This window comes from Myotis nattereri, assembly GCF_964212035.1.
Source record: "Myotis nattereri genome assembly, chromosome: 13".
In the NCBI taxonomy this organism is placed as follows: domain Eukaryota; kingdom Metazoa; phylum Chordata; class Mammalia; order Chiroptera; family Vespertilionidae; genus Myotis; species Myotis nattereri.
In genome coordinates, this window is record NC_138088.1 from 56,361,672 (window position 1) to 56,463,478 (window position 101,807).

The 101,807-nt window shown below is 59.2% G+C and overlaps 1 protein-coding gene and 2 long non-coding RNA genes across 3 annotated transcripts in view; 2 read left to right on the forward strand and 1 right to left on the reverse strand.

The window, feature by feature from the left end:
- The window catches only part of LOC308528901, a 4,620-nt gene extending 707 nt beyond the window's left edge, over positions 1-3,913 (reverse strand). The window contains exons 1-2 of the long non-coding RNA XR_013996741.1: positions 3,783-3,913; positions 2,910-3,116 (exon numbers count right to left, since the gene is read on the reverse strand). This is a non-coding gene — a long non-coding RNA (uncharacterized lncRNA). The remainder of the gene's footprint in view (positions 1-2,909; positions 3,117-3,782) is intronic.
- A 5,254-nt stretch (positions 3,914-9,167) lies between these two features.
- CFAP46 (cilia and flagella associated protein 46) lies at positions 9,168-95,851 on the forward strand (the record flags this gene model as incomplete). The annotated part of the gene is made up of 64 exons (XM_081104539.1): positions 9,168-9,254; positions 10,013-10,112; positions 11,919-12,033; positions 13,157-13,275; positions 14,484-14,558; positions 40,531-40,728; positions 40,933-41,057; positions 41,222-41,353; positions 41,993-42,057; positions 43,593-43,757; positions 44,161-44,284; positions 44,726-44,820; positions 45,434-45,544; positions 47,450-47,549; positions 48,411-48,509; positions 48,729-48,919; positions 49,637-49,865; positions 49,946-50,066; positions 50,618-50,741; positions 51,220-51,350; positions 52,274-52,398; positions 52,717-52,850; positions 54,222-54,434; positions 55,323-55,488; positions 56,253-56,402; positions 57,183-57,290; positions 57,919-58,085; positions 60,708-60,839; positions 61,156-61,318; positions 63,561-63,645; positions 64,782-64,920; positions 65,287-65,470; positions 66,594-66,879; positions 68,541-68,746; positions 69,717-69,851; positions 70,517-70,666; positions 73,166-73,314; positions 74,150-74,248; positions 74,848-74,980; positions 75,744-75,890; positions 78,812-79,012; positions 79,109-79,215; positions 80,320-80,496; positions 81,536-81,671; positions 82,021-82,209; positions 82,968-83,156; positions 84,595-84,729; positions 84,823-85,002; positions 85,256-85,426; positions 86,028-86,125; positions 86,487-86,563; positions 87,141-87,271; positions 87,778-87,899; positions 88,395-88,474; positions 89,441-89,641; positions 91,373-91,443; positions 91,528-91,588; positions 91,656-91,691; positions 92,209-92,311; positions 92,958-93,070; positions 94,077-94,158; positions 94,621-94,757; positions 94,873-94,953; positions 95,259-95,851. 64 exons carry the CDS (start codon positions 9,168-9,170, stop codon positions 95,378-95,380), a joined length of 8,577 nt encoding a protein of 2,858 aa, XP_080960665.1. The 3' UTR covers positions 95,381-95,851.
- Positions 95,852-96,114: 263 nt separating this feature from the next.
- On the forward strand, positions 96,115-98,471 carry LOC308528720. The gene is made up of 3 exons (XR_013996729.1): positions 96,115-96,991; positions 97,670-97,823; positions 98,055-98,471. It is a non-coding gene; the product is annotated as an uncharacterized lncRNA (long non-coding RNA).
- Positions 98,472-101,807: the final 3,336 nt, after the last annotated feature.

The window sequence follows — 101,807 nt, forward strand, 5'->3', positions numbered from 1 at the left end:
ACTCCCGTTGCGGACTGGAGGCTGTGTCAGGAGCGTTTAGAAGTGTAAATAGCGGACAGAACTGAAAGCACAAATGGAGAGCACTCACTGAAGCCGAGTGTCTGCAGCATCCACGCTGCTCTTCTAGGCGAGGCTGGAGGTGCCGGCCTGTGGGCGGGGTGGGGGGGGGGAGGTTCCCGGCCTTGGCCTGGAGGACGCGTTTGGAGTGGGAGCGACCCCCTGCACCTGCTGACCGACTGGTGACTGGGCGGCTGAGCGCTGGGAGCGTCCTGAGCGGCCCTGGGCCCAGGTCCTCGGCTCAGGCAACCGGCGGTTCCCTCCCTGTTGGCCTCCCGAGCACCCTGCCTGGTGTCTACCCCGATCTCTTTGGGGGTTTTAATTCCCTTGTTTGAATGTGGGGTACAACTGTGGGGGGGAAAGGGCATTGTGAGCGTGCCGCGTGTCTCTACTCCAAGCACGGCCGGGGCGGGACTGGCCTCTCGCCCTGTCCTGGCTTCAGGGCTCTTCGGGACGTCCCCGAGCACGCTCCAAGGACTGATTCCAGCCCTGAATTCAGAGCATGTGGGGGGCTCCGCTGGGGTGTGCATGAGAGCCCCAGCCCTCCTGTTGTGGCGCCTCCTGGGCCAGGACCATCCCGAATGCCCGAGTGGCCTTTGTGCCATTGGAACCTGCAGGTCAGTGACGGGAGCTCACCCTCCGCACGACCTGATGCTACTGTGACTGGAGGCGCCAGCAGGCGGCTGGACCACCCATGCCAGGCCTCTCCCTGCAGCCGCTGCCGCCCAGAGCGCAGGGGCTGAGACCTCAGAGCCCTCCGCCGGGCCACCGACCCTGCTCCTCCTGTGGCTCCTCTGGAAGGAGACAGACAGTGCAAAGGTTTGGACAACCTTTTACTCTACTTCCAAAGCCGGCCACTCTGTTCCCTGAGGAGAGGCGGTCCCCTAGCTCAGGGTGAAGGTCACCGAAGATTATAGGACTCAAAGTAATGAGCACGTGGAACCTGCTTGCATTGGGATCCCAACTGCAGCAGCCAGGGACAGGCCAGCCCACGCCTGCTTCGTGGACTAGCAGTTGGGATGAAGATCTGGGGTGACGGCAGCCTGGGCTTCAGGTGCCAGACACAGGCCTCCCAGGGGCAGCACCTGGGTATTCAGACCCTGTCTGAGCGCTGGACAGACAGCAGCACCTCCTGGCACCATTCTGAAAGGAGGTGTGGGCCCAGGAAGCCTGCCCAGAGACGCCTGGAACTCAGTGCAATTGAACTTCAGTGTGTGGCCGAGGAAACATGGGATCCAGGAGGCAGCTTGATGACCCGCAGGTGTTAGGGAGGCCCGGGCCCCACAGGAGCTGCACTTGTGGCCAGAGGGCGGCAGCGTGGGGCAGACGGGGCAGGCCACCCTGTTGCTGGGCCTTCAGGCTTCCCTCCGATGCCCCGAGCCACAGGATGAGCCTGCCCAGCCGTCTGCACCACAGACTCAGACACACACAGAAAAGTGCTCTCACCTGAACTGTGCCCCTGCATGTGAGGCCGGGCATTCTCCTTTCAGAAACTCTCTCCAGTGTAAATGTTATTTATTAAGACAAAACCCCAACAAACTGCTGAAACATAATTGCTGTAGGCAAGGCTAACCGGGTGGTTTTCAGTGTTGGATGGGCCTGCGTTCTGGCTGAGACCAAGGCACCATGGGCAGACCCCGCCCCTGAAATGGAGAGCGAGTGTATGGAAGGGCCGAAGCATCAGAGAGGAGGCAAAGACAGGCAGCGGTCACCTGTGGCGGCCCTGAAGGGCAGTGCTGGGCACCTGCCAGCTCACCTGCCCTCCACCAGTGACAGGTTCCATTGGCACATGGGGATCTACATTTGAGGAAGGAAAGCTGGGGATGCTGCCACCCGGGAGGCCACAGCCATGTTGGGTGTGGCACCTTCGGGCAACAAGTGAGCTGGTGGGAAGCTGGGGGCCGGGCCAGGCAGCCCGCCTCTCTGAGGAGCAGCCTGTGCCCAAAACACGCAACCTCTCGGCTGTCTGAAAGGCGAGTGCCTGGCGTCCGTCCAGCTTCCGAGGCCCGTGGCAGCCTGGGAGGGAGGCTGAATTCCGGAGAAAAGCATCTCTCTCATTCGGACATTTCTAACGAAGAGAAAATGAACAGGCGACTCAGACTGACCACTCCTGAGGAAGCAGACCACCAGGTCTGCATTTGGGAGTCATTGTTGGGGTCAGTGCCACGGCCGCCGCTGGCTGCACTGTCCTCTGGCCATCAGCATTCCCTGCACGTGCTCTGCCGGCTGTCACACACACACACACACACACACACACACACACACTGCATTATTCACTCAGCATCAACCTTCCGGAGTCCGAACTGGCAGCCGCCACAGCGAGGCACACACGCGTCCGCAGGCTGAGCCCCCCACATCCCCGGGCTGCTTACAGCAGCCGCCCCCCTTTGCTGGCGAGAGAAACACCCCCGTGTTTGCTGTACGTGCCGCTGAAGCCCACCCACGTCCCCCTGTGGTCCTGCCAACTTTCTGCAGGCAAGAGGAGGGCAGAGCTGCAGTGGGAGGGGCCCGGGCTGGAGGCCAGGGAAGGTGCTCAGAGGCCCTGGAGCCGACCGGGGTGGGGGCGCGGGGCGGCCGTCTCCTCCACCGATGAAATGATTCAACATTGCGGCATGCCATCAACTAATTAGTATGATCCTCCCGAGCAGCCAGGCAGGCGGCCTGGAAACAAATGGCCACCCCCCGCCCCCAGCCCCCTCCCCCACCCCCAGGACTCTTGGGCACAGGCACAGCGTATGCCTGGCTGCGGGCTAGCTGACCACCTGACGACTCAGTTTCCTGGCTGGGGCCTCTGTGCGCAGGGTGGCCGCCCTCGACGTGGCCCCCCCTGGCCCCTGAGCATGTGGACTCACCATGAGCACGTGAAGTCACTGAAGGGTGGGCGCCCCGGATGCAGATGGTGTCCCCGTTAGCCAACTATGTCGCGCCTTTCTCCCCGCCAGCCTCCATGGCCGTCCAGAAGGTCAAGGTCCCAAACAGCCGCCACAGGGTCAAGCCCCAGGCTACGGGCCTCAGGGCGACTCTGGTGGGGCAGGTGAGGGTGGAGAGGCTGCACCCACCTGTGAAGACAGGGCCTGGTCAGGGCAGGGGAGGGTCCCCCTGCCGCCCTCTCCTCCCACAGCCCCAGCACCTCCCAGAGTTGCCCCATCTCGGCTGCTCTCAGCCCAGCCAGCCTGTGGACTCTGACTCCGGCCTCCATCTGCCAGGGGCATGCCGAGGGTCCGGGGACCACCTGGGCTTGGGAGCCTGAGGGGCCCTGCCAAAGGCACTGGCAGCAGACTGCCCTCCAGGGAGCACTTCCTTCTGCACATTTAAAAAGCAACCCATGCTCGCCACCCAGCACAGGAAACTAAACTCACCGAGCTGGATAACAAGTCTGTCAGCTCAAGTCAAGAGAATCCAGTAAACCTTGAATGCATCTCCTAAAGAACAGCCAGGCCCTGGCAGGTGGATGTAGCTGGACTCAGGGGCTGGCTGTTTGCCCCCCACACAGACACGGATTTTGGCTGTGGCTCGGTGCCCTCAGCTTAACCCAAAGTTATTGGGAATCTGCATTTCCAGGAGCAGGAATCGCCTCACCCGGTTGGCACTGACGCCCGAGAAACGGTGGAGAACGGGCTCTGTGGGCAGCGGGCTCCCACTTTGCCTCCCCCACCTCCTGCCGCTTCCCGGCCCCCAGGTCCACCCACTGCTCAGACCCTGAGACGCGGTACCCAACTTCTCACCTATTTTGGCAAAAACAGCTGGAGGGGCAACAGCACGGTGCCTGTTGCCGGGGAGCCACCGCGAGCTCGCCGTGCAGGGGAGCAGGTCTCCATTCCGGGGGCCCCTGCGCCCCGCTCCCGGCAGAGTTATCAACAGATAGCAGGGCTGCAGCCGGGGACGTGAGTCAGAGCCAGGACGGCAGACATGCAGCGCGATTCTCCGCACGCAGCTTCCAGAACTCGGGCGAGGAACGCCAGCCGCCTCTGCGCTTGCTTCCGCCGGCGACAGCCAGGGAAGAGGACCGGCGGGAAGCAGGAGCCGTAACCATGGGGATGGGGGAGGCGGATGGCGGCGCTGTGGCCGGCTCCCTGCCGCAGGCTGGGAATGGTTCTTCCCGTGCCCATCACACTGCAGAGCCGATTTAAAGAGACAACCGGCCAGGCTTTGCCTTCGCTCCCAGCAGCGGCGGACAACTCACCTGAAAACGTCTCCCTGAACCGAGGCAGGAGGACTGGCGATTTTATTTAAAGAAAAAAGCTCTGTTCGTGGAGGGCTCCACAAACAGAAATGTGACCAGGAAATCGATTTGGGAGGAATTTTCATAGTCCTTGTGTTAAAACATCACGAATCCCAACATGTGCAGACAGAGGTGTACCCACAATGAGTCCTCCCAGCGTGAGTCAGCGATCCTGCTGGTGTGCACAGCCCCACAGCCCCTGCCCCTTCCAGGCCCCAGGCCCCAGGCCCCAGCCCCCAGCCCCAGACAGAGTGGGGCCAGGGGAGGGAGGAGTTGGACCCGCCCGAGCTTCCGGGTCTGTACTCAGCTCCTGGAAACCTGGAGGGGACCCCATCACTCTTCTCTTCAATCTAGAAGGCTGTAACCCCGCTCAGGAGTCCAGGTCCCTGCTGTCCCCGAATTTTGAGGAGCCTGATTTTATTTTATTTTTTTAAATGCATTTTTATTTATTTCAGAGAGGAAGGGAGAGGGAGAGCGAGCTAGAAACATCAATGATGAGAGAGAATCATTGATCGGCTGCCTCCTGCAGGCCCCACATTGGGGATCGAGCCCACAACTCAGGCATGTGCCCTGACGGGGAATCAACCCGTGACCTCCTGGCTCATAGGGTGACATTCAACCACTGAGCCACCCTGGCCAGGCCGAGGGGCCTGATTTTCATGGTGTCATTAAGAATATAGGAATTAGAGGGGTTCTGTGCTCCGGCTCCTCGGCCTCATGGCACCCTGCCTCTGAGTGGGGTGCTGCCAACGCTTCTCTGTGGAACTCTGCGATAAGTCCTAAACCTCAGGCGAAGGCATGAACCCCAGGGGTGAAGGGCCTTTCCTGGTGCCCAGGGAGTGGGTGTCAGGGGGGAACCTCCTAGGCTGGTTCCCCAGGCCTGTGGGGCAGTTGGAGCTCCCTGGGGGCCCAGGCCTGGGGACAAGAGGGGCAGGGAGGGAGGTGGGGAACCCACTCTGAACTAGGGGATTTTGCCCAGACCCCCCCAGGCGGAGGTGGTCCCATGGTGCTTCTGCCCTCATGTCCTGTCCACTGCCGCCCCCTCCATCAAGACTGTCCAGGTACAGGGTGCAAGGTGAACGGGTCAACCCCTCACTGCCCTCAGGGGCTCCCCGCCCAGAGATGGCAGAAAGCCAGGAGTGAATAGCCCACCAGGGGCTCAGCTCCCCAGGACGGCTTGCGCAGCTTGGAGGAGGGGACAGGTGCTGAGGCAGCCACCTGGGACGCTGCTGTCACCAGCTGTTCCCTCTGCTCTGTGCACAGCTTTGTGTGCTGTCCCAGTGATGTGTCCTGGCCTCAGAGCAGGGGGCCAGGACCAGAACCAGGGCTCCCCAAATCCTGCAGAAGTGGCTCTGGGAACACACACAGAAGAGGCTGTTAGGAGGGTAAGGTGGGCAGCCTGCCTTGGCCTCCCTAATGCCCTGGGTCTCCACTTCCTCTTTGGAAAGGTCAGCTTTCTGGCACATTCTATCAATGCAGGACTCCCCACTGAAGTCTTTGCACTGCAGGTGTGGGTGTTCGTCAACAGGATAGGCACCTGCGACCTCTGGGACATCAGGGCCCTGACCTTGCTCAGTAGCCGATGTCATCTGTCCCTCCGAGGGAAGTCATTTGGACACAGGGCTGGGTGGCCGATGGCTTTCTGCCACGGGGTGCTGGGCCCCACTGAGGCTCAGCCCGGGGCTGGGTGCTGTGGGCCCCACCTGGTCAGGGGACAGAGTAGCCAGCTGCCCCTACAGGGCCGGAGGGCGGAGCCCTGGTCCCCACATCCAGGACATGTGCTTGGGAGCCAGGTTTCTCTCTGCCCCTCCTGGCTTCTGCAGGCTGTTGGTGGGAGAAGAGGAGATGTCTGGGGAGCACGCAGGCCTCTCGGTGGATGGAATCAAAGACCAGACCAAGGGTCCGGAGTGGTCAGCCCAGTGACTGAGCGTCACTGCATGGCTCGGGGAAGCTCAGGTGCCATCTCCCTGTCTCCCATCCCGTGCATGCAGGGAGTTCTCTAAAAACGCAACGTCTCTGGAACGAGAATAGCCTCTGCTTGGCCGCTGACATCTCAGGCCGGACTTGCGTCTTTTCTGAGCATTTTAGTCAGCTTTGGAGTTGCCTCATTTCTGGCCATTGTGTGAGATTCTGAGGCCTGAAATCAGGAGAAGCCCCCTGGTGCTGGAGGTGACCTTGCCGCGCGTGTGCAGCCTAGCCCCGGAGGGCACGGGACGCGAGGCTGGCTCCGTGTGCGCTCAGCATGCGTGGCTCACAGAGTGGAATTAAAGCCGGGTCTCCGGTTGCCATGGCAACTAGCTGTCTTTCTCCCCTCTCCGCGGTGTCAGTTTGAATTTGTGTAGACCATTTCTAACAAAGATTTATGCCAACAAATTCATTCAGCCCTGAGGTGAAGCCTAGTTTGAGAAGCAAATAATAAAATTAACAAAACTTAGAATGTTCCGACGAGGCCTTTCCGTTTGTCACGTGCTTGTCAGGGCCCCAGGAGACGCCAGGCCCCGGTCCAAGGCCACGGGGAGGTCAATGAGGTATTTTGTGCAGCTTCTCGTTGGCCATTTGCGGCAAATGGACAACTTTAGGTGTTTTGGGGGCCCCTTCAGAATGAGGGTCTCAGAGGGGTTTCACCTGAAAGGCTTTGCCTGGGGCCTGTGTGCGCATGTCCCCGCTGGCTCTCCAGGCACGTCAAGGCTCATGGGGTCTCGGGCACGGGCCCTCTTGGTCAGGGCTGAGTGGGCCCCCCATGGGCTCTGCAGGCCACAGGGTCAGGCTGGGCATGGGGCGGAGTGGTGACTGCATGGTGAGTGCCCAGTGTTCGTCCCGGGCACCTTGAGGCCTGGCCCACCTTCTGCGACCTTCAGGGCCCATCAGAAGGGCCACTCTGAGGAGACACTCGAAGGGAGAGGATGAGAGTGGGCCACACAAGAAGACACCCTGAAAGTTAAGAATGTCCCCATTTCTCCTTTCTTCTTTCTGGCCTTTCCCAAGTGGTTAGTCCATTTTTATTCCCTTCCTCCCACAAATCTCATTTTCTCTTCTCCTTCTTGGTCCTCAGACCCTCCTGGAGCCCAGATCCCCGGCTGTGTCCTTCAGGGGAGGCGTTAAATGAATATCGGGGGACGGTGAGGGGCCGCAGGTGTGTGAGCAGGGGAGGTGATGGGAGCGGGAGTGTAAGGGGCCCATCTTGTGGGGTGGGGGTAGGGATCTTGGACCACTTGCCTCCTCCTCGGGCCTCTTCTGAGCAGGATCCTGAGGGGTGCGGGGTGGGCTGGGGCCCCAGTGTCCACCACCCAAGGATGGGGCTGAAGGGGTGGCGTCCAGCCCTAACTAAGGAAGGATGGAGGGAGACCAGCTGCTCGGGAGCTGTCCACGGTGCTGCCCAGAACCCTGCTGCTCTCACCCACCTGCTGGACACGCCCTCCCTCCAGCTGGGGCCTCCCGGCTCCATCATCTCACCCTGTCTCACCCATGTGGCCCCGCCTGGGCTGGCCCATCAGACAGGGTCTGGCTCCGATGCTTCCGCTGCCCTTGCCGCTGCCAGTCGGTTGCCTCCTGCCTGGTTCCTGCCAAGGCTTCTGGCATTTGGGCCAAAGCAATTTTACCAAATTAGATGTGGTCCAACGCAAGTGGCTCCACCTGGCAGTTTTGTAAGAGAATGCTGTTTGGAATTTAGCATTCCCAGGTCACCGGGCTTCTGGCATCAGCACCTCCAGCACAGCACACTTCACATTGCACGACGCTTCTTCCCTCTTTGAAATATCCTTACGCCTAAAAAAAAAAAATCCATATTTTAAGTTTCTAATCATGTTTCTCCCTGTTATTCTGGCTTTGAGCTGTTGGAAGAACAGGGGTTTGCAACATGCTAACCTCTAACAGGGACGGTTGGAGAGGCTCCCACCATCACTTGGCGACTAGTCCACACTTCACAGCAAGTAGGCCAGCAGACGCTTGTGCAAGCCCTTTACACATGCATGTGAGTATGAGCGAGAGTGTGTGTGACAGTGGGCAATAGCGCGCATATACATGTGTGAGTGTGATCATGTGTGCACATGTATGTGCACACAGGTGTAATTATGTATGTGCATGCGTAGACATAAATGTATACACATACATGAATGTGCATGTGTGCATGTGACTATGCGTGTGCACATGTGCACTGAGACCACCTAGAGGAGGAGGGAGTTGGGTTGGTGCCCGACCGGGGCAGGATCATGGATTTTGGTCACCTTATTTTTCTGTCTCCATCTTTTCAGATCTCACTGCCTTGACTATGTATTGTTTCCTTGTAAAGAAAACCCCCAATAAAATCAGTTTAAAAAATAACAAACAATATGAAATGTTTATAGTTGTGACATTAGTTTTTTTTATTAGTAGTGGTTATTTGTTTGCTGCACTATTTGCCTACATTAAAAGGCAAGATAAGAAAAATCACTAAAATTAAATACAAACAAAAAAAAAATCAAGAAACAAAAAAAGCGAACTATTTTGAAAAACAGAAACAAAAGGAGAAAAAGCCTTGAATTCTGAAAAAGAATCACAACTTGTGAGCATTTTCTAAATCCCTCTTTACCCAAACTCACCCTAGAAAGAACAGTGAGTGGATGTTCCCCGATGGCCTGCACGTGTGGGGGGCGAACTGCGTTGTGAAGTTAACGAGGTCTGAGCTTTCAGACATTCTAAACTAGATAAACAGTGCGTGGATGTCCCGCCTGTCTGGGGGGCTGGGCCGTGCGAGGCACATGGCCCCGGTGGGGAGGTGGTGATGACAAGCCTGCCCCTCAGAGGCAGTCTGTGATGGGCACATGAACAGTGACATCTGTGGGGACGACAGTGCGTGAGGACGGTGGCAGGGCTGGGGCGCCATCCCAGAAGGACAGGGGCCCCACTACACATGCAGACCTTCTGGGGAAATGCTGTCACCGAGGCTGATGCAGAGAGTGACGGAGAGACTCGATGGATCAAGACACCTGAGAGCCAGGTGTCCCCAGGGCTGTGGCGACTCTGGGAGAAGAGCAGCTGGGTTCACAGGAAACTTCGAGTCCCCTTCTCCCCCGTCGGCGTGTTTACCTAGTTTAGAAGTGTCTGAAAGCTAAGATCCTCATTAATTTCACAGTGCGGTCCACAGACTCCAAATATTTGACCAGTACGTCCATATGGCCCACAGTTTTCTCCATGGAGCAGCAGGCGGAAGAGAAGTTTTGATGAAATGCAGACGGGGGGTGGGTGGGTGGGGGTCGGAGGTAGCTGAGAAGACGCAGCCCTCCCTGCACCTCTCAGGGAGTGTGTGGCTGGGGCAGGGAGCCGAGATCCCGGCCACATTGGTGGCTGGAGGACCCTGATCCACCCAGGGAGCCCTCAGCACCTCGGCCCACCCCCAGCACTGCCATCATCCCTGCCCCGCTTGTCCCCAGGTGGCCCTGACACACCCAACCGCTTTCCAGAGCTGCCTTGGATGCTGAGCTCACACTTCCCTGTTGGGGACACTGCGGTCTGACCCAGCCCCTAATATCCTCCCAGCTCTTTGACCCCCTCCCCCGTGGGCGGGGCCTACAGATCCCGTCTGTGCCTTCTCTCTCATCACCCCTTACCCCCTTCCTATGCTCACTGTGGCCTCCCTGTCCCTGACAATTGGCCCCAAACTGTTCCAGCCTCAGACCCACTACTCATCACCCATGGTCTCTGGACCCCTCCACCCCAGGGTGTCCAGAGGGGCTCACACCTTCTCCCCCAACCCAGCCTCTTCAGAACTTCCCTGGTGACCAGGCTGCCGTCAGCTCCGCTGGGCAGGTCGTGCCCCTGCAGGCCCAGCTGTACCGCACGCTTCATCTGCTCACAGGTTGGAGCCCCACTGCACACAGGGGTGTGGGGTAGGGGTGCGTGTGGTCCCTATGCAGCACAGCCCCCATTCAGCCTGGTCTGGAGCTGGGATACCCGGCTCTGGGGATGCGAGGGAGGAGTGCTTGGCTTGGGGACAGGTGGCAGCGATGGAACCTGGGACCCAGAGTCTCAGCAATGTGTCCCTGCCGCCTGACCACACCACACCCACCCTCCAGTGAGTGACATGAGGAGACAGAGGTCAAGTACAGCCTTGGACTGAGGGTGGAAAACATTACGTGGGTGCTGGGGCCACACTTGACCCAAGAGAACTCTTTGGCCCAGGGACCCCGAAACCTCAATGCCCGCAGGACGTGAAGGGCCAGCCTTGCAGAGAGTCCATTTCCTGCTTTGAACCCCTCCATTGAGCGGTTGAATCCTTAGTCATCTCTCACCCACTGATAAGACAAGCCTTCCTAATCCCGGCTTAATAAGAGATCCCCGATTAAGCTATTTTCTCCAAGGCAATTTGGACATAGCGGATCCATCCAGTTGGGCTTTCAAGTTGACTTTCAAATGTCCCTCAAATGTGCACTCGCCCTTCCCATTCCTGAGAGCCAGTGGGTCCTGGTGTCGATGTGAGCTCACAGGTGCTTCCCACGGCGGAGGGGACCCAGGAGCCAGTCTCAGGGTGTGTGGGACCGGCTGTCCTGCAGACAGAATCTGCTGGAGTTGCTGCTGCTGGACCGGACCCTGATAGCACCTCCCGGTCATCGCTCCAGGAGGGGCTTGGCACCTGGGGATGCTCAGCCCATGTTAGCTGGTTGTGTTTCCTGACCAAGGCCTCCCCAGGGATCTGATGGGACCGCGCCTTTCCCTGCAGGGCAGCTCCCAGCTTGGGTGGCTCCCTCTAGACTCCTCCATACTGCCCTGGAGCCTGTGGTCAGTCCTGTGACAGCCCTGGACATTCCTACTTGGACCGCAAGGTGTCCATTTGTGAAAGCATGCCAGTGCTCATGCCAATGGAGGGGCAGTCATGAGCTCGAGAAGTTGGGTCTTCCTGCCTGGCTGTCTTTGCTGTGCCCAGGATGCTAGGCCCTGGTCCTCAAAGGGGTTGGTTCAGTTTATGCCTGGAGTGGAGCACAGACAGTAAAAATCTGGCTGCAGCCTCATCCTGAAAAAATGACCCACCTCCCTTGGAAGTCCCCTGAGTCCTGACCCATCTCACCTGGGGGTCCCCTGAGTCCTGACCCATCTCACCTGGAGGCCCCCTGAGTCCTGACCCACCTCACCTGGAGGTCCCGTGAGTCCTGACCCACCTCACCTGGAGTTGCCCTGAGTCCCGACCCCCCTCACCTGGAGGTCCCCTGAGTCCTGACCCACCTCACCTGGAGTTGCCCTGAGTCCCGACCCCCCTCACCTGGAGGTCCCCTAAGTCCTGACCCACCTCACCTGGAGGCCCCTGAGTCCTGACCCACCTCACCTGGAGGTCCCCTGAGTCCTGACCCACCTCACCTGGAGGTCCCCTGAGTCCTGGCCCATCTCACCTCTAACTGGTGTTCTCTCAGGAGGAATCTGGCCCCAACATCTGTGAGGCAGGAATTCACCTGGGCTTGGACACTGGGAGGAAGCCTGCCTCTGGGAACATGGAACTTCTCTCAATGATGGCCTGGTGGGTTCTCTCCTGGGCCCGTTCCCACCCTCCTGACCAGCCCCTCTGGACGGGCCTCTTCTCGGCCTGGTCAGAGCCGCCGAGCTCCTGGTCACACCAGCAACACCTGGGCTGGGGCTGGCTTTGACCCTCACTGCTGACCCTGTCCTGCTCTAGATGCCGACCCCTCTACTCGGACCACTGAGTTCAGGGGCCTCTGCGTCAGGACGCAGGTCACCATTCTCTCCATTCGAGCTGAGGCTGAGACATCACTCCTGACCAGTGACTCCCAGTGTGACATCTGGGCGAGACCCAGTGGACACTCACAGGGAGCAGCTGAGAGAGAGGGAGGGAGGGAGAGAGAGAGAGAGAGAGAGAGAGAGAGAGGGAGAAACCCCTGGGCCGGGCTGAGGAGGTCTCCTGGGGATGAATCCTCTTGCCGGAAGCCGAGTCGTCTGGTCCCAGGGTTTCAGAAACATTTGCTCTGGGAGATCTAACCTCACAGCTCTCGGCCGAGTGGCCCTTGGGAGGGCCTATCCCTCTGTCCCATGGTCCTGGGGACTGTCAAGTCACATGTTCTTGGTGACAGGAAGTCGGTGTGAGTCATCTGCTTAGCGGTGATGGATGCCACCAAAACAAACATCTGGATTTCACTATAAGTGGTTTCCATGGCGATGCATTCATCCCAGCAGGCAGCCTCCCTTTGCTGAGAGGGCTGGGCCTCCTTGAGAGACGGGTGGTGGGGAGGGGTCTCTGCTTGGGTCTGAAGAGCAGAGCGAATGGAGGAACTGATGTTCTCCAAAATCCCTCTGAGGGCCAGCACTGTCCTCATGATGTGAGCCGAGCTCATCCCGCACCTTCTGGGACATGCAAAGTCCCGCTGGGGGTGAGGGCCAGGTGGGGAAGGCCCTGCTCATGGGGAGGGCACTGGCCCTGGGAAAAGAGACAGTAAGATGAGTGTGGTTAAGGCATGGTGGGACAGGAGCAAGACTGGGCAAAGGGCCATCCATTCTGAAGGGGAGGAGCAGGCAGGCAGGGCTCCCTGGAGGAGGCACCTTGAAGGGTAAGTAGGATCCACAGGGTAGGGAGAGTCTGTGCGGTGGCCGGACAGGGAGCAGATGGGGCTGGTGTTTGCAGAGGGACTCAGGTGTGAGCGACAACATGGCAGAGAGGCTCAGGCCAGCCCGCTGCATACCTCAAAGGCCAGTGGGAGGGAATTTCCTCAGGTGCAACAGGCAGCTGCCCATGGTCTCAGGCAGAGGAGCGGCTGGGAGGGAGCGAGGCCCCAGGGACACAGGACAAGCTGGGTGAGGGTGGTGCGGGGCTTGGCCTGAGCAGACCCAGCTTTGGCCACTGGGGTGTTGGGCCAACAGGGAGCCTCTGAGATTTCAGCAGTCCCTGCCCCTCCCCGGAAGGAACCAGACTCCAGGCCTCTGCAGCCAGACCACCACCAGCAGCTCTCCGGCCCCCGGGGTCCTGCCGTTGGCTGACCCAAGCCCAGTCACCCCCCACCTGGCCACAGACACCCAGAGAGGTAGGTCCTCTGCTGTTTGGGCAGGTGCCGTGCAGATGGAGCCATGTGTCCCACAAAGCCGGAAGTGTGACTGTTGGTCCTTTCCAGAAGGTGTGTGCCCTGGCGGGATCCGTCACCCTTCCCTGCTCATTGGGCTCCGGAGCAGGCGCTGAGCGGGCTCTGCCGGAGGCCAGGACCCCAGGTCTAGGACAGGGCGTGACTTGCCCCAGGCTGCACGCCAGTGAGGGCGGAAGGGTCTAGAACTCGGGTTTCTGCCTCTGCTCCAGGACCGCACCCACAGCTGCTGGTCCTTTTGCTCGTGGGTCCCAAACGGACCGGGGCCGATTATTTCACTGCTCTGGGTGGTTTAAATGTCCTTTGGCAAATGCAACTTACTAATAATCAAATAAGCTCCTCACTATTCCTGGTTCAGCAAGCGTCTGTTGAGGGCACATGTGGTGGGTGGTGGGCTAGTCATGGCTCAGGGTGGATGCACCAGAGTCGCTGCTCAGACCCCCCTGGTAGGGCCCCTGGCCGGCCTCCTGGCCCCCGTTCCCAGCTGCGGGCCCCAGGGGCCGAGGGACCGACCGACCGAGTGCAGCCGGCAGGAGCTGGAGCGGGTCCTAGGCCTGAGGGGGGCGGTCACGCCTTCTCCGCACAAGAACTGGCATCACCACCAATAAACAAATGTGTTCACTGGGTTTGGTTTGAAGCGGATGAGAAGGCACCAAAGGTTCTGCCATCATTAAAAACCAGCCGTGTGGCCGCAGCTCCATCGGCGAGAAATTCCCGTTTCCGGATGCAGCCCCACCTGGCTCCAGAGGGAAGGTTGCTGCCGTAAGTTAATTAGGAGAATAAATCGCCTGGAAACCCGGAGCCTCTGGCAACAGGTAAATGGGCCCCGGCTCAGGCCCGCACGGACAGCGCCATGCGGAGGGGCTGCGCGGAGGAGCCGCAAGGACAGACACCTTGACGTCTCTCCCAGGACCGATGGGCACAAACAACGGGCACACTCCTGCCGTGATGGAGACGGTCCGATGACTGGGATAGTCCCGCTATGCCGTGGAGAGGCTGGCAGTATCTCAAGGGGAAAACGATTTGGTTCCCATCCAAAGCCTGCATCTCAGGGACGATGTCACTCAGTTTGCCCTCGGTGCTGGAGGCAGCAAACCCGAGGCCACGATTGAGTGGGAGCTGTGTCTGACCTGGTCCCGTGTCTGTGCCTCCAGGGCTCACAATGCAGAATGGGCGCATCTTTCCCAGTGACATGCGAGAGAACGCGATGTCCTGTGCACCCAGAACCAGTGAGCCTGCTCCCCACCAGGGCCACAGAGCCATGGCACCCACGCCAGGGGCATTTCAGAGGAGTCTGTGGGGCCACCCTGCCCTCCCGCCACCTTCTAGGGGCACGGTCGTTGGAGGTCCAGCCTTTCATGGTGGGGATCCTTGAGGGACCGGGCAGCCCTCCTCCAGCCCCGCCTGACACTCTGGCCCCACCCCACAGCGACCGTCCCTACACACCCCAGTTCATCAAATCTGTTCTTCAGGGACGAAGACCAGGCTTAGACCGTCTTCCTTGTCCACCCGTAAGCCACAGCCGCCCGCTGGCGGAGACTCTCGGCCAGTAGAGATGGTGCTTTCTGGGTGGATCCTGTGTGCTGATGGGCACCGAGTGTCCAAGACGGAGGGCTGTGAGCTGGGACCACTCACTGGCCACGCTCACCTACCACTGGGGCCATTAGAGAGAGGCCATTCACAGCACACAGTGGGTCTCAGTCAGGAGCCTGTCCTGTCCTCCCTGCCTGGTGGAGGCTGACAAGAAGGTTTCTGCCAAGGCTCTCAGACTGCGGGAATGCACCGCTGAGTGGAGATTCTGAGACGTGAACGCTCCAGGCCAGTTGGAACCCGGGGAACTATCTCCTGGGTGGGGGACACCAGAGGGACACCCAAGGACACACAGGGGACACCTGGAGGGAGGCACCTGGAGGGGATGCCTGGGGGAACACCTGGAGGGCCACCTGGAGGACCTGGGGGGACACATGGAGGAGATCTGGAGGGACACTCCTGAGGTGGCCTGCTGCTCCCCAAGAACTGCCCAATTCTGCCAGCGGGCTCTGACCAGACCCTTCTGAATTGATGCCCAGAGGAGAAACCACCTCTGTGCGTTTGACACAGAAGAACATCGTTGGATCTCCACGGAAACGTGTCTCCTTGGTCCAACCGCTTGGCTTCTGAGCTGGTCGCAGGCTAACTGGGCTGGCGTTACCCATCCGTGGGCTCAGATCCTTGGTCTTGACTGCGTTGCTGCAACCCCATTAGTCTGGGTATTGAACACTAATACACAGTGAAGTTAAAAAAAATTAGTTTCAAGTTTCCTTCCTTGATTTGGACTTAATTTGCTATAACCATTTTCACTTGATGATGCTGTTTCTTCATAAAAAAAAAAAAGGGACCAAACCCAAAAGAAAAAGGTAAATTTTGACATGACACATTCGTGAAGAGGCCAATGCATCCCAGTGGTGGGAGGCAGGGGCTGCTAGGGGATGCCGGCTGGCAGTGGCATTGTGCCTGCTGGGGCGACTGTCGCTCATTCGCTGTTGTGGGAGGTCTCGGCACAGTCCTGTGTGTGCATCAATGGCAAATTTAATTAGCACACATTTAAGTAGCATTTAACTGCTCACACGCTTCTGAAGCCGGCTCCCTGCTGGGCGATCAGCATCAGATGAAGCCAGCTCCCTCCAGGGGGTCTAGGACCACCGGGCAGAGGGCCAGGCAGTGCCAGGAACAGAGGGTCGTGGTGTTTCCCAGACGCATCCTTGAGCTCCGGGCAAACCCGTCTATCACCCTCATGAGTACATGGATGCGGTGGTGACGCAGCCTGCTGGGCACCTCTTGCCTGGATGGCAGGCTGTGTCCCTGGGGAGACCACGGGTGGGGATGGGGACGGTGCCCCCTGCTCCGGCAGTTTTCCCATAAAACATGGGGCTTTTCCCAGCCTCGCCAATAGTGGAGCCAGGGCTCTGTGATCCCAGGGAGCCAAGCCCTCCAGACACATTCTCTGCAACACCTTCTCCCTGGATGGAGGAGAGACCCTCTGCTCGAGGGAGGGCGGCCCCTCATCACTCCCCCGCCTGCTCAGTGTGTCTTAAAGGTCCACGTCCCCTTCCCTTTGTAAGGACACTGTCATTGGGTGCAGGGCCCACCTGGACGACCCAGGTGACCGCACCTGAAGACGTTTAACATGCACCTGTCAGAGACCCTTGTCCGAAGTCCAGACTCGCAGGTTTTGGGTTAAGACATGGACATGTTGTCTTGGGGCCATGACAGTCTTCGGTCCTGGGGACCCACCACTCAGACTGTCGCAGGAGGGAGGCGGAGGCAGGGTGGGGCGAGGGAGCAGGTGACGTGTGGCAGCAGTGGGGCAGGACCACAGCCCCTACGTCCTTCGCCTGTCCAACAAGCAGGAGCAGGGCCAGGCTGGGGAAGTGATGGCATTTCTTTCCGAGTCTCTCTGGGGCCACAGCCCGGGGGACTCCAAGGAAGTGAGCGAGGTCAAGGCTAAGAGAGAGAGGCCCAGTGAGTGTGAGCTTCGCCGTCAGCGGCGTGCAGGCCGTGGGCCTCCAGGAGGCAGCGGCCAGCTGTGTCCAGGGCTGACCTTCCAGGCCTGGGAGTTTCCTGAGAGTCGCAGCTGCGGTTAAGTGAGAGGATGCTTGTCCTCCGTGGCTTCCTTCCTCTGACAGCCTGCTGCAGATTTTCTTTCAGGTCAGTGTCATGCTATAATTAACATGGATGCTGAAAATTTAATTAAGATCCATGTTTCATGGATACAAGCAGGCTTTTCACACTCTGGGGCAGCTGATGTGCAGGGATGACTCAGAGGAGGTTTGAGACATGGTCCACCGGACAGGGAAGTCCACCGAGCTTCTAACGAAGGTCCAGACTTTCTGGGTGACCCAGATGAGGCTCAACTCTATCTCCTGCCCTCTTGTGCCCCTGCCCAGGGCAGCTGTCACTACTGTCCCCAAGGAAGCCAGGAAGGCTGCCTGGGGTGGCGGCCCTGTCTGCCTGGCTGGCTGCTGCTGAGCTTCCTGTGGGACCCCCCATGCCCGGCACATCCGCGGCTCCAAATCCAGGGGCGATCAGTGGAAAGCCCCACGTGGGGCTTGGGACACCTCGTCATCACCCACTATGTCATGGGTACTTACTCCTCTCCACCCCTGAGGGGAGGAAAGCCTCTGCCGATCACGTAAGCTGCCTTCCAGCCCCTACCCTCCCCGGGTGGCTCTTGAACACCAGCGGCTGCAGGAAGACACTTCATCTAAATGTCGATGTGAAAACTGGTGTGACCGTGACATGGCAATGACACCCCAGCTGAGAGGGGCTCCACCTGGAGCTCCAGGCACAGGGCTGCCAGACAGGGCCCCCCCAGTATCACCGACGTGGTGATGTGCAGTCCTGTGGTGGGACCTGTAGCACCCCCTCTTGGTGATCATGGCTGAGCCTGTCTGTGGGGACGGGGGGACCCACATTCCTGGTCACTGAGACAGGCAGGGAACAGGCATGGGTCCCAGCATCGGAACACGCAGTGTGCCTGGAACCCCAGGGCCCGCCCCACCCCCGGAATGGCGGGGTTCAATATTTCTGGCATAATTCACTTGGTCATGTCTTCACTATTTATTTGGAATTTAATTTGAACCTGACAATTTGAGCTTTTTCTTGGGAAAAGAAAATGCTCCTTCTTAGTTCAAGTTACTTTAGGGTTTTTCTGCCAACGTTCCCAATTTTGGAGTGGGCTGTACAGATTAAAGCCTGTGACGTAACATCTTTTAATACTAAATATAGCTGCAAATGGAAGGTTTATTATAAAAGGTTTTCCTAAAATACTCCGAAACTGCATTTACTTGAGACTAAATTGATTAAAAATTTATTAGCTTTTATTTGAAACTCATTTTAAATCTCTCTTAGATTGGGAGAAAGATTCTCCTTCCTCATCTACATATGTTTTAAACATTAATGTGTTTCCTCAAATAGTAAGTTTACTCTAGAAAACAAGACTGTTTAGTCTTTTTAAAAATTTACATCTTAGGTACCTTTTAAAACCTCCTTCTTGGACATTGGTTCTTCCTGCCAACCTCAGGGTTTGATGAGTTAACATATTCTCTTTCTGCCCATTGAGTGGCTGCCACTGAGCCGCCATGAATGTCTGGCCTGTGAATCTCTTACAAACGTCATCATCTCATTTGAGCTGAAAAAAAACAACCCCTGGGAAGGGGCAGGCAGAGGGCAGCTGTTCTCAATGGCCTCCCGTAGGAGGAGAAAGGGGCTAGGACTGCCCAGGGCCACATCCTCTCCACCCAGGGCACCCAGACCCATGAGGGCGCCTGCAGCCCAGGACTAACTGTGGGCCATTCTCTCGGCTTTTAGTTGGTTGTCTCATTCCATGGTTTTTGTTGTTGTTGTTGTTGTTTTTTTTAACAGTAAAGGCTTAATTGTTTTTTGTAAAACATGATACATGCTCCTTATTAAGAAAATTTCAAGCTATACCACCAAGAAAGTAAAAATCTTATCCAAAATCTAACCCCTCAGTGCACGTACCTCTTTGCACATATTTATAGCTAGAAAGAAATAAATCATTTTTGAGAATTGGGGTAATATATACATAGTGTTTTAATAAAATGTCCATAATTAATTTTACTTGAAATCAACTTAAGAAGAGTTGGTTGAAATGAACCTGATGGAACAGACCATTAAGTAAACATTCCTTTCTGTGAGAGGTGTTTGCCAGGTCCCCGACCACCAGCACCTGGGCTCCCCATGGACCCTGGGGAGTGACCCCAGGGCCGCCGAGACCTGACCTCAGTGGCTGGTGCAGTTGGCATTGGAGGTGCTGAAAGCTCCCCAGACTGCAGCCGGCCTGGCAGGAGGATTCCTCTGGGGATACACTCGGGAAGAGGCAGATGCTGGGAGCAGAGCACCACATGGTGGGCACAGCTGACCGGGTCTGCTGTCATGCCCATCCGTGGGGATGTGGCTGGGTGACCAGCCCCTAGGGTGCATCTCTGGGCAAACCTGGGGTCCAGCCTGCCTGTCCCTATTCTTGGGCCCTGGGGCTGTCAGAGGTGAGGGGTGGCAATAAGTACAAGTGCTGAGTGGGGGTTGAGTATGAGGCCCCAGGCCACCACTGGTCAGGTTGATGGTCAGAAGGTGCTGTAACCACAGGCCTCCTGCTCTCTGCACTCCCACAGGCATTGCTGTGGTTCTCAGGTGGACATGGCCCTTTCCTCCCCTGGCCCATGAGCGCCAGGCCCGGTCAGGGCCCGTGGTAACCCCAGATCTTCTCCCACCGGAGCTGCCAGAGGCCAGACTGGCTCCTCCCCCAGCAATGACGAAGGGAAGGGTGAATGAATGAGGGCAAAGAGGAATGAGGCTGGGTAGGAAGGCCAAGGTCTGAGAGTGGACAGTCAACCGCAGGGGCTGGGCCACCGGGAGAGAGGGGGAGGCTGCTGTGCTTCCTGGGGAGCACCCCTCCAAGTCTTCTGCAGCCTGGGAGGCCCTCCATTCCCAGCAAACATGTGAGGAAGAAAACTCCCCTTCCTCCCTAGCCAGCCTCACCGGGCACGGTGGAGAGCAGGACGCAGGCTCCGCAGGATGAATAATGGCGGCCTTTACACCAGCAGCAAGTGTACACCCCACCTGCGTCCTCACGGGAAGACTGCGTTTACCCTCCTGCACCCTCAGCAAGCAGATGCCAGGGACAGGGACAGCGTGCTCAGCCAGTGCTCAGGGGCACAGCTTGAAGGCGGACGAGGCCAGAGGAACAAGCCTGGAGCCAGGTGACCCCACGTGGGGACCCTGGCTGTTAATCTCACCCAGCTCTTCCCAACAGGCTGTAGCTGGGCCGGCCTCCCGCCTCCCTTGCACAGCCACCGGCTGCTGTCTACCCACCTATGGCCATGAGATCAGGCCTCCAAGGCCGCCTACAGCAGACCGGCCTGCAGGCGGGTCCGCACAGGCGAGCCCCGGGGCTGGCTTCCTGGGAGATATCTCTGGAACTCTCAACGCCTTCAAATGCTGGAAGAATCAGTGGGCTTTGATATATGTTTCAAAAATAAGACAGCGTGGACTCTGTGAGGCATGATCAATAAAGAGCAGGCACCCTCCGGTCCTTTGCTTGTCGCACAATGACAGGACGCCCTTGGCTTCTGTTAGAAAGTGCAGGGATTTTTAACAAGCCTTGTGTTAGAGAAGCGAAACGGGTTTACCGGCCGGGCCCCAGGGTTCCTGGGGCTTCTGAGCGAGAGCGTCATGTTGCCCTGACGCCTGCTCAGCCACTGTGCTTTTAGAGTTTTATTTTTAACCGGCACATCCGGCCTATGATTGGGGCCAGGACAAGGGAGACATCTTGGTGTTGAAATGACAGGTTTCAAAGTCTGGCTGTCAGCTGCCTTCTTGAGCGTTGCCAGGACCTGCCCAGCGCTGAGAGCCGTGTCTTGTGGGCCGAGGGGCACGGCTCTCCAAGCCCAGCCTTTACGGACACGAGGGCCTGGGGTGGGGCAGTGGTGATCGGCCTCAAGCTGGACTGACTGGTACATTGGAGGATGCTTGCCTTGAGGGCAGTGAGGCCAGGGTGACCACACTGCCTCTTTATGTGGCTCTTCCCAAAGGTAGGATCGCTGAGAGCTGCCTGGTTCCAGGACTCACACCCTTGGGCCAACCAGATCACTCTGGGCTGCAAGGGTCCTGGGCAAGGCTTCCAGGAGTCAGAGGGTTAGCCTAGAACCATAGAAAACCTCCCTGTCTTGTCCATCACTACCCTAAATTCTGCAGAAACGAGGAGCTGGATGTGTGAGTCCCTGTGGTCCAAGCAGGCAGGACTGTGATGGTCAAGCCCTTGTCACCCCAGAGGCCCGTGCTGGAGCCTATGCCCAGCAGCCCTGGTGCAGGGGGGACGGCACCAGTGACTGAGGTTCCCCCTCCCCCAAGTGTCACTCTGGAATTCCTCAGACTGGGTCTCACAGCAAGAGTTCAGGTAAAAATACTGCAGACAGATAGACTGACGTCCCTACGCCCCCAATCAGGGCAGTGAGCTCTACTGGGCTGGCTTCCTTTTGGGGTCTCCCAGCTGGTTTCATCATCAAATGGAAAACACGTGAGCTACACTATTGCCAAGAACACTCTGTGGAGGCAGGAGGGAGCGGCCGACAGGGGAGACCAGGAGAGATGGGACCCTGAGCCCTGCCAGCATCGGGTTGGGGGCCGGGCAGGTGCTGGGTGGCGTGAAGGATAAGAAGGGCGCGTCTAAGCAGAGTGGCAGCTTCCTTGTCTATTTTTAGCTCTTTCCTGCTATCTCAATGGAGTGCCTTGATTGCAGAGAATCCGGTACAATCGGCAGCGGGGCTCCTTGACCTCTCGCTGATGAGATTACCATGCAAGTCAGTCGCAGGCATCTTGTCAGCAGCAAGTTGCAGGGACACATGGCTTCTCCTGCCCAGGGCTCCTCCTGGGACCCGGCTTCTGCATGATGCCCAGTGTCCAGTCATGGGTGGGAATGTGTTTGCTTTCAGAACCTCTCAAACCAGCCATTCTAGAATGTTCCCTCCAACCAGTCTATGCTGCTCTGAGTCCTGGCCACTGGCCACTGCCCAGGACCCCAGGTTATCGTGGGAACCTTTGGCTTTGCACAACCAATTTTTTTAAAAATATATTTTATTGATTTTTCACAGAGAGGAAGGGAGAGAGATAGAAAGTTAGAAACATCGATGAGAGAGAAACATCGATCAGCCGCCTCCTGCACATCCCCCACTGGGGATGTGCCCGCAACCCAGGTACATGCCCTTGACCAGAATCGAACCCGGGACCTTTCAGTCCGCAGGCTGACGCTCTATCCACTGAGCCAAACCGGTTTCGGCACAACCAATTTTTAAAGTTTTTTATTCCGCATGTTCTGAGAAATACTCATGTGGATTGTAGGTACCTTCCTCCTCGCCTGGGAGCCCCTTGGTCACCTGCCCATTGTGTCCATTCCTGCCTTGGTGTGTGTGTGTGTGGGGTCACCTGCCTATATAAACTTGCACAGCCCTGCTAGTAAGATGCACTGTTTTAATTAACTAGAAAACGTCCTGCTTGGGTTTTCGGCAAATATTTTATTAGTGATAATACTGAGAGCCCTTCGCGCCGAGGGCTCCCTTCCCCGGGGAGCATTAGTGAAGTACCTCCATGGAGCTGGCTCATCCGGAGACAACGTCACGGCTTCGCCCTCCGCCTGCACGGCTGTTACAGCTGGTCTGAGGGACCTTAGGAAAAACTACAACAGCAGGAAGAAAATCTGCCAAGGACCTGCTTGCAGCCGGTCACCCTTAGTCCTTACAGACATGGAGGTGAGGTCTTGGCCACAACAGCCACGCCCAGACCTCCATTAGGCTCAGCTGCAGGGCATGACTTCCTCATGCACTGAGGACCCGGGCCATGTGGGCCCCAGCCATGCAGATGTCATGAGCAGCGTCCTCACAGCAGGCGGGGCCTGGGTACGCTGTGGAGCCTGTTACCGGCTCTCCCCATCCCTGTGGGGCCTGGAGGGCCAACTCAAAGAGCATGGGCTCCACTGTAGACTCTGTCCCACTTGCCTGGACCTCTGGGTCCATCCACTAACCCCCTTGCCCACCGGGGGCTGCTGCCGAGCCTCTTCAGAGGGTCAGCTCGCAGTTCTGCCCTGCTGACCCTCCACGCCAGTGACTCAGGACCAGCCAGGCCAGCTGGTGCAGCTTGAGCTCTCAGCCTCCCCTTTGTCATCCTTGTGGCCTCATACCTGGCAAATCTTGCTCCCCCTCTGGACAGGCCGCCTGGCACTGTGGTCATCAGACCTCAGAGTGATGGCCTGATGATGGCCAGGAGACGGTGGCCAGGAGGGACCTGCATCCTCTGGGGTGGATGGCGGGGATCTGGCGTGTGTTCCAACGTTCACAGGCCCCCAGGTTACCTCTGCCTGCTGGGCCTCCCGGTAATGGCGATGTGGGTGGGCCTGGGGCAAATCCCGCTCACCACTGGAGGGTGCTGTGGAGCCCGGCTGGGCCCTGCCCACGCGCACCAATCGGCTTCCCAGAGGCAGCCTGGCTCACGTCCATGCGGTGCCTGCCGTGGCCGCTTCCTCCCATTTTCCTGAACTTCTTGCACCGCTGCACTGTTTGTCCCTCCAGGAACAGAGGACCGGCGAGGTCACAACCCTTTCAGATGTCCCTGCCGCGACACTGCACGGAGATCAGCACCAGACCTCCCCGGGGCCGCTCTGTCCTCCGTCATCCTGGGACCCTCGCGTCGTGGGGCCCTTGAGGAGGAGGCACTGAGAACCTTCTGGGCTTCCCCAGGGTCGGAAAAGCACCCCCGGCGACGGCTCTGCCAACAGCAGCAGCATTAAATACACGGTGTATAACCATGGCAGACGAGCTCTACAAGTTCACGTTTATGTTCGCTGTCAATGCCAGCCTGGAACTTACAGCGTCTTAAGCCGCTGCGGGAGCGCCAGCTTCACAGGAACCCGAGCAGCGGTGCTTGCTCCGGCCTCTCACCGGGGCCCGGGGCTGTGACGGGCCACACGCTGGGACCCGGGCGGCAGGTGGCCTCCTCCGCCAGGAGGACCCCTTCCCGGCCTCCTTCATACCTTTGCACTCAGTTTACAGCACCCCCCGCACGTTCCCAGCATCCCCCGCACCTTCCCAGCATCCCCCGCACCTTCCCAGCATCCCCCGCACCTTCCCAGCATCCTCCCGACCTCAGCATCTTCCGTACCTTCCCAGCGTCCTCTGTACCTTCCCAGCAACCTCTGTACTTTCCCAGCATCCCCCACACCTTCCCAGTATCCCCCGCACCTTCCCAGCATCTTCCGTACATTCCCAGCATCCTCTGAACCTTCCCAGCATCCTCCCTACGTTCCCAGCATCCTCCACACCTTCCCGGCATCCACCGCACGCCCCCAAGCTGCGCCCCACTGCTGGTACCGGATTCTCTGAGAATACAACAGCTCGGTCTCACCGATGTCACGTCACCGGATACTCCGCACGTGCCGCGCCGCGGAGGAAGGTGTGGACAGCGGGTGAGCAACCCCTTCCCCCCCCCCCCTCTTTGTGGCGTCCCCTCCCACCCCCGAGGGAGCTGAGACTGACCTGCCCTGGCCGCCTCCGCGTCTTCGCTCATTGTGCTTTCCGTGTGCACAGGGACGCGGCCTCACCAACCCTCTCGGGTCTGTGTGACCACGGTGACTGGAGTCGGGCCGGTCCTGACCTCAGCGTCCATGGCTCTCTGGGAGCTCATCAGGCTGTGAGTTAGGTGTTGAGGGTGCACCGTGGGCGAGAAGCCCGTGCAGCTGGGGCAGGATGGATGTGGCCGCAGGGCAGCTGTTCCGATCCTATTCCCCGCCCCCCCTCCCCTCCCAGATCTGCCACATGCACACGCAGACATGAGGAAGCAGTGATTTGCTGCCTGATCGTGGGGCCTGTGGTCTGCTGCGGGGGTGGGGAGGGCATGCAGGGAATGTAAGGGTGAGGTCTTCGTGTCCCAGCCATCAGAGCTCTGTGAGCGGACAGAGGTCCTCTCCACCTGGCCGCAGTGTTAACCGCCCTCTGCGGGCTCTGCCCTGAGGTTCCGGAACACCAAACCCTAAGGTGACCATGGTACCTGCTGCTTTAGGTCTGTGGTTCATGGAGGTGATGCCCCAACCTGGCACCAAAGTCACAAAGGGACAGTGACAGCCACTATGTCAGCAGTGGAGGGGAGAAATAGGCCTTTGGCATGGAAAGTGACGGATTCTTTTCAGGAGTCTTTACATAACGTTTCCAAATCAGGGATGTCTGGGTGTTCTCTTCAAATTGTTGTAGGCAGCCCTGGCATGGGGCTGCTGGTTCCCTTTGCCTTTCAGCCCTCAGCCTGAGGGCCCAGAGAGTGAGGACCCCACCCCAGACCCACCACAGACAGCGTGACTGGAGGAGCAGGGGTGTCATTTGGACTAAAGCCTTGAGTCCAAGCACTGGTGTCCGGGAGGCAAGCTCCCCGGACCCACATGGACTTCCTATTGTGGAGCTCACAGCAGGAGCTGCTGGTCTCAAGTGAACTTGGCCTTTGGTTAACCCATGTGCTCTGAGGTCTGGTGAGTTCTGCAGGGGCCAGAGGGTGGGACGGCCACCACTCAACTTGAAACGTACAGTCATAATTGGGACACTTTATTCCTTCAAATCCGCAGGCACGCTGACCAGAGCTCCCATAGAGAATGGCACGCTGGACTGGCCAGCCTCCTCCTAAATCGTGCTCCCTATTCACAGACGTGCAGGACTGCTGCACACCGCCTGCTGGGCTTGTTTCTTGTTTTGGAGGCAGGCAGGGGATCTGTTTCAGAGCTTTCCGAAGCTCGTCTCAGCATGTTTACATTGGAATCCCTCTAACAAAGAACCTAGAGAGGATTTCATGGGGATTTTCACTGTAACACTCCATCCTGGATGCATGCCAGGCTGCGGTTCTCAGACGTGTGCCTTCCCGGTGTCTCTTCACGCACAGCCCAGGCACCCATGGGGCTCTGGGTGGGCGAGGATGAGGCCCAGCTGGCTTCATCAGATGGCAGGTCCTGGGCACAGCATGCATATGTGTGAGTGTGTACAGGCGTGTGTGAGTGTGTACAGGCGTGTGTGTGCATGTGTGTGAGTGTGCTGTGCGGGGTGGATGCAGCTGCCTGCAAAGGTGCTGGATCAACAGACACAAGTGACACTATGAAGCCCCTTTTACTCTGTGAAGCAAAAGGCCAGGGTGTTGGGAGACATGTTTCCTGATCTCCAATTAGGTACATAAAGTCCAGGTGAGATTCCTTGTTTAGGGAGGAAATGGCTAACATCGTGCCCTGGTCACTCCACATGGCCAGGATGGCGCGCATCCTGCTGGCATCAGCTCCACTGCCCGGGACGAACTCTGTCTTGGCCTAAGGCTCGAGGCAGAGAAATTGGACTTGTCCTAAAACCAAAGCTGCCGGCTAGTTTTGGCCCTGGTCTGGACGGAGGCAAAATGGAGGGACTTTAAGAGCTTCTGTATTTTATTTTGAGGCTGTTTGGCAAATTAAAACACTGTGTTATACAAGTCAGGATTGCTCAGCTGTTCTTCATGAGGACCACCCCACCGGCACTCACCCAGGTCATCTGATTATCTAGGGCAGCCATGGGCAAACTACGGCCCGTTTGAAATGAATAAAACTAAAAAAAAAAAAAGACCGTACCCTTTTATGTAATGATGTTTACTTTGAATTTATATTAGTTCACACAAACACTCCATCCATGCTTGTGTTCCGGCCCTCCGGTCCAGTTTAAGAACCCATTGTGGCCCTCGAGTCAAAATATTTGCCCACCCCTGATCTAGGGCCATCAAGTCCCAAAGTGCCCTTGCTAGAGACGTCAGACACCCAGGGACCAAGCCCGGAGGACACAGGCCACCATGAGGCTAAAATTGTGGGCATCATAGCTGTGGACCCTGAGACCAGAGGCAGGGGTTCTGGGTGGGGGATCTGCAGGAGAACCTGGGAAGAACACCAGAGGACCTGCAGAACTAACCAGCGAGTCCCGCTGTGTGGCCATGCAAAGAGCTTGAGCAACACTGAGGTCGGAGGACGACCTGGTTTTGGAGCTTCCCACAAAGTGGCATCAGGACACTGGTTCTGGCAAAGGACAGATGCAAATGTCAATGGAGCAGAATCGAGAGTCCAGAAATAAACCCTCACATGGTCAACTGGTTCTCAGCAAAGGATGGTCATCTCAACACATGACACTGGGACAGTGGGACATCCATGTGCATGAAGAGGAATTTATTTATTTATTTATGGTTATTATTACTTTTAAACCTCACCCGAGGATATTGTTAGAGAGAGTGGAAGAGAGAGGGAAAGACAGTGAGAAATACTGTTGTGAGAGAAACACATCGATTGGTTGCCTCCTGCACGCGCCCCAACCAGGGCCCTGGCCGGGGAGGAGTCTGCAACTGAGATACATGCCCTTGACTGGAATCAAACCTGGGACCCTGCGGTCCACAGGCCGGCACTCTATCACTGAGCCAAACCAGCGAGGGCGTGTATAAAAAGATGAATTCAATGAAAATGGATCAGAGACCTAAATGAAAGAACTAAAATGATGCATAAAGATCCTTTCTCCTTCAGGCTCATTCTCTTCAAAGTAATTAACACCAAATTTAGCCCGCACATTATCATGCTTCTCCGCTTCTCAAAGTGTGCTGAGGCATCAGTTCATGTTCTGCCTAAGAAACCGAGACGTACGAGCGGGACACCTGTCTGAGGAGCGCTGGGTGGTGCATCCCCACCTGATGTGTTCACCTTGGCACTAGGAGGGGAATCATGAATGTGCCATGGGTTTGGACATGTGACGTCCACATGGGATCATGTCCCGTGTCCCACAAGGAGGGATCCAGCTGCCCCTGCATGGCCCTCAGAGCTGTGGTCTGGGAGAGTCTGCCTGGTGGGGTACTCCCTGTCCCAGCAGCTCCAGCTAGGATCCCACAGGGAGGGAGCATTCCAGAATGCAGAGGGTGCCAGTTAGGGTCCTCTCTCGTGCACGCTGGGCAGGCAGCCCCATCAGGTTGAGGATTGGCCCCGATGGGCTCACAGGGAGCAGGCGGCAGCCCCTGGTCCGGGGTCCTCACATCTCTCCCAGGGGGCTGAGCAGGGAGGAGCCACCTGCTGCTGTCCTGTGTGAAGCTCAGGCCAGCTGTGTCCACTAGGGTTGCTGCTCCAGGGCCTTGCTTTTGAGCACAGGGGGTGACTTACCACTTGCTCCCCCAGAATCTGGGCCCCCACCCTGGTCTGAGGCTGAGCCTGCTGCTCTGTGATGGAGTGCCTGCTCGCTTAGATGGGCTCCTCCCAGCCCTTCGCTGGGGCCCTGCGGCCCTTTCTCCTCTGAGTCACTGTGGAAGGTTCTCTCCGCAGAGAGAAAGGCCTCCAAATGGTGGGCGTCCTGTGTGCTGTCCAAATGCCTCGTAGACAGTGGCCCTGACACTCAGAACAGGGTCTGGGGTCGGTGCGGTGCCGCCGTCCAGGCTGTTGGGTCCTCCACACCCGGTCCTGAGGACGGAGTCTCCTCAGCCTGTGGCCCCTCTAATCTGCAGTGTCTGAGGACAGACCATGGAATCACATGCACGAGAGAAGGCTCTCTGGATGGGAAAAGAGTCATGAAGCCAGAACACCTCCGAGGAAGCAGCAGAACACATCACCGTGCGTTCAGGCCGGAAGACTCTTCCTTTCTAAGCCTGCTGGGGTTTCCCCCACATTTTCCTTTTTTTTTTGATGACGAGTGCTAAGTTGCCCATCTCTCCACAAGTCCTTATTTTGGGAAACTTAGCTACAGCTTCCCATGATTATGAATGATTCTCTCTCCTGAATACAATCTGCCCAGGCTTGTTTCCTGTGAGCTCCTCACCACGCACTGACAGCGGCCAGGTGCAGCCTGCGCTCTGCCCACCTTCTGGCTGTCGGGTCCCCCTCCTGCTCTTCTGAGAAGTAGGCCCACTGAGTCAGATTTGCATGGGGACCCCTGGGCTCCCCCAGGGTGGGGAAAGAAGGAGATGTCCACCCCTCGTCCCTTTTCTGAGCTCAACTCTGAGGTCACCTGGGCCCCTTGGGATCCTCCCACCTGTGCCCTGGGTCCCTGCCCTGCAGGCGCTGGAGGCCCCTCTGTACTGGTTCCAGTGCCTCTTGTCTGGCCTTGAGGCAGCCCTGGGCAGCTTCCTGGACAGGCTGCCTTGACCATGCCCACCCCTGGCCCCACCCAGGGAGAGGACCATCACCCCTGCCAGGTTGGTGTTGGTGATGTCACCTAACACGGCTGAATGTGGGCCAGGTGTGAGCAGGGGCAGGAGAGGCTCTGCTGATGTGACCTTCCCGTCTGACCAGATGCCCGGACGTGGCCCCGGTTGGGATGGAGAATCTCCTTGTGTCCTCCCTGTAACCTGCCTGGACCCCAGACACACAGCCCTCCAACCTACCCTACAGTCTGCTTCTTTGCCCTGTTCGCTTCTGTCTGACTCTACACCCACACCCCCCATGGCTCCAGCTCAGAACCGCAAGGGCCCAGGACTGTCTGTTCACAGGTGTATAGAACAGGCCTGGCCCTCAGGAGCTCAGCACATACCTGCTGGGGAGGAGTAAAGACTGTGCAGCTGAACAGAGACGCGCCCAGAGGAAGAGGGTCCTTTTGCAACGTTAATGAGTCTTCTTTGCAAACTGATTGGGAAGGCAAATACATATGACCTCAAGTAAAACCACACCTGTTTGCTAGCTGTTAGACCAGTGATGGCGAACCTCTGACACGCGTGTCAGAGGTGACATGTGAACTCATTTTTTTGGTTGATTTTTCTTTGTTAAATGGAAATTAAATATATAAAATAAATATCAAAAATATAAGTCTTTGTTTTACTATGGTTGCAAATATCAAAAAATTTCTATATGTGACATGGCACCAGAGTTAAGTTAGGGTTTTTCAAAATGCTGGCACGCCGAGCTCAAAAGGTTCGCCATCACTGTGTTAGACTGTAAAACCTCAGTTGCTGTCAGGTTAACAAAGGCTCATTAAAAATCTCGTTACAACTTTTGCTGCATGGAGTGGTCCCACTCCTGACATGCCATGTGAATGGAATCACTATCATTTAACGGATGGTTCTTTGTGCCCCCTCAGCAGTCATTCTAACATCTTCACACCAGTGTTTAAAGGTGGGACCTGGCCATCACCGAACGTGTCAGAAATGCATGTCCTCAGGTGCCTACGCAGACTGACCCAGAATCTTTGGTGTGGGGCCTGGCAATCTGTGCTTTGACAAGGCCCCCGGAGGTTCCAGGGCTTGGTTGAGTTTGAGAACCTTGCTGCACAGTCTCCGCAGTTTAAATCATCACACTAGTTGGGATTCACAAATGAGACAGACACCCTTGGACGTGCCCAGGTTTTATGTGTGAAAATCACACACAAAGCACTAGAAATCAATCACTTAATCTTCTTTTCTTAACATGGCAGTCGCAGGATTATTTTGCAAATCCAGGAGCATTTACTGAAGCTACACCAAAAAGGGTTACTTACGATGACTGCTAATGGGAAAAGGCAAGACTTCCCATTCACCTGACTGGTCTTACTCAATTATCCCTGATTGTTCCTGAACCCCAACTAAAAGGACCAAAGTGAATTAAAGGGCAAAAGTGCATAAACCCTCAAGAACCAAGAGAATGGGATGGACGGCACCCACAAAATGTAGTTAAGAAGTGAGTGGGCACTGAAGAGACAAAAGAGCGGTGACCAAGACCCACTGCGGGGGGAAGCCTGACAGAAACGTGGGATGGGCACCCGGAGGCCCCAGGCGTGGTTCCCAGGGACAGGCCTCAGCCCTGCTGCCCAGTCCCCTTTCCAGCAGGCCGCTCCCCTGCCTTGTCCTTGCTGTGGCAAGAGGAACAGCGCCATTGACGGCTGACACTGGCTGAGGACACAGGTCATTGTCGCAGGCTCAGATTCCTGTGACTTACCAGGGCCACGTGGTTACTGAATGGAGGGAGGCCAGAAGCTGACTTGCTGTCAGTTAAACTGACTCTGGAACAAAATTGCAGACCTGTCTGCGGTCAACCTAAGAGATGCCCAGAGCATTACCAACCAGATGCGGGGGCGCCACCAAATGCTGATAACACAGCAGGGCAGACAGGAGTTCTCATTAAGTATTAGCTGTGCCCATCACCACCGCCATGATCACTATGATCACCAACATCACCACTATGATCACCACCATCACTATCACCGCTACCATCATCTTTATTACCATGATCACCACCACCATCATGACTACCCATTACCATTACTACCACTATCACCATCATCACCGCCATTACCACCATCACCATTACCTTCATCACCACCATCATGATCAATAGTTGGTGGCTTCCTAGATTATATAACCTGAAGGATACCTCTGTGACCTGGAAAATGCTGAGGTTAAGACTTGGCTGGAACAGGATGATTTATTTTGTGAAGGAGGAATGGAGAGACATCCTTTCAGCTCAGCGTTTGGCATCAGGTGACTTCTCCGACCATTCTGGAGTGCCCACCATTGTGTTTAAAAGGGAGATCAGCACAAGGGTGCTGAAGGGAGGCCGGTCCCCCCCTGAGCTTCCTGAAGCTCAGATAGCAAAGTGCACTTTGAACCAGTGGTTTTCACTTCTCTCTCTCTCTTCTCTCCTCTCTCTCTCTCTCTCTCTCTCTCTCTCTCTCTCTCTCTCTCTCTCCTGTTTTCAGCAGAAGAATCTTGATTTTCCCCAACAAAATCTCACAGGAGCCCAGATGGACAACTTCACATCAGAGCCTCCCAACTGACCAAGGTCCAAGGCTCAGAGGCCTCTGAGCAGCCGGCCCTCCTCCATGCTGAGGTTTCTTCATCCTTGTCCGTCAGGGGACAAGCCTTCAGGTACTTCAGTGGTGCCACACCAGAGGGAACTTGAACCCATGGGGTGCTAGGAGGGCTTCCTGATGCTCACAGCCATTTCCTGTGCAGGGAAAAATCCAAAGAGAACCCAAAGTTAGCCTATGACCTGCAGTTTCTGAGGCATTACTGTTCATGGCGCACTGTCTGTGGCTGAGACACCATGGCAGCAACAGCGTCTATACCAACTTTCATCCCCAGGGCCTGGTCCCCAAGGCGCACTATCCTTTCAGCTACTGGAAAAGCTGCACTTCCCAGGGAGCCCTCCCTCCAGGCAGATGCCCAAGGACAAGGGACACGTGGAGTGTCCTGCATGTACCAGCACTTCCCATGGGATCCCAAGGAGCTGATGGGATCACACATGGATCTCCAAACTGGATGGGGCTGCTCAGTTTCATGCATCTGTGCTTCTCCTCTCAAATTCTTGCAAAATGAAAACAAGTTTTGACAGTAAAAATTATATTTATTCCTTTTATTTCTACTGTGTTTCCAACATCAACACCATCAGTCTCTTTCCCAGAGGCACTTGCACTGTTTACAGTCGGGGAGGAGGAACCAGGCGGTGCAGCTCAAGCCTCCTCTCTGGACACCCAGACCTGCCCAGTAGCCCACCCAGCTCTGTCTCTGGTGCGGTCGTCTGGACTCGGTTTGGCTCTGTCCACGGGGTGAAGAGTCCTCTGCGACGCCCCGAGGAAGCTCAGGGACTGCCAGAGGTCTCAGCAGTGAGAGGGGCCACACCTGTCCTTTCCCTCCCCAGCCCACCCGAAGCTCTGCCCCTCCTGGAGTCAGGAGAGAGCCAGCCAGTGTGTGTAGGGTTCCCAGATCAGCCTAAAGCAGCCCTGCTCCCCGTTCATCCCCAGCAGCTCTGTGGTGCTGTGTTTCGTTGCCCACAGGCCGTCTGTTCCCACCTAGCTGTCAGCAGCTGGGGAATGGAGCTCTGCTAGGAGCGAGTACCAAAGGCCTCCTTAACGGGAGGGGGAGAGCTGCTGGGTCACACAGGGGATTTCCTTCTTGTCCCCCCACCCCTACCCCCTGAGTGGGGATGAGGGTCCTGATGATCCCAGCAGTGTCTGCAGGGAGCAGGGGACACCCAAGAAGACAACCCAAGAGAGCCATGCAGACCTGTGTCCCCAGGAGCAGCCCTGCACTGCCCTGGCAGGAGGAAGAATCATGATGGTTTTACCTGGTGTTGCCCCCACCTGGGCCAGACATCCCTTGCAGCTCATGGGTATAACAGCGAGGTAGCCACTCCGCCCAGCCAGCGCGCTGTGGGTGAGTCCAGGCCATCCTCAGAGCTTGGCCTCTGTGTCTTGGGTAACCCAGTCCCCAGGGATGTCGAGCTTTCATACCTCCTCTGCTCACACAGCTTCGGAATGCTGACGCGGCTGCCCCAGGCGGCTCCCCAGAGAGCAGAAACGCCGGGCTCAGCCCTGATCTAACGCCCCTCAGAGGACACCCAGTGTTGTTTCTTCCCATGACCGCCAGAAGACAGGCCCCAGCATGAAGTGGAGCAGGTCACGCCAAGAACGGGTGTCCTTTGTGACTGAACTGAAAACAGCCCAGCACTAGCCCTGGCCTGAGGCGTCCTCGTGAGATGGCGCAGCGGCCCCGCGGGCCTCTCTGAACCAGGCAGGCGTCCCGGGTCTCACGGTGGCCGGTTCTGGATTGGGAGGAAACCCCGTCCCTTGGAGAGGATGCCGGCCTCCCTCCTGCCTGCCCCTCCCACAGCGTCAGGGCCTTACCTGGGACCCTCTCAGAGCGAGCCCAGCCCCCAGGGCCCCAGCAGGGAGGAACCAGATGTCCAGGCGCCTCCGTCACAACCTGCACTCGAGAGGGAAATGCATGTTGAGATTTCTAGGTCACCGAGAGGGGCGTGGGGACTATTTTTAACGGAATCGCCTGGACTTTTTATAGGAGGACAGAGGTGGCTTCTTCTCTTCTGGCTCCACAGCGTCTGCCACTGATGGTCAAATCTGTCTTCAGAAATCTAAGACAAAGGCTCAATAAAACCCCGTCATAAATCATGTATCTATACCTTTCTGAGTCGGAGTTCTTTTCAGAACTGGCCGTTGGGTTTTTACTGATCTGTACGATAACTTTTCCTAAGACGTCTTCCTCATAGGAAGGGCCAGGATTGTCATGTTCCTGACACACACACAGACTGGCCTGGAGCTCTGACCAGCGCCCCACCTCTCCCTGTCCCCTAGGAAACGTAGCCCGAGGGGCTGGGACCCACCAGGGACCCTTCACAACAGGGAAAGGCAGGAGGAGGGGGCAGCTGGAGTCGTGTGTGCACAGCACAGGGGTGCACACCCCAGTTGCAGGGTGAGATGGGGTGTGTATCTAAAGCCCCACAGGTGAGCCCACAGGTGTTCTTGACTAACAATAATGACTCACATGGGGATTGTTTCATGGATCACATCCTCTGGCGCCCCCCCCCCCCACCCCCTACCCCCCCGCCCACCATCTTATCCCCGCAGACCTCCCAGCCTGTGTCCTGCCTGCCCAGAGGAGATGGGGAGGCAGAAGGTGCAGGGGATTCTCAGGGGATGTGAGGATGCGGGACAGCCTGAAGCCAGGGTTCCTGCTTTAGCGTGAGGGTGACCCTCTGAGCACACCAGCCCAGCTGCAGGGAGGAGGGTGCCCTCCGGTGGCCACCTGCGCCACCTGCACCTGGAGCCCGGGAACAGCAGGGCAGTGCTGAAGGGCCTTGGCCGCCTGCAGTTAGCTGAAAGCCTCACAGCAGCGACTTTTTAATATGTCTAATGTTTCTCTTTGTGGTATTGCAATTTAGAATAAAAATAGATGTATCTGGCCTCAAAAAGAAGGTCCACATCCCAGCCCCTGGGCCCTGTGAATGGGGCTTTATCTGGAAATAAGGTCTCTACAGATGTGAATAAGAGTCTCAAAATGAGGCGGTCCTGGGTTTAGGATGGGCCCTAACTCCAGTCACTGGTGTCCTTATGCGACAAAGAAGAGGGAGGTTTGAGACAGAGAGACGGGACAGATGGAGGCAGAGATTGGGTGATGAGGTCACACGCGTGGAGGGATCTGAACGGGAGTTTGGACTTCTGCTTCCAGAAATGACTGAGGGAGTCGTTTCTGTTGTTTGAGGTGCTCAGTTTGTCTATTTGTGCAGCAGCCTTAGGAAACCAATGCCAGGGGGTCACCAGCCCCATCACCTCTCCCTTCTTCTGACGTGTGGCTTTGGATGCTCTTGGGAGAAGTCTGGGGGGAGCAAAACCGCAGAGCAGGAAAGGAGCCTTGGGGCCATGCCCACCAGGGGGTGTCCTGGCTCCCCTGGAAGTCACACCCCAGCTTCTTGCACGTTCGTATGGGGGGCTGGCACAGGCTGTCCCTTCCTGAGGACTGTGGGCGCCCCACTGACACGGGGAAGGTGCGAGGGAAGGTTGGACGGATAGAGAGCGGAGGGATGGCTCCTTGAGCCAGCCAGGATGCTGCTGTGAAGTGGAGAGGAAACCTCAAGGGATTGGGGCTCAGAGGCAACTTAGGAGAATTATTTGAACAAAATTAATGTTCATAAAACAAATGGGGAAGCGCTCACGTTTTTCATTTTCAATCAACGTGCATTTATGAACATCTTTATTCAGTTTTCATTCGGGGTGGGAAGTTATTTAAATTTTAATTTCAATAACTCAAAATAGGCCTGTTATTCTTGCCCACGTTTTTTTCCCCCTTGAGAAAGATCGGAAGCTCCTTGCCAAAAGAAAAATAAGTCACTAGCTTAATAAATAATGAAACACAGGCAAACTGCTAATGCTTAATTTTTCATAGTTTTATGAATATTTCAGCAAATAATTGGAGGCTCCGTAGGTTGCAATAACAAGGCCACCAGGGTGCCAGTGGTGAAGGGTGGAGTCTTCGTCCCCTGACCTCTTGAAGTTATTTGTTTAAGATTGAAGAAGGAGTTAGTTTCATTTTTCAATTCATTGAACAAAGATATTTATACTCAAGATGATGTAACAGTGGGGAATTGTAACCCACACCACCATTCTTTTGACATTGTTTCTGTAAGGGCTGGTTCTGACTAATATGTAGTTTGCAGATAACATATTTGTATAAGAGCCCTAGGAACTAATTTCAGAAGATATGGACTCCAACCTTTAGTCATCCAAGTTCCAGATTTGCTAACTTTCCAATGTAGAGCCAGGATGATGAAGAACCAGGATGACGAAGACCAGGATGATGCGTATCAGACCATCACTTGACCAGTTGCGAGGTCCTTATCGGAATGGACTGTGCTGGCCTGCAAGTAGGGAACTTTCTTTGTTTTGCTTTCCCTCTCCCTCCTTATAGGAACCTCTGAGATTTGGAGATGAACTTTGCAAGAAGAGGCCTTCATCTTCTCAGGTTACTAGTACTTGAATAAACCTCTTTCCTTTTTCACCAGCATTTGTCTCACCAGTTTGGTTTTTGCGGCAACAGGCAGCTGAACCTTGGTTCTGGTTACAATGACGCCTCCCAGAACATGGTGTCAGGGTTCTGCTCCCAGAAGACACTCATCAGTTCAGCTGGATTCAGTTCTGACTGCTGTCCTATGGGGGAGGGGAGGGTCACCCCGTGAGGAGGGCAAGGAGGGCAGGGCTTGCCTGCCTGCTGGGGACTAACTCATGTAGAGAAGTTTGTCACACATGTGCTCACACTCACCTTCTCTCTCTCTCTCCCTCTCTCACACACACACGCTCACACAAACATGCTCAGGCTCACACACATGCATGCTCACACTCACACATGGTCCACTGTTGTCAGGGTGATGGAGAAAGGCCTCCCATGCCAACACAGGCTGCCTTCTCCCAGGGGCTCCCAGGACACAGGCTTGAGGCCCACGGTTTGCGTTTGCACAGAAATGCTGACATTCCCTCTTGCTTCTGCAACCTCCGCCCTTATTCTGACTCCAGCCTTTAGGAGTGTAATTAAAGCCAACCTCAGTCAAAACACTTCCCGACTTCTGAGCTAACTGCCGGCATCATTGACTGGTGACAGCTCCCTTCCAGCCTCTCACAGCTTCAGCGAACCCGCCTCCCGAGGCAGGAGCAGGGGTGCTGGGAGTCCCCTTGCCCCTGCGCCCCTGGTTGGGCTTAGTTTGGTAACATGTGGATGCAGACAGAGTCCCAGGCCCACCATGGCCCACATACCCCGAGCCTGAGTGGGACAGTCTGGATTCAGGCATGCTCTTCTCACAAAAGGAAAGTCTGTGGCGTCTCACAGCCGAGACTGGGGCCTTGGGGCTGACGCATCACACTGGCGTCAGGCTCTGTCGCAGGAGAACTGCTTGCCTGGGAGCATATTCTTTCTAAAGGAATCGGGGAGCAAAGTCTGGGGAGCAAAGTCTGGGGACCAGGCTGAGGGTGTGAATGGCCAAATCCCCAGAGGCACTACTATCTCCCAGCCCCATGTTCTGTCCACGCCCCTGTTCACCTGCTCAGCAGCCTCCGCAGGTGGGCAGGATATGTGGTCATCTCCGCCAGCCAGACATGGATGTTGGTGCTGAAGCCACTGGACACTGAGCTGGCTCCGCCCCAAGGCCAGCGCCCATCTCCAGGAGGGAGTTTGGTTTTGTTGTGGGTCTGTCTCAGCCTGCGGGTCTGAGTGTGAGGTTACTGGGAGGGTGCCTCAGGGAGCACCGTGGGGCATGGAGATGGGAGGTGGCGAAAGGACAGCAGGACAGGACTGGAGTGTTAAAGTCCCGCTAGGGCCTGGAGCTGTCCTGCTGGGACCCAGGCCACGTGGAGAGCCTCGGGTTCCACTGCGCCCACTGAGAACAGAGCTCTCAGCCCTGACTCCCAGCAGCCTCATCACCAGGCGGGTGGGGCAGCCTCAGCTGCCTGATGAGGAGGGCGGGGTTGGAGTGCCTGGAAGGTCCTGGGGGAGCCCGCGTGGCTGCAACATTCCAGCTCCTGAGCACAACAAAGGCAGCCCCCAGGCCCCCAGGAGCAGGGGAGGCCAAACCTTAAGAAGAGACACAAATCCAAAATGCTCCCTCTGCCATGGAGGGCGTAGTTCTCTCTGTCCCCACAGTGGGGCTCACCCGGAGGACCCAGACCCTGCAGGGGCCCCATGGTATCCACCAAAAGGCTGCCCCGTGCCAGGACCTCAGGGAACAGCAAGGATGGTGCCAGGTGCCCCCGGGGAATGCAGGCACTTGGAGGGCAGGGTCCGCGGCTCAGCACAGCTGTCCCCGTCTGTGTGTGAGGGTGGCGGGGTCAGAGCTGCCATCCCAATTCAGTCGCCAACTTGGATGGGTAGATGGTGAGATTTTCTATTTCTATCACCTCACTGTGCAGCCCATCAGAGCCGACGGATCTTGCATTTGAACAGCTAGCTGCCTGCTGTGTGTGGTGCTGGGAGAATAATAGGAAGTGCGTTCATACCGTTCATACGAGGCCATTAGCAGGAGGGAGGGAGGGCCCCCTGAATAGGTGGCTAAAAATACCAGCCAGCGCCTCAGGGAGCAGAGCTGCGGGGCCAGGAGGTGGAGGCTCTTTCTTCCCCAAACACAGGAAGGACCGTCTCCACAGACCAGTGTGCCCTCCTAGTCAGTAGCCTCCTTGCAGAGCCCAGGAAGTAAACTGGGAGGTTTGGGCAGTGAAATATCCTGAAGCCTCCCCGGGTACCATTCCCCAAGCACCACCACGCACCAGCCCCGTGCCCCCCACTCAGCACCGTCTCTCTGTCTCAGCCCCCAGACTCAGGCGGGTCCCTGACTTACCAGCATGGCCTGCAGCTGCTCAGCAAGGAGTTAACATTAACGGAGTGGGGCCTGAACCTCTGGGTTTGTTCCAGAGCCTGAGTCCCCACCCTGCAGCGACCCTCGACCCTCGGGAGCCCGGAGCCCCGAGGCAGGATTCCGCCTGTGCCCTGCCCGTGGAACGAGTGAAGACAGCCTGGCCTCCTGGGATTGTAGGAAGTGACCAGGCACTCAGACCCACCCCAGCCTTCCTTCCCCGCTGGCGTCCTTCCCACTCTGTACCTCTCTGGCCTGCAGGCCCAGCCTGGCTCCAGCCCTGCTGTCTGTCCTGGCTTTCCTTCCTCTGTCCCTTTGTTCCTCCAGGACTTCTTGCATCTCATTACACATTTCTCTTTATGTGTCTGCTCTGAGCCACAGGTGAGGGGGAGTCAGCGCTGGCCACAGTCTTACAAAATAGCCTGTTCTTTCCTGAGTAGAGTAGAGCATCACTCTGAAAGGTAAGTCTCCTCTGTTGCCCCTTCCCCACAGTTACTGGATTCCAGTGACACCCTGATATCCTTATTTGACCATGGCCTCCCAGGAGCTGCTGCCTGGAGCCTTCCAAGAGCCTGGGGTCCCTAAACGGGGCAGGTGGCAGGTCGCAGGTCAGAGAGAAGCAGGGAGTTGGGGCTCACTCTGAGTCATGCATAGAGGTTGGGGGAGTGGAATTCTGGGGGAAAGGAAGTGTGCATTGGGAATTTACACAGATATTCCCAAGTTGCCCTCCTTCGAGGTGGTACCAGTTTATTCTCCCATAATGTTACAGAGACCGGAAGAAATCAAGCGATGCTCAGAGAGTTTGGAGCCACACTTTATTCATCGGTGGGCCCAGAGAAAAATGCCTTTCAAATTCTGGGCAAAGCTACAAGCAGAACTTCCCTTTTATTAAAAAGCCAGCCCTATGTGTGCTTCGTGGTTATGTCGCTGGTGGCCTTGAAAACAACACAGTTCTATCCAATTAAAAAATGCACCCGGCCTGGCATGAGAGGATGGGCGGATCTAGTCTCTGGCCTACAAGGTCAGACAGCGAAGTTTATCTTCCTCATCATTCAAGCAGGCTAGAGCAGGCTGGAAAGCAAAGTTATTTTTTTAGAATAAAGAAGCCGTCTAAAAAAATAGAGAATTCCAAACAGCAGTTTTACAAAATAGGGGTTAACCTTCTCGACATGACCTTCCATTTTCCCACATTCTCCCCAAACCAGTGTCTTGTCAAACCCTTTTCTCTTTCCCAACCCATAGGTGAAGGATGCTACCTTGTTCTTTGGATTTGTATTTCTCTTCATTATGAGATTATTATGTTTAAATGCTGTTGATGTCGTCTTCCCTGGTTGGTCTGTTGAACTGGGTGGTTTCCTACAGATTTGTAGGGTTTTAAGGAAATCAGCCCTCCCTATGCCTGGATGCTGTGTCGCCAATGTTTCCCCAGTTATTGAAAGAGGTTTTTATCACTTAGAAGTTTTTATGGGGTCATCACTCTTTCTTTTATAGTCTCTGGGTTTTGTATCCTACTTATTCCCAGACCAAGAATTTTTATAATTATCTGCTTTATTTGGGAAATTTTTGGTCTCATTTTATTTTTTATTTAACTTCTTGATACCTCTAGAGCAGCGGTTCTCAACCTTCCTAATGCCGCGACCCTTTAATACAGTTCCTCATGTTGTGGTGACCCCCAATTTCATTGTTACAAATTGAACATACTTAAAGCATAGTGATTCATCACAAAAACAATATGTAATTATATATGTGTTTTCCGATGGTCGTAGGCGACCCCTGTGAAGGGGTCGCGACCCACAGGTTGAGAACCGCTGCTCTAGAGCTCTGTTTGGTGTAAGAGTGAGGTAGGGTTCTACAGCCGCCTAGCTGTCACGCGCCCCGGTCTGTCACTGTCTGATAAGCCGGGCCAGCTTTTCACAAGCTGTGTTTCTGGGTGGTTTTCAGCCCTGCTCTGCTCCCCTGAGGCCCTCGCTTGCGGGGGCTGGGGAGCCCGCATAGGGTGGACTCGGGGGAGTTCGCTTATGGACAAGTGTGGCCCCGCTGCCGACCTGTAGGACCGGTCCGCGTCCCCCTGTCGCTAGGCAACCGCCAGCGGCTGCAAGGGATTGAGGAAGACGCCGGGGCAGAGGCGCCATGGACCTGGTCATTACTCAGGAGCTGGCCCGCGCTGAGAGCCACCAGGGTGGGCGGGGACCCGGACTCCGAGAGCCTCCGGACCCTGGGGACCCCCCTCCCTCCACCCCCAGGAGCGGGTACCGGGAGGCTGTGATTCTGAACCTGAGGCTCCCCCGCCGCGCCGCTGGGGGCGGGGCCGTGCCGAGAGGATCCTGTCCCTGTCGGCGGCCACCCAGGGGCGCGGCCCGGGCTGCCAGCCTGACCCAGGCCCCTCTGGGACCCTCCTGACTGCCCCTCGCTGCTCAGTGCTCACCGGCCTTCCTCAACGCTTGTCCTGACAGATGCCACCTCCCTGAAGAGAGCGTACGAGTTGATTAAGTCCGCCAACCTGGGGAAATCCGAGTTTGACCCCACCGAGAGCTTCAGCCCCTACCTGTTCGTTCTGTGCGCCGAACAGGCCCTGAAGGTCATTGTCCGAGGGGTTTCTGCTGGAAGCTGAAGGACGGGGGGGCACAGCGCCGGGCGGGTGCCCAGGGAGAGACCGCCGGGCCCCTCCCTCCTCAGGGCGACCTCGAGCTCCGCCTGGCGTTTTTGGGAAGGAGGCAGCGACCGGGCGGTGTTCTCTTGCAGATGGGGCAGCCGGAGGTGAGCGAGGACTGCATCCAGATGTACTTCAAGGCGAAGGGGCCGGTCACCCATTTTCTGGGCCGAGCCCACCTGTGCAGGGCCCAGCTGTGTGCCCCCAAGTCCACCGAAAATCTGGTGAGAGCCGGTTCCCGGAGCTTATTTAAATATTTTTATTGATTTCAGAGAGGAAGGGAGAGGGATAGAGAGATAGAAACATTAATGATGAGAGAGAATCATAGATTGGCTGCCTCCTGCACGCCCCCTACTGGGGAGGATCGAGCCCCGGCATGGAACCTGGGCCCCCTTAGTCCGCAGGCCAATGTTCTATCCACTGAGCCAAACCAGCCAGGGCGCCCTGCGTTGTCTTTTAGTTCCTGTGGACCAGGAGGCTTGACATGGACACTCTCAAGATTGTCAGTGAGATGAGGTGTCTGCCCTACTCTACTTCCCCCAGGAGGTTGCCTCGATTCTCCTCAAAATTCCACATCTTGAATCACAACAGTTAATATTTAACACCCCCTTCCAAAATTATGTCAGGCTACACAAACCTTAAAGTACTTAGAATATATATTTTTATTGAGGAAGGGAGAGGGGGATAGAAACATCAATGATGAGGGAGAATCGCTTATCGGTTGCCTCCTGCTCGCCCCCTACTGGGGATCCAGCCCACAACCTGGGAATACCAGTATGCCCTTGACTGGAATCGAACCCGGGACCCTTCAGTCCGCTGAGCACAACCGGCTAGGGCTAATTATGCAATTCTTTATGTTTTAGGAGGAGTTTGAAAATTGTGTGACTCAGTACATGAAAGCGATCAACTTTGCGAAAGGAGAACCTAGGTAGGCCATGGTTCTGTCACTCCGACCGGGACTGTGTGAAAGGTTTAGACCAGGATCTACCAGGTGGTTCTCCCTGTTCCTGGCTCTGTGTGTTTCGTGCACTTATCGTGTCACCCATGTCTCTAAGGGAGAGCTGGGCTGAGGGTACAGTCCCCGTAGCTGCATCCTCTGCTCTGGTCCGTGGTTTCGGGACCTGGGGGTGACCTCTACGGGCCTCTCTTCACCAGTTCCCGGGCCTCTCGGGGGCTCAGCATTCCTCCCTGCGCTGCCCCTATTGGCCTGTGTTCCCCCGGCCACCACCTGGGTCCAGGCCTCAGGTCTGTGGAGATGATTCGGCTGAGACTCCAACACAGTTTTCTTCTTAATTAATACTTGCTTCATCAAAAATACTATATAAGCTTGCACGCAACCTTTTTAGATAGGACACAACATTTTAAGGGGATTTCAGCTTAAATCCTGGGTTCGCTCACTCACTGTCCCGCTGCCTGCCATTGATGGCTTTCTCTGGCTGGCCCCTGTAATAGGTGCCGGAGATGTGGGGCCCAGCCTGTATCTCCCTCAGTGGGGACCTGCAGACAGGGAAGCCCGGTGGCCTCAAGCCAGAGGTTCTAAAGACAGTGGGTGTTTCAAGGGGACCATGCCCTGGGGCCAGGAAACGGGAGCGGTGGGCACTGTCAGGGAGGGGCCTGGTCGCTGCTGCATGCCAGGGGTTTTGGGGCTCTGAGTAAACCCACAAAGGAACCAGCAGCCTTGTCTTACTGCCAGCACTCTGAGTCCTTCTCCTTCCTGGGTAATAGCGTTAATTAGCATCACGCATGCATCTAAGGGCCAGTGGAGAAGACCGCCAGACACTTGGGGTCCTACAAGGCAGAGCCCCGCCCCCAACCCCCCAAGAGAGGCCTGTAGAAAAAGGGACGAAACAGCCCCTGTGATTCTGAACTCAGTCCCTCAGGTGGCTCCCTGCAGCCCTCAGGAAGAAGCCCAGCTTCCCAGGGGTGTCCTCCCCTGCCCCACTTTGCATTTCCTGTGTGCACACAGAGCCTGCTCCCGGAAGGCTCTGCTCTCCCTCCTCCGCCTGCCAGTCCCCTTTTCCCGCACTGCTCTCCTGGCTGATTCCTGGTCACCTTTTGGGTCTCAGCAGGATGTCACCTCCAGGAAGCCTTCCTTGATTCTCCCTGCTCTTGCCTGTTCTTGTCTATTCCTTGGGAGTCAAAGGAGGCCTTGCTCAGTGGTATATTTTCATGGGAAGCTGGGTACTTTGTGGAGTGACTGAATGAGAGAGGTGTTCTCCAGTCTGGCATCAGGAGCCTGTGGCCGGGTGATGGTGGCCGGGGCTGAGCTGGTGTCTGAGCAGGGCACCAGGCTGCCCCTGGGAGGGCTGTGCGTGTTTGTTCATGCAGTGCGGGCCATAGGTCTCAGAGGGGACTGCTGCCACCTGCTGGGGACAGAGGAACTCAGCTTTCTTCCCAGAAGAGGGCTGGGGATGGGCTCTGCTTCCAACCTGGTCTCAGACACTTCCTCCTCTTGTGCCGTAGGTATTACTTCTTGGTCTATAACGCCTCGGTCCTCTACTGGCAAATGGTGAGGCCCTTTCTCAAGCCCGGGTATTACCAGTACGTGATCCCCAGCCTCTCCCAGATCGTGAGCGTGTTAAACCAGACGGAGGAGGAGGACAAGGACTGGCAGGCAGAGCTGATGCTGTGAGTGGAGGCGCCCGTCCTGTGCGCACCCCGTGGGCGGTCGGTCACCCCCGGTGCAGGCGTCGGTCACTGCTCCGGCTCTGTAGCCAGGGTCCTGCGTGGTGTGACTGGTCTGAGGACGTTTCTGACTGTAGGTGACATCCCCTGGGTGTTACCACAGGACGTGTGCTTTGACTCAAAACACAGAAAGTGTGAGCCTGTCCCATAGTCCAGTCCCCGTCCCCCTCCCCGTCCCTGCCACGCCAGACGATGGCTCGGGGTACGGAGCTGGCCCGGGGGCCCCGTGTCTTCTGAAGTCTGTGCAGCATGAAAATAATACCAGCATAATAGGCTGCTTAGTAGACATTTGCAACAGAAAATGGTTTCACCAGCGTTTTCTCTCCGCCACTTTGGTGTTACCCAGGGAGCTTCTGGAGTGTTACCTACAAGCTGGAAAGAAGGAGGAGGCCGCGAAGCTTTGCCCCACAGCAGCGCCGTTCATAAAGGAGCACGCGCCGCACAGATACCAGCAGATGTTTTCTGTGATGGTGAGTCGGCTGGTCCAACGCGGAGACAGGAGAAGTAGTTTTGCTCAGTGTCTTCCGTCAGAAACCTGCATGAAACTAGCCCGCAGGTCCAGCCACCGAGGGACACAGACACAACCCAACAACTGTTCTTCACTGCGACTCTGAGTATTTCCTCTGTAACAAACAGCACTGACTTTTAAAAACAGTGGAAAACTTGGAAAATAAAGTAATGACCATAACAACGTGTATGAAGAGCATTCATCACCTATTAAGTCTTGTGTTGGAAATCAAGTGATATGTGAAAAACTAAGTACTAAACATAATTCATGAAAAGATAGTTGTTCATTGCAAATGTTAACGTTAAAGAAGGAATATTCGCCAACGCATAGCTAAACCGACATCCGATCTCTACCTGATTCCTCATTGAAACCTGAACTGATATCTTGTTCCATTTCATAACAGGTACGTCATGAATTGATGGACGAGCATCAGTTACAGGAAGAAAAGAAACGTTCCATTAACCTGGCCATCACTTTCCACATTAACTTTCTAAAACAGTAAGTGTTTAGGGAGGGAGAACAGGCGTGAGATTTCCCGGTGCCCTCTCTCTGCTGTGCCCGTGGGGGCGGAGCTGCGGGACAGCCGTGGAGGGGGCTTCTACTCCAGGGCAGGTTGGAGGCTGGCCAGGAAATTCAGCAAAACTAGAGGAGTGGGCGAGACCCTGCTGGGGCAGCTGGAAGGCCCAGGGAGAGGAATTGCACCCAGGCACAGACCTGCTGCCGCAGAGAGGGGGGAGGATGGGCGAGATGCCAGCGTAGGGGAGAGGCCAGGGCAGTGAGGAGGCCTGGGTCCCGGGGCAGCCAGTGCGACGGGCTTGGCATCCCGCCTGGTGGACTCTGTGTGTGCGGCTGGCCCGGCGGAGGGGCTGGTGCACAGTGTCCGGGTGTGTTCGTTTTCAGGGACGTAGGAAGAGAGCCGGATCCAGGGGTGGGGGCGGGTGAGGTGCGTGAGGTGTCGACCAGGAGCCGAGGAGAGAAAGGAGGTGGATTCATTTTAGGCCTGTGTTCGGTGGGAGAAACAGGTTCATGGACTCGGAGTATTTTTTTTTTTTTTGGATGATTTGAATAAACCCAACAGGAGCTGCGTTATTTATGTTTGAATTAATTCTAGAAAATTGGATAAGAACGATTTACCTGAAGATGCCAACAAAATTCTGAAGAGCACCTATAAGCAGTTAGATCTCTATAATCACCAGAGCCCGCCTTCGACGGAAGAGGAAAAGTAAGTGTTTATGCCCTACAGGTGCACAGCTGCACGTGGCGGTACGAGATCCGGTAAGGATGGGAGAAAGGGCCGCGCTGGGGATCTGTAACTTCACATCCTACTTTTGAAAGTCAAATAGACTCTCGCCGAAGTGCTTTTCAAGGTCACCTTCCCGAGGGGCTGCCCGTCATTTCCAGGTGGAAGACATGCGTTCCGGTCACCTCCCTCCACCCCCCCACCCCACCCCCCCGCCCCAACATCATGCTAACTTCTCAGTTCTGTGCGCCCTGGTTCCTGAACCCTCTGAGCCTGTTCAGAGTTTCGGACGATCCTGGCTTCAATTCCTGGGAGTGGTGCATTTTCTGAAAGCAGCGAGCGTCCCCTGTTCCTGCCGGGTAGCCCCATCGGTGACCCGTGAACTTGGCAGAGCACGCACTAGGGTGCTGTCCCCACCCGCCCTGTGACGCAGCCTCTCCCCGTGCGTGCATGAGGCCCCCCAGGTCTTGAGAGGGCTCCCCCCTGGGCCCCCCCACCCCCCGTCACTTTTGTAAGAGCTCGTAGCTTCGCTGCGGTGTGGCAGAGAGGGTGCCCGGAGCAGGCTTGGCATTTAGCTTCCTCGCGGTTCGGTGCGGTCAGCGTCTGGTCGCTGTCCTTGGCCGGGAGGCGAAGGTGTGCCCTCCACTTGCTGGGGATCAGGCTCGGTCACCTGCTGTGCGCGTCAGGTGCTTCCTCGGCCTGACCCTCCGGGGCCCGCTGACACCTCGAGTGGGGAAAATGTTTTGTTCGATCAAAACCAGTAAGGACTAAAACCAGTCATTTCTACTTTGGTGGGTTCTCCCTTCTCACATGGGCCACAGGCCCGTGTGGCCGGAGCTCAGGGAGGGTGGGGCGGGGAGGCAGGAGGCTGGGCCTGCCAGACCCTTGTCAGTCCAGGGGCAGAGTGGGTGGAAGACGGGTGAGGCAGGGAGGGTGGGGCCCCAGGGACTCCCCCCTCCCAAGGCTGGGCCAGGGGAGTACGTTGACACCAGCACAGCCATTGGCATTCCTGTTAGGGTAGTGACGGGTGCGGGAAAGGGCAGGAGGGTGTGGGCTTGTCCCGGGGGCACTTGCTGTGTCTGGAGACACTCTGTTGCCACTATCTGGGGACTGTCAGCATCCTGCCACGCACAGGACAGGTCCCCCACCCAGCAAGGATGACCCGGTCCCGACGTCAAAGCTGGGAAACCTGCCTGTCTTACACCAGGGCCAGTTCCTGGAGTCGCCAGCTCTGTAGTGTCCTACCATCAGGTAGGACTGACTGTGTCCTCTGACTTGGTCCTTTCTCAGAGTTGCTCAGGCCGTCATAGGTCCTTGGCATTGTCACGTAAATGCTATTATAAAGATTGTTTTAAAAAGTTATTATTTATTGGTGAGAGAGAGAGAGAGAGAGAGAGAGAGAGAGAAAGAAACATGGTTTGGTTTCCCGCTTACCTGTACATTCATTGGCTGGTTCTTTTTTTTTATATATATATTTTATTGATTTTTTACAGAGAGGAAGGGAGAGAGATAGAGAGCCAGAAACATCGATGGGAGAGAAACATCGATCAGCTGCCTCCCGCACACCTCCCACTGGAGATGTGCCCACAACCCAGGCACATGCCCCTGACCGGAATCGAACCCGGGACCCCTCAGTCCGCAGGCCGACGCTCTATCCACTGAGCCAAACCGGCCTCGGCCATTGGCTGGTTCTTGTATGTACCACGGCCAGGGATCAAACCCACACCGCGGCGTGTCAGGATGACGCTCTCAGCAGCCGAGCTGCCGGCCAGGGCTCTGCGTTCCATTCTTACTTCCTGCCTCGGTGCCTGGCGACTGGACGCCTGTGCTGCCGGGGGCATCTTCCCGGCACCTGGTGATGCCTTGCTGCTCTGCCTTTGTTTCCAGATTCTTCCTGCTTTTTGAATTAGCTCATCTTTCTCTGACCTTGAAATGTGAGGATGTCGCCGTCAGCTGCCTCTCAGACCTGAAGGACATTGTCAGCAAAGTAAGTGGCCAGTGACTGTGGCTGGGCACCTGCCCACTGTGACCAGACGGGAAGGGGAGGGAAGGGGAGGGGAGGGGAGGGAAGGGGAGGGAAGGGGAGGGAAGGGAAGGGAAGGGGGAAGAAGGGGAAGAAGGGGAAGGGAGGGAAGGGGAGGGAAGGGAAGGGAAGGGAAGAGAAGGGGGAAGAAGGGGAAGGGAGGGAAGGGGAGGGGAGGGAAGGGGAGGGAAGGGGAGGGAAGGGAAGGGGAGGGGAGGGGAGGGAAGGGAAGGGAAGGGGAGGGGAGGGAAGGGGAGGGAAGGGAAGGGGAGGGGAGGGGAGGGAAGGGGAGGGAAGGGGAGGGAAGGGGAGGGGAGGGGAGGGAAGGGAAGGGGAGGGGAGGGAAGGAGAGGGAAGGGGAGGGAAGGGGAGGGAAGGGGAGGGAAGGGGAGGGAAGGGGAGGGGAGGGGAGGGAAGGGGAGGGAAGGGGAGGGAAGGGGAGGGAAGGGGAGGGAAGAGAAGGGGGAAGAAGGGGAAGGGAGGAGAGGGAAGGGAAGGGGAGGGAAGGGAAGGGGGAAGAAGGGGAAGGGAGGGAAGGGGAGGGAACAGAAGGGGCGGGAAGGGAAGGGAAAGGCTTGGAGCCCAGGAGGCACGTTTCCCTCCGTCTTTGTTGTGTGCAGCTCAGGTGGTAACATTTTTTTTTAGCTTTTTCACTTAAACCTTTGTATCTTTTATAAACATTTGAAATTTTAAAATATATTCTTGTGTTCTGGTTTTTATTTGCTGAATTTCTGCCTAGTGCGTTGAGTTATTTAAAATTGTTGTTGAAGCTAATGGCTGTGTGCGATGGCCTTCGTGACAAGTCTCCCTGTCTGCGTTGTGCAGGACCCCGGGCAGCTGATCGAGATCGAGTGCTTGGAGTATGAATTAGAAGCTCTAAGGCTCGAAAGTAAAATTAAAATCTACATTCGAGTGGCTGTGGAGGTAATCCCTGCGCAGGAGCTGCGGGTGCCCGGCTGGGTGCCGGTTTCCTGCGCGCTGGCGCTGTGAGAGCCAGTTGGTGCCACATTTGAGGGTGCTGGGACGTGGCAGAGACCTCACCCTGACCCTCAGCCCTCCCAGGGGCCCGCCCAGGGATCACCCGAAGCCGGTGACTGGCACCCATCTTTCCAGCTCCCACACTGGTCATTGTCTTTTGTGCAGACCCAGCTGAATATCATACAGAGACTGGACGTCGTGCTGCAGCGGGCCATCCGCCTGGGCGACCCCCAGGTCATCCACGTGGTGTGCACCACGCAGTGGAACCTGTGTCTCCCGCTGCTGCAGCACAACCTGCGGCACCACCTGCGCAAGCCGCTGACCGGCATCGCGGAGATCCTGGAGAAGATGGACAGGTAGCGCGTGCGTCGGCGCCCGGGCTGCCCGCTCCGAGAGGGGTGACCCATGGGCGGGCGAGAGCGAGGCCAGACTTCTCCCACCCCAGGGATAAGGATGAAATCCAGCTCATTCTCCCCGAAGTGCCGCACGCCGGGGAAGGCACCCACCCTTCAAGGGGGCTGGAGACGCTGGGTCTCGTGTGGAAGGGGGAGGAACTCCCTTTTCCTGCTCAGACGTGGCCTCCGCCCCGCCGGCTGCCTGTGGCTCCCGCACAAGTGCCGGGCGGGGATGGGCCCTGGGGCAGGTGCCCTGTGAGTGGGTGTGTGTGCCTCAGCCCAGGAGACCCGGGGGGGGGGGGGGAGGCAGGGCTGCTGTCGAGTGGGGAGCACTGAGTTGGCAGCACTGAGAGCCGTGCGGGGTGCTGACGGGGAGACAGCCCCGGCGGACGGAGGCGGCGAGCCCCAGCGTCACATGTCCCTCACTCGCAGCAGCTCCTGCTAGCAGGACCCTGGTTGGCTGAGCTGCTGCTGCTCAGTCCTGGAGGCCAGGTCCCGGCTGTTGTCGCCTGCTGGGCTCGGGCCTCCCGTGGCCGGCAGGGACCTCCTCCCTGTGCGAGTCCTCAAGGCGAGGCCGGTGGCACCTGCAGGGTGTGGAGGCCCACTGCACGGCGCCCCCGAGGCGCTCGCGGGCGGCCAGCGTGCCCCGCGCCCCGTGACGCTGTGCTTGCTCTCCAGCCTCATGGTCCTGCTTCGGTGCCAAGTGCACATGGAGATGGCGCGCATCGAGGAGGGCGAGGACCGCCTGGAGCCCGCCATGGAGCACCTGCAGAAGGCCATACGCCTGGACGGCCAGGGCCTGTACCAGGAGAAGCTCAAGATGGCCTTCAACCGGCTGCGCCTCTGCTCCATGCTGTACCAGTCCCCTGAGCGTGCCGAGGACAAGGCCATCATGGCCATCGAGCAGGTGTGGCACGGGGCCCCACGGCGCCTCTTCCGAGCCCGAGGGTGCTCAGGAAAGACCGGAACCATCTCTCCCTTGTGCAGGCAAAGAAAGCCATGCCCAAAGACAGCGTCCGGAAGAAGCGGGCCCTCCTGGTGAACGCGGGCCTGGCCCTGGCCCCCGACACCTTCCAGATTGTGCTCGACAGTGAGAACGAGACCAAAGGTAGGTGCCGCCTCCCTCCCGGGGCACCAGCCTCCAGCTGCGAGGCAGAGCCCGCCCCCCCCCCACCCCCCCCCCCGCCCCCTGCGCCCTGCCCCGGGCGGGGACCCCGGGAGGTCTGAGCCCGGCCACCTTGCCCTCTGCCTGCCAGGCCCTGACATGGAGCTCTCAGGAGGGACAGACTCCAACCCCAAACCGCTCAAACGCCTGGCGCTGGGCAGGCACCGGCCTGAGGGAGAGCCAACTAGGGCCTGGGTGGCGCTGCCACGGGCCAGAGCAGGGCGGGGTGACCAGGCCTAGCCTGCAGCACGCTGTGCCCAGTGGCCTGGCAGCTTCCCCCTCGCACACAGGCACCGTGAGCTCGACCTAACTCCCATCAAAAGACTAAACATGCCCCGGGGAGGGGTCCCTCTACGCTCCGTCCGAGCCCAGAGCCCTGGGGTTGCCGTGACGGTGGCTGCACAGATCATCCCTGGAACGGAGGTGCAGTCCCTCCGTGTCACGTGACCCCTTGCATGGCCTCAGCTTCGTCTGCCTTTCGTTTCTGTCCTCAGTTTCCATCGGGAGAAACAGGGGCCGGTTCACCGCCCTCTTCGCCAAAGCGCGGCACCACATCCTCAGCGTGGAGAAAGCCGCCGGGCACTTGCGGCGCCTGGGGAGTGAGAATGAAAAGGAGCGGTGAGTGGGGACCCGGAGCGGGACAGGCCACACACAGCCAAGCCCCCGAGCCATTGCGGCTGTCGCTCGAGAGCAACCGTCTGCAACGGCCGAGCTGGCTGTGGCCCTGGCCCCACGCGTGGTCCTGGAGGCCGGCAGGAGGCGGCGCACGGCTGGGAGGTCTGGCAGGGGAGCCACCCCATTGCCCCTGAGACCAGGCATGTTAACTAAACGACGGGGGTGTGGCTGCCATGACACTGGGCTCGGGCACCCCCTACCCTCTCTCCCCGTCCCCCAGGGACAGCTCCCTCCTGCCAGGCGCCCTGTTGCCTCTAGCCCCTGGCTGTGAGCATTGATTGTCTCATGGTCGCTTTTTTGCAACCTTGAAACTGTAGACCCACCAGTGCCTTCTTCTCAGGAGCAGTTGTTCTAGTGGTTTCTGCTTCTACCAGCCACAGCCAAGTTCACATTTTCCTTCGTTTGGGTCTTTGGTGAGCAGAGTACTGATTTGGGCAGAGCTGGCCAAGGTTGCCCGGAAGCAAGGTGTGTGGGATGTTTGCCGGACAGCCAGCCGCTTCTGCCTCCTGTACGACAGCGTCAAGGTGAAGAAGATGGCGCGGGCGAAGAAAGGTGGGCGCAGCCCCCGTCAGCGCCCAGCTCACTGCCAGGCGGCGAGCCCAGCAGGGGCCGCCTGGTCCTGGGAAGGGTCAGTGTGCGAGGACTTGAGTCCAATGGGTCTTTAAGTGCAAACAGAATTTTACAGATGTTTGCAGTTGGTTGCACTATTCGTGATGGGGAGACAGTGATGTGAGGGTCATCCCGGGAGAGAGAGTGATCATGTGTTCGCTCCCTGAGAATGTGACGGTGATGACAGGGTCACCCCGAGAATGTGATGGTGAGAGTGATGGTGATGGCAGGGTCACCCCGAGAGGGGGACGGTGAGAGTGACGGTGATGACAGGGTCACCCCGAGAGGGGGACAGTGAGAGTGACGGTGATGACAGGGCCATGATTGCTTCCTATTCAATCATCTTGTTTGACTCTCACAGTCACTGTGGGGTCATTAGGGGGTGAGAAAAGGGAAGGGACCTGTTGTGTGTGAGAGACCCAAGGTCATGTCGAGGGTCCTATGGGCCGAGTGCCAAGGCCGGAGCTGACGGCGTTGGTGAGGGGTGCAGGCGTGCTTCCCGGGCCCAGGAGTGTGGGCAGGCGCTGGGTCCGGGATGCGTCCAGGTGCCGTCCCTGGAGGGGCTCTGGTCTAGTGGGCAGTGAAGACACAGGGCCTGTGAGAGGTGAGAGGTGGCCTGGAGGCGGGGGTGGCAGGCTTGGCGGGCAGAACCGCAGGAGCAAAACCAAGAACGTGCCGTCTGTAGCGTCAGGTAGAGACGGGGACACCTTTGTCACCCCCCGGGGCCCACACGCCTGGGGGAGTTTCCTCCGCCCCCTCCTGGCACAGTGCCCGCCCCTCAGAGACCCGCCCACCCCGGAGCCGGGAGGGGCAGCCGGCCTGCCTGGTGACCCGGGGCCTTGTCTGAAGCGCGGCTGTTCCCCCAGGAAGGAAGAAGCGGGGCACGGACGGCTCGTTAGATTCCAAGGCCCACTCGCAGGTCCTGCTGCAGCGGCCGGGGTCCCCCAGCCTGCTGCGGAAGTTCGCGGAGGTGGGGTTCATCAGCGCCGAGGTACATCCTGTGCACAGGTCGGCCGGCGGGCCCGGGTCCCCTCTGGCATCCGCTCAGTCCTCCGTGATGGCCGCGTGGGCATCCGGGGGTGCTGACCCTGCCGCCTGGTGAAGTGACAGTGGTGCCACCTGTGCCCACCTCTGCTCCCTAAATGAGACTGCGTACAGGGAGTTTCCTGGGCTCTGGGGGTTTTCTGGGAGAAACATAGAAATCAAAATGTGACATGTTTGCTATACATTTTCCCTAGAAATCGTTTCTGAGCTGTGCCTGGCGGGGGCGTGGCTCCGTGACCTCTCCCGCTGCGCTGTTCCTATACAGGCCACTGTCCACTTGCTCCAGTCAGAGGGTGTGGAGCTCAACGACCATCCCAAACCCACCGAGAACCTGAGCCAGCACCCGACAGGCTACGTGCTCGAGTCCCCCGAGGAAAACTCAGAGTGGAACACGTACAAGTAGGGGCCGTGTGACCGGCGGGGTCCCCGTGTCCTCTGCCCCCTGTGGCACCGTCTGTCCCTGAAGCGCGGGCTTTGTGGCCGCCCGGGGAGGTGTGGAGAGGGGGGCAGGGCTGTGTCCAACCAGGAGCGTGGCTGGTGTCCTGCGTGAGAACAGCCGCAAGACGGGGGCCCAGGGTTTCCGACGCATGTTCCTTCCGACCTTCCCGTTGTCGGTAACAGTGAGATGTTAGGGGAGGAGAGCCAGGGGCTGCTCTCTAATCTGCCCAGAGGAGAAGGTGTGCGGGGTCACGCCTCGATGGCTCCCCGTGTGAATGACAGCATTCCCCTCGGAACGTCCAGGAGACTCGCCCATGTGAGATGCCTCGAGCCGGACACCTGGGAAGCGGGGCTGTGTTAATAACGACAGTCTGAGTTGTTTTTAAACCGAATAGTATTTTTTAAGGTCAATGACTGAATGTACCGTCCCGTCCCAGGAGCTGCACCCCACGTGACTGTTCTCACCCTCCGCCCAGGGGGGGGGGTGGGGGGGAAGGCCTGCTCCCCTCCTCCCGTTGCGCAGGCAGCGGCTCTCCCAGCCGCCCACCCTGGAGCCCGAGGAGCGCGCTGGCCTGTCTGTGCGCCGCGTGCACCGGGGCGCCCCCGCGGCCGGCTCCGGGAAGGGAGCAGGCGCCACTTTGTGCGGATAGTTTGACTTGATGGAAGGTCCCCTGTCCCTGTGGCCTTCAGAGCTGCACCAGGCGAGGCTGCCAGGCCCGTCTGGACCCAGGCCCAGGCCCAGGACTTCCCATTTGCAGGAGGGTCCGCAGACCAGGGCTCAGGCCACATCTGACCCAGGGCCTGGTTGTGTACAGCCCAGGAGCTGAGTGGTTTTGACATTTTAAAAATCTGTGAACTAACACAGAGGAAGATATACAAGAGGGAAGACCTGGAGCGGCAAAGCCTAGATACCACCTGGCCCTTTACAGAAAGGGTTTCCCTGCCCAGTCCCAGGTGGACAGTCGTCACTCGCCCACAGTGCTGAGTGGACCTGGTCGCCCTGAGGAGAGGGGCCGGTGTGTGAGGGGTGGCCACGGAGGTGGGCAGGCAGCCGGGTGGCCCTGAGGCAGGACTTTTCCCTCAGACGGGGAGGCTGGGAGTTTGTAGACCAGGTACCGGGCGAGAGTGCCCGAGGGATGTCCTGGGTGGAGGAGGGGGACTGGGCAGGCCCAGGGTCCTTTAGGAGAGCGTGGCAGGCACCCCCAGCAGGGGCACCTCTCTGACCCCGCTCCACAGCCGGGGCAGGGCCCTGTGCAGACGTCACGCTGGGTCTGTGCTGCCCGTGGGGGAAGGTCTTGCTTCAGAGGCGAGCGTGGCGTGTGCGTCCTGCAGGAGCTGGATCGAGAGCCTGTCGCAGTACGCCATGAACAGCTGGCTGCGGTCCGCGGAGATCGGACAGGAGATCCAGGAGGCCTGGATCGTGCAGAACGCGATGGTGTACGTCCTGAACCACAACCACCATCTCATCATGGCCGGGCGGCAGAAGGAGCTGGTGGACGCCTTGTACCACCTCCTGACCATCGTCAAGGCCGTTGGCCACAACGGGTGGGTCCTGGCCCTGCAGTTTTGGGGTCAGGCGGGTGTTCCCCTTCTTTAGTGCTGCCCTGGGGAGGGCTGCTCCAGCAATCCCAGGGTCCCCATTTACTCGCCGTGCACCCCTGAGCCAAACACTCACCCTCTCTGAGCTGCGGGGCAGTGTGTGGGGATCCAGGAGGCTCCCGGGAGCCTGCACGCCCGCCCAGGGCCGGCCTGGGAGCCCAGCCTGTCTCTGATGCTAAAGTAGAAATTCAAGAATGAACGAGTCAGAATGCGGCAACATACAATGTGATGTTTTTTTAAAGTGATGAATAATAAAGAAAATGGGCCATGAAATGAGGAGGTGCCCAGCGGCCTCTCTTCACCTGTGGGTGTGAGGCCGGCTCGGCCTCTGACATCGCGCCTGTGGGGCTGTGGGCTGCGGGGCCTCGAGCCTGGGCCTCCTCGTGGCCGTCGTGCTGCGTGTTTCTGTTGGAGACGAGGATCTTAGTCCCCAGTTCTTAGCACACGGAGATCACCTGTGACCATTTTAAACGCTTTAGTGCCACCTCGTTTCTGGTGAGAAACACGGAGGTTTGGTACAAGCCCATTTGCCCTGGTGACGGATGGAAATTCTCTGACCGCTACCCGGGGCCTTTCTGTCCAGCCCGCGTGGCCAGGGTCGCCTTCCACTGTGAAGGTACCTGTGTCAGGGGACAGCACGTCCCCAGAGCAGGCTGCCACAGCCAGCTGCCTCCCTCGAGGCCCGAAAATGGCTCCTGGAGCAGGTGCTGCCTGGTGGGGGGCCACCTTTGCGCTTAATCCCAGGAGACGGGGGCCCCGTGAGCACGGCTGTCGTGGACTCCGGGGACTCGCGCCTCAAGTCTGAGCGTCACCCGCTGACACCTTGCGTTCCAGCAACCCCGTCACGTTGGCGATGCTCTGCAACGCTTTGGCTCGAGGCCTAATTATCAGCTGGATCCCAACCCAGGTGCCAGAAAAATCTAGAAAAGTCGTTCGACCAAACACGTCACACACACCACTGGACTCGGGAGCCATCTCTGAAATCAGAACGGCGGTGGAGGTATAGAGGCAGGGTTCGCGGGGCGGCCCCTCGCCGCAGTCCCGGTCCCGGGGTGAGGACAGGGAGCAGGGGGTGAAGCTGTCAGCCTGTCCATGTGCCGGGAAAAGGGGTGCTGAGCGAGGACAGGAACAGGCTTTTCCCTAAGAACAGGGAGCGGATGTCCCTCAGGCCCAGGTCGTGCCTGTGCTGGCTTCTCAGGCGCAGAGGACGAGGGGTGCGAAGCCAGGAGAGCGCAGAGCAGCCGGGGCCACATCCGCAGACCACGTGCGCGGTCAGAGGCTGCGAGCAAGTGGGAGCGCTGGTCCCATGGAAGTTACCTCCCGATCAATGTGCACGAGGTGGAGGAAACATGGTGGTCGTGATGGATGTGGAAAAGCATTGGCAAATCCATCACCCGTTTCTAGTCCAGAAGGATCTTAGCAAACAGGGGGGGAAGCAAGTTCCTTAGTGAGTTTCAGGGAAGCGCAGGACCTGCAGCTGCCCTGAGTGGTGAGGAGGTGGGCGCTCGGCAGGTGCCCTCGGAGAGAAAGGCACGAGGAGCCACCGTGCCGCGTGCCAGAGGGGTGAGGGCGTGGGAGGGCGAGCCGCACGCCGAGACCTCAGCTCCCGGCCGCTCCAGGACGGGCCCGGGCTTGGCAGGTGTTCAGGCCTCGGTTGCGGTCTGCACCAAGAGCCAGGGCCACGTATGGTTAATGATTTGGGTCTCGGCTCAGGTCTGTCTCTTTAGAGTCCTGGTTGTATGAACAAGGACACCCACATTTCAGGTCTGCGAGTTTGCCCTGACCCTGACCAATGGGACGGTGCCCGAGGAGGTCGTGCCCATCGAAGCCCGGCAGCAGCTCATCGCCACCTGGGTGAAGGCCAAGCAGCTGCTGCAGCAGCAGATCGGGACGAAGCTGGGCACGGAGGAGCAGGTGGGCTGCGGGCTGCCTCTCCCCCGTCTCCCTCCCCTTGGGCCTCGCCAGCCTGGAGGGCAGCGCACAGCGGGCCGTGCCCTTCTGTACACGGTGCTTCCCTCCACGGAGGGCTGTTCCCACTGAAGTCACTGCCCCGGCCCCTCCACCTGCCCAGGCCATGGTGCCTCCCCTTCCTCCAGCTCTCTGGTCACTCTTCCAAATGTCCACCGAGCCACTGGGCCTCTGGGGGTGCTCCCCACCCTCAGTGGTGCTCCCTGTGGCCTTATTTGGAGGTGCATTCAGGCCGGGGGTGGGGGGGCCTGCTTTGGCAGGCTATCGGGACCCTAAGCTGTGAACACAAGGCTGTGAGAGTGGGGGCTGGGAGAGCAAGTGGGGACCCGGAGAGGAGATGGGTGTGTGGCCGTAGAGGGAGCCTCCCAAGGGCACTGGCTGGAGCCAGAGGGCACTGGGACAGGTTGAAAGGGAGACCGGAGAGGCAGTGAGCATGGGCATCTGAGTGGGCCAGGATCGAGGGACAATTGGAGGGGGACGGAAGGAAGGCCATTCCCGCTCTGCTGGTGGCCTGCCCTCCACCTGCAGCCGGTCAGCCCTCGTCTGACCACTCTGCGTCACTTCCTGCCTCCTGATGGTGTGGGGAGGTCACCGGGAGAGAAACTTTTATACAAATAGCTCCGATTACTGCCACGGAGCTGGTCTTTCACAGGGTTGAAGTCCCAAGTGTGCCAGACCCTTCCTGGGTCCCCTGGGCTCACGGACGCTCCGTGCTTCATTCCCCAGGGCACCAACGAGGACATCAACGCCGTGACCAGAATCCTTGTCGCCCTGGAGATGTATTCCTGCAACGGGCTGGGCCTCATGGACTTCACCGTGCCCTCCTTGGCTAACGTAGGTGTCACCTCCTTCCTCAGGCATCACCTTCCCCAGGTGTCGCCCCCTCCCTCCAGGGCTCACTGTGCCCCCTGAGGCCCAGGTAGTCACCACCAGATGCCCTGTTGGCACGCCAGACAGAATCCCCCAACCCGAGGCCACTTGTTCAAATCCTGCTGCTCAGAGGCAGAGCCGGGGTCAGAGGGCCTTGCCGAGTGTGGCCAGCGTTGGGACCTGGCCTGCCTGAGTGACCGCCTTCTCACCAGCGCCTGTTGTCTCCCTCAGGGCACCTGAGTTTAGTTTCACTCGGCAGCTTCCCTCTGAGCTTCCTCTGTGGTTCCATGTAGAGCAGGGTGTTCCTGGGGATACTGAGGCAGCGTGGACACCGGGGCCTCTGCCCCCCAACAGGCGACCCTGAGCCTGAGCCCAGGCCTAAGTTTGCTTCGAGCGATGCGGTAACTCAGCCTCGGTGTGTTTGCCGTGGGATGGCCCGTTACCCATCGGGTCTCCGGGATAACATCGCTCCGTGATCCACAGCGAGGTGCAAGGTTTCAGCAATGAAGTGGCCCCGAGCGGACAGCACCCACCACGGTGGGCGGAGGGTCGCCCCGCACTGAACACGCCCCACCCCCCGCCTTCCACGCAGCTGCTGAAGATGGTCTCCGAGTGCAACTGGACGGACCCCCTGGTCCAGCTGCAGACGCTGGCCCGCCTGAGCCACTTTGCCTACACAGCCCACGACCACGAGGTCACCATGGTGTGCTCGCAGAAGGCCATCCAGATGGGCATCAAGTACCTGAGGATGTTAAATCCGTGAGTAGCCCCCCTGGTGCCCGACTCCTGGTGACCCCATGGTGTGGCGTCTCCCTGCCTCCCCCCCCACCCCCCCGCATCAGGAGGAACACGAAGAAGGCTCGTAACCACACCTCGGTGTGTAGGGGGAGCTCGTGGGGACCAGGGATGACTTGTGTAGAGGCTACGGAGAGGTACCCCCACTGGCCAGACCCCCGCCCACCTCTGGGCATCCCCAGCAGCCCGGCCAGGTGCCCGTGCAGCCTCCGTACCAGTTCCACGGCCAGGACAGCGCCGCCCCTGGGCCCCGGGAGAGCTGTGCTCGGAAGGGCTCTGAGGCCACTCCAGCCTCACCCGCTGCCAGCGTAGCAGGCACAGAGGTGGGAAGGGGCTCACAGATGCCCCTGCCCTTCCCAACAGGATCCTTGGTTTACCAGGATTTTGAGTCGGCAGTAAGGCTCCCTAAGTGCGTTAGAAAGTAATGAAAGGGCAATTTCAGTGAAAGGGTAATGCCCTCTCCCCGCCCCCTCAGCCCAGGGCTGCCAGCTGCTCGCTCCCCAGAGGCCGCCGCTGCCCAGGTGGCCACAGGGCGCTTCATCTTTCTGACAGTTTGCTCCCGGCTGACAGGGCCCATTCAGCTGATCAGTAGATGAAGGTTGTACTGAATCTTTCCTCTATTTCCAGAGGTGAGGCTTTTAAAAATCTTTGTTGCTAATATAAATATTTCTCCAGTGAACACGGTTTTCCTTGAGGTTCTCTTCAGCTCACTTCCTGAATCTGTTTCCTGAAAGTCGAAATCACTGACCCATGTGGCCAGTGCCTCGGGCATGCTGAGGGCACAAACCGGGACCCCCGAGGGCTCTGCACGCGTCACCTCATTTATTCCTCGCAATGGCTGTTCCCACACTGCAGATAGGGATACTGAGGCAGAGGCTAAGTCACCCCGCTGGTGAGGGGCAGAGCCAGGATTGGAGCTGATCCGTACCAGGAGAAAAACAGTCATTAGAACAGAAAAAAAAAAAAAAAAATCAACAGACCCTGACACAACACAATGCACTTAAAACAGCTACTCTAAATAAAAGAAAGGATGCTTAAGGGACAAATTAATGTACAGGTGGAGAATTTCAACAAAGAAATAAAAACTATAATAAAGAACTAAGTGGAAATTCTAGAACTGAAAAATACAATACTCATCATGGAAATAACACTGGAGAAGCGATATGTCACTTTGAATGAGGGTCAGCAGGCTATTGAAATTGAACCCTAAAGAACAAAACCGAAGCTCGGGGGGACAGAGGCAGGAGAGGGAGGCAGAGATGCATCCGCTTGGAAATGTGGCAGCCGAGCCCTGGCCGGGTGGCTCAGGTGGTTAGAGCATCCTCCCGGTACGCCAAGGTTGCGGGGACCCCGTCAGGGCACAGACAAGAAGCAGCCAGTGAAGGCATCGATAAGTGGGACAACACATGGATGTCTCTCTCTCTCTCTCTCTCTCTCTCTCTCTCTCAAAATTAATAAATCAATCAAGGAAATGTAGCAGCAGAAATGTTTTGAAATTGAATCCAGAGATCCAGCATTTTCGATGAGCTGCAAGTAGGATGAACACCAAGAAAGCCACACCTGCTTTCATTGTGGTCAAACGGCCGAGGCCCGAAGGTGGGAGGGACGCCTGGGAGAGAAGCTGGAAGGGGAAAAGACACACTGCATACAGGGGAGCAAGGTCAGGCCTGCGGACTTCTCAACAGGAACAACCAGGACCCTGTCAATCTGGAATTCTACCCACCAAAAAGAGCAGCAGCTCCCCCTTGGGCTCCTGCCTGCTCCTGCAGGCAGCTCCCTGGCTACAGAGCCCCAGGCCCAGGCAGGGAGTGCCCCCAGGGGCCAGTGTATGTCTCTCAGAGTCAAGTTGGTACCTCCTGGGCTGAGGTACAGGCATGTGATCAGTCCAGCCTGGACAGGGGATGATGTCTTAGTGTGTGCGGTGTCCTGTGGGCCCAGCCTGGCTGGCTGGGCCAGCAAACGTCCAGGGAGCGGGATTACATGTTCTCCGTATCTCGCTGAGTGGGAGCTGCCCAGAACTGAGCCCTCGTGTGCGCCGGGGCTCCCCGAGGGGCTTGTGCTGCTCACCGGCTGCTGTGCACAGCACCCCACACGTTAGTCACTTAAGACATCAGTTGATGCTGGGCTGTTCTCCCTCCCGGGGCACCTGTCCTTCCCCTCCCCTTCCCCCAAGGCCTGAGCCTCCTAAACTCAAAGGTCCCCATGAGACTTGCAACTAGGGGATCAATGGGTAGCAGCAGCTCATCCCCGGCTAAACCCCTGACCTTGTTCCGAGGCCCCTTTTCTCTGATGTCTCAGTGAGTCAGAGGTGCCCTGCCCAGCTGCTGCTTCTGTGCGAAGGCCGTCCTTGTCTTACTGTCCCCAGCTTTAATAAGCGTCCACTCAAAATTGAAAAAATATTTTAAACAAGACGCCAGCTGATGCTGTCTGGTGGTCCCCTGGGTAGCTTGCACTCAGCCAGTTACTTCTGGTTTGGGGACTTTGGGGAGGCTGCTCCAGGCACCCCAGGCTCACTCACCTTTCTGCAACCCCCTCCCCCCCACACACACACAGCCCTCCTGTGTGCTAAGGCGTCTCTGTCCGCAGGGTCCAGGCTCAGCTGGTGGCAGAGATGCTGAGCGCCAGCGCCTGCATCCAGGGCAGGAGCATCATGGAGAACCTGAAGGGGCGGAAGCAGCTGCGCCTGTCGGCCAGCACGGCCTTCTTCGAGAGCGTGAGGTGCGCCATGCTGCGCTGCGGCTGCACGGATTGCGTGTGTGGTGGGTCTGGGTGCGTGTTTGAAGAGCATGACACGCAGTCGGGACTGTCACGGAGGCCGGCCCTCCCTCACAGACCCCGTGGCAAGGGTGGGGGTGGGGGGGGTCAAGGCAGGGTATTCACAGCTGGGACCCCCAGGGCCATGTCCTGCAGACATGGGCACAGGCTCCAGGTCAGACACCCGGCCTCACCCTGCCCTCTGAGGACCCCGGAGCTGCCGGTGGGTGCCTGCGCGTCTGCAGCTCACGCAGCCCGCTAGGTCCGGCCTCCCTTTCAGGTTTGGGGGCATGGCGCAGAGCAGCGCCCTGGTGATGCTGGCCGCGCGGCACTACTGGAACACCCAGCTCCCGCTCCTGTCCTCCGCGGCCAACAGGAAGAAAGCCAGGCACATCATCCAGAGGATCATCAACATCATCAACAAGACGGAGACCAAAACCCAGGTGCCCCAGGGCCGGCTGCCGGGGTCCCGCGGCTGCCTCTCAGGCTCTTCCTCCAGAGGAGGCGGGCGGGGCTCCCAAGCAAAGGCAGACCCCGCGGAGCTGCTCCAGGGGCGGTGGCCCCTGGCTGAGCTCAAGGCTTAGCCCTGACCTCCCTTCCCCACTGCCCTTCTCCACCCTCCCTCCCTCCGAGAGACCCTGACCCTTCCCTGGAAAGCTCCCTAGGAGAGGAGAGAGGGGGTGGGGGCAGGACCCTGGGGTCAGCTGAGGAAAGCACAGACGCCGCTGGGCAGGTCTCGGCCTGACTGACATCCCCCACCTGCACCCTATCACTAGCACCTTGATGGAGGGAACTTCCCAGCCCTCACCCTAACCCTCCTCTCAGCGAGCACAGTGTGCCCAGGTTCGGCACGTTGGAGCCTTGTTGTGGCTGGACAGTGTTCCATGGTACGCAGACCTCGTGTCGTGTATCTGCTCCTCTGGGATGGACATGGGTTGTTTCCATCTCCTGACGGTGCGAACAGTGCTGCTGTGAACACGGGTGCACAGATACAGTTCCTTGTCGGTCCCTTGGGGTCTATACCCAGGGGTGGAACTGCTGGGTCTGTGGTAGTTCTGTGTTTAGCCGTGGAGGAACTGTCGGGCTGTTTTCCACAGCGGCTGCACCGTTTTCCATTCCCACCAACAATGTCCACGGGTTCCAGGGTCTCCACATCGAGTCAACACTTGTTGTTTTCCATTCTAAAAAATGTAGCCATTCTAGTAGGTGTGAGGTGTTATCTCATTGCGGTTTTGATTGTAATTTCTTTAATGGCTGATGCTATTGAGCGTCTTCCATGTGCTTATCTGTTTTTCTTGTCTCAGCGCCCCGGCTGGCATTTCCGGTGCCACGTGGAACAGCAGCGGTGTGAGCACAGGCGTTCTTGTCTTGTTCTTGACCTCAGAGGGGACGTTTCAGCCTCTCACCACAGAGGACGGTGCTTTCGGTGGGCTTGTTTTCAATGCCTTTCATGGTGTTGAGGGGGTTTCCCACTACTCCTCGATCCCTGAGAGATTTTGAGATTTTGTAATGAAAGATTGGCTTTTGTCGAATGCCTTTTCTTCATCAGTTGAGATGATCACGTGGCTTTCTCCTTCCTTCTGTTACTGTGATGTATCACGTTGATTGTTCTTCTTATGTTGAAGGGCCTTGTGCTCCTGGGATAAATCCCACTTGGTTGTGGTGCATAATATTTTTCTTATGCCCTTGGATTTGATTTGCGAATACCTTGTTGAGGATTTTTGCATTTATATCCGTAAGAGTATTGGTCTGTAATTTTCTTGCGATTCCTTTATCCCGATTTGCTCTCAAAATAACCCTAGTCACATAGAATGAATGAGTTAGTAAGTGTTTCTTCCTTTTTAATTTTTTCGAGTTGAGGAGGATTGCCGTCAAGTATTTACATGTTTGGGGGAGTTCACCTCCGAAGCCTTTTGTTCTGGGACTTTTCTTTATTGGGAGGTTTCTGATTGCTGATTCAATCCCTACTTGTTAGACGTTTGTTGAGATTTTCGATTTCTTTTTGAGTTAGCGTAGGTGACTTACGTACTTTTCAGGATTCTTCCATTTCTTCCAGGCTGTCTAATTTGTTGGCGTACAATTGGCCATAGGACTCTCTGTTGCAATCCGCTTTGTCTCTCGGGCTTGATAGGAATGTCCCCACTTTCATTTCTGATTTTAAGTGTTTGTGTCGCTTCTTTTTTTTCCCATGTCAGTCTAGCTAAAAGTTTGTCGATTTTATCAACCTTTCAAAGAGCCAACTTTTGGTTTCATTTATTTTCTTTTGTCTTTCTATTCTGCATTTTCTGGATCTCTGCTCTAATCTTTATTATTTCCTTCTTGCTGCTATTTTGGGTTTAATTTGCTCTTTTTCTAGCTCTTTAGGGTCCAAGGGTCTAGTGTAGACATTTGGAGCTTTTGCTGCGCCTCATTGTTTTTCCCTAATGTGCTTTGTTCCCACTGATTTAAAGGGACAGGAGTGACTTGGATGCCCTGTCACTGAGGAAGCTGCAGGCCGGGGAGGCCTGCGTGTCCCCTACGCAGCTGACCTTGCCCTGGACAGCCTTTCTCATGGGTGAAGGGTGACTTAATGTCTTAGAAATTTAGCTGCAATTTCCGTCGCTCGAAGCGGAGGCAGACGAAGCACCAAGTGGTGAAGGAATAAGTGACAGCTTTCAAGTGCATGTCTCGTCGGTTCTGCTTCAGGAGAAAGGAGACGTGCAGCTCCTGCACCAGTGGCCGACCGCGGACCTGCAGAGCGGAGGCACCTCCGAGGGCTCCTTCCTCCCAGGTGCGCAGCCGCCGCCGTCGCACGCGGGGCCGGAGGACGCTGTGCCTCAGTAAAGGCCCTCTGTAAAGCCAGTGAGACCGTGGCGGGAACCGCAGGTGGCGTCTGCCAGCCGTCGGGCTGTGACAGGCACTGCCAGTGCTTTTCATGAACGGCCTCGCGAGGCCCCCGTTGTGCCCAGGGCACCGAGGCCTGATGGCCCCCTTGTCTGGGGCCACACGGTCCATCCAGGCCGCCCAGGCTGCCTTGACAGCGAGCCTCTGGGTTCTTCTGATGGGTGAATCAGATTCAAGTTCCATAAACATGTGGAGCCATTTCCTAAAAAAATACCGACCTTTGAACAATGAAAACCATATTTGAGAATCCACGTTTAAAGAAAGAAATGACGAGTATCTGCTAATTCGCCGCCTCTGTTAGTGTGAGAGTCCTCGTGTGTGCTCAGGACGTGACGCCGGGGTTAGAGCCGAGGTCCCTCCCGATTTAGGGACACAAACTTGACTTAAAATCAACAGAACGTGACCACATGTAGTTAAGCACTGAGGGAGGCTAAGCCCCAGCAGTTACCTGGCTGGCGGTGCTGCAGGGAAGGATGCAGCTGGCAGCCCTCGGGGGCGGCGGGCAGCGCCACGCAGGAGCCCTGGTGGAGAGCCAGCCTGCGCGGCCCGTGACAAAGCATCACACGGGTTAAATGGAGTCGCAGTGTTAAAATGCAAATCCTAGGAAAAAACAGAAAGTGGAATGGAGCAAAGCAAGAGATTTTTGTGGAAAGATTATGTCCTAAACGTTAAAGTGGTCAAAGAGGCACCATTTCAAGTACATGAACATTTAAATAATGAGAATAAAGAACATGCATGACATGAAAAAGTCAGCACTGGGGAAATCTGCCCGGTTGGCAGCTGAGGGAGGAGCTCCCGTAACCCATCCAGAGGCACTGTGCTGGTGGCGGTGGTGGTGGTGGCCGGGGGGAGGGGGTCTGCTGTGCTCAGCCCCAGGGGAGGCTCCATCCGCCCGCCCCCCCCCCCCGTGGCCTCCAGGGAGGCTGTGTGTGTGTGTGTGTTTGTGTGTGTGTGTGTGTGTGTGTGTGTGTGTGTAGACCTGCCCCAGCCAGGCCCCTGCAGCCCTGAGCCCTGTCCCTGCAGAGGCCGATGATGACCTGTCCCTGCGGGCCGCGCTCTACGGGCTGCTGTTCCACTGCCACGCCGACCATGACGACTGGGAGGGCGGCCTGAAGGTGCTGGACGAGGCCGTGCAGATACTGCCTCGGACCGCGCACCGCCTGTGAGTGCGCCCCACCCTCCCACCCCGACCTGGACCCCCTGCCAGGAGCCCCTCCTGAAGCCCCAGTGCCTTCGCAGTCCCATTCCCCCTCCCATCAGGGACCCCCTCACTCTCCCTTTTCTGATGACTTTTCTCCATGAAGAACCCATCATGAGAAGGGTAGGGATTTACAACACGATGTCCACCCAGAAATAATAAATTAAAAAAATCGACCACAACGCAAAAGCCCAAGTAACTCAGGTTCCGTTTTGTTTTATCTTTGTAAGTAGGGAAACCGACCAGTACGTCTGTGTTGGGTGAATTATATACATAGTTACATTTTTGTCCTTCGATTCCAGAATTAATTCCTCTTTCACTTTCCTTTAGCTTGATTTTCAAGCATATGGTCCTCGTGAAGGCCAAACTTGGCCAGAATTTTACAATGGAAATACAGAAGTTTAAAGATGAGAGTGAAGATTACTTGGCCCACATGTGGCACCGCCTGGCCTTGAACTCAAAGAACGTCTACGGAGAGTTGACCTGCTATCAGAACGCAATCCAGGCCTTGCAGGTGTGGCCCGAGCCGTCCTGGAGGTGATGGGGGGATGGGGTGAGGGGTGACAGCGGTTCTTCAGGAGGGACAAGTTGCTGGTGTAGGAGCCTGTGTGCCTGTCACTGCCTGGGGGCATCTGGCTGCCCTCCCCACTGAGGACTTCCTCCCCTTGGCTGCCACGCCCCTTCCTACCCAGGGCCCTGCCTCCTGCTCCTGTGTTTGGAGCCTCCTTTCCTGCCCCCGCCCCCCCCCCCCCCCGCCCCACATACATCCTCTCCCTACCCAGGGTACCCACTCCCGCTGACCTCAATCAGTGTCTCTATGCTGATTCTGCTCATCAACCTCCCTCCACTCTGACCTCGAAAGTCCTGCTGCCCCCTCCACTCCTCCTTCCATCTCACCTGCATTAGCCCAGCATTCCCCAAACCCCTGCGGCTCCACACCCTCCCCGCTGCCTTCCCGACCTTCAGAACCCAGGCAGCCCCGCCCTCCACCTGTGAGCTGTGGGATGAAGAGTGTGGGGGTGAGGGCGGGCCAGGTAAGTGGGAGGCCGGGGCGCCACCTGCTGGCTAGCGCCTTCATTCCGTTGTGCAGCCATTACTGGCCATTTGTGCACGGGCAGGCCTTGGACGGGACCTTGCACGCTGGACAGGGCACCTTCTCTGCCCTCCAAAGCCCAGTTCACCACAGAACCACCCGGATAAAGCCTCACAGGCACATTCCAGCCCGTGCCGGAGGAGACTGGCTGAGGAGAGTGATGCCAGGGGCCAGTCGAGGCCGGCGTGGCCAGCAACCTGGTCTGGGCTGGCGGGACGCACAGGGTCTGGGGGGCACTGGGCTGGGCTGCGGGTGTCCTCAGGGAGCGGAGGCCTGTGGCGGCCTTGCCAAGCTGTAGTCTCGCTACTTGCTGCACGTGAACACGGGCCCCTGGCCCAGGGCTGAGAGGTCGTGATGAGCCTGGACGGCCAGGTGAGTCCCAGTGGAGGAGTCGCGCTGGGATGACTACAGGGTGAGAACGAACCATTTGCTTCTAGAAAGTGAAGCAACGAAACTGCCGGTGCCCGACACTGTGGCTCAGTGCGTATCAGGGTGCCGAGTGCGGGGTGCAGCGTCGCCACCCCTTTTCTGTTTAATCCCAAAGAAGCCGGAGAGCGCGTGGCACAAGGTCGACTACATCATGGAGTTCAGCGAGTGGCTGTATTACCAGCAGTTCCCCATCGAGGACGTGACCTTCCACCTGAACTGGGCCATCGACATCCTTCTGGGGATGAAACCTTCCAGGGACACACCTGAGCCCGCAGGTGAGGCGCTGCGGCCAGGGACGGCTCCTGGGCACGCTGTCCCTCTCGCTGTCCCCTCTGGCTCAGAGAGCAGGCCCTCCGGTGATCAAGGTCATGATCTGGAGCCAGCCCCAGGCCACCCCCAAGGTATGTGGAGGCCGCAGAGGGGTTTGGCTTGGGGTCAGAGGTGGGGTTTGCCGAGCGGGGTGCTGGTGGGTGGGAAGCCTGGGCAGCCTCACTGTGGCCACAGTCTTGGGGGAGGGGCTTACAGACCGCGGGTGCTCCTCGTGGCAGATCTGGGGGAGGCCAGGGACTGCGGAACTCCCCGAAATGCTGACAGGCCTGCCCCGGGGACCCGTCCTGGAGGGAGCAGCGCTTCGGAGGAAACCAGTCCCCCTTCCTGTGGGAGAGTGGCCTCTCCTGGGCTGTGTGGGGGACTGAGTGACCCCGAGCACCGGAGCCTGCTCTGTGGGGAGCATGACGTGTGCCAGGAGCCCGTCGGGCTGGAGAGAGGAGCTGGGGCTCTGACGGGCTCAGTGGGGCCGCCCGCAGGCACCACGTTTCCAAAGGCGCTGGCAGGTCGGGCTCCTCCCCCCGGCCCCCCCCCCCCCCGTCTCCCCCACACCCCACAGCCCTCTTCCCCTTCCTAGGCTGGTCCCGAGCCCCTGCTGTCAGCAAGGCTGAGGGCCTTCTTAGGACGAGGGCCTGGGGCAGGTGAGCAGTGGATACCCGGGGCCACCACAGGCAACCTGCAAAAGGGACAGTGGCCATGCCCAGCAGACGGAGGGGGAAGCATGGCTGCTGGGCTCCTGTTCTGGGTCCTGCTCCAGCAAGAGGGCGCTCTCACACCAAAAAGGGGAATGCCCCCCCCCCCGCTCCCCCCCCCTCCCCCACCAGACAGGCCGCATGACGCTGGCCCAGGCTGGGCTGCAGCACTGAGACGGCCTCTATCCTGGCCTGCAGATTCGGGGGCCCTGGAAAAGGGCGACCCCCTGTCTGCACTAGAAGCACGTGGACTCGTCCACTCAACGCCGAGCCCCCCGTCAGGGCAAGCTCAGACCAACTAGGGTGACCCGCGGAGGGGAAGGTCCATCGCTCCCAACCCCCTACCCTGGGCCTGGGACCGGTGTCTCCTCGCAGCCTGGCCATGGCCACGGCACCCCAGATGTCAGGCCTGCTGTCTCCCTTCAGGGGAGAAGCCCTGGGGCCTGCATGGTGGGCGCACCTTCTATTTTTTGTTTGTTTGTTTGTTTGTTTGTTTGTATTTATTCTCACCTGAGGATATTTTCCCATTGATTTTTTTGTTTTGGTTTGATCACGTGGCTTCTCCTTTATTGACATTTTCTTCCGGCAAACAAGTTCACAAAAATTTCTTGCTACAAAAATCTTGTTGAAAAGGAAGGCTTTCTGAGAATGGAAATCTGTGTGTGGTCAGGACAAGCCCTGTGGCCGGGAGGCCGTGCGTGCCGTGGGCCCTGAGCCCGGCCACCGCCACTGATTTTTTAGAGAGAGTGGAAGAGAGAGGAAAGACAGAGAGAAACATCGATGTGAGAGAAACCCAACCATCGGTTGCCTCCTGCACGAGCCGTGATCAGGGCCTGGGCCAGGGAGGAGCCTGCAGCCTGATCAGCATGGAACCCAGGACCCTTCGGTCCACGGGCCGACACTCTATCCTCGGAGCCCGACCGGCGAGGGTTGGGCGCCCCTTCTGGAAGAGGACTCAGTCCTCTGACCCCTGGGGCCCGGGGGAAGGCGGAGAGGAAGTGGCCACGGCTGCGGACACCAAGTCGGGGCGCCCTCTCTTCCAGGAGAGCCCCCGTTCACGCAGGAGGCCCCGGAGAGCCTGGGGTCTGAGCACTTGGGGACGGTCTTCCTGGAGAAGCTGCGGAACGTGCGGCAGCTGGAGGCGCTGGCCCGCGCCCACATCCTGCTGGCCCTGCTGGGCACCCCGAGCGCCGCCGGCTACCAGGACTACTGCCTCATGGCCTACTCCTTCCTCCGGCACATCTGGCAGGTGGGCCCGGCCGCCGCGCTGGGCGGGGCGCCGCTCCTCCGGGGACCAGGCTGGGGCTCAGTTTTGCTGCTTCCAAAGATTCTCTAAAGCCCAGGATGTGCCTTAGCTGGTGTGGCTCAGTGGATAGAGCGTCAGGGTCCCGGGTTCGGTTCCAGTCAGGGGCACATGCCCAGGTTTCGGGCTCAATCCCCACTGGGGGGTGTGCAGGAGGCAGCCGATCCATGATTCTCTCTCATCATTGATGTTTCTCTCTCTCTCACCCTCTCCCTTCCTCTCCTCAAATCAATAAAGTTATATATATATATATATATATTTTTTTAAAAAGACCAAGACGTGCGTAGCGTGTCTCCCCGAAGCCCTGTCCCTGTCCGCTTCACTCGTCGGTGCTGCGTCCTCCAGTCGGCCCCTCCTCTCTGAACGCCCCCCCGCCCTCCAGGGTCACCCACGCTGCTGTGGGTAGTGGGCAGTCCGCTGAAGCCTGTGTTGTTCAGACCATCAGCAACCCCTGTTGCTGGGCTTCCAGAATCTTCCCCCCACCCGCGCACCCCTTCCCCCCCCAGCCCCCTTCCCGGCAGCTCTGGGCGGCCTTGTGTTCTTGGGGACCTCCTGCGGCAGCACCCCCAGCAGGGCAGCTCTGTCCAGACAGGCCTTGATTCTGAGGGCAGGTTTGCCCCAGACCCCGTCCTGCCCAGGACTCCCCGCCCCGCCCAGGATTCTGTGCGACCCTTTGGGGGACCCTGGTGTGGTTCATGGACAGGAGGCTCAGGCACTGTAACGCCTCCGCTAGGGTCGCCCTCACCCCGTGTCCCCGCTGCCCCGAGTGTCCCCCCCGGGGACGCTGTGGCCACCCCTGCACCCGGCTCACCGGCCGGGCCCGCAGGCTGACCGCCCCTCGGATCTGAGCGTCCGGGAGGAAGGTGGGAACGGGTGTCTGTTCTTAATGTTGCCAATTTTTATTTCATTCCCCCAGGTTTCTTTATTAACAGCAGGAAAGTCGTTCTCAGAAAGTAAAATCCTAGCAACAGTTAGTTCCAATCTGTTGCTTAAAAAAGAGAAGGAGAAGGTCAAAGACAAGGACCGAGAGAAGAGCAAAGACCCGAAGCAGGTAACGGCTTCTCAGAGGCGCAGGCAGCACGGCCGAGGGCCGCCCCCCACCGCCCCCCCCCCCCCCGTCCCGCAGACACAGCTCAGCGCCCCAGGCTGTGGCCCGGTGAGTGTGTCTGTGCCTCAGTTTCCTCTTCTGCAAAATGGAGGCAGTGATCTCTCTGTCACACAGACACCCGGGGGAGCTAGGGCCGTAATGGGAGATGGGGTATGAAGGGGGTGTGTGTCTGGCTTCTCCCTGGCATTTATCCCACACCAGAGCAGTCTCAGATCAAAGGCCCTGCAAGGTGACCCCCAGGCACCTCTGGGACCTGGTTGTGGGTGGGAGGGGCAGTGACTTTCCCATCGCAGGGGGCTGTCACCCCACCCCCGCCCCCGACATTTCACCTGAGCGTCTGCCTGTCCACATGGCCGTGCTCCTGCCCCCCCTCCTGCCCTTGTCCGGGCTGCTATGCCCCACAGAGCTGGGCTCTCGCCTGTGCTCAGGCGCCAGCGTTTACGGACGAGGGTGTGTGATGCCACCAGTCACAGTGCACAGGGCAGAGAGCCTAAGCCCCACTCTCCCAGGAGGGACGGATGTCCCGTCGAGTTTTGGGTGTCTGCCCACACTCCCACTGGACTTTCAACTCCACTTCGTAAAGCAAACCCTGTGTGCCCGCTTCACAGACTCAAACCCCGCTTTCCGGCAAAGAGGTGGAAGAGCCCCCCGCGAGCGTGGAGGCGTGGGCTTCCTACTTCTGCCCCGAAGAGGTGACAGCCTTCTTCAGACAGGACAGGAGCAACTTTACCGTGAACATATCCAGCATCCAGAGGCCGGTGGGTAAACCAAGGAGCCGTCCCAGCCCGGGGGGCACGCTGCCGCCTGCACTCCTGCCATCACGGCTGCTGACTCAGTGCGGCCCGGGGTTCGGCGTGAACCGTGCCCGGGGGAGAAGCACGTGGAGGGGCTTGTCTCGGGGAGTGTTGCCTCTGCCTCCCCTTGTGAGGACCCGTGTGACTACATCCGGATGATCTCCCTCCTCGGGACCTGTGTCTGATCAGACCCTCACAGCCCTTTTGCCACGTGAAGTCACACGCACAGGTCCCGGGGGCGGAGGGGAGACACACCTTGTGACTTTGGGGGCCTTGTTCAGCCCAATGTGATTCTGCGTGTTTCTTGTGCTTTAAAAAGTGGAGTCACCCCGTGTGTGATCTTGGGGGTCACGTGAGGGCAGGCCTGGGGGCTGGCTCCCTTGTGGCTCTGGTTGGTTGGCTGCTTGGAGAACTCCATTGCCCGCCTGGACCACAATCCCCGTGTCCTTCCCACTGTGGACAGACATTTGGGTGGTTTCAGGGGTGGCTTCCTCAGGTGAGGCCGCTGTGGGAGTCGGTGCCCACGGGTCTGGAGGGCACGCCCACCAGCAGGGTTTGCGGGTCGCAGGGCATGTGTGCTTCCAACCTCAATGGGCATCGCCAAGTGCCTCCCACAGTGGCTGTGTCAGTGACACCCCTCAGGGAGCAAGAGCTCCTGCTGCCACATCCCCACCCGACTGTGGCTCCCCTTCTCAGCTGTGGCCCTTGGGTGGACGTGTGGCGCCTGCGCAGGTGGCTCCAACGAGGCCTGGCACCTCGCAATGTCTGTGGCCACGGTGTCCTCTGTGTGGCCCCCTGTCCAGTCCGTTGCCCACATTTTATTTATTTATTTTTAAAATATATTTGTGTTGGTTTCAGAGAGGAAGGGAGAGGGAGAGAGAGACAGAAACATCAATGATGAGAGAGACTCATTGATCGGCTCCCTCCTGCACGCCCCCTACTGGGGATTGAGCCTGCAACCCGGGCATGTGCCCTGACCGGGAATCGCACCGTGACCTTCTGGTGGTTCATAGGTCAGTGCCTAACCACTGAGCCACATCGGCTGGGCCTGCAATCCACTTGAAGTTGGTGTGTGTGGGTCTGGGGAAGAGCCGTTTCCCTTCTTGAGGTGCCTCATTTGTCAGGAGGCGGATGGCCGGCCACATATGCCGCTGTCGCAGGGTCTGGATGCTGAGCGCACACCCCGCGTGTGCCGGTGGAGAGTGTGGCCCTCGGTTGTGCCTCTCCCGGCCGGCTCCCGAGTCGGCTGCTCCGATTCCACGGAAACCCCGTGAGATCTGGCTGTGACGCATGGAGGCTCAGGTGGAGGGCAGCACGGGCATCTTTGCCGTACTCTCACCCCGCAAGCTCTCGCCCCACGGGCTCTCGCCCCACTGGTTTGGATGGACTTCTGGGTAGGCCTTCTGGGCCCGGAGCTTCTATTTGGGAAGATTTAAAATGATGGATCCAATTCACTCAATAGTTAAGAAGTCCTCAGAGTTCTATTCTTGTAATGATGTTTGTGGGTTGCGTTTTTCTTGGATGTTTCCATTTAATATAAAAAAATTTAATTTTGGCTTCATGTTGTTCTTAACGCCCTTTTATGATCTCTCGGTGTGTGGGGGGTCTGTGAGATATCCGTGTCTCTCCCACCCCTCGTTCTCGACCGGCCTCACTGGGCGTCATCCACTATCAGTCTCTCCGGGCCACCCAAGGCCACTGGGCTGGGGTGGCGCCCCCAGAGGGCTGCACTCCTCCACACCCCTAGCCGTGCGGTGCAGCCCTGTGGGGACCCAACCTGGCACTGAGCTTTCGGGGGCCCTCAACCCCACAAACAAAGTCAGAGACACCATTCAGCCTCTTGGCTGCCTCTTCCAGCAGCAGACAGCCCATGGCAAGTGCACCCCGACATGTCAGCGTCCCTGAATACCTGCCTCCTTCCAGGTCCTGGCCCAGTAGGTTTTCTCAGTGATGTTCACTCTTTCAGTGCTTTTAAGTAGGTTTTTAAAATAGTTCATCCAACTTTTCTAATTTTCCACTGAAGACAAATTATTTTTATCAAATCTAGTGCAACATTATAAGAAGTATTAGTTTTGTGTGTCCGTAAAGAAATTCTTTTAAGAAAAAAGAGAAATTTTGCTTTTAATGGATTGGTAGTTTTTAGTGGAAAAATAAATGAAACAAAAACATTAATTTGAATAAATTCATACATGGATTGTTTCTTGTGAGAATCTTTAACTGTACTTGCGCGTGTGGTAAGTATAGGTCATTGCACACGACAAAACGGGAGCTATTCATGCAGGAGGGGAGGAGGGAGGAGGTCATTCATTCACTCATTGAGCAAGCAGTTGTGGGACAGCCGCTGTGTGCCAGGCACGGTGCGTGGCGCCGAGGAGGACAGAGTTCTCCGGAGAAAGACCCTGTAGGCGAGCGGGCCAGCCTGCCTCCCCCTTGACCGTCCACGTTTGCTGTGTGTTTGTGCAGACGTACACTTTGTATTTTCTGGACCATCTGGTCAAGGCCCTGAAGAAGATGTCCCTCCATGAGCTCACGATCCCGGTCCTGCAGTTGGGTGTCCTGATTTCAGCTTGCGTGGTGGACAGCAAGAGCCTCAAAGATCTCTACCACCTCCGGTCGGTATCCCCACTTCCCTTCCAGGGAGATCTTTGTAGGGTTTGTGCGACTTCTCTGCGGGCTTCAAATCCTTTCAAAATAAACAGCAACTGCCCTGGCTGGTGTGCTCAGTGGTTAGAGCATCAGTCCTCCCACCGAGGGGTCTTGGGTTCGATTCCTGGTCAGGGGCACGTACATGGGTTGCAGGTTCAATCCCAGGCCCTGGTCAGGCCGTGTGTGGGAGGCAACCAAACGATGTCTCTCTCACATCAATGTTTCAATGTTTCTCTCTCTCTCTCCCTCTCTCCCTCCCTCCCTCCTCCTTCTCCCCCCTCCTCCCTCCCTCCTAACTCTCTAGAAATCAGTGGAAAAAAATATCCTCAGGTGAGGATTGGCAAAAATAAAAATAAACAGCCACTTTGCATAGTGACAGATGGTTGGTTGTGACTTAGGGAGGGGATCACATCGTAAGGAACATCAGTGTCAAACCACCATGTCGTCCCTGAAACTGCTGTAATATCGCGTGTCACCTGTGCTTCCATGGCAGCGTTTTCAGTTGTTTTTCATAAGAGCTAAAGCAGGACATGGCGGTGATGGGCGGTCAGGGCGCCGCCGTGTGCCTGGTCTGCACCTCGGACAAGGCGGCCCCAAGATTGGGGACCTGCATTTAGTCAAAGATACGAACAAAGGTGTCGGTTTTTCTCTAACTGGAATTGGATAGAGCCGCCTCTTCCTTTTCCCTGGTAATGTTGTTTAGCTTGAAAAATTATTGAAAATACCATCCAATTGTGCGTTTCTTTCTCGAGTGCACGGAGCGCAGTGCAGCCCGACAGGCCTGCTGTGTCCCCTCCCCAGGCTCGCCCTGGTCTGCTCCGACCTGAAGCTGAGAGAAGCAGCTGCCCTGCACGAGGACGCGGTGGGGCAGGTCTACATCGGGGACTCGGAGCAGTCCAGGTGCGTGCGGCCGGGGCCCAGCTGCGTCCTGCTGCCCAGCTCAGCGTGACCCCTTCGCGAGGAGGAAGGAGCCCATGGCCGCAGCGCCCTGCATCCCTCCACACCCCGGCCCCCACCGCCTAGCACGCTGGACATGGGTGTTGGGAGGACCCAGGGGTACAGAGCTCCGGGGATCAGGGTCTGGGGTGCTCTGCTGGGGTGCAGCTTCTTACTTACTGACCCTCCCGTGCGCAGGCATCTCCCAGGCTGCGACAGCGCGAGGGGAGGGGAGACCAAGGACCCAGAACGTTCATGGGTCTGGGTGCAGCGGCAAAGGCGAAGGCGAAGGCGAAGGCGAGGGCAGCGGGCGTGCGGAGGGCACGCGGGGGAGGCGGGCCCGACGGGAGCCTGGCCCGTCTCGGCGAGCAGAGCTCCGTCTGGACGTCCAGGGCAGGAGGCAGATGCACCGCTGGCTGCATGAACCTGGAGTGGGAGAGACAGTGGGCGAGAAGCGTGGGTTTGGAGTCCTGTGCGGTGCTGCCGATCGTGGGGATTTTAAAAATCTCTGGTTGCCGGTGAAACAGCATTCTTCAGCATGTTGCCCGTTTCACTCACGTTAGCTGCAGAAAGGAGATTGCCCTGAGGAAGGAGAAGACCAGGGAGCCGCTGCTGGAAGACAGCCTGCCGACGCTGACCGAGCCCCTGCCTGCCGGGCCGCCAGGGGAGATACGGCCCCTCGTGGCGAAGGACCAGGTAGCCGGGCTCTGCCCTGCCCAGCGAGGGGGCCCTCAGGGCGACAGGGCTGCAGCCGACCCGGTGCCTGTCTCCACTGCGCTGCGCCCAAAGCCCTGTGCGGGGGTGCCCTGGGGATTCCAGGGACGGATGGCGTGTGTCCCCTCCATGGCCCTGCTGGTCCCCGGGGAAGATGAGACTACAGACCAACCTAGAAAGGGCCCAGTCGGGCCCGAGCAGCGATTCAGAGAAGACAGCCTGGGTGGCACTGAGGGGTGCAGACTGAGGGGTGCAGAGCACGGGGCTGGGAAGGGCGGGGCCCTCGCAGCCAGAGAGCGTCTGTGGGTCTGACCACTTCCCGCGCTCCCTCTGCTCCGTGGGCTCCCCTCCCGTGGGCTGGCCCATTAGGAAAGCACTCACAGCCACCACAGTGGAGACTTGGTGGGAAGACGCCAGACAGGACCTGGGGTGTGCAGGCTCCTGCTGGGGACGGGCTGTGTGGGACCTGCACCAGGAGGCGGAGGGCCCCTTGTGGTCGTGCTGAATTGCTGGAGCTCAGCGACCTGCCCCACGCCGGTCAGGGTGCTGCCTGGGCCAGGATAGGGGGCCCGGAGCACGGAGCACGGAGCACGGGCGGGAGGAGGGCCGGCCCAGGACCCGGCTCAGGCAGCTGGGGGTGGCTTGGTTGGGTGAGAAGAGACAGGTGCCCAGGAGGAAAGCTGGGCTTCGGGCGATGGGCACAGACCTGGACATCAGAGGCAGAGCCGGCCTCGGTGTGTTACAGATTCTGAAGATGAACGGAGAGACGGGGCGAGGCCTGGAGGGCACGTCCTTTCCCCTCCTGTGGACCCTCAAAGCGGAAGTTCTGCTTGACATGGATTTGTACCAGCCCGCGCGGCTGCTCCTGTCTGAGGCGCAGCAGGCCTTCCAGGTAGGGCCGCCCACACCTGCGCCGCCCGCACCCACCGCTGGGGCAGTGCCTGGATGTCCGGAAGCGAGTTTGGGGTCTTCTGGGTCTAGAACACGCATGTGCTTCTCTGTGAAAAGTGCCTTTCATGCCCTTGTCTACTTTCCTGGTCGTCCCGTACCCATGGCCCAGTTTCCTGCAGGGCTTGCTCCCATGCTGCCCTGGGTCCTTTCTTGCATTGCAGGGTCCCGTTCTGTCCTTTTGGGCATCTCAGTGGTGCGTGTGGGGTGAGGGTGAGGACCTGGAGGGTCCCTTTCTGTTCTTCCTCCAGGGCAGACAGGCCAGCCACCCCCTTCCCCAACCCCCATGAACTCGTTCTCACTCGGAGGTCAGCCTGAGACCTGCACACACCTGTCCCAGTGCGGGTGTCTGTGGCCTCTCTGGGGTCTCGTTCTCCAGCTGGGCCCTTGCTTTCCTCCTGGGCTGTGGCTCCCACGAGGGGATGCCCTGGGGGAAAATTCAGGACGGAGTGGAGGCCCAGGTGTGCATCCCTCCTGCCAGCGTCAGGTGCTCTCCATGCTGCAGACAGAAGTGTATTCCCTGGGAGGGTCACTTGTGAAGAACTCCAGAGAGAGGAAAGTCCCTAATAAACGTGGAAAGACTCAGTGGCACCAGCAAAGCCTCAGGACATTCTGATCTCAGTTTCAGGCACTGGGACGGGTGTGTGCAGGCCTCAGGCACGGGGACAGGTGTGTGTAGGCCTCAGGCACGGGGACAGGTGTGTGCAGGCCTCAGGCTTTGGGGACAGGTGTGTGCAGGCCTCAGGTACGGGGACAGGTGTGTGCAGGCCTCAGGCACGGGGACAGGTGTGTGCAGGCCTCAGGCATTGGGGACAGGTGTGTGCAGGTCTCAGGCACTGGGACAGGTGTGTGCAGGCCTCAGGCTTTGGGGACAGGTGTGTGCAGGCCTCAGGCACTGGGACAGGTGTGTGCAGGCCTCAGGCATTGGGGACAGGTGTGTGCAGGCCTCAGGTACGGGGACAGGTGTGTGCAGGCCTCAGGCACGGGGACAGGTGTGTGCAGGCCTCAGGCACGGGGACAGGTGTGTGCAGGCCTCAGGCATTGGGGACAGGTGTGTGCAGGTCTCAGGCACTGGGACAGGTGTGTGCAGGCCTCAGGCATTGGGGACAGGTGTGTGCAGGTCTCAGGCACTGGGACAGGTGTGTGCAGGCCTCAGGCACGGGGACAGGTGTGTGTAGGCCTCAGGCACGGGGACAGGTGTGTGCAGGCCTCAGGCTTTGGGGACAGGTGTGTGCAGGCCTCAGGTACGGGGACAGGTGTGTGCAGGCCTCAGGCACGGGGACAGGTGTGTGCAGGCCTCAGGCATTGGGGACAGGTGTGTGCAGGCCTCAGGCACTGGGACAGGTGTGTGCAGGCCTCAGGCTTTGGGGACAGGTGTGTGCAGGCCTCAGGCATTGGGGACGGGTGTGTGCAGGCCTCAGGCACGGGGACAGGTGTGTGCAGGCCTCAGGCACGGGGACAGGTGTGTGCAGGCCTCAGGCACGGGGACAGGTGTGTGCAGGCCTCAGGCACGGGGACAGGTGTGTGCAGGCCTCAGGCACAGGGACAGGTGTGTGCAGGCCTCAGGCATTGGGGACGGGTGTGTGCAGGCCTCAGGCACAGGGACAGGTGTGTGCAGGCCTCAGGCACGGGGACAGGTGTGTGCAGGCCTCAGGCACGGGGACAGGTGTGTGCAGGCCTCAGGCACGGGGACAGGTGTGTGCAGGCCTCAGGCATTGGGGACGGGTGTGTGCAGGCCTCAGGCACGGGGACAGGTGTGTGCAGGCCTCAGGCACGGGGACAGGTGTGTGCAGGCCTCAGGCACAGGGACAGGTGTGTGCAGGCCTCAGGCACGGGGACAGGTGTGTGCAGGCCTCAGGCACAGGGACAGGTGTGTGCAGGCCTCAGGCACGGGGACAGGTGTGGGCAGGTATCTCTTGGCTGCTCTGTCTCAGCCTCTTCCCCAGGCCACCCTGTCAACCAGCCACTCATGTCTGAGAGTCTGGGGCTCTGCCCTCCTCTGGCTCTTCCATGGGTGTCTGCAGGGACTGGGCCCTGTCCCCATGCTCTCCTGGGGAAGGCTGCGCCTGCTCCCACCCTGTGTCCTCACAGCAGCCCAGCTGTCACCGGTCCCTCCAGCTGCACCCACCAGCTTCCGGCGCTGTCCCTGCTTTCCGAGCAGGTGCCCAGCCTCCACACCCACCCCCTCTCTGTGCCCACCTCCGCGCTCCCCACTCCAGCCCTGTCCCACCACAGTCGCACCCGAGCCTGCGCTGGCCCCTCGGGGGCTGTGGCTCTTGGGATGAGAGGTTTGAGCCCATCACGCCTCCCTGTGTCAGCCTCTGAGCTGCCTGCTGGCTGCTCTCTCCAGGCCCAGCCACCGGGCTTCCCCCTGCCTCAAAGCCTGGGCTCAGTCCAGAGGCCAGCGAGGCCCCGCCCCACCCTCCCGCCCCACACCCCCTGACATGTGCGGCAGCCCTGGGCCAGCATCAGGATAGAGACTCCCAGCCTGGGGGCCCAGGCCTCGGGGGAGCCCTTCAGCTGTGCCCCAGGATGGCTGGAGGGTGCTGGAGCCGCTGCTGAAGGGGGGCTTCCCAGGGCTCTGACCACGGTCCAGAGTCCTGCAGGTGGGTTTTAGCACAACAGGCTCAAGCCCACCCTGTGCTGGGGCAAGTGTACAGGTGCCTTAGGGCCGGAGCGGCACCCAGTGCGGGACGCAGGTGTGGCCAGGCCTGCTGCCCGGAGCCGCTGCCCTCCTGTCTGTCCCCCTTTCTGTCGCTCCACCTGTCTCTCTGTCTGTCTCTGTCTCTCTATCTCTGTCTCTATCTCAGTCTCTCTCTTACTCACTCCCCCATCCTGTCTCCATATATGTTTGTCTTTTCTTAGGAGCTTAAGGATCCTTGTGCAGAAGCCAAATGCCTGCAGCTGCTGGCCCAGTTGGCCAACAAGGAGAAAAACTACGGCCAAGCCAGGAAGATGATTGAGCTTGCGCAGCGCCTGGGCGGTGGCGAGGAGTTCTGGTACCAGTCCACGCTGACTCTGGCAGACACGCTCTTGTCCACGGAAAAGGAAGGAAAAGAAGTGATGGTGAGGAGAGGCCAGCGCCGTGCTCAGCAGGGAGGGCCATGGGCTGGAGCCCCGCTGACGCCCGTGTGCGCCCCGCCTCCCCCGCCCCCACCCCAGGCCTGCCAGCTGTTCCAGCGGCTCATCGAGGTCTTCAAGGTGCTCAAGAAACAACGACCCAACCGCGCGCCCGTCCTGGAATTCATGACCACAGACCTGGAGGCCAGGTAGCTCCTGTGGGAAGCGTGCTCACGGCCAGGTCGAGGTCAGGGACTCGCACCGGGGGCCACGCAGTCACCCCCCCCCCCCCAGCAGCTATGCACCCCTCACACCTCTGAGGAACCATGCGCCTTCCTTCACGGCCACTCGGGCTGTGGGCCCCTCGGAGCAGCGTGTATTTCCTTCCAAAGACGCAGGTGGCCTCGTCACGCTCCTGACTTCTCGGGGAACGGCCCTCCTTGCCCCCGAGCACGCGTGGGCTTCCTGGGGCCTCTCATGGGTGGAGGGCCGGGCACCACCAGCTGGGCGCTGGGGGTGGGGGTGCTCCTCCATCCATGGCAGGGCTGTGCTGGGTTGGGACGCAGCCGCCTCCCCTCCTCTGCTCTGGCTGGTGTTCAGAGCCCCCTGTCTGTCCCCGGAGACAGCACCCGGCTTTCTCCACCCGCCTGGGCTTTGCTCTGGGGACAGAGCTTTGAACAGCAGCGCTCTCCCCCCCTTACTGTTCATCTCTCAGACTCTCGGCTGGTGTTTGAGCCCTTATCCTGGCGGTCTGGTGACGGAGATGCTCACAGCCTCTCTTATACCCTCTACCCCGGCCGCCCCTGGGGTCTGTCCGCCTCCTCCTCGGCCTCAGAATCGCAGAATCCCGTGCATCTGACTGTTTCGAAGAAGCCGCTTTTGCGCCATTGGCCAAAGCAGCAGGGATTTTGTCCATTTTGGATTCCCCTATTTTCTGCCTCTTCTTTGTCCAGTTCTCGTTCTGTGTTGGCGAGAGGCTGCTGGGGCGCTCCTCGTTCCCACCCCGCGTCCCCCACTTAGTCCACACGCCTCCTGCCTCCTGCCTGGGCACGCGCACCGCACGCCAGCGTAGCTCTGATTTTCCCGACGGACACCTGGGGGCGGGGGCTCCCTAGCTGCACTGTCCTGTGACTGAAGAGTGCGGCTTCTGCTCCTTCTGCTCCTCCCGGCGTCGGGGGTGAAAGGTGGAGGCCCTGGTGGCTCCACGGGGACGGCCGCCGCGTCCCAGACCCATTGGCATGTCCCCTCGGCCCGTGTCACGTCGGCCACTTGTCAGCGGGACCGAGAGTGGGGTGCCCCTCCCGCCCCCACAGGAGCTTGAACCTCCGGATCCAAGTGGCCCAGGAGTCGGTGGGCAGCGAATCGTCTGAATTCCCGTTTTTGCTGAGCGAGCTGTATGATCAATTGTTGGAAATTGAGGAAAAGTTTGTCAACTGTGGCTACAAAGAGAACTGTGTGGACATAAAGCTGGAGCGGGGGAAGATAAAGAGGTGAGCGCTGGCCGCAGGTCCCGCCGGTGGGGGGAGCTGTCCCCGGAGGCTCCTGCAGGCCCGTGCCGGGCTCTGGTGCCAGGTGCCCCGCGCCGGCCTGGCTGCCGGCCCGGCTACGTCCCTGCACAGGCCCTTCTCCATCCTCGGGTCCTCGCACTGCCGCTCATCCCCCTCTCCCTGCCCCCCGCCCCCCCCCCCGCCCCACCCCACTAGCTTTCCTCCCTGTCACCAGCCCCCGTTGGCCCCATAGGGCTTCCTCCTGGCCCCGGCCCCGTGGCCCCCTGCATCTCCCGTGGGGACGCCCACATTGGGGGTGTGCAGCCACTTGGGGTGCCCCTCAAGGAAAGCTCGTCACGGGTGTCCTCGCTCCTGTCCTGCCCCTGGGTGTCCCACCTGCCAGTCTCTGCAAACACACAGACACGCCTCACCGCCCACCACCCCCACCCCAGACACAGCCCTCCCACCACCCACACCACAGGCAGCAGCCCGCCCCCAGGGCCCACATGCGGTCACACACCCACACACATCCTCCAGCCACACCTCACACGTGCAGACATGCATCATACATGTGTACACATTGCCCGCCCGCCCCCCCACCCGCATGTGTTCGCGCACAGCCCCGCAGAGAGATAAGCACAGCCTCAGGAAATGCCCCCTCCCCGCCCTGGGACCCACACGCTCCATGACATGCACGTCAGGTGTTCAAACAGCTTTGAGGAGGGAAAGGACCTGGATGTGTACGGAATGTCAGTCACCTCATGGGGACACATGTAGATGGTCGTTGTGGGAATTCAGACATGCAGACGCAGCCTGGGGACAGCAGGGGACAGGCAGCCGACGCTGAGGGGCCCTCTGGGCCTGGTGGGAGGCGCCTGGTGCCCGTGCCCCTATAGGGAGGTGATTGCACTGTCGTGTTCAGATATGTTGATAATATCTGTACATGCATAACATCGCCTCATTGCATGCGAAGCACTAATACAGGCACAGTACAGTCACACTGCACATTCTGTCTCTGCCGCCTGCCCTTTGTCCTGGGAAGGCTGTGCGCCCAAATGGAGCCGGACGAGGACCAGAGGACCGCGTACTACCTGGAGGCCTACGACGTGGCGCAGAGCGCCGTGGCCGAGGAGGAGGAGCTGTTGCACAGTGTCCAGAGCCTCCTGGCCCTTCAAGACGTAAGTGTGTGTCCCGGACCCGGGGCCACAACTGGTCTTCCCCTGTGGTCACCCGGAGAAGAGGCAGCCTGCACTGCCCACGCTCCCTGTGGCCACCGGGGGGAGCTGACCCAGGGGAGGCTGCCTGGGGCCCCGGGGATGCAGCTGGGGTTCATGGAGAATGGGGTGGTGGGAGGGAGGGAATGTGGGGTGTGAGGGGGACGTCCCCTTTTTCATTGTGGTGATGGCTCTTTGGGTGTCTTCGTCCGTGAAAACATAGCAACACGTCAGTGATGCCTCGTCAAAGCAGCAGACCGACGCTGAGCCTCGCCAGGGGCTCCGGGGTCTGACCTGTCCCCAAACGTGTCAGTTACAGAACGTGAACACGCCCCTGGCGAGGAAGCTGGCGCACCTCAAGCTGAACCTGGTGGACGTGTACCTGGACATGTTTCAGCTGATCTGGGAGGAGCCTCTGGAGCGCGAGCTGCGGCAGGACTCCATGGAGAAGCTGCTGGCCGACTACCTGCAGAGCGTGAGCGACCTGACCACCACCGGCCTGGTAATGACCGCCGCCTCCTGGGCCCGTCCGCGTGGGTCGTCGTGCTGTGATGGGGGCTCTGCCACTCTGAGCAGAGGACGAACCAGCGGGAGTCAGGCCCGGAGCTCACAGTGCACACCCCTCAGATCTCTGCTCCGCGGCCACCCCGCGGCCCCCCACCCCGCGGCCCCCACAGCTTGGGGGTCCCCAGCCTTGCTGGGGAAGGGCCTCACCTGGTCATCTGAGGGAACCTCATTGGCTAACGAAACCAGGTCACATGGGGGATGTTTCCCGAGCGCATGAGCTTCCTCCCGAGTTCTGAGTTTGCTCTGACCATTCTGCCGGCACCTGAAAGTCCATAGGATGAATCACATTTTGTTAAAAAAAAAAAACTTAAAATTTTGTTTAATTGGCAAATTATTTGTTTCAAAGGAATCATTCTGCCATTTTAGACATTTTCTTAGATTTCATGCATTCCGAATCGAATAAATTTGATATAACTATAGATGGATGGAAGATAGTCCTAAAATTGAACTAGATACAAACTCGCGCTTGTCACTGAGCCCTAAATTGAGATTCGATATGCAAACCTTAGCGACCCTCCCATAACCTAAGCCCCGGAGACCCTCCCCACCGGGAGGAGGGGTGTTTCTCAGACGGCTCCTGTGTCCCCACTCCCAGGGGCGTTCGGGGTGGCCCCGGGGGCATTGGAGGGTGGGCCTATTGCGTTTTCTGGGGGGGGGGGTATGGGGGGGTAACTAATGTGGTTTGTGTTGAAGAGATGGTTCACGCTGAAGCGGATCCTGGCCCACGTGGCGCTGGCGCAGCTGGGGAGCCTGCAGCCGCTGAGCGTCAGCTGTGTGGAGATCCGCGCGCGGCTCCTGGGCCTGGTGGGCAGGGCCTTGCGCCTGCTGGCCATGCAGGCGGACCCCGTGCGCCCCATGTTCTACTGGGAGGAAAGCCTCCTGGTACGTGCCCCCGCTTCTAGCTTGGCGCCAACCCACTGTCTGTGCTCCAACAACGCAAACAAAGCATTTCAAATGCCCCTGCTCGCAGCACCAGGACATGAACTAGGCCTCCGATTGTCCTCAGTTAAGAAGGGTGGTGTGGCTGGAGGCGGGGAGAAAAGGCGGGACCCCTGGGGCAGGAGAGGAAAGGCTGGGAGGAAAGGCAGACCTCTGAGAACAGACAATGAACGAGAGCCGTCTGTCCCTTTATAAAATGGAGGTGGGAGAGAGGGGCGCACGTGGGGGGTCCCCGCCCCAAACATGATCTCGGCTCACGGTACCTCCCTGACCTCAGCAGCTCTCTGCCCCGCAGTCTGGAGTTGCCCGGGCGCAGGTGCTAGGTACACGGTCCAGGGAAGCCCAAGCGAGCGCTGAGCCCCGCCCACCGGCCGCGTGGTCATGCAGGCCCCCCTTCTCTCCAGCACCTGGCGAGGCTACCCAGCAGCTTGGCGCCCATGGGTGCACACGACCCCTTAGTAGGAACTGGGCACAGTGCTGCCACGCAGGTCACTGTCCTAAATGCCTCTGCAGACTCCCTTCCTCCACCCCTGGGGCAGCCAGGCTGGGCCCCACACCCGGTCCCTTAGGAGGAAACCTCTGGCCCCAGGCAGATGGCTCCGCACCCCGTGTGATTTGGACCTGGTGCCCCTGCCTCCCTGTCCAGCCTGGTACACAGGCCCCGTCAGCCCCTGTGGGCTCTCTGTCCCTAGGACCTAGGGTAGGACTCACATTTGGGTGAACTAATGGAGTCTGGCCCCTTGTTCAACCGGCATTTGTTGAGCACCTGCACAGGCGGCCTAAGCCAGGTGGAGGTAGACCCACGCCCCTTGTCCACACTGGGGCCTTGGCCATGAATTGGCACTCACAGCCCCCTGGGAGGGCTGTCAGGAGAACGTGCACTCACTCCCAGACAGCCAGGCAGGGCTTTCAAGAAATCCACCCGCCCCGATCCAGCTCCTTCCCAGCCCAGGTTCCCCTGGCCCTGCCTGCCGTGACCCCACAAACCCAGGGCTCCCCTCAACCCAAGTCCGCTTGGGCCTACTGCATCCCAAAGAACCCCATGAGGTGGCTTGTTCTACAGACAGGCTGGCACAAGTCTCCTGGTCCCCTGCTCCCCGGGGCAGGCGGGCACCTGACTCACTGGGTCACAGCTGCACAGGGCTGCTGGGCACTGCGGCCCAGGGAGCCTGGATTTCCAGGACTGAAGGGAAGTGGGTACGGCATGCGACCGATCGAGGCCTGTGCCGCCCGGGCTCGCTTCTCCAGAGCTGCTCCCCGTCGGCTGCACCTGCCAGCTGGGCCCTCTCGGGGGATCCTGCAGAGTCGCCTGACCCACAGGCACTTCTGGGGCTGGGCGGTGTCTCGACAAATGCCAGCTGACTGGAGGCATGTCCCCTAGATGGGAACAGAGCACAGCAGCCTCAAGTATCTGGTGATAACCCCGGACGAGGTGGACAGCGATGAGCATGGCAGCAGCCAGCCAGCCTCCAGGACGGTCCCTGAGGAGCGGAGCAGGAAAAGCTCAGAGCTGAAGGTAAGCTGCTCCTGCCCGCCCGCCCGCCCGCCCGCCTGCCCCACCCGAAGAGCCAGCCTGGGCCTGAGCCTGAGCCTGTGCCTGCGCCCGCAGAGGAGGAAGGTGCTGGCCCAGCAGTACCTGGCCCAGGCGACTGAGGTGTTGCTGCAGTGCCTGCAGGTCGCGCTGGGCAACAGCCTCCTGGAGGTCGCGAGGGCCGCCAGCCTGGAGATGGTGGAGTGCATTGGCACCCTGGACCCCACGGCCACCTGCCAGTTCCTGATGCTGTCTCAGGTGTGGCTCTGCTCTGTGCACCCTCCGGGCCAGCTTGGGAAGGGAGGGTGGCCCCAGCACCCTGTGCCTCTCCTGCTGGTGGCTCCGCCAGCACCAGCTGGGCTGTGCCTGGGGCCTGTGTGAAGGACGGTGCTCACTTAGAGGAGAGGCCATCCTCCTGAGTTTCCCCTGAGCCCAGGCCCCCCTTCCCCATGTCCTGTGGGCCCACGAGCCTGGCCCGGCCTGGCCCTCGCACTCCCTCGGTCTGTTCCAGAGCTGCTCCGTCTCAGAGATGATGCGGGGCGTCCTGCTCTCGGCCACGGCCAACACCAGCAGCTCGCAGCTGGCGGCCCTGCTGCACCTGGAGAACAGGCTGAAGCTCCAGGAGCGGACCTCCACCAGCCAGTTTGCCGGTGTGGAGCAGAGGCTGGCTGCCATTTCCAAGGTGACTGAGCTGGGGACGCCCTCGAACCCTTTTGCACACTTGAAGCTCATTTCATCAGAAAGCAGAAGTGAGTGGTCAGCTCAGGGGAGAGGGGGTGGCGTGCAGGAGAGCAGGCAGCTGGAACCTTCTGGCCTTTGTCAGACCTGTCAGTGCTTGGGCCCCGGGGAAGGAGGGACACAGGGCTGACGGCAGGGAGAGGGGACGGGGTGGCGTGTGCACACGAAACCGTGTGCATCTGTGCCCTTGACTGTGCACGTGCGCGTGCGTGGCTGCGTGTGTGGTGTGCTGGCGGGAGGAGGCTCAGGGAAGAGGCTGCACTATTTTGGTCTGCGTGCACATGTGCTTTGGGTCATGCAGATCAGGTTTCTGACATTAGTGAAGAGCCAGGTAATTCTGTGTGCATCTGCTGCTCCCTTGTGGTGGCCATGAGCTATGCAGAGCTCCGGCCTCAGCCCCAGCCCAGGCAGAACCCCGGCGGCCACCCTGCTCACCCCCCTGCACCCCACCCCCTGCTGGTCTGTGTCCTCAACAGAGATGATGATGAAGCCAGCAACCCACCCCACACCGCACAGGGGTTCGCTGATCTCTGTTTGTCATACAGGCGTGGCAGAACCTCTCGGTCACTGAACAACATTTTAACCACTTAAATGAGATTCCTCCCACTTTTCGGATCCTCTCTCTGCACCACTCCCCTGACAGGTAGGCCGATTCCTATTCTTATGCCTGCTCCCCACCCACAGCAGGGTCCTGGAGGCCACGGTGCCACCTCCTGACCGTAGGGGGCCCTTTGTGTCGAGGGTCACCACTCACGTGGGGCAGAACCGGTTCGCTTGTCTGGAAAGAAGGTGGCTGGCCCAGCCCCCGGCAGAGGCCGCCCATGGCTCACAGCTGTGTCCACATGGGCCTGTTTTAGTTCTGCATCTTGACTTCGCCAGGCGCTGGTGGGGAGGGTGCTCCTGTTGGGGGTGCACGTGGCTCACAGAGGCTGCGTCTTGGGGGTGCTCTGGGACCCTACGAGCTGGAGTTTGACCCTACCCTGCACCATGCCTCCTGCTCGCAGGACCCATCTGTATGGTGCTGTCTATGAGAAACCCAAGTTCATCCCCACAGCCAAAGGGAAGCTGGTCCAGGTCGGGGGTGAGTTTCCGGAGCAGGTATTGACCCAGCGCTGGGCGCACCTGCGACCTTCAGACACATGTCCCTCCTGCGGGCGTGGTGACCCCACACTCCATTCCTCTCACCCCCGGGGGTTGGGCAGGTTCAGCACAGTCTGGTGGGAGGCATCTCAGAGTGGAGAGCCCCAGCCACCAGCGGGGTGACCCCTACACCGTCTCTGAAGCTCATCCTGAGTGACCGGGACTCTGTCCACAGCCGGGACCAGACCCTTGGGGAAGCCCCTGGGGCCAGAGGACCAGCCCAGCTGCCCGAGCTGACCCCGTGCCGGGTCTGCCGCCTCAGCCCATGTCAAATGCCTCTTTTCTGTGTTCCCTTCTTTCCTCAACCTTTCGGGCCCCTGCCCTCCCGGCCCATCCTCCTGCCTTAGGGGGTCAGTCCCCCACCCCAGTGCTGGCCGGGCACGAGGGTCCGCCCCCAGGCGGGCGAGCCTTATGGAGAAGCCCTGTGCCCACAGTTTGCTCAGGAGTCCCACGTGTTCACGACCAAGGGCGGGTCTGCGAGGCTGGGTGAGGGGCCGCGGCAGTGTCTGTCTCCACAGACGCCTGCAGGGTGGCGCGGGTGGCTGTGAGCCCGGCCGCCTTGTCTGGCCTGGTGGCCAGCGCCCAGCAGTTCCGGGAGCAGAGCCAGGCTGAGGTGTGCAGCAGGGACAGAGCCCTGATCTTCGGCCTGGTGAGGCCCCAGCCCAAGCCCAGCTGTCAGGGCTGCCACACCGTCAGGGGACCGGGACCCCCGCCTGGCCGCAGTAAGGGGGGGAGCTGGGCAGGGACCCCCTCAGTGGGTACGGGGTACCGACCAGGCACTGCGGGACACCCAGGTCGGCCTGCCTGCTGGGCAGGGGCTAACTTTTCTTTGAATTCCTGAGCCCAGTCTGAGGCAGACACCTCGGTGCTGTGAGCAGAGGATCCCCGTGGGGCTGGGGGTGCCCAAGAGGGGTGCTCTCAGAGGGGTGGCGGGAGAAACTGACCATCACTGAGCATGGTCTGTGGGGCCCAAGGACCCTGGTGCCGAGGCAGGTGGTGGGTCCAAGGCGCTTCATGTGCTGCTGAGCTGGGTCCTGGCCACCAGGCTGCCTCCGGAGTGGCCTGTCCCTGCGGGTCCCACACTCTGCTCTAACCAGATGCATCCCATGTGGCCCCCTGGCACCTTCTGATCATGGGCTGTGTGGCTTTGGACAGAAATCAGGAGGCGCGAACCCTGAGAGGCAGAGGTACCCTCCCCTGAGACTCAGCGACATCCTGAAGGCCACGGAGGAATACCTGCGCCCGCTGCTCTCCCTGCTCCGCAGCCCCGAGCCCAGGTCCCGCGCCGGTGCTCTCTGGGCGTCAGGGCCTGCGCTCTGCACACCCAGTGGGCTGAGTGCCGGGCAGGCGGGCGGGCGGGAAGCCACCCCTCTTCCTCTGCTCCCGCTCCCACGGGACACCCTGTGCTTCCTGAGGGTCTCTGCACCCCCAGAATGCCTGCACCCCCAGAATGCCCGGCTCTGTCCCATCTGCCGTCTGCCATTGGAGAGAAGTCCCGCTCCGCTCACACCGTCTGCTGGGGTGTGGGCGGGACAGCAGGGCGGGGGGCTGGCCGTGGCTGTATTTCTGGCAGGAGAGCAGGCAGCGGGGTTGGGCCTGGGACCCCCGGGGCCGCGCAGCAGTCAGCGAGGTCCCTCAGCCTGTTCCCTGGCGCCTGCGCGCAGCTCCCGGCCCCCATTTGTGGGGCGCTGGCTGCGTTAACGAGAAATGCGCTTGGCGTTCCTGCTGTGTGTGGTATTTTTCACACCTGAACATGTACCTTTGACTTTCAGAATCCACATTTCGTCGACCATTGGGGATTTGGGGAAAGCAAAGCCCAAAGACAAGGATCGGAAGCAGTCCATCGTCCCAGGTGAGGGGCAGCGGCAGGGAGGCGCCCAGGCCGTGAGTCGTTGGAGCTCAGGAGCCCCCGTGGCTGTTGGTGAAGAAGCCAGGCTGGGACTCGCCCCACCTGTGAGAGCCGCGGGGGCTGGCAGCTGCCGGGCGGGGCCGCGGGCCCCCCTCCGAGCGTCTCCCCGGGCGCTCTGACCACTGAGCCAAACTGGCCTGGGCCATAAATTGCTCTTTTAAAAAGGCACTTCATTCATCTACCCTTCTTCCCCACAAAGACTTGCTGAGCAGAGGGAAATGGGCAGTTACTTTGTCAAAAGTGCTTTGACTCCTCGGGTGCTGATGCCCACAGCACGAGGTGCAGACCCTCAGAGATGAGGCCCCGAGCGCCAGCGGGGGCCCGTTCACCCGACTGAGGATGGAGGGTCCGAATCAAGTCCCATCCACACGCCAGCGCCGAGGCCAGGGCTTGGCCTCCCGAGGCCACTTTGTGGCTGAGATTCTGCCCTCAAGTCCCTGCATCCGAGAAGCCCAGCCGCGCTCGGGGCCAGGGCCCTGTCTTCACTCTGCCACGCGTGTCGGAGAGGGCGGGCTTTCTCTATCAGGAGACAGGACCGTGGCTCCTCCGTGGGCTCTGTGGGCCCCTGGAAAAGCCTTTCTCCGAAGGGCCCTCTACGCGGCCGCCCCGGCGGTCATGACCCCTCTCTGGCCTCCTGAGGGAGGAGGGGGTTGTGCAAATGTCGGTCCTTTGGAAGGGGACTCCCTGGTAGGGAGGAGCCACGTCATCCCAGGACCTGCCTCAGGGAGTGGCCGCCCACGCCGGTCCAGTCCTCAGAGCCACGGAAGACCCGACACCCCTGTGACCCCACCCGGCTGCACCATCAGACCAGTGTGTCTCCCCCAGAGAGGCCACATGCCTGGGGCCCTGCTCTCTGCCAGGGGGGCCACCACGGCCAGGCAGTGGCTTCAGCAGTGACTTTTGCCACAGGGTTGGCCACGCCGGCAGCCAGCTTCCTCCCGCCCCCAGTGGAGCCCGAGGCCGTGGACACCGTGGTCCTCATTGTGGACAGGCCGCTCCTGGAGCTGCCCCTGGAGGGCCTGCTGGCGCTCCGGGAGGGGGCCATCTCCTCCGTGTCCCGGGAGTTCTCCCTGCAGATGTTCTACAACCACCTCCACCAGGAGGAGGCAGGTGAGTGCGGCCCTGGCCGGCCGGGGGTTTGTTTTGAAAGGGAGCTGCTTGCTTTTACCATGCGAGGTCGCTAACTCCTGTCATAGTTACCAGAAAGATCTTTATAGCACACCTGCTGTGTGCCAGTGTCTGTCAAGGTTGCTCTTGGCTGCACAAACTTGTCTCCTGTGGGTGGGGGTGGGGGTGGGGGTGGGGGCGGAGGCTCCGCTGCGGTGCCGGGTGCGCAGACGGGTGGCGCGTGGGAATCCTCCTCGCTGGGCACGCTGCAGATTTCCGCAGGAACACGCACGTCAATCAACGTGAATCCGATGGAAAATTAGTAGATTGGGTTTTGCCGCCGTCCGAGATGAAATCCCAAGGCCCAAATTTGCCCGTCGACTTGAAACAAGGAAAACCCCCGACGAGAGGCCCAAAGCAATACTTTTCAGACACTGGAGACCTGGCAGCGGGGACCACACTGAGGGGGCTCGGCCGCCACTGAGCCGTCACCGCGAGGCCTCGGGGAAGGGAGGCGAGCTGCAAACAGCGCTCAGTTAGTCCAACAAAGGCAGGAGATCGGAGCCCAGAGGGGCTGGGACAGAGGGAGCACCTGTGACCACCTGTGCAGGCGAGGCCGCTGCGGGGGTGCCTTAAAGAAACCTGTTTGAACCAAAGGGGGGAAATGGGGGGAATCAATAATGGAAAACATACAAAAGCCACAGGGGACCCGCGGTGCTGCCTCCGCGTGCAAGTCCCCAGGGAAGGGGCCCCGTCACCCCGGAAGGGCCTCTCGGCTTTGAACGTTTATATCAGAAAATGACACGGTGTGACACGCATGAGTAAGGAGCTAAGTGAGGAAGTGAGAGCGAGAACGCAGGAAATCCAAGGGAAGCAGAGGACGGGCCACAGCAAGCACGTGAGCCATCAGCAGAAGAGAAAATGGAGCCACAAACTGGTTGTTTGAAAAAAAAAAAAAGTCAGGACAAGGCGGAGAACCCCACATCCGCGCTTCCAACACAGGCGGGGACTGTCACTGTTCTGAACCCACAGTGAGCGGCCGCCAGGGGCCGGCTGTGCGGAGAGAGGCGCGGGGGGGTGGGGGGTGGTGGTGGGGGGGCCGGCACCCTGGGGGGTGCCCAGGGGGTGTGCGCATGGTCAGTGGGCGGGCCTGGCCCCTGGGGGGTGCCCAGTGGGGGTGTGCATGGTCAGTGGGCGGGCCTGGCCCCTGGGGGGTGCCCAGGGGGTGCGCATGGTCAGTGGGCGGGCCTGGCCCAGGCCTTTCCCCACCCTCTGAGTCTTTACATTGGAGGTGCCGCTGCCATTTCACATTTAGGAAACGTAAAAGGAGCAGTTCTCCCTGCACCAGGGATGGCGGACCTCTGACACACATGTCAGAGGTGACACGCGAACTCATTTTTTTTGGTTGATTTTTCTTTGTTAAATGGCATTTAAATATATAAAATAAATATCAAAAATATAAGTCTTTGTTTTACTATGGTTGCAAAGATCAAAAAATTTCTATCTGTGACACGGCACCAGAGTTAAGTTAGGGTTTTTCAAAATGCTGGCACGCCGAGCTCAAAAGGTTCGCCATCACTGAGCTACACCCTGCTTTGGTGTTGAGGCGAAGTTCACACCACATCCGACCGACCATTTCAAAGCGAGCAGAGTGGCGTCCGGCGTGCCGCGGTGTCCTGCACCCGCCTCCGGCTCGTCCCCGGGCATCACCACTTCCTTCCGTGTCTCCAACAGACCGGACCACGAAAAAGGGCTCCAAAGGCAAAGAGTTAAAGAGGAGAGGCCCAGGGAAGAAGAGCCGGAAGGTAGGTGGGCGAGGCCTGCTGGCCGTGGGCTGAGGGCCTGGGTGCCGCCGGAGCCAGGCCCCACGACCTGGCCTGTTGTCACAGGGCAGCGCGCCCCGAGTCATCCCTCCTGACGCCATCTTAGTCGACGCGGACAACTTCAAGTGTATCCTTTGCCGGGCCCACCGCCCAACACCAACCTGCGGTCCTGGTTCTCCTTAACTGAAGCCCAGACGTCGTGGACCCCTTCGAGGAGGCCCAGGGCCCAGGTGAGCACTTGCACGGCCCCTCCCCGCTCTGCATGCACATGCACATGCACACGCCACACCCCACCCTTGGCATCAGGCGTGGCCTGGGCCCCCACGGGGCAGCTCCGGGCGCTTGGGCCTTTCCTTCCTCTCAGGCCTCCTGCCCCCAGGCTCTCGGTATTTAAATCTGAGATTTAAACAAATTTTTACTAGAGGCCCAGTGCACAGAATTTGTGCACCGGTAGGGCCCCTAGCGGCTGCTGGCTGCTGGCCAGGTCCTCCCTCCTTCCCCTGGCCAGCCCCGCCCCCTGGTCGAACTCCGGGTCGAGGGGACAGTTTGCATACTACGCTTTTATTATATAGGATTTTTTGGGGTGAAACTGGTTTTGCAAATCTCTCCTTGAGGGAGGGAAGGAGATCAGCAACGCTACTAGCAGCGAGTGAGGCACCTGCCACGGCCCGTCCCGCAGCCAGCCCCGCATGCTCCACGCCGGTGACGAAGCTTCTGTGTTTTGCCTCCATTCCATTCTCATTGCAGGAACATGGCTGCCTGTCTCCGTAACCCGGGAAATTTTGGATAAATACAAAGACTCGTTCACCGCGCGATGGGTGGGACATCTGGGAAAAAAGCTCTTTCCAAGGTTCGGTCTGGGCTCCCGGGACATTGTCCTGCGGGGCTCCCTGCGGCAGGGGGTGCTCTTCCTGGGGGGCCGCTGTCAGTCTCCACCTGGGTCCCTTCCCTCCCCGTCTCCCCAGACTCTCCCTCAGGCCCCATTCTGTCCTGTGACCCCCTGACTTTCCTTCATCTCACTCTGGGCTCCTTGGCCTGCGTGGTGCCTGGATCAGGGCGTGGTTGTCCTTACCCCGTTTCACAGCTGAGGACCTGGCCCCCAGGGGTGCCCCATACAGGGTCCTACAACCAGTCCAGCGGGGCATGTCCTGTGGGTGCCCTCGGGGACTGGGCGTGCTTGGGGTCAGGGAAGTGTCCCTCTAGCACTTCCCAGAGCCATGCCCAGCGAGATGGGGTCCCCTCCAGGGACACGGGGCCCACCCTTCTCCCGAGATTCGCTGCCGCCAGCTCCCAGGGACCCTGGAGTCAGAGCCAGGAGAGGCCCCGCGGGAGGGCGCGTGCAGGAGGCTCTGTGCATCTCAGCCGCCGAGTAGGGTGGAGGGAAGACGGAGCGGGATGTCTGTGCTTTAAAATCCCATCCCTGGAGGGTGTCCCTGGGGCTCCCGCATGTGCCTGTCCCTGGCTGGCCGCCCGCCCACCGAGCCCCTCCCCTGCAGCCAGGCCGAGTGGGAGCAGCTGCTGGGCCGCTGCGAGGGCTTCTTCTTCTACGGGATGGAGAACTTCCTGTCCCACTTGTCAGTGGAAAGGTTGGCTGCCATGAACTTGGAAGGTGAGCGGGTCCTCTCCTCCGGGACCGCGGGCACCAGAGGACTAGGCGCAGGACAGGGCCGGCCTCGGCAGGGATGTCACCTCTCAGGGGCCCCATTTAGACTTCCGGGCCTGGCAGCCCACAGGGCAGGTGGGGGTCACCCTCCCCGGTCGGGCCTGCGGAGGACGGGGAGGCTGGCGCGTGTCTGCCACACGTGGGTCACCCGCCCTGCCCACCAGCCCCTCTGTCTGAACTTCTGCCCCCACCCCAGGACACCGCCAGGGGCTGGTGGCATTGTCAGGGACCCCTCAAGGAGGCCCCTCCCCTTTGGGTGCATGTCCCCATGGATGGCAGCCTGGGGACACTTGTCCCGGTCTCCTTTCCAGCCCCCCACTCACGCCGTGGGGCCACGCAGGACAGGACCCCACTCCACCCCGTAAGCATGTCCCCTGGGAGGTAGAAACAGGGCCTCTTTGAAACTGACCCCAGCCTTCCCAGACGGGATGGCCAGGCAGCCCAGAAATGTGAAGGTCACAGGCCTTGTGGGCCACGGCACCACCAGGCCCACTGCTCCCCCCAGGCCTGTGTGTAAAAGCTGGAGGGTCTGTCTGCCCCCGGGGCCGCCCAGCCAGGCCACCCGGGGAGCGGGGTGGGCCTCTGCATCTGTGGGGCCGCTGCACGCCCACCCCGGTGCATCTCGGACACTGGCCCCTGTCTCAGAGGGCATGGGGGCCAGGGCGACCAACTCCTCGCCCTGTGCCCGGTCCAAGCCAGATGCCTGGTTGGGGTGGCATGCTGGGGGCTGAGACCCCCTCGCAGGGCGGGGCCTGCTGGGGCCCCAGGGCACAAGGAGCCTGAGCCGGGTGTGGGCTCCTGAAGCAGATAACGTCCTGAGCGCCTGGGCGGCCAGTGACCCAGAAAAGGGCCTGCAGTTCACACACAGGCCTCGGGCAGCTGGGGCTATTTCTGTGGTCACTGCCCCGGAGACGCCAGCCTGCACCCCCCTCCCCCTGCCTGTGTCCTGCAGACTGCCGGCTGATGGTCCTGCTGGACCTGAGCCGGTCCTACGAGAGCATGCGGCGGACGCTGGAGTCCTCGGAGCACAAGAGGTGCTGGTGGCCCTGCTGGCAGCCGGCTTGTGGTGGCTGCTGGGAGCGTGGGGGGCATATGAATGATGGGTGCATCCCATGGGGAGTGTGGGGGGGGAAGTGCCCCTGCAGAGCCCCAAGAGAGAGCCAGGTCTCCATGACGGGCTCCCACACCCTCCCTGCGAAGTCTCGGGGGCCCCAGCAGCTGACCACCGGCCACCGGAGCCTCGAGGCTGCTGGGGTTGGGCCGGGAGCCAAAGGGCCGGCAGTTGGGAGGGTGCCCCCAGCACGCGCACCCCAGGGACCTGGACTTCCTCTCACAGGGGGTGCCCTGCAGGGGGAGCTGAATGCCTTTTTTGTGGCATTTAAGTTTGGGGGTGGGAAGTTGAAGAGCTGTCAGTCCAGATACGCGTTCCAGCCCTTGGTGCTATTTGGGGTGAGGATGGAGCGGGCTGTGTCCCACGGGAGCTCGGTCCCCTGCAGTGTCCCCCAGCTGGCCCTGGAGGAGCCCATCGAGACGGCCATCCTGCTGAGCCTGGTGGGGGTCAAGAGCATCCTGGCGAACCAGTGGCCGACAACCCTGCAGGACAACGCGCTGAGGGCCAACGTCCTGTGGGAAAGTGCGTGGCGCCGGCCTGTCCCACACCCCGAGCCCCCGTGGAAGCCCGCGGGGGGGTTGGGGGGAGCAGGGGGGGGGGGAGGGTCCACGTCTCTGAGGTGGAATTTCTTCCCCAGATCTGCTGGCATTTGGCAAGACGACCGGGAAAGTGGCCCGTCTCCTTCAGAGGATGGAAGCTGGTGAAATGGTCAGCCACGGTAACTAGACTGTCCGCCTCCCGCCCCTGCAGGGTCAGAGTCCCCGCCTCCGCCCGCTCGGCCTCCTGCCTCTGGGCTCCTCAGGGGAAGCTCCGGCCATTAGATCCGCTGATTTGTCTTCAAAACGGTTCAAGTGACACCAAGTCTGAAAGCCCGGGGGTGTGTTCACAGCAGCGTCCAGGCCTGGGGGCTGTGTCGCAGGCAGAGCCAGGAGCACCCCCTCCCCGCCCACCCAGGCGCCTGGCCCTGGGCTGGGGCCCCGGACTTCCTGCTCCCGGTGAGCCTCCTGTCCCCTCTCCCCTCAGACGAGTCTCCACAGACCCCCAAGAACAGGCTGATGTTCCGACCACAGCCGCACGGCCCTGAGTGGCCCTCCATCAGCCTCAACCTGGTCCTGTACGGGCTTCCGAACCAGGCCATCGTGTGATCCTCCCATCCCGCCCGCTGCGCCCCTGCACGCCCGCCCCCGGGCCCTCCTGCTGGTCTGAGTGCCTCCCCTTCGCCCCCCGTGCCACCTGCCTCCTCCGCCATCATCCAGGGCCCTCCCAGGGTCTGCCTGCACCTCTGCACCGGGACCCTCATGGAATGGGAGGACCCAGGAGGGGCCCGGCAGGCAGGTGGGGTGAGGGCTGCACCGGGGGCCACCCCAGGCTGCCTGGACCCCTGAACCCACCCTGCCCTGTTGAGGGGGCACATCTCTCCCCGGGGACCCAGCAGAGGGGTGGTCTCCAGCCCCACGAGCCGTCAGCAGCAGGGGTGCCCTCGGGAGACCGTTTCTGGCCGATGTCCCTGGGGACGAGGCTTGTGGTCCGGGGGGGCCATGCCGGTTCCGAGACAAGGAACACTGTTGGGCCCTTTTGTTGTCCATGTAAGAGCTTTAGTAAAGGACGGAACCCAGCTCCTGCGAGTGCTGTCTGTGGCCGAGACGCTGGGTGGTGGCGGGGCCGGGCCCAGCCTCGGGTCTGGGAGTCACGTCACCAGCACCTTGTCCCATCTGGCTGTGTGAAATGAGCCCCCAGCCTCCCCCAGAGCCCCCCACTCGGGTGGGCTCCCATCCCGGCAGAGGAAGGGACAGGTCCTCACATGGCGCTACCCTGAGGGCTGCATGGCCCTGTCCTCGTAGCCAGGACCTCCCAGCCCAGGTCACCCGCCACCACCGGATCAAGGTGGGCTGTGTGTGCAGCGGGACCCAGACTGTGGAGCCAAGTGGAGCAGAGCCACCAGGTGTGGCATGAGCAGGTGCCATGGGCCGGCTCTGTGGCTCTGCTCTGTCCATGCGTTTCCTCACCAGGGGAGAGGCGGTGGGGAAACGATGGCATAAAGCAAGGCCAGGTCAGTGCCCCCCGCCAGCCCCCTTGCTGGCCCTCTGACCTTGGCACGTGTGTGCCCCACGCTGGGTCAGCAGATTGGATGGGGATGCCCACTCCCTCCAAACCTCTTGGCTGATTGGCCGGCACTGGACTTGCCAGCCCTACGCCCTATGCCCCAGCCCCGTGGCAGGTCCTGGGGGCTGAAGGGAGCTGTGCAGGGGGAGCAGTGGGGGTGGGCGGTGCACAAGGCAGGGAGAGCCAGCAAGCAGAATGGGGGCACACACACACATGCATGTATACACGTGTGCATGTACAGGCTCTCACATGCATCCACGTGCACACAGGTGCACGCACCCACACACGCAAAGCCTGTGGAAGCAGCACAGTGTGGGGTTGGGTTCCCGTTCGCCACCGTCTGCACTATTTAAGCCGCTTTCCATGAATCTGTAGTTAATTCAATATAAAGTGTTTTTAAAGCTCATCTTTGATAATATTGAAAGGGGGAGAGTCCTCCTTTTTTGTTTGACTTTTTCCAAATATATACACATAGTTGCTCAGGTTTTTTTTAAAGCTAACTAATGACCAGGGAATAAATTTGGATCAGAGCAGCGTTGGAAATATGAGCTTTCTTGTGGCGAGGTGTTGGCACGCGCCCAGACAACAGGAGTAAAAGCTTCTGGAGATATTTCATTGCACGCTCACTGCTCACCTCCCCTGTGTCTCCTCACGTGAGTGCGATTTCATGCATCAAAGGCGCTAAAATAACTTTCTGAATTATGTCCCAGCAACATAACAAATCACATTATCAATTAACTTCTACAATAGAAGTGGCTTTCTGTAATAGATCCAAGCGTGAAAAAATTACGTGGGTGAAAATTTATGTAACCCTAAAAACTGTAAGGAGAAGAAAGATCACTTTGAATTTATTGGTGATAATAGGGGACTGGAGGTAATTCGCATGGTGGGCAGCCCTGTGAGACAGGGTGACCAGTCCGCACGCTCTGGACAAGTCCCACAAAGGACACGGGCGGGGGACAGGGCTGGGCAGCTGGATGACCACACTGCCAGCCAGCCGACCCCGCCAGCGGGTCGGGGTGGGAGCCGAGGGCAGGCGGCTCTGGTCCAGGCTGAGCTCTGGACGGGCTCCGTGACCTTGAGCCCGTTACTCAGGAGCGTCAGACTCCCTGACCCAGGACTGCCCATCGCTGGGGCCTGGCCCACCCAGCACCTACCCACAGTCCCAGGTCCCCAATGGTCCAGCCCCTCTGTGTCCCGGTCCCTCCCTCCCAGGCCGGCAGGAAGTGTCTTGCTCGCCATTCACCTTTTTAAAAGTTCTACTTTTTTTCTTAATTGTCTTGAAAATAGTGATTTCCATATTTTAAAGGTAAGGAGTGTTTTTATTGTAGGAAATTTGGACAATAAAGTCCTCTCGGCAGACAACAAATGTCACTGTTGGATGGATATCTTTTCTCTGCCCGCTTTCTGCCCCTCAAACTCCCGTGGGGTCTGGACCAGCCCCCTGCAGTTTCGCTTACCCGCTGAAGGACTGTCCATTCCAAGGTGGTTTTTTAAAATCAGAATCCTCATTTAAAACATCTCTACCCTCAGCAGGCCACCTGCACGCCCCAGGGTCCCCTGTGCCCGGAGGGGGGCCTGTTCCAAGGGGGCTGCTCCTCGGGGGGAAGTGGGGGCTGGGGCCCCGGGCACACCAGGTGCCCCGTCACTGGGCCCAGGTGGTGTGGGCTCGGTGTCCACACCTCACGTTCCTCCCTCACTTTACCCCCTGGATAGTGTCACCCAGACACGGACGAGGCCCATGCTCCTGAGGTGGCCACCTGGCGCCCTGCCCTTTGCCAGCCCCTGGCAGCCTCCACTCATCCTGGCACCGCGTCCTCACTTCCTGGCACGGGCTATCGAACCCCTGGCCCCTGCCTGGGACTCCCAGCAATGTCCCCGCTCACCGGGGAGGCCACCCCACCCCACCCCATCCACCTCGGGCCTGGGCACCTGGGGCTCCCTCCTCTCCCGACTTAGTTGACAAGCACAGCTAAAACAGGCTTCGGATTGGTTTGGATTAAGATGTTAGGTGGGTTAATAAACTGAAGGGCCCACAGACCCTTGTATATAAATTTCTATTAAGTTCCCGCATCCAACACTGGTCTCTAATAGTTTAATTTCTGTATTAAATAATTAAAACTCTATTGTCAATTGCTGTGAACAATTGTTTTTCTTAATGATCTTTCCAGAGGAGCCAGTAATTTTATATCTTGTAAAAATGATTAACTGGCATCATTATCCCATATTCCTGAAATATAACCCGGCGACTTCACGAAAGGCCATCTGTATTCAATTAATGCTCCTGCGTTAGACGCAGCATCTCTCCGCGCCACGGCTGTCCTCTCATTTTATTATGGCGATGATGAAGATGGAAACAACCAGTTTAATTATCCCATTTCCAACGGTGAAATCAATTTGCGACACGTCTTCACGCTTCAAAAAAGAAGATGAAGGCGGCGGCAGCCTGGGCCCTGGGAAGGGCAGGCCGGGCGGAGCGGCCAGCAAACGCCTCCCAGGCTGGGCTGGCGGCGGAGCTGGGAGGGGCCAGCACCTTCTGGGCTCCAGTTCCCTGGGGGTTCCCTGCTCTGCCCCCCAGCATCACTCAGTCCCTCAGTCCCCCGCAGCGGGTCCCTGAGGCCGGCCCTGCTCACTGGGCCCACAGGCGCATGGGCTGCTCCCCAGACCTGGTCTGACTGTAAAAGTGGGGGGTCGGGAGGGGGACTTCACGTGGCGTGCGGCCCCCTGCCTCTGTCAGGGTGATTCCAGGGACGCCCCTGCCCTGCCACTCCATCGCTGTCGGCCACATAATCTAATTGTTTGACGTTTTTATCACAAGTCCTTGGGAGCAGAGGGAGACGGCTAGATTAATACTCTGTGCAGTTGGCCGACAGCCGGGACGGCGCTGATGGGCTGAATTACAGGGGACTCTTAAATTTTCTTATTATAGGTTTTAATTCTTTATGACAAGAGGCGAGAGGGGGTGTTAAGACAATGAGGTGAAGGCGGCCCTCCTCCGCCCTGTACCTGGGGATCAGGGTGCCCCCCACATCCTCCCCCTTTTTCTGGCACCTCTTGCCACCAGGCTCTGTTCTGGGGGCATCGGGGGATGGGGGTGCTCAGACAGTAGGACGGGACAAGGACCATCCTGCCTATAACCCGCCCCCCAGAAAACATTGTCTTTGAGATGAAGCTCTTGGGCTCAGAACTGCCCCCCAAAGACGGGGCTGCTGAGCCCCACGGCCCCATGAAGCGGGTGCCATTCTGGTGGCATTTCTGAGGGTTGAGAGTTGGGGTCTGGTCATGAGCCCAGTGGCCACTTGCATCTCCTGCCTGTGGGGTTCTTATTTGCAATTTGTCCATTCCTTCCCCTTTTGCTATTAATTCTAGCTCTTTGTGTAATAGGAGCCCTCACTTTTCTCTGTCATCGGCATTGAAACCTTCCTCCCAGTTCCCCATTTACTGCCAGATCTTCTTATTCATGATGGGCTTCGTCACCCTGAAAATATTTCATGCACTTTTCTGGCCTCAGTGTGACTGTTTCACGCCCGTGATGGATACGGATGGCGGGCCTTCGGGCGTTACCCCACCCGGTCACCCAGGGGCCCTGCTCGGAGCCATGCTCACCCACGGGGTTAACCACACGTTCTACTGTGGGCCTTCCTCACTTGCAGTTACGCTGAGACCCGAGACCCTGCAGAAGCCCTTCTGTGCACGGCGTCAGGTGGAAGACGGGGCGTGTGGACGGGGCAGGTGTCCCTGAGGACCTAGCTGGCCTGGGCGCCCCTGGGAGGGGCAGCTGTGGCTGGACGGGCCCAGGCTCTGCAGAGAGCCTTCCAGGAGAGCTTGGGGACAGTGGGCGCTGGGGGCTGGGCAGTGGGCATGAAGCAGGCAGAGGGAGGGTCTGGGAGGCCTCAGAGCCAGGCTTTGGGGTGCAGAGTGGACGGCACTGGGTCACAGAGGCAGGGAGTCAGGCCCCATTTCCCAGGGACATGCTCTGGATTCCTGGAGCCAGAGGCCTGCTGCCCCCACAAGCAGGCTGCGCGAGGCGGTGGCCGAGCGGTGGCCAGGGTGGTGGCCAGGTGTGAGGCATTGTCTCTAAGCACCTGTGTCCTTGGCCCCGAAATTGCCAAGCCTGTGGGCAGAGGGAAGTGACCTGTGTCAGGACCCTCTGTGGTGGGGCAGGTCTGGACTCCTCATAGGGAGAAGCTGCTGGGCCCCTGGGCTGTGTAGCCACCCCCAGCTCCTCTCGGACCTCCTCTCCTCTGCAGTGATGCAGTGTCCAGGCCCCGTGGCGGGAGGGACAGCGATTCCACTCCGAGTGGCATGGCCGCAGCCCTGGACCGGCCTCAGGACCAAGTGCCACCTGACAAGGAGCAGTGGGACCGGCGGGGTCTCTGGTCCCGGCACCTGCCCCACCTTCCCCTCCAGGAACAGGTTCACGCGTGGTTTGCTGATGAGCCACTGGCTTGGGGTGGGAAGCCGTGGTCTGGATGAGGCCTCTTTCTGCAGGACCCCTGGCCTCTGGGTGTGAGCCAGCACCCTCCTGCCATCCTGGGCCCCTGCCTTCCTCGCCACCACCATCCAGGCCCAGGCACTGTCTACAGTTTGGGGCTCTGGGTGGGGGGGCCTGGGTGAGGCTGAAGAGGGCGAGACCTGCCCCACCCCCACCCACTGAGCAGGAGCTGGTCCGCAGCCTCCCTAGCTGCCCAAGCTGCTCCCGGGAGTGGAGCCGGAGCCCCTCCTTCCTTCTCCTTCAGGAGCCCCTTTCGGGCTCCCGGCTGTACCCCTGGAGCCCCCAGCCTGCAGCCCTGTGTGCTCAGGGCGCACCTGAGGCCCAGACCCAGCGGGGCTGTGGGGGGGAAGGGGCTGCAGAGGACAATCGCAGCGACCACCCAGGCAGGATCGGGCCGGCCTGTTCCACCTCCTTCGGGAGGAGCCGGGCCTGGCAACAACTCCTCTTCTCATGCCCTCGGGATGGGCCGCCCCTGGGGGTGGGGGCCTGAAACCCGGGTGCAAGCGCAGGAGCCTTCTGCTCCAGGGTGCGTGTGCGGGAGAGCTCAGCCCCTCGGACGTCCTGATCCAGGACGGGCCGGCCTCCACGTGCCTGCCGTGACCGAAGCTGCCACCTGCCCCACGCGCTGTGTCTGTGGGCTTCTGTTTGCCTTACTCTGGGCCTTAAGTGTTTTCTGGGACCCTCCTGGGGAAGGCAGCACCCTCTCTCGGGCATGTGGGGCCCAGCGTGGAGGACAACCTGGAGGCGCCAAGTGAGGTGGGGGCACCTGGCTTTCTCCTGGGCCCAGAGGACCAGGCCATTGGCCTCATGGGTGGGTTCAAGCCGCCCCAGCTCTCCCCCGCCTTTGGTCTTCTGGACGCGGGCCCCTCCCTGTCGCCCCTCACAGTGCTGTGTAAGTAACTACAGACACATTGTCAGACTCATTCTCCAATTTTCATGCTGTCGGCTCCGGCTCCCCTCTGAGGCCCCCTGCC